The sequence below is a fragment of the Carassius carassius genome, chromosome 47, assembly GCF_963082965.1.
Source record: "Carassius carassius chromosome 47, fCarCar2.1, whole genome shotgun sequence".
NCBI lineage: Eukaryota > Metazoa > Chordata > Actinopteri > Cypriniformes > Cyprinidae > Carassius > Carassius carassius.
The window spans coordinates 23,132,341-23,276,519 of record NC_081801.1 but is presented as its reverse complement, the minus strand read 5'-3'; the positions used below and the strand labels follow the sequence as shown (position 1 = coordinate 23,276,519).

Genomic DNA, 144,179 nt, shown 5'->3' with positions numbered 1-144,179 from the left:
ATAAAAACATTTCAATAAGATAAAACATAATAATACTATAAAACAATACAGTAGAAAATTCTCAGTTTTAAAACGCTAAATCGAAAAGGTACGTTTTCAACATAGATTTAAAAACAGATTGTGAAGGTGCAGATCTAATAGAAAGGGGTAATGCATTCCACAATCTAGGGGCAGCCACCGAGAAAGCGCGGTCACCCCTACATTTCAGCCTCGACTTGGGGATGCATAATAATCTCTGGCTGGATGACCGGAGAGACAAGAGGGGTCGGTGTTCAGTCAATAATTCTGAAAGATAAGTAGGGGCAAGACCATTTAATGATTTAAACTCTAAAAGTAGAATTTTAAATTTAACTCAATAGCGCACGGGTAGCCAGTGGAGGGGGCGTTACATTTACAATGATTGCTTGTGAAGTTGAAGGAGGGACTTTGTAGAAAATAACGCGTTTGAGAGAGGCAGGTTATAGAGAACCTACAATAATGTACAGTATTTGAAAAATAATGTGTTTTTGAAACATTAAAGCATGTCAACATATTCTTTTACTCCAAATACACAAAGTAACGATCTTTAAAAAAAGTATCATATGACCCCTTTAAATGAATGTAGGCACAGCTTTATTGGGCACAGGGTAGAACTGGAAGAGAGCAGATGAGTATAAAGGCACAAATAGCATGAAAAGAGGTAAGAAGATGATAACTGTGCATTTCTGAATTGCAGGTGGTGAAGGGGAAAAGGTCTGGACCAGCTGGTTAGTATAGCAGGTGAATATCTTTCAGGAACAGACAAAGAGAACCTGGAATGTTCACAGGGATTCACAGAAATCAGGTAAGAAAGTCCTTCCTTGTTTAAGGCCAGTGATGTGTGAAGTAGTGCGTTGATGACGTAATCACTGACAGGTGCAGGTGGATAATACAGTTATTTTTTATAAACAGATTTTTTTCCTTCTTCCGTTTAAAAAAAAAGACATGAAAATGCAAATGCATGCTATGAAGCACTGTCAAGAGCATGCCAAACCAACAGGTGTCGATATAATCTCAACATTAAAGCCACGTTGGCCAATCAGAAGCCTGAAAAAGTTTCCAGTAGGCAGAGATAACAGCACAGGATCCGACGTCACAAGCCACTCTTCATCTTGGCAGGCGTTTTAAAAAATGTTCAGTTTCATTGACCTGGTGCTGCGCTTGCATGTGGATGAATGGCCAAACCATGTAGAAAACATCTTGTGGACAGGGCCTGAGAGAGCCTGGCAGATCTGTGACACTAATGGCTTCTCCTTCCTTCCTTCTTTCATTATTTTTTTACTTGTCAGTACCTTTTTTTCAGATTTAAAGAGGAGTCTATTATTTTATTTCACCCTTGACATTGGAATCATTTTATCCACTATCAGTGTCAAAACCCTGATGCTGGGCTGTGTGCATCTCCAGTGTTACTGTAACATCTTTGTTCACTGGTATCTTCCACTGACACAAAAACCTATTGACTGGCAGTGCTTGGTGATAGTGAAGATGGAATGAGTCTGAACATGTGGAGTGGTCAGACACTAGTTGATACACACAGAAAGGAACCACATTTGGAACTGGTAAGGCATATTACTAATGAAATATTCTTGATCTTTTATTTACATTTTATTTTATTTACAGAGCAAGCTAGTGTAAAAGGTCTTTTTTGATTTTGTTAATTGTATAATAAATGAAAAGAAAACAGATAGAATACAAAAAGATTAAAAAATCTAGTGTTTTTTTTTATAGAAAACAAGCAGCAAATGAATAGTGTGCAAGTCAAATAGAGGGTCAAATAAAGATGGAAGAAATGTGTTTTTAGGCGATTCTTGTAGATGGCTAAAACTGCTTGGATTGAGTTTGGCAGGTCATTCTACCAGGAGGGAACATTTAATTTAAGAGTCTGTAAAAGTGATTTTGTGCTTCTTTGGGATGGCAAAATAAAGCGACGTTCACTTGCAGAATGCAAGCTCCTAGAGGACACATACAGTAAGTCTGAAGTAATGAATTTAGGTAAAGGGGTGAAGAGCCAGTGGTGGTTTTGTAGGCACGCATCAATGGCTTGAATTTAATGCGAGCAGTTGATAAACAGATGTGATGTGTATTCTTTTTAGCTTATTAAAAATTAATCTTGCTGCTTTTATAACAGATCCATGTAGATCTGTAATGAATGGCACACAGATACACATAAGGCCTCATTAAGTATAATAGATGAGCCTTGAAGACAATATCAGCTTCTTTAGAGAAAATTTATATATAGCCATGAGGACATCCTCTTCCTCAGATGTTGCCATGGCAACCCCATGGTATTTCTATGAAACCCAGCCAAAGCTGTCTGTGTTCAGTTTTTACTTGCTTTCATGTAGACAACTTTATTCAGTTGAACATGTTTGTCTGCCACATATCTTATTTATGCTTTATATTTTTTCCTCTTATTTGAATGTTTTTTTATTATTATTTTTTTTTCTTCAAGTCAAATCAGGTTTAAATAAATTCTGAAAGACTGGTAATCTGCTTTTAGTGATTTACATAAAAATAAATTAATGAGAATTGTTTCCTACATGTTGACATATCTCCTATTGAATTCTCAAACTCTATTCACATGGCATTAGTATTATCTGGGGACCTCGTGTGATTTGGAAATCCACCCCCCCCCAATCCCATCCGCACCCCCCCCCCCCCCCCCCCCCCCCCCCCCGAGACACATCTGAATTATCTGTAGTGCATTTGCACCGGATTAAGCAATTTCACTCTAATTTATGGACTTATCCTTGCCGCGTGCTGCTATATGTCATGTCATCCATCTCCATCTAATCATTCTTTTGTTTTTGCTCTTCTGATGGTTTTCAGCTTTCTCTTTCTGCAAATTGTATAGTTGTATAGTGTATAATGATAGGGGTGGTTCTGGACCCTTTTTATGTAGGCTTCAGCCCCTCAAAACGATCTGAACTATACTGAACTATGAACTATGTTCAGAATGACTCTGAAAAATCAGGCCAGTGCTGCTTCCTAAGTTTATCATTCTTGTGTGTTTTAAGGCTTTTCAGTTTAAGCATTTTAAGCTATACAAAAAATGCAAAATGCGAACACAAGGAAGTAGTCTCTCAGACAGCAAGCAAATACCAAAATTTCTTGGGCTATGTTAATCATGTTAATCAAACAATAAAAGTGTCACGGCATCTCAGAGACAAAATAGTAGATCCAAGTGCAACTTTATTCCTTGTCACACAAAGATCCAAAACAAGGCAAGGGCAAAAACACAAGTTAATCCACAAGGTAGTCCACAAAACTACACCCCCCTCCCCATACTGACCTCCTGGCCAGCAGCGGACTTTGTAGTGAAGTGTGAGGGCTTTCGGACTGGAGTGGATTCTGAGGGCTCCCTGACTGGAGTAGGCTCTGGAGTGTACTCGAAGGGCTTCCGGACTGGAGGGGTATCTGGAGTGAACTCTGAGTTCTCCCAAACTGGAGCGGGATCTTGAGTGGAGTCTGAGGGCTCACAGACTGGAGCAGGCTCTGGGGGCTCACAGACTGGAGCGGGTTCCTGAGTGGACTTTGAGGGATCCTGGACTGAAGCGGGCTCTGGAGTGAACTTGGATAGATCTCTATGGACTGAAGCTGGCTCTGGAGTGGACTCAGAGGGCTCCCCGAACTGGAGCTGGCTATGGAGTGGAGGGAATTCATGAGTGGACTCTAAAGGCTCCCTGACAGGAGCAAGTTAATGAATGGACTCTGATAGCTCTTTGACTGGAGCAAACTCTGGATTGGACTCCTGGACTCCTGGACTGGAGCAGGCTTCATGACAGACTATTGGGCCAATGTAGTAGGAAGCTTATGTGGGGCTGGCAAGGCAAGGAGTTTGGTTGGTGCTGACAAAGCAAGGAGCCTGGATGGAGACAGCCAGATCAAGGATCATGGGTGAGAAAAAGAGAGTGACTTTTTGCAGCCAGCCTCAAGCGGCCAGTCGATGAATTGCAGTTTTAGTCACTTCCTTTTTGGCTTCACGCGAGAGAGCGGGAGGTTGCCGCTCGAACAGAACCAACATTTACCCTCCTCCATCCCCAGCTCCTCCTCTCTATCAGTCAGGATATGGCCTTCTGATTCCCCTTTGTACACATTTTTGAAATTAGTCTGATTCAAAGGGGAATCATAAGGCCTTGTCCTGAATGAAAGAGGAGGAGCTGGGGATGGAGGAGGGTAATTAGCTACTGTGCATTGCGAAAACTGCTGATAATACTGAAGAACCTTATATATGATTGCTGTGATAGGTGCTATATACCTATGGATAGACGTGGATCAGCTGAGAGTCAGCTGATGTGAGTTTAACTGACGTGACCTGCCAGAACTAACGCTACACTTGATATTTGCATATTCCACAATGCATTTTCCGACCATGACCACGCTTTCTTGTGAAACATATTAAATATTTCCAGTAGGTTTTCTGGCAGCTTCAGTGCATCTTGTATTTTTACCCAATATAACACAATATCTGATGGTTGTACGTATCGCTAAAACCCACCATGACTAAAATATGTCATGCAAGTTTAAAATTATTTTGTTATATTTATAAAAGTAGAACTACGCACTTACAAAGGCTTTTAGGTTAAAACATATCCTATATAACGGGAACAGGCTTCATCTTAAATTACTGCACAAAACCAATTATAGGATTATTATTAAAAATCCCTTAATCTGTTTTTATTATTGAAACATGGCAAAATTGGTATATGTATTTTAAAATATTTTTCTCAAGAATTCTAGTGCTTAAAATGTATACTTTTAAGAAGTAAATCAATATTCTATTGCATTTATAGAGGCTTTATGGAGACTTATGCAACACTGTTGAATCTGATCATCATGAACCATTTTAACTGTGTTTTTATGTATAATATACAGGCATTTCATTACCTTTGTTCTTGGTCTTCTAATAGAATTCTTGTTTATTCGTTGAGGCAATTTGATGCTGTCATTACAGACTATTAGGAAGAGGCCATTTTAATTAGCTATTAGAATGCACTGTGGCCGATGTTCCCTTATCCACTCTCTGACGGACGCAGCTGTTCACAATGCCATGTTCATATCAACAATTTTCTCTTATTTAAACAGTGCTGCTAACATGTGGCTGGACACTAAGAGACCACGGCAGTGGACACAGCCAAATATTAACAGATGTGAAAACAAGGGGGATAGGATGTTGTATTAAACCTTCATTAAGAAAAGCAACCCATACATGGAGGTGAACATTCTCCAAAAATTAGGCTTGGAAATCAAAATGATCTCTTGGATTATCTCTTTAATTTCCACCAAAGTGTATTTCACCATCTACTGATATAATTGGAGTAAACAAAAATGAGAAACACTTTTGGTAAAGATAGATGTGAAACCAACAGGTTAGGAATGTGGAAATACCTGTATACACACAGAGATAAGAAGGGTAGAGATGAAAATGTATGATATAAAAAGAAACAAAAACATGAACGTGCATTCAAATTATTTTCTGGGAAGTCGGATAAACAATGCAGTCTCAGACAACAACTTTATTGTTTATGTTTCACAGTAGAAATAAAGGTTTGGAGTGACATTAGGGTGAGTGCATGACGACAGAATCTGAATACATAATGACAGTAATCTCAATACCTTTAAGGAGAAATAGTTGAGATATTAAACTCTTATTTGTCATTTTTCTTTTCTCTTGGGTTTTATGCCACACACAGCAGATGGACGGAAACACGGTGCTGTGTTTTACATACTGTAGGTCTTATCCTCCATCTGTCACAGACACAAGCTGTTTTTTCTTCTTCTCTGGCACTAGCTTTAGGACTGGGAATGACACGAGATGGATTACATCATGTGATACATGATATTAATTTAGGTTGCTGATCTGACTTCTCATGACTTCTTATGACTGTCAAGGTTACTGCTATGCACATATTACTAATACATACTACATATCACTACTATAGATGTTTCATCGGGCGCACGCGCCTGGACCTAAGTTAACTTCCGGTCTGTGTTGTGTATATCGGTCTGGCTACATTGCCTTCTACAAACACAGTTAAAGTCAAGGTTATGAGTAGACTGAAGTTGGGCTCAGGTGGTTGTGCTGCGGGATGTGTTTCCCATACATTTATTTATTTTTGGAGACTCGCCACAATTTTAAAACTGATCGATTTTCAAAAAGTCTTCGTTGAATAAATATGAGTAACGTTACATACTGCACGTTTAATAATAATAATTCCTTACATTTATATGTTTAAATATCAAAGCGAGGCACAGGTGTTTTTATATCGCTGTATTTCTGAAGGAAGACTTGCATGTTATATGTCTGATAAAGCAGCGTGTGAGCGTACCAGCTCTGCTTTGTTTACAGCTGTTACTGGGGAAACCTCTATTTCTCACGATTTATGTCTATGCTTTAAAACATCTCCTGCTGGCAAAGAATGAATTTGCATTTTCATTAAGTCCGCCTGATCCACGCGGCAAACATATTTTTTTGATAACAAACAAACATATTTTGTTTGTTATCAAAAAATATCTACTCTAGAGGGACTTGTTTGTTGTTATTGATTCTATATGGACGTCTACCGGAAGTTAAGTTAGGTCCACAAAAGCGCGCATGCGCAGTAACGTTTGTTTATGTTGTTGCCGTTGAAACCGTCTATACTTACGTACACACAAGTTTACTACAAGAGTGAATGGTACTTATGTTGTAAAAAATAATTTCATGTCATTTAAAACCTGATTACTTGATTGCTTCTGAGGAACACAAGAAAATATATTTTGAAAAAGGTCTTTTTTTCTTCTTTTTTCCCACCAAACAATGGAATCAATGTTCAAAAAAAAAGAAAAAAAAAAAAGGTTGTAGTTGTCTGGATCCCCCCTGTCATACTCTGAAATGCTGTATTGAATTATATTTTGTAGATTTGTACAACGTCAAAGAAGAATGATATGTAAAAAAAAAAAACTAATTCTATAAATGACAGAGATTTTAAATAATGTAGGAGGTAAACTGAACCTATTTTTATCTTCACTGCAACAATTTTAATGATTTTAAATGTAGGCGTATCGCAAACATATATGTATATATATAAATATATTTAGATACGTATATATTGCACAGTATATGATTGTGTTAATTGTTTGACTGTATACTACTACAAAATAAATGGAATCGATGGGGAGTAAAACATTTATATAATATCTAAAATTATGCACAATTTATTAGATCCAGGAGTTGGCTCAAATTACCCCTGACATATCTTACAGCCTCTCCCCTATTACAACCATATTGTTACTCCAGACCTCTCCCCCTCTTCTGTTCAAGAATGTATCACCTTCTTCCTTTTCTCAAAAATGTATATTTAGCTGCCACATAATTATTATAATTTTTTTTTATCAACCTGTTTTTTAATGCAAACTGACTGAAAATGCCATTGTTGTTTCAAGTCTTTCCAGTTTCCACACTATATTAGTGGCCACTGTAGCAGCAGTTGCATTCTTTCTCTTAATTATATATATAATGTAACAATCATGTGGCTTTGTGAATGATAAACACAAAAAAATCATCATGTCTGTGTTTCATGAATATACTGCTTGCATATATGATTAAAAAAAAATTACTTATTTCCCTCTTAAAAGAATTAAACATTCTCATACACACACACACACACACACACACACACACACACACACACGCACACACGCACACGCACACACACACACACACACACACACACACACACACACACACACACACACACACACACACATACCTCAGTATTTGAATGAGCACCTCAGTATTTGAATGAGCTCCTTTTACATTATAATCCTCTACGTCCGCTACGTTCTCAAAACTCAGGCAATTTGATAATACCTAGAATATCAAAATCAACTGCGTGCGGCAGATCCTTTTCCTATTTGGCGCCCAAACTCTGGAATAACCTACCTAACATTGTTCGGGAGGCAGACACACTCTTGCAGTTTAAATCTAGATTAAAGACCCATCTCTTTAACCTGGCATACACATAACATACTAATATGCTTTTATTATCCAAATCCGTTAAAGGATTTTTAGGCTGCATTAATTAGGTAAACCGGAACCGGAAACACTTCCCATAACACCCTATGTACTTGCTACATCATTAGAAGAACGGCATCTACGCTAATATTTGTCTGTTTCTCTCTTGTTCCGAGGTCACCGTGGCCACCAGATCCAGTCGGTGTCCAGATCAGAGGGTCACTGCAGTCACCCGGATCCAGTACGTATCCAGACCAGATGCTGGATCAGCACCTAGAAAGGACCTCTACATCCCTGAAAGACAGCGGAGACCAGGACAACTAGAGCCCCAGATACAGATCCCCTGTAAAGACCTTGTCTCAAAGAAGCACCAGGACAAGACCACAGGAAACAGATGATTCTTCTGCACAATCTGACTTTGCTGCAGCCTGGAATTGAACCACTGGTTTCGTCTGGTCAGAGGAGAACTGGCCCCCCAACTGAGCCTGTTTTCTCCCAAGGTTTTTTTTCTCCATTTTGTCACCGAAGGAGTTTCGGTTCCTTGCCGCTGTCGCCTCTGGCTTGCTTAGTTGGGGACACTTCATCTACAGCGATATCGTTGACTTGATTGCAAATAAATGCACAGACACTATTTAATTGAACGGAGATGACATAACTGAATTCAATGATGAACTGCCTTTAACTATCATTTTTTCATTATTGACACACTGTTTTCCTAATGAATGTTGTTCAGTTGCTTTGACGCAATGTATTTTGTTTAAAGCGCTATATAAATAAAGGTGACTTTGACTTTGACATACAGTACTCTAAGATTTACTCGTAGACATCTAGACAGGTGGAGCTGGGGAAGGTGGAGGGTTTCTGATTTTATTACAGTAAACCAAATGCTGATTAGCAACAAAGACCAATCAGCTTGTGCCTAGTAGTTAATGACATTAGTTAGCAGATTGCATTAGGACCTATAAACCTGTGCCATGTAGAATTTCATGACAGAACTAGATAAAATATAATTTATATGGTTGGTTTAGTCTGAGTTTACCTACAGTGGGGAAAATATTTATTTGATCCCCTGCTGGTTTTGCAAGTTTGCCCACTTACAAAGAAATGAAGGGTCTGTATTTTTTATGGTACAGTAGGTTTATTTTAATGGATAGAGACAGAATAATGACCAAAAAATCCTGAAAAAAAAAACTTATATAAAGGTTAGAGATTGATGTGAATTTCAGTGAGTGAAATAAGTATTTAATCCCCTACCAACCAGCAAGAATTCTGGCTCCCACAGATTGGTTATGTGCCCATGTGGAACACAGATTAGTCCTGTCACTGTAAAAAGTTACTCCTAATGTCAGCTCGTTAGGTGTATACAACATAAATGATTCACTCTAAATGATTCACACAATCTGTATCTTCCATTCCAACCTCTTCCACCACTATGGGCAAGACCAAAGAGCTGTCAAAGGATGCCAGAGACAAGATTATTGCTCTGCACAAGGGCTTGAATGGGCTACAAGACCATCAGCAAGAAGCTTGGTGAGAAGGAGACAACTGTCATTGCGATTATTCAGAAATGGAAGAAATACAAAATAACCATAAATCGGCCTCGGAATGGAGATCATTGCAAGATCTTGCCTCAATGGGGTAAGGATGATCATGAGAAAGGTCAGGGATCAGCCCAGAACTACACGAGAGGAGCTTGTTAATGATCTTAAAGCAGTTGGGACCACAGTCACCAAGCAAACCATTGGTAACACACTACACCGCAATGGACAGAAATCCTGCAGCGCCCACAAGGTCCCCTTGCTCAAGAATGCACATGTACAGGAACGTTTAAAGTTTCCCAATGGACATCTAAATGATTCAGATAAGGCTTGGGAGAAAGTGCTGTGGTCAGATTAGACCAGAATTGAGCTCTTTGGCATTAACTCGACTTTCCCTCAGCCGGAACACTGAAGATGGGTCATGGATGGATTTTCCAGTATGATAATGACCTGAAACTTACCACCAAGGCAACAAAGGAGTGGCTCAAGAAGAAGCACATTAAGGTCATGGAAGCCTAGCCAGTCTAAAGACCTCATTCCAATAGAAAATCTGTGGAGGGAGCTGAACCTTGAGTTGCCAAAGAGAAGTGGACCAAATCCCTCCTGAGATATGTACAAACCTGGTGACCAACTACAAACATGTCTTACCTCTGTGCTTCCCAACAAGGGTTTCTGCACCAAGTACTAAGTCATCTAATACTTATTTCACTCTCTGAAATGCAAATCAATTTCTAACCTTTATATAACTTATTTAAGTTTTTATTTATTTATTTATTTATTTATTTATTTATTTGTTTGTTTTTTGGTATTCTGTCTCTACATGTTAAAATAAACCTACTATAAAAATGACAGACTATTTTTTATTTTTTTTTGTAATTGGGAAAACTTACAAAATCAGCAGGGGATCATATAAATATTTTCCCCACTATATTGTCAATGAAGAATGTTTTAGAAATTATTTTGAGAAAATGAAAGAGAATAACACTTCCTGACTCATGGAAGCTCAGGAAACTCAGGAAACGAACATCCTTTAAAGTAAAGCCAAAATATTTTGATCACCACCTGGTGGCTGGCTGCAGTATAGGTCATAACACCCACCCTCTTCATGTAAAGAATGGTATGTAAGCAAAACTTTAAATAAATAAAAAAAATGCCCAAAGATGGTTTCCATCATTTTAGGTAGTTTTTATTATGCTAATGTATGTTCAAGTGTTTATTTTTCTAATCATTATGCTTTTAATTATTTTTTTATGCTATAAAGTTGGGGTCTGTTGTCATGATTGTGAGCTTGTGACTGGATTTGCGGACGTTTGGGTAGGACTTTGATATTTGAGCTCCAGCTCACGATCACTACTGTGCAGACTCAGGCTCCAAATGAATCACTACTGTGCAGATTTTGGCTCCAAATGAATCACTACTGCTCAGACTCAGGCTCCAAAAGAATCGCTACTGTGCAGACTTGGGTTCCAAATGAATCACTACTGCTCAGACTCAGGCTCCAAACAAATCTCTACTGTGCAGACTTGGATTCCAAATGAATCACTACTGCTCAGACTGAGGCTTCAAATAAATCACTACTGCTCAGACTGAGGCTCCAAATGAATTACTACTGCTCAGACTCAGGCTATGAATCACTACTGCTCAGACCCGGGATCCAAATGAATCCCTACTGCGCAGACTCAGGCTCCAAAAGAATCACTACTTTGCAGACTTGGGTTCCAAATGAATCACTACTGCTCAGACTCAGGCTCCAAACAAATCTCTACTGTGCAGACTTGGGTTCCAAATGAATCACTACTGCTCAGACTCAGACTTCAAATAAATCACTACTGCTCAGACTCCAAACGAATCGCTACTGTGCAGACTTGGGTTCCAAATGAATCACTACTGCTAAGACCTGGGCTTCAAATAAATCACTACTGTGCAGACTCAGGCTCCAATGAATCACTACTGCACAGACTCAGGCTACAAATGAATCACTCCTGAGCAGACTCAGGCTCCAAATGAATCACTGCTAAGCAGACTCAGGCTCCAAATTAATCGAAACTGCACAGACATGGACTCCAAAGGATGTTATTGGTGCAAGATGACAGAGCCATACTGGGATGGTTTGTCTTCACTTTTCTTTAGTGGAAAGAAGTGGATACACATTTTCCATGTTTTTTTAAAGTCTATGGTTGTTACTATAGAGTTTCATAGACACTACCACAATTTAAAAACCAGATGCCAATCCCATTTGAATCAGTTAGTGGTTGAAATTCAAAAGTTGCTTACCAACATATTGTTTTATGTATACAGACAGAGAATATTAACATAATCAAATAATACATGAACGATTCTGATAAAGGGTGTGTTTGGAAACATGATGCTAGTTGGACATAATTATACTTTTGTCAGCAGGTGCAATCCACATATATATGCTCATCAAGGTGAACCGCTTAAAGCTGAATATAAACCTGAAAAAACAGTGAGCAGAAGGGTCCCTCTGCTTTCATACATTTTTCTCTTCTCTTTCTTTCTCAGCAGGGAGTGTGTTGTGACAGAGGGCCACTCATTAAATAATGTAGAATGGAGAGTTCATCTAAGGCCCTGTCATAGTGCGTTACATAGATGACTGCACAGTGTACTATAGGCCTACTGCTACCATACCACATTCACCCATGCCAGTAGAGCACTAATTACTTCCAGTTTTGTTCAGTAGAAAGAAAAATATAGATTCTCTTATTTTAAAATATGTAATTACATTGAAATATAATTATTCATAAAAATCTTCGGGTGAGATTTACATATTATCTCACTAAAATAGTCATTACATATTATTTTTTTATTTGCATCCTTACTCACATTGAAGTGTACAGTATTATACTAGCTAGTATATTGCTAGTGTGTGGTATAGTAGTAGAGTAAGGTATTTTGTGGATTTTGTAACTTCATTTAGTATTTCTTCATTTCTCTGAAATGAGAGATGGCATTTTTATTGTATAGTCAAACGAATATTTGCTAAACATTAAGCACCATTTTAATATTCTGTCATAAGGCAGGTCTCATAACATGCAGTTTAGCATGTAGTTTAACACTTTTATATTTCTGTAAAATTTGCATTCCATACAGATAATTGTCATAATTTATTCATGCTTTCAGAGTAACTGGGTATGAATAATTTAATCTGCATTATTAATGTTAACTTTGAATTTGTGGAGTCATATTTTGAGTATACTGAAGTTTGCATTTCAATGCTTCTGAAATGTAAAACAATAGGAAATGTAAAACAATAGTCCAAATCCTTCTGTAAAAAATAGTCTTAAAGAAAAGCCCATAGTTATTGTTAACAGCACTATGCACAATGCATTCTCAGCGTTGTCACAAGGGGAGCTACTGTCACTGTTCATGAATTCACTGTCTCTCTCTCGTCTAGTGTGCTGTTGTATGTGTCTGTGGGCATGGTCACTGATCAGCTGTGATCAGTAGCGCCAGCTGGATTCTATTGTTTGTTCCCTTTATAAGTTCAGTAACCAGTGTCTCATGTTGTCAGATCATTGTGCTTCCCGGTGTGTTCCTGTACCTGTTCCTGTGTCTGTCTAGTTGGATTGGATTCCCTGTGTCGTCGTCGTGTTCTTCCCCGGATTATTACTCAGTACTGATTCACCGAGCACCACCATGAGGGTTTACTACACTGACCGGAATACCATTCAAGGGATCATCACTGGACTGAGCACCATCACCAGTTGTCCACCGAGGTCCCTGCATCACAGTTCCATCCTGCGTTGTGTCCGCCCGCCTGTTCTGCTGTGCTGAGATCTTCATTGTGCTTTATTCTGACCATTGTGCTGAGTACTAATAAACAGCGTTATTGCATTTACATCCTGTTTCTGTCTTACTTAACAGCTACAGCATGTGCCACTGTGTTTAAGGCTATAGTTCCCCTTCTAGGAAGCTTGCTCAGTGTCCTCTGGCGGACACTTTGTGGAATGCTGCTAGCATGACCAGTTTCTGAAGCACGTGTGAAAAAAAACAATCCTATTGATCGAAGTAGCCTGTGACATCATAGGCCGGTGCCCGGAAGTATAAAAGAGCACCTGCTGAAAATGTCACCGACTTTTGTTGTCTTCAGGAGCTGTTTGTTTGCAAGCAGTTTGTACTATGTCTGTGAAACCGGCCGAGCATTTTAAGAAGTGTGTTCCTCCGTGTCCTAGGTTCCTGACATCTGAGGACACACACGACTTTAGCATTATATGCCTGGGTGAGGAGCACGTTCCTTTTGTGATTGAGGGCTCTGAATGTGTGCATTGTGACAGATTCACTATGTGGAAGATCCGATCACGTTTGTCTCTTTTATTGAGGGAAGAGGGGCAAACATCTGCACCTCGTAGGTCGGGTCCTGCTGCTGCAGAGGCACAGCAGAAACTCAGTTTGTGGGGATCGCAGGTCGAGCTTGTGGAGAAGTTCGAGGAAGGTATGGTTCTTTCGGGTTACACTTTATAAGATTTCCTTTTTCCAGTATAATTATGCATATAAGTACTAAGTAATATTAATTAACTACATGTACAGACTTCATAGTTAAGGTTAGGATTAGGGTTTGGTTTAGGGATACTTGTATGTAATTAAGTGTAATTATAATAGTAAGTACATGTAACATATGCAACAAGGTCACCTTTAAATAAAGTGTTACAGATTTTTCAAAGACTCCTGCCATGAGCTCAATTGCGGCATGGGATCCAGACACTATTTCAGTGGAGTGATCTGATCCTGACAGCACTGGTGGGCTCTTCTAGTCAGGATGTGGATGAAGAGAATGATGGTGTTAATGATGATAATGAAAATGCGAGCACCGAGCTGTCATTGGCCAATCCCAGCCATGCATACAGAGATCTGCTGAAAGTGATGGATCACGCTACTAGGTAGATTGATCTTGCTTGGTCATGTGAAATGCCTAAGCCATTCTGCGGCCAACTACAAACCCAATTCCCAAAAAGTTGGGACACTGTACAAATTGTGAGTGTAAAGAGGAGTCAGAGACGTTTGGATCCAAATGCAGTAGTTTATTTAGGAATGGTCAAACAGGCAATGATCAAAGTACAGTGTCAGGTATGTCAGGGGATATCCAAAATCAGAAACAGTAACAAGCAAAGGTCGGGGCAGGCAGCAGAGAATCACAGTCGGTATAAACAATCCAAAGTCAAACACGGAAGGAACAAACACTAGGAAACCGCTCGGAAATGCCAGACAGAACTAGAACAAGACGTTGCAAACAGTTGGTGTGAGTGTGATGCTTATGTGTGTGTGTGTGTGTGTGATTAGATGCAGGTGTGAGTGTGCAATCAGTCCCAGGTATGGGGCAGGATGGGAATTGGAGTTCGGAATGGAATTAGAAGATGCCTGTCCTGAGTGGAGTGCCCTCTATAGGAGTTCATGGGCACTCCAGCTGATGATCGTGACATAGCACCCCCACCCAAGGAGCGGCTGCCAGATGCTCTAAACAATCTAGGAGGGTGGTGGAGCGGAGGTGGAACAGGGGGAGGGATGGAGGGCCGGGTCCGTGTAGAAGTGGAGTGGCCGGGGACCAGAGCAGAGCAGGAAGCCAAGGTTTGAGCAGGAGGAACTGGAACCCTTACTGGGCCTAACGTGGGGGACAGGAGCCCTTCCTGGGCCTAATGTGGGGAACAGGAGCCCGCCGTGGGCCTAACTCGGGAAACAGGAGCCCACTGTGGGCATAACTCGGGAAACAGGAGCCCGCCGTGGGCATAACTCGGGAAACAGGAGCCCGCCGTGAGCCTAACTCGGGAAACAGGAGCCTGCCGTGGGCCTAACTTGGGAAACAGGAGACCGCCGTGGGCCTAACTCGGGAAACAGGAGACAGCCGTGGGCCTAACTCGGGAACAAGAGCCGTCGTGGGCTTAACTCAGGAACAGGGGCCCGCCGGGGCGGAGCAGGTGGAGCTGGAGCCCACCAGGGTGGAGCAGGTGGAGCTGGAGCCCACCAGGATGGAGCAGAGGACCACGTGGACCTAACTCGGGGAATAGGGGCCCACCGGGGCAGAGCAAGGGGAGCTGGAGCCCAACAGGGTGGAGCAGGTGTAGCTGGAGCCCACCAGGGTGGAGCACTGGACCACCACAACCGAGCAGACGAGACAGAAGCGCACCAGGGCAGAGCAGAGGACCACCACAGCCAAGCAGATGAGACAGAAGCTCACCAGGGCAGAGCAGAAGACCACCACAGCCGAGCAGACGAGACAGAAGCCCACCAGGGCAGAGCAGAGGACCACCACAGCCGTGCAGATGAGACAGATGCCCACCAGGGCAGAGCAGAGGACCACCACAGCTGTGCAGATGGGACAGAAGCCCACCAGGGCAGAGCAGAGGACCACCACAGTGGAGTCGATGGCACAGGAGAGCAAGTCTGGTCAGGTAGGACTGAAACAGATAACATGAACAGGTTAATGGCAGCCTCCATGGCCGTGAGGAGGTGGTTAAGGAGTTCCCAAACGGCCTCCATAACCGTGACAGGGCAGGCGGCGAGTTCATGGATGGCCTCAGTGGCCATGACAAGACAGAGAGTGAGTTGGTGGATGGCCTTCGTGGCCATGACAGGATAGGACGAGAGTTCATCGATGGATACTACTGACACCTCCGAAGGTTCTGCACCAGTTGCCGCCACCTCTGGAGGTTCCACAGCGGTGACAGTCTCCTTGACAGCAAAACAACAGGCTGAGAGAACATTGCTGGGTGCAACAAACAGGATGTGACGAGGCTCTGGAAGTTCAGCTGAGACGTGACAAGGCTCTGGATGATCTGTTGTGGTATGATGAAGTTCTGGAAGATCGGTAGTGATTTGACTGGGCTCATAAAGATCAACGGTGACTTGACTTTGTTCACAAAGATTAACTGTGGTTTTACTTGACTCATGGGTGTTAATGGTGACTTGACCTGACTCTAGATGGTCAGTGGTGACTTGACCTGACTTGACTCTGGGAGCTCAACGGGGACCTGACTTGACTCTGGGAGGTCAACGGGGTCCTGACTTGACTCTGGGAGGTCAACGGGGTCCTGACTTGACTCTGGGAGGTCAACGGGGTCCTGACTTGACTCTGGGAGGTCAACGGGGTCCTGACTTGACTCTGGGAGGTCAACGGGGTCCTGACTTGACTCTGGGTGGTCAACGGGGACCTGACTTGACTCTGGGAGGTCAACGGGGACCTGACTTGACTCTGGGAGGTCAATTGTGGCTGCCATTTCATGTTGGGGTGCTGGGTTGGTGGCCAAGTTGTACAGTGGTGCTGGACTGGCGGCATCTTGTGCAGAGGCGCTGGACTGGTGGCCATCTTGTGCAGAGGCGCTGGACTGGTGGCCATCTTGTGCAGAGGCGCCGGTGGATCAAGCTTCGCTGCCATCTGCGCTGGACAATGTTGCCCCCTCCCTGGAAAATTCTGTGTGGTTTCAACGCTGTCTTCTGCCTCACCCACAGTGAACAGAGAGCCACACAACAAAAGAGCATAGTCCATGATGTCCCTCAATCAGCCATTAAATTCCCCTCCGTGTAACATTGATTTAAGTCCTTAAACAAAATTTTGTCATAAAGAGGAACCTGATACACCAACTCACAGAAATCTAGCACAGCATTAGTTCAATCAGGCCACGGAGGCATAGGCTGTGACCAGCTGATGCGGTTAATGTTAAAGCTCTTGTATGTTCAATTATTCTGGGAGCAAGAACCCCCATAATGAACCATACCGCCAAAGATAGATTGTATTCAATAAACTCAAGTAAACTTCCCAAAGTGGTTCCTGTCTGAACTGCTGAACACAGTACCTCAATAGATCGATCTCCTTGACAAAGACGTAATAGCTGGTCTACTGAGTCCATGGTTGTGTTGGATATACTCTTTAAGGCTGCTGGATCCTGGTTAGGTGAAGTCTTCTGTAACAAGAAGTCAGAGACGTTCGGATCCAAATCCAGTAGTTTATTTAAGAATGGTCAAACAGGTGCGTCAGGTATGTCAGCGGATATCCAAAAACAGTAACAAGCAAAGGTCGGGGCAGGCAGCAGAGAATCACAGTCGGTATAAACAATCCAAAGTCAAACAAGGAAGGAACAATCACTAGGAAAACACTCGGAAATGCCAGACAGAACTAGAACAAGACTTTGCAAACAGTTGGTGTGAGTGTGCTGCTTATATATGTGTGTATGTGTCTGTATGTGTATTAGCTGCAGGTGTGTTTGTGTGTAATTAGTTGCAGGTGTGAGTGTGCAATCAGTCCTAAGGTAAGAGGCAGTATGGGAATTGGAGTTCGGAATGAATTAGAAGATGCCAAGAAGAAGTCCTGAGTGGAGTGCCCTCTATAGGAGTTCATGGGCACTCCAGCTGATGATTGGGACAGTGAGTAAAAAACGAATGAATAATTTACAAATCTCATTAACTTATATTTTATTCACAATAGAATATAGATAACATATCAAATGTTGAAAGGGAGACATTTTGAAATGTCATGCCAAATATTGGCTCATTTTGGATTTTATGAGAGCTACACATTTCAAAAAAGTTGGGACAGGTAGCAATAAGAGGCCAGAAAAGTTAAATGTACATATAAGGAACAGCTGGAGGACCAATTTGCAACTTATTAGGTCAATTGGCAACATGATTGGGTATAAAAAGAGCCTCTCAGAGTGGAATTGTCTCTCGGAAGTCAAGATAGGCAGAGGATCACCAATTCCCCCAATGCTGTGACAGAATAGTGGAGCAATATCAGAAAGGAGTGTCTCAGGAAAAATTGTAAAGAGTTTGAAGTTATCATCATCTACAGTGCATAATATCATCCAAAGATTCAGAAAATCTGGAATAATCTCCGTGCGTAAGGGTCAAGGCCGGCCCTTAGATGGCACTGCATCACATACAGGAATGCCACTGTAATGGAAATCACAACATGGGCTCAGGAATATTTCCAGAAAACATTGTCGGTGAATACAATCCACCGTGCCATTCGTTGTTGCCAGCTAAACTATATAGGTAAAAAAATAAGCCATATCTAAACATGATCCAGAAGCAAAGGCATTTTCTTTGGTCCAAGGCTCATTTAAAATGGACTATGGCAAAGTGGAAAACTGTTCTGTGGTCAGATAAATCAAAATTTGAAGTTCTTTTTGGAAAACTGGGATGCCATGTCATCCGGAGTAAAGAGGACAAGGACAACCCAAGTTGTTATCAGCGCTCAGTTCAGAAGCCTGCATCTCTGATGGTATGGTGTCATGCAGAGTGTGTGTGGCATGGGCAGCTTACACATCTGGAAAGGCACCATTAATACTGAAAGGTATAACCAAGTTCTAGAACAACATATGCTCCCATCCAGACATCGTCTCTTTCAGGGAAGACCTTGCATTTTACAACATTACAATGCCAGAACACATACTACATCAATTACAACATCATGGCTGCGTAGAAGAAGGATCCGGGTACTGAAATGACCGGCCTGCAGTCCAGATCTTTCACCCATAGAAAACATTTGGCACATCATAATGTAACACACAGACTCGGGAACAGAAGGTTAGTTGAAAGTAAATTTATTAAAACAGGTATATATGAAGGTGAGTAAGTGATGCAGGTGAGTCTATCCATATGAGAGGTATATGATGGTATCAATAGTAGGAATTGATACTGGTTTTTACAGATTGTAGGGTGATCAGGATGGATGAATCATCGCACACACCTCGGTAGAGATGTAGGAGAGGGGGGCTTGGAAGAGGGATCGCTGGAGGAACACTAGAGGAACTCTGGAGGCACTCAACAGAATAGGAGATTCTTGCTGTAGTAGAGAGGTAAGTTTGAGGAGTCAATGCAGGTAACTTAAGACAGGAAAAGTCCTGCTGTGACGCTACGAGATCGGACAATCGTTTGAACTGGGGTGTGTGCTTATACGTGGTGGTTAAATGGTGACTGGATAGAGAACAGGTGCCGGTGACTGAATTGTGAACAGGTGCTGGTGATTAATACTCGAGTGATGGAGTGCACTGTGGGTGATGATCCTGACCGACTTGTTACACATAAAGAGGAAGATGCGACAAAGAAGACCTTTGACAGTTGAGCAACTGGAAGCCTGTATTAGACAAGAATGGGACAACATTCCTATTCCTAAACTTGAGCAACTTGTCTCCTCAGTCCCCAGACATTTGCAGACTGTTATAAAAAGAAGAGGGGATGCCACACAGTGGTAAACATGGCCTTGTCCCAACGTTTTTGAGATGTGTCGATGCCATGAAATTTAAAATCAACTTATTTTTCCCATAAAATGATACATTTTCTCAGTTTAAACATTTGATATGTCATCTATGTTGTATTCTGAATAAAATATTGAACATTTCAACAATATGAAATTCTCGGGTTACACATGTAACCATGGTTCCCCGAGAGGGAACGAGATGCTGCGTCCCCTTGCCATGCCTTCGTTCTGCCAGTTTCACATCTCCTTTAGACAAATAAGTTCAACAGGTGACCTTTTATAGGTTACTTCTGGTCACCCGCCTATGATGTCACATGTCACTTGGACCAATAGGACTGGAGTTTTTTCACATGTGCTTCAGACACCAGTCATGCTGGCAGCATTCCCCAAAGCGTCCACAATAGGACAAAGCTTCTCGTTCCCTCTTGGGGAACCATGGTTACAGTACATGCATAACACTAGACGTTTTCTCATTTCACTGTCAAGGTGGAGAAATAGTTTGAAGGGAGTCCTGCTGAGCAGGGTAGTTAAAGTTACTAAAACTGAATTGTTTATAGCTAAGTGGAATTATTAACTTATTATTTTCAATGAGCCAGTCATTGTGTCTGTAAAAAGCCTAATAGAGGGACACATAATTAAAGAAGCTGAGCATGAATTGTGTTTCACTGAAAAGACAAACAAGAAATGAGATATGGGTTGAGACAATATTGGATTTACCGCCAGTTCTTGCGAAATTTGCCAGAACAAACATTTAACAATAATGATGCTATGATTAATGTAGGGACGGTTGATCTGCAACTCATGCAGAGATCAGGACTGTAGATAATTATCTATTTGGTTTTGTTATGGGTTTGAAAATACCCTTTCACATGCTAGAACATGCCCCTGTAATGAACTTTCACATTTGCTGAAACGTTATCATTACTGAAAATCGTTAATTACTCAGCAATCAAACCACACCATTTTTATTATAAAGAGTTTGACTTGACATTCATTTGACCTTGAACTTTTCAAATTTTTATAAAAAAAAAATAATTATTATTCCCCACTCAGCTGATTTATGATTTAAATGACTAGTTCACCCAAAAATAGCATAAAGTGACCAAATGACTGACAAATTTCCATCCAAACTAGTCTATGGTTGCATCTCCTCTTCCTGGTTAAGTAGTTCAGTAAGAACATAAGCTTGCATGTTAACCATTCAGGACTGTCCTGTAGTCAAAATCATTCCAGTGCAGTGAAATAGTTCAATGTTTTGTACTTCTATAATCTGTAACTCTATTTTATTTTTTATACCCCTGGCATTTTTGTATTTAATACAGTCATAAATCAGAAAAAGAGAGCATATTTTGTGATGCTGGTGTAGTTTTTAACAGCTCCAGTTAAAATGCACAAAAAAGAAAAAGAAAAAAAAGAAAAGGAAAGGAAAGGAAAAAAAAGAAAAATGAAACCAGAAGGATTCTTGGCATGGCACATACAGCGATGGGGATTAATTACTTTTTGTCAACTTTTTGCCTTCAATGGTCTTACAAAATTACAAATATTGCATGTACTCTCAATCAATATGAAATTAGGAAAACTGCATGCAGAATAAAATATTTCTGTGGCAATGATGTTTTTCTCTTACATATAATGACTTGAATGCATATCTTCTATGATAAACATGTTTAGGTAAAATGTATCTTTTGCATCTGCACCTCGTGTTCTTGAATGGAAGTGTCCTTGAATCAGATAATTCGTCACTGGGGTATATTTTTAGTAATATCCAAAAAAACATTGTATGGGTCAAAATTCATTAGGATATTGAGTAAATAGATTAAATTGAGTAAAAATATATTTTGTACATTTCCTACCATAAATGTATAAAAAACGTAATTTTTGATTAGTAATATTCATTGCTAAGAACTTTATTTGGACAAAAGGATTTTCTCACAATTTTTTTTTTTTTTGCACCCTCAGATTACAGAATTTCAAATAGTTGTATCTCTGCTAAATATTGTCTGATCCTAAAATACATCAACTGAAAGCTTATTTGTTCATCTTTCAGATGATTTATAAATCTCAATTTCGAAAAATTGACACTTAAGACTGTTTTGTGGTTCAGATCAGCTTGTTACATTAGGCCCCCCTTCAATTTTAAATGAAATATTTTGTTACATCCTTAATGAAAGCACATTTAAATCAAACAGGCTGAAACGGTAAACAGATTGAAAAAAACACATTAAAGGGTTGCAACCTTCTAACAGTGAAAAAATAAACAGGCAGGACAAATCACCTCAAACAGATACTCAATTAAAACATTTAAAGCTTATTGTATTGTTTAATCAAATTATCCATAATTAACCTTAATAGATATGATCCTTTAATGTGTTTGCACACAATAAAAAAAAAAAAAAACAGACTGGTAATAGGTTAGGGCCTCTACAATTCCTTGCACGGTATAGCCCTTGTTGTCAATTATAATTACCAATTATTTGTTATTTGCTAATTAGCAAATGGCTGTTATGCAAGGCTACTTACAGCACAGACACTGCAAAGAAAGTCCCTCTGGAGCCGCCATGGTTGGTTAAGTGCCTTGCTTGTAGCACAATGATGACAGGGTGTGAATAATGACCTTTTAGTCACAGCAAGTTTCCATTTGCTAACATTGGTTAATAATAATTCACCCAAAAATGAAAATTTACTGAAGATGTACTCACCCCAGGACATCCAAGATGTAGATAAGTTTGTTTCTTCATCTAAACAGATTTGGGGAAATGTTGCATTACCTCCCTTTTCACCAATGGTTCCTTTGCAGGGAATGGGTGCCGCCAGAATGAGAGTCCAAACAGCTGATAAAACATCATAATAATCCACAAGTAGTTTTCAAAACTGTATGAAACGTTAATGTGAAGTGTAGCTTACATTCTTATCTTGTACACATGCTGTAGAACATTTTCTTTTCTTTATCTTGGACACTCTCACAAGTCATTGACCCTAAAGTTTGCATCAATCTCATTTATTGTCATATAAGAAATCATACTTATTATTCACATAACAACAGTTGGCCCACATGAACACAATGGATGGCAATCTCACTACAGCAACAGCTCTTCGAGTTCTGAATCGACTTGGAGTCCGTGTGATTAGTGCGACAATTAACTTAATGAAGAGCGGACGCATTAGGAAGTCACACTTAGTGCCCAAGTAACACTGATGCCTTGAATATTCATGTGCTGGCTGCTTGCAGATTCATAATGCCTTGCACCACTGAATACCAATAGCTGTATTTCCCGCCAAACACAATATCTGTCTGTGCACGCTCACACTCTAATCGTGCTCATTGAGCTCATTATTTTTGGTTCACTTTCTTCACAGTCATAACATCTGCTTTGTTGAAAGGCACAAAGCAAGCCGTAAAACAAGTCACATAACCAGAGAAAATTGTAATTGCTTAGATCAGGGGTTTTAAAACTTTTTGATGACAAAGTCTGGGGAGATGATGATTTAAATAAAAAAAATTAAATATAAATTAAGCACAGTTTCAGAAATTATTGAGAGTTTATGTTTTTAAAGAAGACCAATATGAGAAGCAGGATACTTACACAAAGAAGTCTCCATCGGCTCTCGTTTTATTTCATTAGTAAACAACTGATAATTTACAGAAATTTCATTTTCTTGTGTAGTTAATTAAACACAGTATTAGTATTTTCAAAAAGGCACTGGATTATGCAAGTCAAAATGTAGGACAACAACAAAGCAATTTAAAAAGTAGCTTGTTAGCTCTAGTTAGCATACATGCTCTCAGGCCTAATATAACTAACAATCCTGCTACATGAGAAAAACATGGCTAACTTTTAATTTACAACTGGAGAGTAGTCCAACTCTTTCTTCTATGAATTATCGAGTTAGCATGGCTAGAAAAAGGATTAAATCTAGCATGCTAATCAGTCATGAGAAGCAGCCAAGAGTGACTGTTAAATCTACAGTATTTCAATAATCCAGTCTTTCTGAGGTATCGAAGTTCAGGGATTTTATTTTATTTTATTTTATTTTACACAAACACAACAACAAATTAAATATAATACAAATGTATCCACAAACACATTAAAATGCTTTGTTGTTCATAAATATCATATCTCTCACCGTGTTTTTATTATCACATATTTTAAAAATGATCACAGATTTTAAAGAAGAAACTACTAAACGCAACTCTGTTTAGGATATATGCTGATATAGAAAAAAATGCAGCAACAATCTCAGAATAACACAAGTCTGTCCTTCAAGTGATTAAGTCTTATATAAATATAGTAATTATGATAAATACGTGCAAATGAATGCTGCGCAGATAATGATATCATTTTGCACATATCTTGAATAAGAGACTGGATCATGTCCGTTGACGTCAATGCTGAATGACTAGGGCTTGGGCTCTCAAGTTTTTCTGCATATGACTTAATGTGGTTATGGTGAATATACACATATCAGGGTGCTCTAATAATCTGGGCTGATAACTGAAAGGTTGTTTATCACTATACTGTGGCCCTCAGAAAAAAAAAATTATAAGTGTGGGCCTACTGTAAATGGCTTTGGACAAAACGAACAAATAAAACTGAAAACATTTTTTATGTCATCTGCCCTTGTGATATAGGTGTTTTATTCATTTATTTGTTTCCAAGCTAGCTGGCCTTATCTTATTCAACCTCTGAGGGTGACAGAATCGATTTGAGCCAATGAAGTCCTGCCAAAATACTGATGAACAACTCAACACTGCTATCTGCTGTATAACAGATGAATTGAGTTGATTTTTCAAGAGGAAATGGCTCATTCCATTGGCAGGAAGACGTCTGTGACATCAGCTGGAATTCCCTTCCAGCTGTCTGAAATGAGAGCATTGCTGACACATCTAGAGTGTCTATCTATCTATCTATCTATCTATCTATCTATCTATCTATCTATCTATCTATCTGTCTGTCTGAAGCCATCAGAGTTTGTCTTTGTGTTGTTTCAGCAGTCATCTCACACTTTAGATCGGCTCTGAAATTAATGAATCTTGCCTTGGGAAACTAAAGTCAAAATATGTTCCTTTATGATTAAAACCAGATGCCCTGAAGCTGGTATTAGGACGTAACGCATGTGTCATATGACAGTAGATTGTTGCTATCTTCAAAGGACTAAGTGTGAAAGAAGTGGTTCATCTGATAAGATAATTTATGGCTGTGTTGTTTGTGAAGTACAGATCATGGTGAGGTAACGTCATTAATGTGTGCTTTAATGTTTTGTAATCCTAAATAAAGTCACAGAGCTAAGCCATAGCCCTTGAATTACATTTGAATTCTGTGTACATTCGAAAAAAAAAAAAAGGTTCTTCAGTGGTTTGGGGAGGATGAGGTGAAATATAACACAACTGCTGTATATAAAGAAGCCATTAAACTGGCCGTTAAGGTTTTTAACTGTGTTTGCACTTGGATGGGATTAATGCAGAACACAAATTCCAAGTATGGGTTACCATACGTGCCCACATTATACTCCATTATACTTCAGTATACTCCAAATTTTGTAATTGTAGTTTTAATGTAATTGCAGTAAATTAAACTTAATTTACTAATTTTACATCAGATTGTAATGTATGTATATATATATATATATATACATACAGTACAGAGCAAAAGTTTGGACACACCTTCTCATTCAAAGAGTTTTCTTTATTTTCATGACTATGAAAATTGTAGATTCACACTGAAGGCATCAAAACTATGAATTAACACATGTGAAATTATATATAGAATTATATACATAACAAAAAAGTGTGAAACAACTGAAAATATGTCATATTCTCGGTTCTTCAAAGTAGCCACCTTTTGCTTTGATTACTGCTTTGCACACTCTTGGCATTCTCTTGATGAGCTTCAAGAGGTAGTCTCCTGAAATGGTCTTCCAACAGTCTTGAAGGAGTTCCCCGAGAGATGCTTAGCACTTGTTGGCCCTTTTGCCTTCTGTCTGCGGTCCAGCTCACCCCTAAACCATCTGGATTGGGTTCAGGTCCGGTGACTGTGGAGGCCAGGTCATCTGGCGCAGCTCCCCATCACTCTCCTTCTTGGTCAAATAGCCCTTGATGGCTTCAGTGTGACTCTACAATTTTCATAGTCATGAAAATAAAGAAAACTCTTTGATTGAGAAGGTGTGTCCAAACTTTTGGTCTGAACTGTATATATATACACACACACACACACACACACACATTGAAAGTAAGTGTTTTATCTAATATACAATATATATTTTATAACATTGATATTATAGTGATATTTATATGGCGTGCACGTTTAAACGGGCTCTCAGACGACATTTTCTTTGACTCTCGGTGAGACACGGAGGTTTAAACAGAGGGTACACTGAAATTAAGTGTTTAGTCTCATTTACATTTCTATTTTATGACGTTATATTATTTTATAACAATATGTTTGTGCTGTGCAGTCTCAAACTTTTCTCATAGACATAATTTGACTCGTAAGATGTTACTTTTTGGAAAACGTCAAAAGTAAGTGATTTACCTCATTCACAATATGTATTTATAACATCGTATTGTTTTATAAAGACGTGATGTGCGCTCCTAAACTTTTCTCAGAGAGACATTTGCTTTGATTCACGATGTGGAGCAGGCAAAGAGGTTCCAGTTATCAACAACGTAGATATATCCAGCAAACGTTGGATTGACAGTTGATCACAGAGGAGAGAGAGGACATCTCGACGGCACTGTGACTCCTCCTGTGTATATATTTTGTGTTTGGAATCCAGTATCCTGAAACAGCGGTTCTCAGTTCCAGTCCTGGTGACCGCCCCCACATGTTTTGCATTTCTGACTTATTTAACACACTGGATTCAGATCATGAGCTAGTTAGAAAAGAGCTCCATGAATGGACTGTGTTCTGACTGACTCTAGAGTAGTTTCACTCACTATTGTTAAAAAGACTAGCTTTTCCAAATAAAGTAAATAACTATTGTAGGCATAAGACCTATTTCCAAAGGAAATGCACAATTTACTTTCATCAGAGAACATAACCGTGGACCACTCAGCAGCAGTCCATCCTTTTTGTCTTTAGATGCTTGACACAAGAAATGCGACAGCTGAAACCCATGTCTTGCATATGTCTGTGCATAATGATTCTTGAAGCACTGACTCCAGCTGCAGTCCACTCTTTGTGAATCTCTCCCACATTTTTTAATTGGTTTTGTTTCACAATCCTCTCCAGGGTGCGGTTATCCCTATTGCTTGTACACTTTTTTTCTACCACATCTTTTCCTTCCCTTCACCTCTCTATTAATGTGCTTGGACACAGAGCTCTGTGAACAGCAAGTCTCTTTTGCAACGACCTTTTGTGTCTTGCCCTCCTTGTGCAAGGTGTCAATGGTCGTCTTTCGGACAACTGTCAAGTCAGCAGTCTTCTCCATGATTGTGTAGCCTACAGAACTAGACTGAGAGACCATTTAAAGGCTTTGCAGGTGTTTTGAGTTAATTAGCCGATTAGAGTGTGGCACCAGGTGTCTTCAATATTGAACCTTTTCACAATATTCTAATTTTCTGAGATACTGAATTTGGGATTTTCATTAGTTGTCAGTTATAATCATCAAAATTAAAAGAAATAAATATTTTGAAATATATCAGTCTGTGTGTAATGCATTAATATAATAAAAATGTTTCACTTTTTGAATGGAATTAGTGAAATAAATCAACTTTTTGGACTCTCTCTTCTTCAAAAATGGACATATTTCAAAGTTGTTGCATTATTTTGCATTATTAATGTAAATGTAAATGTAAAATGTGTATAAAACAACAACTTCCTGTATAATGTGATGTTGCATATGTATATTCCCTGGCTTGTCAGCACTCATTTTATTTACTGCTGAAAGAAATAAATTAAAAGGTTTTTAAAATGGGATGCATTTTGTTTCTCAGTTAGCATTTAGTACAGAAATTTGAATCTTTAAAGCTGCAATTTGGTAAGAAATTAATAGCTTTCATTCATCTTAAGTAAAAGTTTCATTTAGAAGCAAATTGGCTCATCTATGGTAGTCATATATGACACCTCTAATGGATCTGTGTAACACATTTTGACGAATGTGTTAATTAAGCTTCTTATCTTTAAGAGTATGTGCCATATAGTACCAAAAGAGCTTCCCCATGATAAAAAGCCAAAGAACCACAGTTGAGCATCATTTTTGTTGAAGCAATAAAGGTTTATATGGCACCTCTTATGGTTCTACATAGCACCATTAGACAAAGGTGCTATATAGCACCTGTAAAAATAGGTGCTTTATAGCACTAAAACTGGTTCCCCTATGATTACGAGCCAAAGAACCGCTTTTGGTGCCATATAGCAACATTTTTTGTTTCTTTTTTAGAGTGTATAACTGTAATGTTGTGGGGCAAATTAAGCCTAATTGGATTCAATACAATTTGCCAAAATCACACAATTAAGAAAAAGGGTAAATGTAGAATATTTCCATTAATTTATACAGGTGCATCTCAAAAGATTAGAATATCATGGAAAAGTCAGTTTTTCTTCTAATTGAATTCAAAAACGCAAGCTTTCTTATATTCTAGACTCATTGAACACATACTGAAATATTTCAAGAGTTTTTTGTTTTAATTCTGATGGTTTTCACTTAAGGTTTAGGAAAATAAAAAAATTAGTATCTCAAAAAAATATTTTCTCAAAGATCAATCAAAAAAAAAAAAAAATTTATAAATCAGAAAAGTTCAAGATTTCCAAATCAGGTTTAATTATGCACTCAATACTTGGTTGCGGCTCCTTTTGCACAAATTACTGCTTCAATGCGGCATGGCATGGAGGCGATGAGCCTGTGGCACTTCTGAGGTGTTACTGAAGCCCAGGTTGCTTTGATAGCGGCATTCAGCTCCTCTGAATCGTTTGTCAGATGTCACTTATCTTCCTCTTCACAATACTGCACAGATTCTCTGTGAGGTTCAGGTCAGACATGCGCTCTGGGCAGGTGCTAAAGTCCTGCTGCAAAATAAAATCAGCATCTCCGTAAAGCTTGTCAGCAGATGGAAGCATAAAGTGCTTCAAAATCTCCTGGTATATGGCTGCATTGACTTTGGACTTGATAAAACACAATAAACCAACACCAGCAGATGTCACGCCACCCAAATCATCACTGACTTCACAAACTTCACACTTGACGTTTTTTTCTGCTTCAAGATTGGTTTGGTTTTAGTAATGTGACAGCTGTAGCCCTTTTCCTGAAGACATCTGAGTGTGGTGAATCTAGATGTGCTGACTCCGGCTTCAGTCCACTCCTTGTGAAGCTCTCCTAAGTTCCTGAATGAGCTTTTCCTGACAATCTTCCCCAGGCTGTGGTCATCTCTGTTGCTTGTGCACTTTTTCCTTCCAGTCAACTTTCTATGAATATATTTTGATACAGCACTCTGTGAACAGCCAGCCCTTTCAGCAGTGACCTTCTGTGGCTTGCTCTCTTTGTGGAGGGTGTTGATGATCGTCTTCTGGAAAACTGTCAAGTCAGTCTTTCCCATAATTGTGGTTGCATGTTCTAAACTAGCCCAAGAGGTACCCAGTATTTATACTCAAAATTAATCAAACTAATCAAGCTCAAAATTTAATATTGTAATTTTTTGAGATACATAATTATTAATTTTCGAAGCTGTAAGTCTTAACCATCTTAATGAAAAATAAAAAAGACCTTTTCCAAGATATTCAATTTTTTTTAGATGCACCTGTGCATATAAAACATATGGAAGTAGGCCTGTTGTATACATTTATACAATTCTATGGCCATTTTCATATATAGATAGATTTTAGTAAGCCAAATTAGAAATAATTTATTGGCTAGAAATTGTGAATTAAAAACACTTAAAAATCACAAACTTTAAATATTGTTGTGGAACCACTGCTTTAAAGCATGAGGACATGGGTAATTCAACAAAAGTTGCAGTTTTATTGAATTAAAACGGCCCGTGAAACAGCACAAGTCGAACACCCTACCAGTTGCTCACAGATTTTCCACAAGACAGGATTGCCATAAACATTTGTATTCATCTGGACATACAAAATAAAGTTACCTTGTATTTAAATATAACTCTCATACAGACAGGACAGTCGTGGCACCTTAAAATGAACAAAACTCCCATACATACAATCCACCGATCAGAAAGATTTTTTTCTGTCAATTTGACTCTTTAATAATTCATTTTGAGTGCTTTAACCTCGACTCTGCCTCGTGTATTTCAAAAGATAAATGTGTGAAAGTAAATAAATTAGAAATGGAAATAAGATCCAGCCATCAGGGTTCACCATACAGAAGACTGATCTGCAAACACGAGATTCTGTTAGTGGGTGAAATGCATTCAGAAAATAAATCAACTCACAAAACTGGCAGCAGTCTGCGTTGAAGTCTTAAATATGAAGAATATTTGAAAAAACTTTAAAAAATAAAAGACTGTCATCAATTACTCATCAAATACTACAATTACAATGTGCGAACATGTAGGCACTCTTACTGACCCAAGTGTATGAATGAACACAGACCAAACAAATCAACAGCAAATCAGGAATGTAATGAACATTTTTCAAGAAAGAACAATTTCTGTAGTTTGCAAAAAAACGTTCTGGAGCGAGTTGTTTGCCTAAAACACAAAAGCATTAAAGATGTGTAGGAGGAGAGGTGTGCCCTCTGCACTGATTACACATTCTTCTCTTCAATAAACACACTTTAATTTCTGGCTCTGTCAAAGAAAACTATTTTGGAAAGAACAAAAGAATGTAGTCCACATTAAAGAACAAGAATCAAAATTTAACCTGCATTATGTAAGCAAGAACATTTCTCAGAGTAGGTGAGCAAAAAAAAAAAAAAACTGCAGGAGAAATCAAATCCACTTTCTCTCAGAACATGATGCACACTGGAAACACTCAGTGAGAGCATGTGTGTGGTGTGGTGGGTGTTACAAAAGCAGTCTTCAAATAAAAGGTTGCGTACTGGTGCTCATTTTGTCCATTAAAAGAGGTTGAGTTCAAAAAACAGAGATGAGGGCAAAGACTCCGTACAGCAGGGCGCAGGGGTACGCCACCAGCAGCTGTTGTCCATCCATGGCCAGAGCAGAGATGAAGATCTTAGAGGCCGAAAAACTGCACCAACCAATGATGGTAGCTGTTATAATCATACCCAACATGCCCCTGAAAGACACAGGAAAACACTGGTTTATTAACATGCATTATAAGCGAGCTCAAAAAAGCTTTAAAATGATGGGACTGCAATATATATATATTCATATAAATTACAGGATTAATAATTTATATTAATACACATTTAACACACACATGTATATATATATATATATATATATATATAAAAATCTTACTGTAAGGAAAAGAGGACCCCGAAACTGGACAGGGTGATCATGGGTAGCAGGCAGTAACCGAGGACACTAGCCACACAGCCGAACGACACCCCCGTCATGCTCATGAGGTTGAGCAGGCAGTACATGCCGAGGCACCCGATGGCACTGATACCATACACATAACCAAACTGGATCTTACCCGTCTAAAACCAGGAAGAAAAACATCTCAACAGTTTACTTTCGTATTCTATCCTTAGCATGCTGCTAGAATATACAAAAAATATATATGCCTTAAAAAAATAATTTTAGGCTAGAGACAATCAAAAACAAGATGTTTCTTACCAAGAGTAACGTCGCCCCAAAGGCCAAACAGAACACCATGGGACCAGCCAGGTCCGTTTCATTCATTATACTGCCATCTGCTGCCTTCAGCGGGTGCAGCACAGTCAGAGTCTTCTGCCAGATGTGCTCAAAGTTGATCCCCAGCTCTGGAAATGGAAAATACTTGACTTTTTTCTTGCCCAACACAACTCACCACCACGCAGGATTTCCCAAATGAGGGAAGGTGGTTTGTGAGGTGATGAGATGCTAGTAATCATCATTCCCACATTAAAGGTAAAGTTAAAATAAACAAACAGGGCTGCAATCGCAAATGAAACTCCAACTGCATGATGGCTTACTGCGATCATTAGATTGCAGAAGGCTGGATCCAGTCTAGTGTGTGTTTTCAGGGTGAAGAGCAGCACTGTGTTCATTTACACTGGCTTCCTGGGTTTTCAGTTCAGCAGCAAATTTTACTCAATGCAAACTCATCTTAGCATGATGCTTATAACAACTTGTGAACACCATGTACACTGTGTGGCTTTGCCACATTTCCTACATTCTCTCACTTCAACCAATTACACGTCGTTATAACATTGCTTACTCATCTGCAATTGGAAATCTTAATTTGGAAATATAGGGTCCATTAAAAAAAAACAAACAAAAAAAACTAAGCTTTACGTCTCTGTGATGGGAAGAATTTTATACTGGATACAGAAACTTTATGGAAGCATGGCATTAATCAAGATGGAATGAAAAGCCTCAATAAATAGCTGGCTAGTAAGTAAATGGACAATTTTGTGACAAACATGCGAGAAGAAACTGTAAACAATTAAAATTTGTGTATAATCCTGGTTTATACTGATTCTGATAGAAATACAAAAGGAAACATTCCCATAAAACGGTGTTTAAACCCCAGAAACATCTCAATAAGCTCATAGAATTCAGTTCTCCTCATGGCCAAAAAAAAACTGAACTGCGTGAAGCTATTACTGAGATTTGTGTGCACGTCTTGATATTTCAAAATCCACAAATTACATGCAGATTCACAAATGACAAGAAATGCATGTATATAGGGCTGTCGCGGTTAATAAATTTCCCCTGCGGTTATTATGGATTGCTCAATAGCGCGATATGCGGTATTACTGCCGTTTTTTTTTACATACCTAATTTATCCTGATTTTGCTGCATACAAAGCTCTATCGTTGAGTTGTGTAGCATATATTGTTGCTATTTTAACTGACAGAGAGACACGTTTTAAAACATTTTTGTTTATTGTTAAATGCCAAACAGCAACAAGAACATGCGTTTTCCAATATTTTTTTTTTTTTAAAGAAATCAAAGAGTTCTAACATGAATTACACATGTATTTGCGCGCGACTTTGGACAGCAGCGGAAATCTAGACTGATTATCGCGTCACCACTGGCCCACCAGGACAGTGGATTCGCGCTGGAGTCGATGCACTCCTCAAGCAGATAGCGTGTGTGAGCTCGTTATTTGCTCACGCTCTCTTGGGTATGGGCTCTGACGCGGAGGTTGTCCGTGACTTCAGCAGGTATGCCTGTTACTTTCACGGCTGTATTTTACAGATTTCGCAAAGGCTTCAGCTATTCCTAACTGTCGGCCGGTCTCAGCTGTTCTTTTTGATGTTGCTCCGCGACCTGATGCTTGAGGGGGCAGCTGCGCTGGATGACAGGGGCACTCTAAAACGCTTAACATGGCTTAATGTACTTATACAGTGATATTAACAGACAAAACTAACTAAAAATCATACTAATAAAGTATACGATCTTTAAAAAAATCAGATGAGCCCTAAATATGAATGCAACTCGTTTAATAACACGTTAAGTCTTTTCCTCCCATAGAAAACCGTTATAAGAAAACGCTTAATGTGGCTTAATGTAGCCTACTAAGACAGTGATTTTTAAAAACCAAACTCACTAAACATTATACTAATAAAGTATACTATGTACAAAAAAAAAAAAAAACAGATGAGCCCTGAATATGAATGCAAGTCGTTTAATAACACGTTAAGCCTTATGATGGTTTTCTATGAGAGGAAAAGGCTTAACGTGTTATTAAACGCGTTGAATTCATATTCATGGATCATCTGATTTTTTGTAGATAGTATACTTTATTAACATGATGTTTAGTGAGTCTGTTATGTTTTGATGTTTTGGTCTGTTAATATCACTGTATTAGTACATTAAACCACGTTTAGCGGTTTTCACAATAAGTGTTTTAGAATGTCCCGAAGACCTCAAATTAGATGTATTGCCACGTTACAGGAACCTTTTTGCAGCAAATTTTGCATATCGGCTCATCTAAATTCGCTGGCTCGCCCTTTTCATTGGGTTGAAAGCCGAAATCGCGACAGCCCTACATGTATATGTACCTACATGTACCTGACTTTGATTTGACTTGAAATTTTTTTTACTTTTTAATGATACTTTAAACTGTTTCACTGCTTTTTTGTTTTGTTTTTGTTTGATAATGAGTAAAGTTAATAGTGGTTAACAGTGATGCATGTCTTAGAGAGCACCACTAATAAGGCAGAACATTAGAATAATAGGACAGAATTGAAGCTGAACACTACTGCAGAGCATGATAAATGCACTTCTGATACAGGATGACAACAGTGACCAGCGGTAATGGGTTAAGTGGCTTTCTCTGCGTCTCTCTGACTGATAACTGCTGGTCCCTTTTAAGCATCAGCAATCAGCAGATACAAAGCGCAGTTATTGATGCACATACGCTTGTTTTCATATTTGGAATACAGAACATAACTCCACGTTTAATCCCCGATAAAACCTCGTGCTTTGTTAATCTGAACAATTTATTTAGACTATTTATTTAATGCGAGTAAAGTAAATACGTTCGTTGACTTAAGACATAACACGTAAGACACTTTTTCGCCAACTGCTGGCGTATTTGTGTAATATGAAGAAATGGTCACTGAACAAATCAGTGAATGAATCATTTTGGTGAACGAACTGAAAATCAACGAATCTCCTGAAAGAATCAAAACTTCCACCACTAAATTCTATGCAACATAAATGGATTTTTAAAAATTTTGTTTTTAGTGACCCGCCCCAACCATAAAGTGCCAATTTCTTAACCCGCCCGCGGGTTACTACTGAACACAGCCCCAGGTGGCACTTTTAGTTTTTAAAGCAATGAGTCATTATCAAAGTGTTGGCTTTGGGATATAAGAGACTATGCATTAAAGGAAAATAAACATGCACGGATGGATTGTTCACAATAAAACATTTAGAAAACTGATAAAAAAAAAAAAAAAAAAAAAAAAAAATTAATAATCTGCTATATTATCGACTTTATTGCAAATACACTATTGAATGAGAACTGAACTGGATGATGACATAACTCTTGTCTTCTCTGTGTTATAGATGAATTCACTCATACCATGATTGATAAACTTTATACAACTATTCAACTGAACTGAATCAACAATGAACTGACTTGAACAGAGAAATTGACAGTTTACAACTGTCCTCTTTTAAGAAGTGCTTCACAGCAGAATTAAATGATACACTATTTTCCCGTTTAACACTGTAAAGAGAGACACCATCTCTACTGTATAAAGCAGTGTACAAATAAAGGAGTCTTTCCACCTTTAAGCCTAGTCTCTGTCTCTTACCTTCCAGCAATGGGGGCTCATCCTCAAAGCTGCTACCGTACATGGCCTGTGGAGAGGCCGGCGTGAAGGCTGGCGTGGGCTGGTAGATCTGTCCTGCGTACGGCTGCTGGGGCTGCATCACACCCGGAGGCCCCGAGTAGCCCATTGGCTGGGGGTAGTCATACTGTCCATACTGTCTATCAGATGCAATAAAAGATTTATAGTCATAAATAAGGCTACTGCAAACATGAAATAAGAATGCATTGATTTGCATGCATTACGATATACGGATTACTCTCTACAGCACTGTATACTATCAGCCAGCAACATATTTAATGTTGGATATATATATATATACTAGATCCAGCTTTACCTACATACAAACTACACATCTAATCCCAGCTGTGTTTGTTAATATAGCCTCAATGTAAACGATATTTTTTCACAGCTCTAAATATGAAGATGGACAAGTATATCCAACTTTATGCACACACGTACAGTATATTTAATAATGTTATATATTAATAACAGCAGAACTTTGTGCAAGGCTCAGGCTTACTTGTTGTAAGGGTCGTCTGTGTCGCTGTAGCCATATCCTGCCTGGTTCTGATCATCCACACTGTAACTAGACTGGTAAAAGTCTGCGTTGAAGTTGTCAAACCCTGACATTGTAAGCAGCCTGGAAGAAATTCAATAGACAAATAAGTCAGAGATGCACATTCGATATTATTAAAACTGACTGGTGTCTAACGCGATCAAAGCCAAGACTGTTATGAGATTTTAGTTAAGTTAAAGTCAACTACACTGGTGTTCAAAAGTTTGGGATCATGTTTTTTAAAGTCTCTTCTGCTCATCAAGGCTGCATTTGTTTGATCAAAATTACAGAAAAAAAACTTAAATTGTGAAATATTATTGTAATTTAAAAGAAATCGTTTCTATTTTAATATACTTAGAATTTATTTTTGTGACGAAAAGCTGAAATTTTTTATCAGCCATAACTCCAATCTTCATGGTCACATGATCCTCCAGAAATCATTTTTAATATGCTGATTTATTAGCAATGCTGCTGCTTAATATATATATATATATATATATATATATATGAACCTGTGATACCGTTTACGGTATGCTTTTCTTTTAAACTTTTTATTCATTAAAGAAATCCCGAAAAAGTTCTCAGGTTAAAAAAATAAATAAGTTAAATAAATAAATAAATAAATAAAAAGAACTTTCCAACACTGATAATAAATCAACATATTAGGATGATTTCTGAAGGATCATGTAACACTGAAGACTGGAGTATTTATGCTTAAAAAAATCTGCTTTGATCACAGCAATAAATTATATTTTAAAGTATATTAAAATGGAAAACTTATTTTAAATTGTAATAATATTTTATAATATTACTGCTTTTTTCTTCTGCATTTCTGATCAAATAAATACAGGCTTGAAAGCAGAAGAGACTTAAAAACCTTACAGCTCCCCTAAACTTTTTAACAGCATTGCATGTGTTCGATGTTATTTATAAATCACATATTGTTATGTTACTGTAACAATTAAGGATTTAAGCAAGCGATTCGTATTAATTAATAAGAAGTGATGGATGATAGTAAAGAATCAAACACAAATGATCAGTGACTCCAAACAGAAACAAAAGTGTACCATTGGTAAAGAGATGTAATGCATTTGAGAGCTTCAGTATCATGGTATTGAAATCTGATTCTATCACGATGATATTGTTATGTCCACAGCACATATAACGTTACAAATAAACATAATACATGTTTAAAAAGAAATCCAAGTTTAAAAATGAACCACGGTACTTGTTTTTGTCAGAGGAATACTATATATTACACATAAGGTTGTATGTTAGTTAAAAGCAATGCCGCACTAATTCTATCTTTATCATATTTGTAGAAGTCACACATATTTGCAGTGGTTTTGTTTGTGTTCAGTTAGCACAGCTCCGCTAAAGCACTGTAACGACGCGCTCAGTCACTGTCAGCACCATTCAAGCCCTGTCCGACACATATATTTAAACATGCAACACAGCTCAGATATGAATATGTAGTGAGGAAGATTCAAAAGTTTAACTCACGCCGTAAATCGCCCGAGACTCCGCCAACGCCGCTAACTACGTGTCAAGAAATAGCAGCGGAATTTCCGGGTCATGGGGCGATGACGTCACTGGGTTAGGTTAGGCTGCGGGAAACTGACGTGCGCCCTCTATTAGAGGATGCGTTCACAGCACACACAGGGTTTTATAAACAATAAAAAAACATGACAAGACATGACAAGTCAAATGTCAGTCATTCAGTCATTGTCTAAAAAAGAAACAACCCCCCCCCCCCCCCCCCAAATAAATAAAAATAAAATAAAATAAAACATAAATAAATTAATAAATAAATAAATAACCTTAATCTAATTTTTTATTTTATTATCAGGAGACAAGCTTTTCTATTTGAATGTGTTGTTGAAGCTGTTCAACATTTGCCTTTAGACCATCAATTTTTGAAATGTGAGCTATATTTTACTGGACCTTTCTGCTGCTTTTGACACTGTTAATCACCAGATTCTCCTGTCCACCCTCAGAAAGATGGGCATCTCTGGAACAGCACTCCTGTGGGTTAAGTTCTACCTCTCTGACAGATCCTTCAGTGTGTCTTGGAGGGGTGATGTTTCAAAGTCACACCACCTTGCTACTGGGGTTCCTCAAGGCTCAGTACTTGGACCACTTCTCTTCTCCATCTACATGACATCATTAGGATCTGTCATTCAGAAGCATGGCTTTTCTTATCACTGCTACGCTGATGACACCCAACTCTACTTCTCATTCCAACCAGATGACCCGACGGTAGCTGCTCGCATTTCAGCCTGAGTGACATCTCTAGCTGGATGAATGACCATCACCTTCAGCTTAACCTTACGAAGACAGAACTGGTGATTCCAACTAATCCATTGCTTCATCACAACTTCTCTATACAGCTGGGCTCATCAACCATTACTCCTTCGAGGACAGCTAGAAACCTAGGAGTTGTGATGGATCATCAGTTAAGCTTCACAGACCACATTGCTACAACTACCCGGTCCTGCAGGTTTGCCTTATACAACATTAGGAAGATTAGACCCTTCCTGTCAGAGCAGGCAACCCAACTTCTTGTCCAAGCTCTTGTTTTCTCCAGACTGGACTATTGTAATGCTCTCCTGGCGGGCCTTCCTGCATGTACTGTCAAGCCTCTGCAATTGATCCAGAATGCAGCAGCGAGGGTTGTCTTCAATGAGCCAAAAAAAGCTCACGTTACTCCTCCCCTCATCAGGTTACACTGGCTACCAGTAGCTGCTCGCATCAAATTCAAGGTACTGATGCTAGCCTACAAGACGACCACTGGCACGGCACCAACTTACCTAAACTCATTGGTTAAATCTTATGTGCCCTCCAGAAGTTTGCGCTCTGTAAGTGAACGACGCCTTGTGTTACCATCCCAAAGAAGTTTAAAATCACTCTCACGGACCTTTTCCTGGACTGTGCCCAGCTGGTGGAATGACCTCCCAATCTCAATTCGTACAGCTGAGTCTTTACTCATTTTCAAGAAACAGCTAAAGACTCATCTTTTTCGCCTGCACTTAACCAACTAACACTAGCACTTTTCCTTTACTTGTCTTTTCATTTTATAAAAAAAAAAAAAAAAAAAAAAAAAAAACCCTGCCTATGCATTCTATACTAGACTAACTGAGACTTGTCATGGCACTTGTTTACTGTTGTTGTTCTCTTGTTGACCTGACTACTTCTATTGTTCTCATCTGTAAGTCGCTTTGGATAAAAGCGTCTACTAAATGATTAAATGTAAATGTAAATGTAATGTAAATATTTAGGGTCTCCTACAAAATTTACCGACTCATTTAGCCTGTGTGATATCTGCAATTGGTGACAGACTTAGTCTGAATAAAGTTCCCAAGTTTGCATGATGACACTATCATTATGCATCTTTGTAGGCTAAACAGAAGACTAATTCATACATTTTTTATGGCAGACTTTGATTTATGAATTAAGGACTTCGGTTTACATCTAAAACATCAATTAAAAATAACATTTAATTATGATAATTATTTTACTCCATACCCCCTCATATTTTATTGTTATCTGTTGGACATTTTGTATTTTGTATTGTGTTATGTAACTGCCACATTTTATGCTGGAGCAGACGATTAATGATTCATACATGCAACACGCTTTAGACCAGGAGCACATTCATATTTTGACAGACTAATATGATTTTTATTTTACTTTGGTTTTGTGTTTGTGTTTGTGGATTACATAGTAATTAAACTTCATACATAATGAGTACTCAAAAAATAAAATAAAAATATTAATACTATGTCAAAATATGAATGTGCTCCTGGTCTAAAGCGTGTTGCATGTATGAATCATTAATCATCTGCTCCAGCATACAATGTGATGGCAGTTACACAAAGCAGACACGGATGTTTTGGTGTCAAGAGAAACTAAAAATAAATCTCTGCTGGGAAATCATTATTATTATAGCACAAGAATAATAGAGGTTGTATGAGAGGAGTGATTGTTTTATTATACAGGGAGAGATTAAGAGGCTCGATCCACTATAACGTTTATGTAACAGACATAAAGCACCATAATGGTGCGGGTGGAAAGAAGTGATAATGTTGTGGTCCAGACTCAGGGCTGGTAACTGAAAAGTCCCATCATAGTTATGAGTGGAGTCAAATTCAGAAATCCACAGTCGCATTATACACCTTTAAACTATCCTCAAGTTACTCCAGGGGGACAAAGCATCTATTAAAAAGAAAAGTAAGCATAAAACAGATCAACAGAAATCTCCTACACTTCTACATTTAGACCTGCATATATATAACAACTGCTTTCGGTCCAAAATTATATACAGTACAGCTAGATAAATCAATTTTGTCCTGAAAAAAAAAATTATGTTGGCTTGATAGATAGATAGATAGATAGATAGATAGATAGATACTGTACAAAACAATAATTGATGTAGTAAAATACTAAAATACAGTTAGAGTGCAGAAAAAAATCAGTAATCAATAATAATGTAGACTGTTTTTTCCATTTTCTTTTGATAAAGTTTGTTTTAAGATTTCTCAAAAATGTGTTGTGTGTCTAAAAAAATTCCTAAACGGTTGAAAGAAAGGTTCTTGGATCAAAATTGTTTCCTTCAAGCTCAGTGCTTCTCATTCAGATGGAGCTGAGAGCCCTAGGCAAACCTTAAATGCATCATGGCCCATGCGTGAGAGACAACAGTCCATTAGCTGTGCTGCATGGGGAGCCAGTGGTCCGCTGTGTCAAATCTAACAGAATCAGGACGGAAGAGAGAGATAAGACTATGTGAAGTGATCTGTGTGAAATGATGCCCTCTCCAAAAGACTAACTGAATCTGTAGAGTTACTGGTCTAGAACCCTTTGAAGAATAACAAGCATGGCATTGGGTTTTACACATACCTCACAGGGTTTTACCACACATCTATTATTACTGTCAAACCCATAGCACCATATTTGAAGTATACAATTGTATACACCAGTTAATTCTGGTCACTGAATTTGAATTCCAGAAGCACTGATATAACAGTCCAAAAACACTGGAACTTGATGCTGTCTGCATCACTCTGATTATATAGATATGCACATTCCAGACAGACTGTTAGGTTTTCAGTTACTCTTTCTGTAGGTTACATCACTATGCCAGTAGATGATAACAAATGGCTGTTATTGAATCATTCACTCAAATGATTTGTTCAATAACACTGAATCATTCAGGAACAAAATAGCACTATTGTGTGTTGCATTGATTCTGCTGTGGCTAATATATATATATATATATATATATATATATATATATATATATATATATATATATATATATATATATATATATATATATATATATATATATTATTGGTTGAGCAAAGACATTTCCTCTAATGCTTTTTTTGGCCAGAAGTGATGGTTCAAAGATAAAATGTCTTAATGGTGTATTTGTTTGTTACAATTTGCTTTTCACTGCACAAGATGTAACACTGTACAATGCACCTTGTGAAATCGTGATATAATGCTAAACTTCTCCAAATCATGAACGGCCTGGGGTTGAGTACATTTTCAATTTTTATTTTTGGGTGAACTATTTCTTTAAGCAATATCAAACAATCGAGCTGCCTCCTTGTTATTCAGTAACATGTAGAAGCTGTCCAAACCTTGGCATAAAGCTTTATTAGTATGGCTATAATCACCCATGGCCGAATTATGCTGCATAACGCCATAATACACTCTTTCTTATGTGATACTGCTTTAATTATTACAATTTTAAACATATGTGTTTTGATAGATTGTGATTGGCTATTGATGCACAGCATTATTGACACAGGCTACATAAAAATAGCTGGAAACTGCTTGGAACCCTGTGTTAGTAAAATCAAAATAGAACACAAGATATAGCTCAAGATACAAAAGCCAGTGAGTTGTTTGAACATGACTGTGTGAGCCCCTTCTCAGATTCCTTTGATTCCTTCATCACACTCTGCACGTGGAGGCCAGCAGATCGGAGTGTAGGATGTAGAGTAAATATTCAGAAAGTGGAGGCAGAGAAGTCAAAGGCACTGACAGCACTGCAGAAAATGAAATTTTGAGATTCAAAAATTCCACAAGAACGGTGATAAGCAATATAGCACCAATACATCTTAAGGTGATGACATACTTCCTGCATTTGTTCTTGCATTGCAGTAATGTTCTTTTCTAAGATACTAAAACATACTTAAATGTCCTAATCGAACTATGGCCTAAACCTGGCTAAGTCTAAGCCCTTACAGTTAAACCAGGCCTCAATGAGCAAATGTGTGCCCATGGTTAGTAATTTGCATTCAATCTGCCTACAGCATTCCCTCACTCCCAGGAAACATATGATGCTCTCTAAAGATGTGCTCTAGCCTGAGAGATCGTGCAGCAAGCTTCTTGAACAATGCTACATGTGCCATTCTCAAAACCAGTTCAAATACAATAAACACCTTTTATTTGAACCTTTTTAGAAGAAGATAAAGAAAAATAACTACTTTTGTATGATGCATTCGTGGTGCTTTCTTGAGCTTGTTAGCCTTTGTTTCTCACTCAGTTTTACTGTATGGAAAAAAGCAGCGTGAACATTCTTCAAAACATCTCCTTTTGTGTTTCACAGAAGAAAGTCATATGGGTCTGGAGCAACACAAGAGTAAGGAAATGATGACAAAATGTTTATTTTTGGGTGAATTACTCCTTTAATGAAAGAAAATGGAAAACCATCAGTGTGTGCGCACACAAATCTAGGTCAGCGAATCGCCATTCTGGCATAATTACCTTCTGCTAATGTGTTGTGCTTTAATCTTGTGCTACTGCCGGCTTTACGTGCAGATTACAACAACCTGCTATTTTTTCAGCAAGTACACACACACACACACACACACACACACACACACACACACACACACACACACACACACACACACACACACACACACACACACATCCTCTCTTCACTCTGATTCCATACTCTGACTGAATGCATCAGAGACCTGTGGAAATTAGGGCATGCCTGTTTACAAACACACTGTTTCCTTTAAGGTCTGTTAGTGAGTACATCATTTTGGAAATGCTTAAGCATTGAACAGAGCAAACGGACACCTGCAGACTCGTATATTTTGCTTACTCTTCATTCATTTATATTTCAAACCATATTGATGTGTGGGTTATAGGCAACAAATAAGTAATTAGACTCCATGAGGAAGCTGTTCGACCGTGTCATATGTGTGTTTGTTAGCACATGCATATGAGCACGCTCCCTCTTTACCCTAAACAATTATCTCCCATTTAAAGCCAGATGCCAAAATCCGGTAGCCAAGGGCATAACATATCATCACCCCTTCAAATTCCTCAGTAAAATCTGTGCAGGAGGATCTGTTGCTGCAAATGGCGAGTCAGCTGTGCCTTTCAGGGTTGAGATGTGTGACGGGAAAAACAGCGCGACATGAGGACAGGATACCACAGGGGCATGGCAGCATCTAATGGAATCGCAGCTGACAGTGGCAGAGTCCCTCCGTGGCTGTGGCTCTGTCTCAATTCTAGTCTAACCCCATACGGCAAACAGGCCTCCTTAAAACCCTCCTGGAACAAATAATTCATCATCAGCTGCTCCTTGCTGGAGACCTGCAGCCTGACATAAGTTAGTTTAGGATCCAGAGAGTGAATCATGCAATTCCCTCCAAGACTCCAAAAATAGCAGGAGCCAGGAATTGCAAACTATGCCTGGGCTTAATGAGATGCTGAGGATATGAAATCACAATAAGCAAAATGTGCAAGCAAAAGTGGCATTTCAGTTTTAATGATTTGAATAGCTCGCTGTTTAAATAACTGCTAAAGTATTATAGAAAGAATCAGCTGCACTGCATCATTGTATGTATAGGAATTAGTTTATTATTAAAGGTTTTTTTTTTCCCTTTTTTTTTCTTGTGATTCATGTGGAAATGGTTGATTTTAAGAAGTAAGTAATCGTTAAGCTTTGAATTGCTGGCCACTTACACATTACTGTTCACTGTAGTGCACATAGTTCACAATTGAAAATTAGGTTTTCTTCTTTTCAGATATATAGTTATGCATTTCTTTTCATTAAAGAACATACTTCTGTTCATATATATATATATATACTAGGTAAAATCAACATATAGTTCCCAACGATAGTATAGTTTAGTGTAAGATATGTTGAAGATTAGCAAATAGGCTGTCAATACAATAAATTATAAGCTATTTCCTGACAAAAGGTGTTTATTCAGCATAGTGTAGCTTTTCTTTCATTGACATCCATTTAAAAAAAGTCCTCATCTTCTTCCCTGCGTACCTCCAAATCCACAGTGTTAGCATTAGCCATTACGTTATTTGGCTTAAGGTTGCAGGCTTGCCTTCTGCTTTGCTTGGACTTTGCTTCCCTAACTTGATCCCTAAACCTTACCATCAGTGAGGAGCAAGAATTTTATAGTAATATAAACGAATTAGCCACCAATTTACTAAAATGTAAAATAGTTACAAATTGCTGTGAGATTGTTTTGGATTAAGCAGAGAGAAAATGGCATTTTTCACAGATTGTGATGATGCGTTTCACCAGTTATTAACAGTAATATGATTTTAGCAGTTTCCAACGTTTCAGTGTGGACAAGTTAACTTTTGGAAATACTTGAAAATGCTAGTTAAAAAAAAAAAGTAACCATATTAATGTAGAAGTAGCCTTAAAGGCACAATATGTATGTGTCACTGCTAGAGGTCACTTATTTAAAACAATAACAAAGAGGTAGCTTGATGACGCAGTGACAGAGCGTGGAATCATGGGAGTTGTTGTGTTATTCTCCACAGCCATTTTCGCTTTATGGGGTTATCTTTGGTGACAGAATCTGAAGAAAATGTTAATGAACATTGGTGGTCCATCATGAGTTCATTGGCTTTGACACTACAGTTACTACCCCCCCCCCCCCCCCCCCCCACACACCCATGGTTTCTACTGACGTCTGAGAGTAGGGGAGATTTTGGATATTTTAATGAAAAAAAAAATCTTACATATTGTACGTTTAACCGGTGATTCCCAAAACTGGTCCTGGACAACCCCCATCACTGCACGTTTTAGATGTCTCCCTGGTGTGTACCAATCCAGTTTTGACACTTACCACAGCGGTCCATTTAAATTCCATTTTCCGGCATCTCTTCTATCGCATTGCTGCTTGCATATTAACTCCCTCCTCCAACCCCAACTCCACCTAACTGAACCGGTAATCTAATCAGATTTCTTTGTATACAGTTCACTATGTTGCAAACATCCTCTATCATGTATTTAGTTTTTTTCTACAACTGTAAATTGTGAATTGTAATTATGAATGCATATACTGGAAGTATTCTGTACCCCAGAGGGGTTTGACTGGCTGCCCTCCCCTCTCTGTCCAAGCATGGCTGCATGGACATGCAGAGAACAGAAGCATACCATCAACACTAACTGTAATAAGCATACTTTGATGAAGTGGATCCACTTCAACGTGTGTCAATGTCATAATGTTTGAAACAAGCTGGCATGCTTTACTGTTCACAGACCAGGCCGAGAGTGAATTCCAGAGTCACACTTCAATTGACGCTCATGAGATAAAATGAAAAACTATAATTTACATGATATGTGTAATGTGAATCGTAACTGTCAATGTGAAGGTTGTCCTCAAACCCTCTGCCCCCAGCATGCTCGGTTTTGGTACCTCTGTGTTTATATGTCCAGTGTATGGCCCTGATTGTTCAGAAAATTTATGGGGCTAAATCTATTTATTTCAATAAGAATCCACACAAAACAAGAATTTCACATAAGGGTGAAAGATTTCCCACGCAGATTTGTCACAATATGCCATATTGTCCAACAGAAATCTGCATGGTTTGAAGTAACTTCTGTGCGAGCTGTGCTCACTCTACATTTCTGTACTGACAATGGATCTCTTTTACCTGCAAAATTTCACCAACATGCACACACCTTAACAGAGAATTCTGTCATCATTTATTCACCCTCATGTTGTTCCAAAGCTGTGTGACTTTCTTTCTTCTGCAGAACACAAAAGATAATATTCTGAAGAACATCAGACTCAACTGGCTTTTATTATATGGACAAAAACAAAAACTGAAACGCTTTTCAAAATATCTTCTTTTGTGTTCCATAAAAGAAAGAAAGTCATACAGGTTTGGAACGGCATCTGGGTAAGTAACTTGTGACAAAAGCTTTAAGCGATACAATTTTACTCTGAGTGGAAGATAACAAGAAGAAGAAGAAAAACTTCAGAAGGTCACTTTAACCTTGACTGGTGAAGAAGAGAAAACGAACACGGAGGAAAATAAAAACAAGACTCATGCTGATTACTGAATATCCCTCAGGTACTTGATAGGAACATGGTGCCGCCCCTCTCCTGGGCAAAACTGTTGCTTAGCAACATTTCATCTAAAGGAAACTTCCACAAAGTAAGCTTAACATCATTCATACACAACTAACATCCAAAGGTTATTACTCAGATATAAAGAATGTTTATGGATTTCCTGCAGGCTGTAATTTATAAAAAGTAGATGTAGTGGCTGTCAACTCAGTGCACTTTATGTTGACCCTCCTATGGATATACTATGGTGAGATTGCATTAAATAAATACTTGGTTTGAGCAGCCCTTTCTAAGTCAAATAAATAATTAAATACTAATAATAACTTAAATAATAAAGGCGTTTTGTGTGTTCTCTTAAGTGCCAGCTTTTGTGCTTTCATGTCCCTGGAATCTTAAGCTCAAATAGTATTTATCTTTGGGCTGTTTTAAGATTCCATGTGCTGATTTGGGGGGAAATGTTTGATAAATGGAGCTGAAAGCACAGTTGTATTTGTCAAATTAATAAAAACACAAGGATCAGGTTATATATAGAACTTTGTAAATAATGGGTGTTATATTCTGTGGATATTTATGGATCTGTCTATGGATTTCTGCAGTTGCAGGTTCAGTGTTGGACTGCATGTTAGTGCTGCTAAAATAGCCTATGCTTCCAGACAGTGCTGCTGACATACTTTCCACATCTGCCTTGTCCTGCAGGTTCACAACAGCTGATAATGGACCTGTAGTGCATTAAAGGGAGAGTTCACCAAAAATGAGGCTTAGTAAATAATGATGTCATTCCAAATCTGCATGCTGTTATTTTTCCCTGGAAAATATATATATATATATATATATATATATATATATATATATATATATATATATATATATATATATATATATATATATTTTTTTTTTTTTTTTTTTTTTTACGGATTCTCACATGGATTTTTTTGTGAGAGGACAACAAGGAAATAACTTGACCATAAGCACTGCTTTAAAGTTAAAAGCCTTAATGCTGGATTTGTATTTTTTTCAGACAAACAGCTTTTCACTTCATAATTAATTGAGTTATTGGAGTGGTGTGGATTACTTCTGAATTATTGTGATGTTTTTATCAGCTGTTTTGACTCTCGTTCTGACGGCACCCATTCACTGCAGAAGATGCATTGGTGGGCAAGTAATAGCAGGCTAAATTTGTCCAGATCTGTTCTGAAAAAAAAAAAATAGAGAGAGAGAGAGAGAGAGAGAGAGAGAGAGAGAGAGAGAGAGAGAGAGAGATAGAGAAAGAGAAAGAGAATCAAAATGTCAATCAAGCAAGATGTTTCACCCTCAAATCACCCAGTGGTTTATGAGTTGGGACAAACTAGCTAGTGCTCTTAATGTCCAGTGAAGCAGCAGCCTGTCTCTTGAGGATCTGACAGATCTCTTTAGCTCTGTGTGTGACTGTGTGCATGTAAGTTTGCAACAGTTGTTGCAACTCTTGATACTCATACACATAGAATTTTGAATCTTATAGCAATGTAATAAAATAAGAATGCACCCACACACACACACACACACACACACACACTGTCAATTGATTAAAAAATAATAACATTTTCTGTAATTAATGGGGATTAATTGCATATTTATATAGTCATAATTTCATATTGAATCTCCAAATTAATGTAAAAACAACATAAAGTTGGTATATTTTAAATATGTTTTTGATATATGGGTCACACTACGCTGCCCGCAAGCAACATGGAGCCGAGGATAAGCGAAATAAGACTCTATTAATCCAACACAGGGAATAATCAACATGGGAAGACACACACATGTGGTTTGTAGACCTGACAAAACTGAACGAAAAGGACAAGGCTTATAAAGACAGGATAATGAAGGGCAGACAGGTGTATGGATTAACTTAAATAACGGGGACTTGGAACACATGGGGAAGAAACTAGACACACCTGGAATCAAATTAACCAAACACGGGAGACAGAAACTGGGTCACAGAGAACATGGGGAATGGAAAACACAACATAATGAGTCCAGGGGTGTGACATTACTCCTGGAAGGTGCGACCTCGCACCTTGGAACAACAGAGGGGAGGGGGAATGGGGGGGGCTTGGAGGGGGCCAGAAGACAGGGACCACGGTGGACCACGGTGGACCACGGCGGAGCTGGAGGATGGGAGTCCTGTGCAGCTCGCACCCCAATGATGGTGGGCTAAAAGTAAGCAGAGAGGCTGCCAGACGACAACGGTGGAGGAGGCAGGATCGGTTGGGAGGGAGGGCAATTCGGAGAATCAGCCATAGGAGGACACCTAGGAGCGGGCAGTGGAGCGAGCTCTGGGGATCAGGAGCCCATCCTGGGCTTGACATGGGGATCAGGCATTGGAGAATTGGAAGCCCCCTCAGGGCTGGACGAGGAAAACCAAGGACAAAGGAGGGCTGGATGGGACCAGTGGAGACGGAGATGTGAGAGGGAGCAGTACAACTTCCAGTACCGAGTCAGAGTCTATAAGATCCTCCACCTCAGTTTGACGCTCCATATTTTGCTCACCCTCAGCCGCGATGCAGGGGGCGGAGCTCCACTCCGCACTCACACCGTCCACGGCTTGCTCCCTCGTGGTGGGCACTGTCGCCAGCTCTCGCACCTGGTCTGATGGGTTTCGCAACGGGTTTACCTCAAAAATGAATTACTTATAGCTAGCTACTCCCTAACACAATGTATTATAATGTAACATCAATTAGACTTATTACTTGTTGTTGTAGGTGCCCTTGAAGACCTTTAACTGACATTCGTAAATACATTAGTCAAAGAATACTGTGCAGGGAACATTGAAGTCTTCCAGGATAATTGCCTCTCTAGGGAAGAGTCCTGGTATCTAAACTCTAACACGAAAGAGGTCTTCTTTCCTAAAATAAGAAAAAAAGTGATTTCTTCTTTCATTAAGCAACATTTAATTTGTTTAATGAACACCAAGTTTTTGTAGCTATTATTTGTGCCTTTTAAAAGTAGAATACATTGAGTTTGGACTGGCTTTAATGTTCCAGTGGTGTGAACGTATAAAAATGAAAAATGAATAAAAAAAAGCATTTAAATTAGAGAGATAATGTGGCCAAAAACAACAGGCCAAAGTCTCCATCTGTATATCTAGACAGTCACATCTACTCAAATTTCTGGGTAATATGGCCTGGTTTACTTGAAATTATAAAGCTTTGTGTTTTCAAAGACAATTCTTCTGAGGACACATATGAGGGAGACACAAGAGGATTCGGCCTGTCTGATAAAAACAGCTACCTGCTGGAAGACCTTAGAGACTCTTCAAATGAAAGAAAAGCTTTTAAAAATTAAGAATGCCAATGCTTTCAGAGATGCAGTGTACAGTCATGAAATAACAACAGGAAATCTGCCAGCCATGAGTTGAGTTTGAGCTATTTAAAGTAAGCCAGTCAACTGCTATACTCCAGTATATTTAAAAAAGGAGCAGCATACAAGAGGTGAAAGCATGCATGCATTTATGAATACAGCTCATGCCCTAGTTACAAATGAATGCACTGTCACTCCTCTATCTATGTATCCATCCATCCATCCATCCATCCATCCATCCATCTATCTATCTATCTATCTATCTATCTATCTATCTATCTATCTATCTATCTATCTATCTATCTATCTATCTATCTATCTATCCAGCTATGCATCTATCCATCTATCTATCTATCTATCTATCTATCTAGCAAGTAGCATACTTTGTACAGTAGTAGGGTACACCAGAGCAGAATAATTTTTTTCTTTTTATTGAATATTGAATATTGAAACGAAATGATAACAAATGCAAAAAGTGTAGCTTTATCTACAATAAAGAAAATAGAGGTAAAGAATATCACATGAAAATAATTTTGACATAACAGTATGCGGTTGAACTTTATTTTAAGGTGTCCTTGGTACAATGTAATTATATGTATAATTTCTGAGTAGTATTAATTAACTACATGTACTTACTACATGGTTAGGGTTAGGATTTGGGTTTAGCTTAGGGTTACTTGCATGCATTTGTTTTAAAATAATAATAAAAAAATCAAATTAAGAAAAATAATCAGCATGGGGGGTGGGGGTGTTTCTTTTTAATCTTTAAGTTTTGCATCATGCAAATTTCTCGTCGCTGCCTTTCTCTTGCTCACTGGGGTTTGTAAGGCAATATTCTCTCTAAAGCTGCTTTGTTAAAGCACAGCCACATTTGCATTGAATTGAAAATGTTTTTTTAGGTTTATCCTCTAATAGTATGCAGGAAAAAAGATAGTGTCAATTTAAAATAAAGTAAACATATTCCAGATAAGATTTTAAGCATTTATTTTGCATTATACAATGGCGTGACAAGGCTTTTTTTAATATATTTTTTATTTTGATTATTGTTTAATCTGTTATCATATAATACCACCCTAAATAATTTTTGCAAAAATAATAAATTTATCTTTATTCCTGACCTTTGTATTTTAAGAAGGGCGTCACTTTCTAGCACACCAAGGACCCCTCCTAATTAATGAGAAGCAAGCTAGGGTGAGGCTGGCAGTAGGTATTGTTTTCGCTGTCCATGGTCCTGAAAATGTCTGTGGATTCCCCCACTGAACACAACCTCACACACCAAGAGAACACTTATTCTAGAAGTACAGTAAGTCATTGGCAAATGATTGAATTAACCGCACGAGCGCACAAAATGTCATTCCAGGCAGTCGGTTTCCTGTAGCTAAATCTGTATGCTGACTGCATGAAGTATAGCTAACACAGCTGACTGACATTGATATTACACAGACGAGTACCAGCAACGCCACAGCATCGCGTGCATACTCCTTTAAGATGATGTAATTTTTGATAACCTATTATGTTTTTTTTTTTCGCGCGCTGAGGCAACACCAGCTGAGGCGGTTATTTTCCCGCGCCACAGCCCTGTTCGCGCGCAACGAGAGCGATGCTGCATCATCTTCACTTCTAAACCCCACCACCACGCAAATCCTGGATTATGTCAGAGGACCACAGACGGGATTTTCTTCTGGGTAACAACTGGGATTATTGATCAACACCACAGCCGTTTGGCTATAAAATGTGCTTTGCACAGTTTTCAGTTATTTTCTTTTGAAACTATCCAGTCTGTTTCTACTTGATCTTCAAAAGTTGGATTCGAACCGTTGCGGGACTTGTAAGGAACTTTGGACCTGCCTTACAGGGATAAAAAAGGTTTTATTCTATAATGTGTTTTGCAGAAATTAAACAACGTCTGCCGTTTGCGCTCAAATGCACTAGCTTTTTCAGGCGCGTGAATAAGCAGCCGTGTTCATCCGCTCCTAAACAACCCAGACTCGTTCACGCGGTGCGACTCTCTGGTGCGGGCGCGTAGTTCCTCCTCGGATTCATCGTCGTTCATTTTCCCTCTTTTTCGATTTGTTTCATCTGCGGAGAAGATGCATTTTCTTTTTTAAATAAAGTAACTGCAAGGTACCTGCTCCAATTAGTTGCTTGAAATGCTATTTTTATTGCCATTTAATGTGCATGGTCCATCGTCGGTATCTTCTAAATCATTCCCGAAGCTGTAGAGCGAACTTTTCGAATACGGATATTTTTATTTATTTATTTTTGGCACCCATGACCGAAACAATGGCGTTAAGTGGAAACTCTAGAGCTAAAGACAGCAGTTTTCCAGACGTTATTGAACTAAACGTCGGGGGGCAAGTGTATTATACCCGTCACGCCACGTTAATCAGCAACCCCGGCTCCCTTTTGGGGAAGATATTCTCTCCTAAAAATAACGCATCGAATGATCTGGCCAGGGACCCCAAAGGTCGTTACTTCATCGACCGGGATGGGTTTTTGTTCAGATATGTGTTAGACTACCTCAGAGACAAGCAAGTTGTCCTCCCTGACCACTTCCCTGAGAAGGGACGGCTGAGGAAAGAAGCGGAGTACTTTCAATTGCCAGACTTGGTTAAACTCTTAACCCCGGACGACTTGAAGCCCAGTCCCGATGAATACATCCACAGCGATTACGAGGACGGCTCTCAAGGAAGCGATCAGCGGATGTGCCCTCCACCGTCGCTCGTTCCCGCCGACAGAAAAAGCGGGTTCATCACAGTCGGATATCGCGGGTCTTGTACGATGGGCAGGGAGAGTCAAAGCGACGCCAAATTCCGGAGGGTGCCGCGGATTATGATTTGTGGGAGGATTGCGCTGGCCAAAGAAGTTTTTGGCGAGACCTTGAACGAGAGCAGGGACCCAGACAGGACCCCTGACAGATACACATCCCGCTTTTACCTCAAGTTCAAGCACCTGGAGCGCTCTTTCGACATGCTCTCGGAGTGCGGCTTCCAGATGGTCGCCTGTAACTCGTCAGTGACGGCCTCGTTCGTCAGCCAGCATACTGACGACAAGATATGGTCAAGTTACACTGAGTACGTCTTTTACCGTAAGTTTCTCCTCTAAAGTTTGGTCAACATTTGCGTTTCGCATGCTTTCCCATTTCTGCTGAACACAACCTTGCACTACCACTAGACGGCGCACTTACACTTTTCCCCCTCCCTCCTTCACTCAAGGTCTCATAGGGACAAGTAGTATTTCTAGTCGTTTATCTCGTCTTCCTTAAAAATGATGAGTATCCAGTAGTATACTGAAAACTGGATTTAAAAGTATGTTTTTTATATTTTAATTACTAGTTCATTAGTACTTATGTCTTCCATCCTTACTATCTCCTTTAGTTAGTAGTTCATTTTGCCAAACATATCTGAGGTTATGTGTTTCAGATATTAACTAATTACCTCAAATTAGTAGACTATATATTTACAGTGGACTCTTTTCACAGACTGATGACATGTTTTCATAGTTACTAACAGCATAAATCTAATCCTCTCTCTCTCTGTATGTATATATATATATATATATATATATATATATATATATATATATATATATATATATATATATATATATAATATTAATGTTTATTTAAAACACTAAAGCTACTTTATGGTTTATTACCTAGGCATTAAATTGCAGAAAACTAGTTAAGGTTGCTGCAAGAGGGAGTGACTGCAAATATTTCTCTCTACTGATCAATGTAATCAATCTTTATATTTTTCCCCATTTGGTAAGTCACATGGACACTGTCAAGTTTTTCATTTTTATTATTATTATTATTTTCTAATTGGGTAAAATGGAAACGGAAACATATATCTTTGTTCTAGTTTCTGTTCACCAGCTTACCCAACTATGAAAACATCTGCTTCTGAGATCCCCGGAAATGTGAAAAGAGTATATATTGTTATAGTAACTATTCTTTTTGTGTTATTATTCCAATAGTTACTAGTTTCTCTTCTAGTTGTATTTATTAGATTCTTATTAGAATTATTCAATTGTTAATAATAACAATTGGTATACTCAGTAGTTAACAGGTACTAGTTTTTATTCTCTTAGTAGTTGGTAAATAATAATAGGTCCTAGAAACTATTTGAATAGTTACAAGTAATTTAAGAATAAGTAGTATCTATTAGATCTGGAATCAGCAAGAACTGGAGTAAATATAGTTGGAAATGAATAGTTGATCTCCGAATCGCAGATCAACTGAAAAATGTGGAATAAGTTAGAAGTATCAGTGCAATATTAACTAATGTGACTGATTGGTATTGGATTAAGTACTAATATCTAATGAATAATGAAACTGAAAAAGATGGATAGATTACTTTAGTTTTTTTGTTTTTGTTTAATAAGTATGTAAGTAGTGTTTTAAAAATAAGAGTAGAAGTTAGTTAGAAAAATGTTAAAATGGTTTGCTTCAGTAAAATTCCTTTTCATGTGAGAATTTTTTATTTAGATCCTTAAGTGTTGCTCACTAGATACAGTGATTCTTGTGAAGACACAACAGACAATTGTGTATATAAGTTTTCTGTTTTAATGTGCCCAGGCACTGAAAGCCTTTATATAAGACATTTACCTGGTAAGTAATGCTGTCGAAAAGAGTGACCCCTCCTTCCGCCCTGATTGTCTATCTCTGCGAGCATCTCGATGGAGTGGCAGAGGACGATGGCTTTCTGTAATAGCTCTAATAACATTTTATGATGTAACAAAACACCTACTTCTGGCCGGTAGTAGCTAATGTGCTGTCGAGCCAGCAGTGGCCCTGCCACAAGGCAAAATGGAGGAAGCACATAATGGATTTTATACTGAGCCCATTAAAGAGATTGCAGCTGCCATTTAAACTGACATTTTTAGTAGGTTACAGCCTTACTACCTCTTAATATTGGTGTCTTGGTGGACCTTCTTACCAACACAGCATAACTGCTATTTTTTATTACAAACAAGGTGACAAATGCATGCACGCGACATCCTAAGCTTACAGGAGTGTTCACTTGCAGTTTTGTATCTGAAAATTTCTGGAGCAAAAGGAAAAAGCCAAATTATGCATTTTTGTTATTTCATTTATAATGTTTTTTTTTTTTTTATGTGCGTGTGTGTTTTTTTATATACGTTATTTTGTCGAGGTCATCATTACAAACTACACAATCTGCAGTACTGGTAAAAGCTAGAATATTAATATCTTTCTTTCATTTATCAACCACCAACCCAGGTTTGTGAAAATGGCATGCACCAGGAAGGAGTTTAGAAAGTTTCAGAGTGTGTTCTGAGTTGATATCCAGCCTCCTACACAACCCAGCAAGGCTGTTGAATTTGCTTTGCCTCTGGCAGAGCGCACCAGTTGCTTTTTATAGGCTTCACCGCTCTGACGCAAAGTCTACCCAAAGTGCAATCCCTTGAAGGCAAATTTATTTACCAGTTTGTTGCATGTTTAGAGTAATGGACAATCAATCATTGGCAGTGACAGGTCGAGGCAGTCTGCCTACAGTGCTGTAAATCATGTCATTGGCTTTTGCAGTGACGATGTCACCTTTTACCACACTCCAGAAACAAATCAACCTAACCTGACATTAGAACCAACATGATATTGAGAAAAATGTACACACAAATCATTCCAGTAACGGTGTCTTACACTAATATGATGAAGATCTGCAAGCTTAGGTACGTTTTAAGGAATATTCTTGGTTTAGTAAAGACTCAGTAGACAACATTTGTGGTATGTTGATTTCCTGAAAAAGCATATATATATATATATATATATATATATATATATATATATATATATATATATATATATATATACATATATTGTTCTAGACATTTTAGGGGTGGTGTTTTGTGTAAAATTGATATTAAATGTACATAGAAAAGTTTACCACATTGAAATCATTAGCACACATATAAGGCAGAGCTTATGTATAATATATATATATATATATATATATATATATATATATATATATATATATATATATATATATATATATATATATATATATACTGTATTTATATATATATATATACTGTATTTATATGTATTAATATACAATTAAATGTATAATAGTACATGTATTATGGTTAGAAATGTTGATTGATGAGTACCATCAAAAATATAATTAGTGATTTTCATAATAATAATAATAAAAAGTATATTAAAAAAATAAAATAAAATACTGTGTGGCTCTTGAGTGAATAACACACATGCACATACAGTACATACAGTATTGGGGATGCATACATTTACCCCTAAAATACCAATTGGCATGTGCATGCACATATTAGTGAATGAAGCAACAGATGGAGATTGGTTAAAAAAGGAAAAGCTGGGTGGTTTGGAGTGGTGGGGTGTTGTCCTGCTTAAACTGATGTATCTTGCTAGAGAATGAGCCATGACTGTTTTGATGCTCCACTTGTTAGGTGCAGCTGCTCCCCTGCTCAGTCCAGAGGGACCTAACTCTGAATGTACTGTAGCATCTGCATTATTCACTACCGGAGACAGAGAATTAGATTTGATGGGATGGTTCAGATGGTTTACAACGACATAACTCGCTACTTGCTTAAACACCATAGTTTAATGCATCATTGTAGAAATGAACTAGCTAGTCTTGATTGTAAACAGTAGTAACATGGTTACTTATTATGGTTATTATGTTCTGTTATGGTTAATTATACCTCTTGCATTTGAGCCACATTGGTACAACAATATAGGACTTCTGTTAATGACGTCACACACAGGTGATAGGGTAATAACTTCATGTTAATCTATTCAAGTTTAAAATTAATCTTATATTATTAAAGTTAGTTTACACAAATAACAGGACGCCCCTTTAATCTTGTTAATGTGAAGTATGTAATTGCTGTACATTTTACTTCCGTATATATGCAGTTCATTTAGTCTGCTGCTTTCTCCTTAAAGTGAAATGCTGCTGTAAAGAATATGGCATCTAAGGACTAATGTTTTTGCTCCTTGTAATTTAGATTTTTTTATTTATAGTGGGTATACTGTATATGGACACCACACTCTCTTGGCAATTTTTTATTTTTGTTTTCGTGTATAAGGTAGGTTTAGGGGCGAACCTTCATCTTCTGTTCGAAACACATTGTACAAATAATCACTACCCCAAAAAGCCTAAAAAAAAATGGAAATTGCTGAAAGGAAATAATGTATTTATTTACTTGAATATTTGTAATATTTTAAATGCAAATAAAAGTTATATGTTGCAATTAGGGTTGCAAGGGGGCAGAACATTTCAGGTAAATTTTCGGACACTTTCCAAAAGTTTCCAAAACGATTCTGGAAAGTTTCCAAAATTCTGGAATGTTTCCGGAAATAAGGTAAAAATCATTTGGCCTTCTTATGCCAAGAAAAGATTAGTTCAGATTGTGGAATGTCATGTGCTTTGACTCCCCAAAAATGTATTATTAATTCACGATAACTACTTAAAATACATAAAAATACATACATAAAATTTTATGCGCTTTGTACATGATTTTAAAAATAACGATCAGTAAATGATCTTTACTTGTGGTGTTGATGATTTCACATAGGCCTATTCATCTGCAATAAGACAGCTGTTGGATGAATTATACAGAATGACATCTGAACAAAAAAATCTCTATTTGATGAGAAGCCGGAGGTTGGACTGCTATTGTTATTGATTTTTTTTCTTCTTCTTCTTCTTTTTGTTTTGTTAATGATGTAGATGGCACTGCATCCAAAACAGGCTCCATTCCAAAAGGGAATGTTTTCGAAATACAAACTGTATCTTTCCAGGCATAATACCTAAATTTGTCCCGGTGTGTATGTTCATTATAACAATATATTCATCTGAGATGCATCATGCATCAAATGCTAAAGTATGTACATAAATAGTCCAAGGAAGAGAAACTACAATATTGCTTATTCTCACTGGGAAACTCTCTCATACAGTACAACTACATTAAAGTTTACATTGTGCTTCAAGGTATATTTCAGAATAGCATGTTGGAAAGATGGCCTTTACTCTTTTGTAACTGCTTTGCCAGACTCTTTTGAACTTTTTGATTTTTATTTGAAAACAAAATATTGCTGACATGTGTGCTGCACTGAGGGTGCAGGAATGTCAACCACCCAAGATGCATGCTGATTTTTATAATAGTACCCCTTTTTTTGTAACATGAAACTCAAAGTCTGGTCTGTCTTGTCTCTCATTAGGCCTCTTGAACTGGTTTACTGACTTGTTCACTGATTAACCTGACTTGGAGGTCTGTGGCTTAATATGAATGACAGCATGCTAGGGCCCATGTGAGGTGGCTAACAAGTGGCAACAATTACTAAAATCCATCACCCCTGAATCTCATTTTATCCAATTAGGTGAAGTTCCAGCCTGATGTGTCTGGGCCAAGCTGCTGCTTAATCATTTGGCTCTTGTTTTGTATGTGTCTAGAACGACAGCACTTAGGACAACTGATCCAAACTCATTAATATGGAGAATGATGGAAAACACTAGCCTTGATATGCTGACTAAACTGAGCTTAGTTTATTTCCTAATTCTTTGTTAAAATATGTCTTATTTCTTAAGCTTTTTCTTTTGGAATAGAAGAAAAGAAGGCAGGGGAATAAGATTAGGAAATTACATGAATACAGATCATTCTTGGCCTATAAAAGCTCTATGATGTGTCCAACATGCCCAGTGTATGCATCCAAACCTGCTACAATGCATTCAAAAAGCAGTCTGTCAAATTAAAAATATCACAGTAGGCGAATTATACTCATATGACACATTACATCAGCTAAGATTCTGAAGTGTGGAACCAGTGGACAATTTGCTATCCAATGAGACCAGGGGAGCTGAAGATCTGTCAGTTTCAAAAAGTTGAATAATGACAGAGAACTCGTGTCAATGAAAAGTCATTGTGGTGCATTTTTTTGCAGAAAAAAACATCCTAAGTATGTCAAGCTTAAGTCTCATAAAATATCAGATAAAGTGAAGCAGGCTGTAAAATGTCTTATGATGCCAAAAATGCATGCACCTAATGTAATGTGAATGTTAAATGTAAGTAATGATATTGATGTGTTATTTACTGTATGTATTTATTAAAATGATGATTACATGTTTAGAATCTCTAACTGACCTTAGTGCATCATTTGGCAAAGAACATATGGGGGTGCATTTCCCGAAAGCATCGCCAGCCAACAATGGCTGTAAGTTTCATTGTTAGTGTTTTGGTGTTTCTTGAATCCATGGTTCAGACAAACATCCTTAAACAGCATTGCAAAGTTGTGTGGTTGGAACTACAGCTTTCGACCTGTGGTCAGGAGCAGTGTTTTTGTTAGTGTGCCATATGGACTTAGATCATAGAATATGTATTTGAGCAAAATAAGCAAGCAAACATATAATCCAATCTATACATTTCATTTCATACATACACAAATCAAATTTTTAAGCATCAAAACAGTATATTTTTAATACATTATTTTCATACCCTAGAATTATTATTTTATTTTATTAATTTTTTTTCTGAGCATGAAATAATCATACAGAAGACAACCACTAAAATCTCATAGTTACCAATGAATATTGTCAGGCATATTTACAACAAGAATCATTAGATAACATCAAAAGTACGTATGTTCTTTCATTTTTACAAATATATCTGTTATGCTGAATGATGATAGAATATTATTTTGCCCCTATTTTTATACCAATACATTTTGAAAATTCTATTTGATGCGGATAGCAAAATGGGACATCTTTTCTTTGACCCATGTTCATTATTTTTGCCAATAATCTTAAATTAATTTGACCTCAAACTGATTAATTAGCAGAAGTTATCACTATGTAACCTGCTTGTCATCATAGTTAGTTGATTTATTAGTTCTATCCAACAGGATTTAAACTCTGGATGTGCAACAAAGCTCCTACGATTTCAGGAAACAGTCATGTTTCTTCAACAATGTAACATTTTTTATGTGAAAAAAAAATCACATACAGTGTAAATAATGTTTAAATAAACTGTTTTTATTAATATGAAACGTATTTTCATTTTGATTTATATTTAATATGACTAAATCAACCTGAGCAAACAAAAGTCATTTTTATGAGTTAGGTCAGATAGAAATAGATATAGATTGTATGTTGCTATTTACAGTATATGTCTAAGAATATGATGCTTCCAAAAAACAGATGCCAATGCAGCACTGTGACTATGTTATCCATTCTGAATTCTGCCTGTGCTATTTTTGGATGGTTATGTCATTTTATTAGCATTAATACCCAGTGTTTCCGCACAAACCATTAACAAGTCAAGGACCGCATGTCCTTAAAACTGCCGGATAGGCTGCGTGGGACTGTTTTATGCTGCTCTTGTTTTTCTGAGCCCTAGTTTTCTCTGAGCTCTGCTGTCTCTTGATTTCCACCCCCGTATCCATCCAGGCATGTCTGCTTCTTATTGAACTGCTTCAGAGAGCCAACTGTTTTCTTAAGCTTGTGAATTCAGAGGACGTGCTCCTGGCACTGCAGGAGCTGTGCTTGGTGCTCAGACAAGGCTTTGTTGCTTAATTTGGTTGCACGGTGTGAATAAAAATAATGCCCAAAAATTGAGATGCCATCATTTTTTTCTTTTTCTCTCTGAACGAAATATAGTAGGATCTTAGCAAAGCTTGAGGAGTATGAAAGAAAAACCTTTAAATATAGAGAGCAAACGAGAAGATTTTTATAGATTTCTGAAGCTCAAATCAGAAGTTCCCCCCCCTAGTCTCTCAGTGTAACACACTGTACTATTCAGAAGCTGGTAGTCTGGTGTACTTGAAAATGTAGAAAGTCTAAAGTTTTTGCAACAATAATACTAAATGGCATTTTATATTTTCCATAGAAAATGTGAGTGGAACTTACACATGCAAAACTTGCCACCATGAATCTAGAGTGTTGCCAGCCTATTGCTATGTGGTATCTTTTGTGACGTGACATACAGCCAAGTATGGTGACCCATACTCAGAATTCAAGCTCTGCATTTAACCCATCCAAAGTGCACACACACAGCAGTGAACACACACCCGGAGCAGTGGGCAGCCATTTATGCTGTGGCGCAGTGGGGGGTTCGCTGCTCAAGGGCACCGAAGTCATGGTATTGCCAGCCCGAGACTCGAACCCACAACCATAGGAGTCAAACTCTCTAACCACTAGGCCACGACTTCCCCTAAAACACTATTATGGTTTAGGTTGTACACCCACTTCTATCTTTTCCACCGAGGTCATCACTACAAATCTGTGAATGGTTTCGTCCTCAGTTAAAGGCTTCTCTCCAGCTCCCCACCAGCCATCCCCCACTAAGGTGTTCTGATTCTGTTGTTCTCATCACAGGAATAAATCACATTATAAAATATATTAAAAAGGAAAAGTTATCTTTAAGTTTAATAATATTTCACAGTATTAGTGTCTGTTCGACCAAATAATTGCAGCTTTGCTGAACATAAGAAGGTTCCATCAAAAACAAGTCTTACCAGTCTCAAACTTTTAAATGGTAGTCTACATTGTCCTGTTAAACAGATATACCGCACCAAATAATTTCACTGTAGCAGTTTTAGATTTTTCACTGTCTTCAATTAAACATACTATAGACACATTCTGAGTCTTTGTTCGAAGTGTGGGATATGTGGAAAAGCTATAGCAAGTCAGATTTTGTCAGTCAGAAGACAGAGCAAAAGTTTTGTATTTGGAGTCTGAAAGTACTCTGCACCTCCTAGATCAATAAATGAAGGTTATTGAAGGATCGTGTGTACTGGTAAACATTGCTTTGCCAAAAAGAAAGCTCCTTGTGTGTTTAAGGTCACCTTCTGTGGTTTGCATCTTCCAGAATGCCAAAAACAAAATGAAAAACAAAAATTTGGTCACACTTTAAGGTCTGGAAATACGTGGTTGTGGTGACATTTCTGCAACACTGACACACACGTCATGGAAGTTTCAAAGTGAAATGACCAGTGAGTGGCACTAAAATGTGTGTTCAATATGTGACCATGGCCACATTAATATTACGTTGGTACTGGCACATATTGTACCATCTTTATTAGGTTGGTTCAAGCAAGTATTCAAGCAGAATTCCAATGTCCAGGGAGTGTAGCTAAAAGGTTAATGCTCTATCGTGTTGGGAAATAACGTACCTCCTATGTCAAACTTAACACTAAACCTGCCCAATAGTGTTAACAAATCCAAAAGTGACAAAATGCATTCGTTGACGCTACCGTGCTATTTTAGCTTTCTTATATGGAGGTTTGAGCTATTTTGTCAAAAATTTTATTTCATGGGATTCATATCAAAGCACTTCACCTCACAAGTGCAATTGCTCATCGCTTGAGCTACCGAAGAAATCTTCAGAGTAAAAAAAAAAAACCTCTCAGCATTTTAAAATGTTTAATAATAATAATAATAAAAAATAAATAATAAAAAAAATTAATTCAAATAATACTGTGCGAGGAATTGTGTGAAAATTAGCTTTTCTTCATTAATTCTTCATTAAAAGTTCATTTCAACTGGAGACTGCAGCGATCTGTACATATAGGAATAGGTTTTTGAGTATTGCAGAAATGTACATAGGTAGAGGCAGGTATTTCCAATGAGCCTGGGTAGAATACTAATAAACAGCCAATGCTAGTAATATGCATGCTAGTTAATAGTAAGAATTGGTTCTTAAAATAAAGTGTTAACATAAATTCTGTCATCATTCATTCACCCTGTTGATGTTCCAAATCATACTGTATTCTTTTTTAGTAGAGGACAAAGTAGATTTTTAAAGTGTTCATTTGAACACAATTAGAGTGATGATGGTAGTGTTGATTGGCTCTCTTTGATTTCTGTGCCCTATACACCTTTATTCATGGTTTGAGTACCACTCCTCAAGAGCTTATTGTAGAGTCCCGGCCTCCAGGATACAGTCCACCCTGATTGGCAGGTCTGAAAAGGTTGCAGATGCACCACTGTGGTGACTGGCCTCAATCTTGCCCTGCAGCTGAATTGCTGAGTGGCTGGAAGATACAAGAAACTCCCGAGGGAAGCTGCCTTGCTTGCCCCCTGCCATATCTCTCTTCATCGTCACACGGGCAGTGTGGAAAAAGGAGAACTCATGGGTGGCAAAAGCTATTTGCCACTTAATACAAGCTTAAGGACTCTCCTCTTTGTGACAGTCAATTTCTGCACCTGCCACAGAATTTTCAGTTGGTGCTGCTGATGTGAAGAAAGAGGAGAAGACACGGACAGTCAATGACAGATGGAGAATGACCTCATACCACTCTATCCCTTCCTTTCAGTGTGTGTCGTTAGGCAGTACTGCTGTTTTAGCACACTTAACACCCAAATTAATGAGCAAATTAATCTGTGGTTAGAGGCTAATCCAAATTACTGTCTCTTATGACCAGAGCCACACAGAATCTGCCACAGCTCAGCTCAGCTCAGCTCAGCAGATTTCCACAGAATTAGAACCTTCATCATCCACAAAATGCATTCTCAGCATTGCTGCAAAAGGCATTATAGTGGACACTGTACTTCTTTCATGTCAACTGCTTTCAGAACTGACTTAGTTAAAGCTGGTTAGTTAAATTCAGTATGCTTATTTGTTTTTCTCAAAGTTGGGAGGTATTGTAGCATTTCCTAGCTCTCAAATTTCCCGATGATGTTACACGTGATGTTGGTACACGTCATCTCTCATCCTTCACAGTTGTTTTTCACAGATGAAAGTGTCTTATACCTTTGAAGTGACATGAGGTGGAGTAATGAGCAAACTATGCCTTACAAATTGCTCTTGCAAAGCAGCATAACTTATTTAAAGTTCCACTGAAGTGTCTTGAAAAGCACAGCGTAATTCAGTGTGCTGATGTAATTTCCACTGAAACAATATCAAATGTCAAACAAATATTGAGTGGCTTATCCCATATTTTAAAAATAGCATGTAGTTCAAGAGCATTTGACAGCTTGTAATAGCCATCTATCTATCTATCTATCTATCTATCTATCTTATATATATATATATATATATATATATAAAATTGATAATATATATGATTGAATTGAATTACTGAAATAAATGAACTTTTCCACGACGATATCCTAATTTATTGAGATGCCTGTATGTGTTCCCTTTCAATACTTCACTCATACTGCGTATGGGGAAGAGCTCCTTTTATTCCTCGATGCTAAAGCCTTTTTTCAATAGTGCAGTGCAATTGGTTTAAACTGGAAAACTGTTTGAACCAATGACGGTGCGGCATGGCTGCGTGAGCCTGTGGCGATGCAGCTCGCCAAAGCCCGCTAAAATGGGCGGAGCGTATGGCTATATAAGCAGGAAAATCACCATAAAATCACCACAGAGATTTCAGATCTCTGTCCTTCAGTGATGACTTATCTTTGCTGGCTCTCTTTGCAGAAACGCCTTCGCCTCCTGGAACCAGCTCTCTGCCATTGAAGAGGCACCGCAGTGGATCAGCTGAGATCGCCGAACACCTGCAGCGCCAGCGTTCTCGCAGACTGCCACCCTCGAGCCACCTGCTTAACGCTTCCTGGAAGCTTCTCAGCGAATCTTATGCTGCCATCCGGTGCTTCTAAAAGAGCATTTTCCATTGTTTTTCACCGCTCTAAAAGAGCATCACAAACGCTGTTCTCATGGCGGCAGCATTAGAACAAATGCCGCGCCACAGCTTTGGCACATGCAGAGCCACTATGCATGCAGATGATGACCATGGTGAGGACGTCTTTTGCCTGGGGAAAAACCCCACGCTGAGGTGGAGCTCACCTGAGACTTCATGCTCTTATTGTGAAAGCATAAGTCTCGCCTCTCTGTGCTTGCAAATCGCTTTCTTCAGTGAAAGCGGTTCCGCCCTTCATGCCCTCCTGTCTTCTTCCTCCCTTCCTTCCTTCCTCCCAAGCCTGCCCCTTCTACCTCCCAGGCAGGTCCTCGAAGGGGACCAAGTGTTTGCTCTGCGACCTGGGCCCACTGTTGTTGTGCCCACGCAAAGCGCCATTGTTATGGCGAACACAATAAATATTTTCCATTTTCAATTTTCCTCTTCCACACTCATCAGTGTTCAAGCTCCTGGTCAGTGGTCTGTCATCCGACACTATTCAACCTCTTGTCACGCGGGCCGAGGCCTGGCAGGCCATCCCCGGAGTGTCCAATTGGGTTTTGAAAATAATAAAACACAGCTACTCACTGCATTTCGCCCCGGAGACGCTTGGTGACTCCCACTTTGGTAGAACTGCTCAGCTCCTCTGCACTGAAGTGATGACGCTGTTGGGGAAGGGAGCCATATAAATAGTTCCCCCCTCAGAATGCGGATCGGGGTTCTACAGCTGTTATTTCCTTGTCCCTAAGAAAGATGGCAGTCTCAGACCCACCTTAGACCACAGACTCCTGAACCTCTCTCTCATGAGAGGGAAGTTCAAGATGTTTGAAACAGATCCTCATGCAGATTTGCCCCGAGGACTGTTTCTTCTCGCTGGATCTGAAAGATGCTTACTTTCACATCCAGATAGCCCCCCATCACAGGCTGTTCTCGAGATTCGTGTTCGAGGGTGTGGCTTACCAATATACAGTTCTTCCTTTCGGTCTGTCTCTAGCTCCTGGCACGTTCACAAAGAGCATTAACACGGCGCTTTTCCCTCGGAGGCAGATGGGAATCCGTGTTCTGAATTATCTAGATGACTGGCTCATTCTTGCCCAGGCGCGGACTGAGCTAGACCAGTACAGATCCATGCTCCTCAGCCACTTAGAGTGCCTAGAACTCGGGTTCAAATTTGCCAAGAGCTCACTGCTCCCCAGTCAACGTATCACATTCCTGGGGGCAGTCTTCCACTCAGTCCGTGTGAGGGCTGTAGTCTCACCAGAGCATGCTCTGGTAATTCAGCAGCTTGCGGCTTCTGCCAGGAACAAAGCCTGTTTCCCTCTGGAGTTCTTCCAGAGGATGCTAGGGCTGATGGCTTCTGCCACCCCAGTTTTGCATCTCGGCCTTCTACGAATGCAACCTCTGCAATACTGGCTGAAACTCTGGGTCCGACCTCACACTTGGCGGCACGGCCGCTTTCGCATCAGGGTCAATCAGGCCTGTTTGGCAGCTCTGAGACCTTGGATTAACCCTCTGACAGTGGTGTCCTACATAAATCACCAAGGCAGCCTTTTGTCCAGCCACCTCTGCGCACTGGCAAAGCACCTCTTGGAATGGGCATTACCCAGGCTGCGATCGCTCAATGCATATATACATATATACCTGGCAGAACGAATCTGGGAGCAGACATACTATCTTGGAACAATATCCCCTCATACGAGTGGATGCTCCACCCCACATGAATGTTGATTTTATCAGACGATGTCATGATTATTAAAGTAGAGTGACCCCTGGGGTTAAAATGTATTAGTGTGTCGTGTTTTGTCACTATTTAGAGATTTTTTTCTACAATATTCCCTCATCATGACAGTATAAAATAGGCATTTTAAGTCAAAATACTGTGAAAAATACTCTGATATTATTTTTTGGTCATACCGAATGCTTATAAAATGTTTAGGATGTTGCTTTTGTCTCTGCTCATGTGTTTTAACATTACTTTCTCAAGCTCTCATTTAAAGTTACTGAACCAAAATATTAAATCTTCAGTGTTTGTGACCCTCATGTAGATGCAGGTGAACACACACACACACACACATACTGTATATATATATATATTTGTGTGTCAAATAAACTGATTTGTTTTTCAGGAAGCACTAAACTCATTTGCTGTAGATTTTCTGCGCTATTACAATGACCTGCTATATATATGTTTGTCCCTGCAGGTGATATTCAATTCAATTTTATTTGTATAGCGCTTTTTACGATACAAATAATTGCAAAGTTAATGTTTCTAGTAGTAGCTTATCAGTGATGACTCAATGACTATGCCCAACAACGCGTTTTATGACTGCATGTTATCACTGCACAACACATGTTTAAAGGAATAATTCACCCCAAAATAAAAACTGCTGAAAATTGCTTCACCCTCAGGTCATTCAAGATGAAAATTAGTTTGTTTCAAAAAATATTTTGATAAATTTAGCAGTTTTACCTCACTTGCTCACAAATGACTCAGTTAATATCAGAATTCACCAACATATTTGTCAGAACTGTTTTGGAATGTTTTTGCTGTTCAGGGGGCCAAGAAACCATAGTCGCACCCCTGAATACAACATTAACAAAACAAACTTTAGATCCTCATCTATTTGCTTCTATTGAGCCAGACTGCTATACTTGAACTTGTATAATGAAGTGGCGTGAGTCCTAAACAAACAATCAACCTGCATGATCAAACCTTGTTTCTTCTTGATTGACTCCCTTGCTTGCAGTCTTTTCAGTTAAATTGATTATCTGGAAGCTGGTGCCTTGACAGTGCCGGCGGGATCTCTGATACACAAAAACCAATATGAGAGATATTCAGTAACACAGAACACCGTGAGGGACAGATAAAAGCCTACCCTTATACTGTTGTCACAAGTTTTTCTTTAGCCTGTGAAGTATTTCTAGTTCATCTCCTCTTTCCACTAAAGGGACATGTTTGATCGAACTGCTAGCTGGTATATAAAACCTCAGTGGTTCCAGACATCTGGCCACTGCGATGCATGACACCACTGGGTCTGAGGAGGTGGGGACCTTTACTTTCACAAGCAAATTCATGTCAGGATGAAAGAAAGAAATTAACAAATAATAATAACGTCCCTGCATATCAGAATCAGAAATTGCCTCTCTTGGAACATGCCTGCTTCTAGTACAATTGTGAAGAATAGGAATAAAATGATATTATTTTAAATATATTTTAATTGGGTATTTTAAGGATGTTCTTAATATAAGAGTCTTGAAACATTGAAGAAAAAGAAATGACGGATGGTTTGAGCAATTGGATGACTCAAAAATAGTTTTGACCACATTTACCAGAAATGTCAGGGTAGTACAGTTGTCTTTATATTAAAATGAGGTGGGGTGGGGGTGGCTTGTTAAAAAGTCTAATGACTGTCAGTAGGCGCATTTCCATTACAACTTTGGGCAAAACTTTGGTGATATTTTATAAATGTTGATAAAAAAGTATTGCGAAATGATGGCCTTTCCATTAACCTATGTCGAACATGAATAAAATATGCAAGCAGCCACTGTTAAAACGTCAATCAAGAAATTAACTAATATCTTTGAAACAACACATGCATCATTTTCAATGTCAGAAACAGTCAGAATAATATCCCATTTAAATGCAAAAAGTGCCCAATATAAGTGATAGGAAAATAAGCAGGTAGGCTAGTTCATATTGTAGAACATGTAGCTGTTTCAATGATTTATCAATCTAGGTAGTTTAAAATTTTAAAGACAGGGTCGTATAAAACGAGATTCAAATATGCTCTGATTTCGGAGTTGCAGTGATAGAGCCTTCATCTCATCTCACTCTACAATAATTCACGTTTTGAGAGTTGATCATTCTCCCACTCTTTAACTTTATATTTAGCCATTGTGATTACTTGAAAATATAGTCGTACATTCAAAATCAGATAGGCCTACGTTATAACTTGTCATGCTAAAAACTTATCACTCATGAATCATAATGTCTGTCTGCTGAGCCCTCAAGTGCGGCTGTTGATGTTTACATCAGCACCAGCACCTCTGCACTGTGTGTGTGTGTGTGTGTGTGTGTGTGTTTAGTAATGATGTGATGACTGATTGGATGCAGTACATGCACATTGCACACTAGGGCTTGTTTGTTAATATGAAATTTATATGTTTGGAAACCACCAAATTGACCCAAAACCCACCCAATCCCATTTTTACTTGCACAATCAAAATCAAAACCGGCCAATTGGGTGGAGACCTGTCCAATCTGTCAATACTAGAGTAAGCATGTATACCTTGACATAAGCAGCACAGAGAGCAGATTCCGGGACGTGCTGACGTGCTGACTCTATAATTAGAGTGGCAGCAATCAGCACCAGTGGCCATTTCGGAGCCATAACATGGTGCAGACATACGCAGTGTAAATAGTCTAAGCATTAATGGCAGGGAAAGTCCCTTAGACTTGAGAACAGCCACATATGAAGTGTTTCTTGGAGGTTAGAGTAGATTAAGAAATGATCATATGAGTTTTTACGTACACCATGTGACCTGTTAATGCAGAAAAAAAAAGAAAAAAAAAAAAGTTTCCATTGCAGTTTTGTGAATTACTCCTTTTTATCATATTGCCTAAAAAACCACCTCATGCAGAATTGCGTTTCCATTAGGCATATTTTCAATTCGCAATTTGAAGGGTAATGGAAACGTGCCTAGTGTCAATAAGTTTCTTAAAATCAGTTAAATTGCAAAATGCACAAAGTATTTGCATTACGGTAGTATGCTGAATTTCCTTTATGCTGAATTTAATTTTAAATATATTGCATGTTATAAAACAAACATAGTAACTCAAAAGTAAAATGTGATAATGAGGAATTATGGTCATGGGAATTATTTTTTAACTTAAATACAGTTGAAAAAATTTTATGACACTGTCTTCATGTGCATGTCTTTAAGATATAAAGAATACGTGTAATTATTTTATACTTGATGGTTACAGTACATTATATTTTTTAGAGCTATACATTTAAAGAGACAAGTTTCTAAGCTGGGTACTAAAGCCTGGTGTATTCTAGGAGAATGTCTATCCCATCACCCCAGTCTCCAGCTGGAGCATTGGACACTGTGATGATTGGCATTCAATTTTCTTGTTTTGAATGGCCTGTCACTCTAGCTTTATTCCCCCATTGACAAACCTAAATTCATCATTTACTCACTAGGCCCTGCCACACATGAATCAGTAAAAACATCAACAGTTTCCAAATATTCAGAAATAAGCATGCCGGATTCTAATCTCTCCCTGCAGCTGTTTAGTCTTAAAACAACTGGATTTAGAAGGCTTTAGCTTTAACAGTGTCTGATACTGCAGTTACAATGTTCATCAGAGAAACTGTAAGCGGTTATCACACACCATGTGGTAAAACCTTGTTTCTGTGTCACTCGCTGTTAGATAAAGCTGCTAAATACTCTCTGCAACAGTGTGACAGATTAATGGCTCAGATGTGTTTTAAGACACCATTGCTGCTAACATTCTGTTTGTTTTATCTTCTTTTATACATAACACCTGTGGTTCTAGAAAGATTGCATTAGTGTGATGCCAGTAGTATTCCATAAAATGTTGTTGATGATATATGTGTGTGTGTGTGTATGTTTGTGTTGCATGATATATTAGACAATATCCAAAAATTATATTGTCAAATATAAAAATTTCTCGTCCACTTTGAATAACAGACCATTGTTATAATAATTACATATATACTTATACATATATAGTGTAATATAATTGTATGTAAGTTGATTTCTCATTAACAATTTGCAAAAAAAATAAAATAAATATAAAACATTGCTCAGAATTCATTGCTCATAACATCATTATGAAATATGAGACTTCAGCAGTTAGTTATGTTGTTATTACAGATCACCTTATTTTTGGAGTTCATTGTGCATTTATCTGTAATTGTCCCTGCCTTACAAGCCTCCATTTGTGATCCTTAAATGTGCTGTATATGTAAAGATGTTAAGGCTAACCATAGCTCTTTAAAATATAGAATATAATTGCAACTCCCTAACTGGAGTAATCCTCTAAATCATCATCTTCATTTAATTTTCTTCACACAATTGTTCTACTCTATAAGATTAAACTGAGTTGAGTAGCACAGGGGGTCACAGTTGACCCTGGGCTCAGAGCAGAGTCACAAGGAGAATATTAGGAGAGCTGCTTCCGAGCACCTGCTGTGTCCTCCCAGAACTTCCAGTTAAGCTGGAGAAAATTAATTTAATAACTGGGAAATTAATAACTGCATATCTATTTTCAATAATCAGTAATGTCTTATTGTAAGAGCCACATTCAAAACTATTGCAGAGTGACACACACACCAGTGACTGTGTCATGAGTCAGGTTTTTCTTCCGTTTTCGCTCTCGCACGCTCTCACTCATTTACACACACACACACACACACACACACACCTTATTAGCTTATTATATTACTCTTTGTCTGTCCCGCTGACCTCTCTCTCTTCATGCACCTGTTTGTCATTGCAATCAGCGCTCGCGCTGATTTGCTATGACACCTGTTTCTACTTTGCCCTAAGTGTTCACCCTTTATCTGGTGTTTGCTCGGGTAGATTCTTGGTTGGATTTGTTACATGTCATGCGTTTTGTCAGCAGTTACATCCTGTCTGTATTGAGAGGTACTCACCTATTCTTGTCTTGTCTGCCTGGAACAGTCTAGCCCCTAAGTTTTTGCTGTATTCTGCTGCTGTTGCTGCTGATTGTAGACCAATGTGGTTCTCTCACCCTGCCTGAGTTATCTACTCCTGAGCTTCGAGTCTGCTACAAGGGAGTCCTGTTCTGTTACTCATCGAGACAGGAGTCTTTCCGTTTGTTCAAGTTTCTATTTACCAGTTCTGTGTGCTGAAAGGACGGACTGCCTTTGTTATAGATTTTTTCATTAAAGACTGTTATTCCTGTTATCTCTGCATTTGGATCTTTCATTTACCAGCGTGACAGAATAATCCAACCAACATGGATCCAGCAGACGAGAGGCCTGTCCGGTCGGCGATCGAGATCCAGGGAGCTATGCTTGGCAAACATGAGCAGGAGTTGGCCGCCGCTCATCAGGCTGTTAAGAGTCTTTCAGCTCAGGTGGCTGATCTATCTGCCCGTTTACTTCACCTGCATCAGGAATCTGCCATGTCTCACAATCGTCAGCTGCCCTCTGAGCCACGAGTCAACAATCCCTCCTGTTATGCGGGTGAGCCTACGGAGTGCAGAGCTTTTCTCATCCAATGTGAAGTTGTCTTTTCCCTTCAGCCCCAGACGTATGCAGAGGATCGGGCCCGCATCGCTTATGTTCTCTCTCTCCTCACGGGACGAGCACGCGAGTGGGGTACGTCAGTTTGGGAAGCGCAATCTGCATGCTGCAGCAAGTACACTCTTTTCAAGGATGAGATGATCAAGGTCTTTGATAGATCCGTCTTCGGCAGCGAGGCATCACGTCTACTTGCTGTGCTACGTCAAGGCAGAAGATCTGTTGCAGATTTCGCGATAGAGTTCCGGACTCTGGCTACTACAAGTGAGTGGAATGATCCTGCACTAACTGCTCGCTTTCTTGAAGGGTTGAATGTAGACCTTAAGGAGGAGATCTACGCGCGGGGGTCGCCAACTCAGCTCGATCAACTTATCGACCTGGCCATCCGCCTTGACAAGTGTTTCGAGCAGAGGCGTCGAGTTCGTTCTCCACTTTTCACATCCTGTGATAACTTTCCTTCTGCTACTGCTTCTGTTCAGAACCAACCTGATGCTGTACCCATGCAGCTGGGGGCCGTACGCATCTCCCCGGAGGAAAGACAGCGGCGAATTATTAACCGTCTCTGCCTTTACTGTGGTACGGCGGGCCATTTCGCTTCATCCTGCAGTTTAAAAGCCAAAGCTCGCCAGTAGACGGAGGAGTACTGGTGAGCGCTTCTGTCATCTCCTCATCACCAAGGTCTCGAACCACTATATCCGCTGTTCTCCGTTGGGCTGGTTTTTCTGTTACCGGTCTTGCCCTCGTCGACTCGGGTGCGGAGGGCAATTTTATCGATGAGATGTGGGCTCGTGAGAACAAGATTCCCTTAGTTGATTTGACTGATGTCGCCACTGTCTTTGCCCTGGATGGCAGAGAGCTTTCTTCTGTTCGTCGTGTCACCAGTCCGGTTAGTCTCACTGTTTCCGGCAATCATCATGAGACAGTCTCATTTTATGTTTTTCAGTCTCCCTTTACCCCCATTGTTTTAGGACATCCCTGGCTTATCCAACATAATCCTCACATTGATTGGGTTAAGGGGTCTATTCATTCATGGAGTTTAGCTTGTCATGTAAATTGTCTGGTTTCCGCTGTTTCTCCCGTGTCTTCTGTTCCTCTTTTCCAGGAGGAGCCTGATGATTTGTCTGGTGTCCCGGAGGAGTACCATGATCTGCGGGCGGTTTTCAGTCGTTCCCGGGCGGTATCCTTACCGCCTCACCGTCCGTATGACTGCTCTATCGAGCTCCTTCCTGGCACCACGCCCCCTCGCGGTAGACTGTACTCTCTTTCGGCGCCCGAACGAGAGGCTCTGGAAGGATATCTTACAGAATCTCTCGATGCGGGGATCATTACTCCTTCTTCGTCTCCCGCCGGCGCTGGGTTTTTCTTTGTAAAGAAGAAGGATGGTTCTTTGCGTCCTTGTATCGATTATCGAGGGCTGAACGACATAACAGTCAAGAACCGTTATCCTTTGCCTCTTATGTCGTCGGCTTTTGAGATCCTACAGGGCGCAAGGGTTTTTACAAAATTAGACTTGCGCAACGCCTACCATTTAGTGCGTATCAAGGAGGGAGACGAGTGGAAGACCGCGTTCAACACTCCTGTCGGTCACTTTGAGTACCGGGTTCTACCTTTCGGTTTGGTCAACGCTCCCGCTGTATTTCAAGCATTAGTAAACGATGTCTTAAGAGACATGCTTAACGTTTTCGTGTTCGTTTACTTGGATGACATCTTAATTTTTTCACCCTCTCTCCAGGTACATGTTCAACACGTTCGCCGTGTCCTGCAGCGCTTATTAGAGAATCGCCTATTCGTCAAGGCTGAGAAATGCGTTTTTCATGCCCAATCGGTTACTTTTCTCGGTTCGGTCGTTTCAGCGGAGGGGATTAGTATGGACCCTGACAAGGTTCGAGCAGTTCTTGATTGGGCTGTTCCCGATTCTCGAGTCGCACTCCAGCGATTTCTGGGGTTTGCGAATTTTTACCGGCGCTTTATTCGTAACTTTAGCCAGGTTGCCGCCCCTCTTACCGCTCTCACTTCGTCCAAGTCCAAATTTGCTTGGTCTGAGACTGCTCAGGATGCGTTTGACCGTCTTAAGATGCTTTTTACGTCTGCGCCCATCCTGATCACTCCTGATCCAGAACGTCAGTTTATTGTTGAGGTCGATGCCTCCGAAATTGGGATAGGAGCTGTCTTGTCGCAACGCTCCTCCCAGGATGACAAGGTTCATCCTTGCGCATTTTACTCCCACCGTCTTTCGCCCGCGGAGCGCAACTATGACGTGGGTAATCGAGAACTCTTGGCTATCCGTCTGGCGCTAGGTGAGTGGCGACACTGGCTTGAGGGAGCCAGTGTACCATTCATTGTTTGGACGGATCACCGCAACCTGGAGTACATTCGCTCTGCTAAACGTCTTAACGCTCGTCAGGCCCGCTGGGCATTATTTTTTGATCGCTTTGATTTTTCCATTTCATTTAGACCCGGTTCTAAGAACCTCAAGCCTGACGCCCTTTCTCGGCAGTTTGACTCATCAGAGGGTGCCTCGACCGATGAGAGGATTTTACCTCAGCACTGTGTGGTCGGGGCAGCCGTCTGGGGAGTGGAACAAGCGGTCAGGCGTGCTCTTTCTCACACTGCAAGACCGCCCCGCGCTCCTGAGGGAACTTTGTTTGTACCCGAGGCTGCTCGTTCGACGGTTCTTCGCTGGGGTCATTCTTCTAAATTAGTCGCGCATCCCGGAGTTAGAGGTACTTTAGCGGCCATCCGCCAGAGATTTTGGTGGCCCACTCGTGAGCGCGATATTCGTCGTTTTGTTGCTTCTTGTTCTATCTGCGCTCAGACTAAGTCTAGTAATAATCCTCCGGCGGGTCTTCTCAGACCTCTTCCCGTTCCTTCGCGTCCCTGGTCGCATATTGCGTTGGATTTTGTTACCGGGCTTCCCCCTTCGTCTGGCAATACGGTCATTCTCACCGTCGTGGACCGTTTTTCTAAGGCTGCGCATTTTATTCCGCTCCCTAAATTACCGTCGGCTCAGGAGACCGCACAGATTATGGTGGATCACGTTTTCAAGATCCATGGTCTTCCTTCGGACATTGTGTCTGACAGAGGTCCGCAATTTACTTCTCTGTTCTGGAGGGAGTTCTGTCGCCAGATAGGGGCTTCCCCCAGTCTGTCGTCAGGATTCCATCCACAGACCAATGGGCAAGCCGAGAGGACCAATCAGATTCTTGGTCGCATGCTGCGTAGTCTTACCTCTCAGAATCCCGCGTCTTGGTGCGAGCAGTTACCATGGGCCGAATATGCTCATAATTCTCTCCCATCGTCCGCCACTGGGTTATCCCCGTTTGAGGGTTGCCTTGGCTTCCAACCGCCTGTTTTCTCCGCCCAGGAGTCTCAGGCCTCGGTTCCGTCCGTCGAGGCTTTTATTCAGAGATGTAAGCGTACCTGGAGGAGGGTGAGATCTGCCTTATGTCAGACTAGGGAACGTACTCGTCGTGCCGCTAATCGCCGCAGGGTGAGATCTCCCAGATATTTTTGCGGTCAGAGGGTGTGGTTATCCACCCGCAATTTGCCTATTCAGGAGACGTCTCGCAAGCTCATGCCTCGTTTTATTGGACCCTTTTCTATTGTTAAGGTCATCAGTCCAGTCGCTGTAAAGCTAAGACTGTCTGGTCAGATGCGCCGTGTTCATCCGGTTTTTCACGTGTCTTGCATTAAACCCGTTATTCGTGCGCCCGCACGTCCCTCCGTTCCCCCTCCTCCTATTGACGAGGGGGCCTCCATTTACAGAGTTCGAAGGCTACTCGACGTTCGTCCCCGGGGGCGTGGTCACCAGTTTTTGGTGGACTGGGAGGGGTATGGTCCTGAGGAGAGGCGGTGGATTCCAGCCCGGGATGTCCTGGACCGCTCGCTGATTGACGACTTCTACCGGTCCCGTCAGGCTCCTTCCTCGAGCGCCTAGTGGCGCTCGTTGAGGGAGGGGTACTGTCATGAGTCAGGTTTTTCTTCCGTTTTCGCTCTCGCACGCTCTCACTCATTTACACACACACACACACACACACACACACCTTATTAGCTTATTATATTACTCTTTGTCTGTCCCGCTGACCTCTCTCTCTTCATGCACCTGTTTGTCATTGCAATCAGCGCTCGCGCTGATTTGCTATGACACCTGTTTCTACTTTGCCCTAAGTGTTCACCCTTTATCTGGTGTTTGCTCGGGTAGATTCTTGGTTGGATTTGTTACATGTCATGCGTTTTGTCAGCAGTTACATCCTGTCTGTATTGAGAGGTACTCACCTATTCTTGTCTTGTCTGCCTGGAACAGTCTAGCCCCTAAGTTTTTGCTGTATTCTGCTGCTGTTGCTGCTGATTGTAGACCAATGTGGTTCTCTCACCCTGCCTGAGTTATCTACTCCTGAGCTTCGAGTCTGCTACAAGGGAGTCCTGTTCTGTTACTCATCGAGACAGGAGTCTTTCCGTTTGTTCAAGTTTCTATTTACCAGTTCTGTGTGCTGAAAGGACGGACTGCCTTTGTTATAGATTTTTTCATTAAAGACTGTTATTCCTGTTATCTCTGCATTTGGATCTTTCATTTACCAGCGTGACAGACTGCACATAATTTCATTATTTTGCACAATTACTTTACAGAGAAGCTAATCAATTATATTACTTAGTGGAAGAAATGTTCTGTCTGTGTGTGTGTGTGTGACTGACTGGGTGTGGGGGCTGGAAGTATATAAACAATGGAACATGTAGAAAAGTACAACAGACATAACAATAGTAGAAAAAACTGTAATAGTAATGATCACCATATTAACTATGATGATAATAATAGCATTAATAACAAAAATCAGAGGATGGAGGATGAGGAAGGTGATAAGTAATAATAATAATAATAAAAAGAAAAATATGAATAATATATATATATATATATAATTAATTAAATAATAATAACAATAACAATAACAATAATAACAATATGTGGAAGATGACAAATAGCTAAATAATAGTATAAATTAGTAATAAGTAATAGTAGCAATAATAATAAACTCATTCATCAGGAACCTGGGGAAGGTTGGAGGATCAGGAAGAGGACAAATAGTAATAATATCGGTGGTAGTAGTAGTAATAATAACGGCACCACCACCACCAACAACAACAATAATAATAATAGAGCTATAAATAGTGAAATATTGTAAGGCTGCCTTTGGGCCCTCCATGAGCACAGCAGGCCCCTGCCCATGTCACCCTACACACTGGAGACATTTCTGCAACACCGATATAACGTACCTTGCTGCACATTTCGCGGTAGTTTCAAAGTGAAATGTACAGTGAGTGGCGCAAAAATGCACATTCAATTTTCTCTGAAACAGATATACTTGACCGTGGCAGTGTTTTATTAGGTTGTTTCAGGCACATAAAGCAGCTATTCAGAATTCAAATGTCCAGGGAGTGTTGTTAAAAGATTAATGCTTTCTGTGGGAGAGAAAACACTTAAAGGGGTCATATGATGCAATTAAAATTTTTCCTTTCTCTTTGGAGTGTTACAAGCTCTTGGTGCATAAAGAAATCTTTTGGCCTTCCAAAAGAGGACAATATCCAATTGGTCATGCCTGGAGCTGATCCGGACAGGGCATCACAATATGTTAAGTAGCGTAACATTTCTGTCACACGCTTGAGGTATTCGGCCAGTCACAACGCACTGGATAGCTGGCCAATCAGAGCACACCTTGCTTTTCAGACCACTGAGCCTTGTAAAAACCGATGCGTTTCAGTAGGCAGGGCGTAGATGAGAAAAATAATGTACAGTATGTGGAAAATAATGTTTTTTTTTTTTTTACTTTAAACAGCATAAACACATTTCATTACACCAAATTCACCAAATAATGTTCTTTTTAGCAGCATCATATAACCTTTAACATGCAGTTCAGCACGTTGCATTCATATTCTGGCCTCATCTGCTTCTCTTTTACACAGTATATATTTTGTTTTCTTCCATTAAGCCTCATTAAGCATTTTCTTCATAATACTGTAGTTTTCTATGGGAGGAAAACACTTAACATGCAATTTAACACATTCTGCTCATATTCTGGGCTCATCTGCTTTAATAAACTGGATAATGAATTTGGCATTTTTTATATCACTGTCTTAGTCCATTAAGCTGTGTTAAGAGTTTTCTTTATAACAGTTTTCTATGGGGGAGAAAACACTTAACATCTAATTAAGTGCATCACATTTATATTCTGGGTTATTCTGCTTGTCTGTAAATAGTAAGCTTTATTAATAAGGTGAGTACTGAATTTGGTCCTCCTTTGACACTGTTTTAGTAAATTAATCAACACAAAACACAAAAGACATTTCTTGATGACATTTTGATGAACTAAAACATGTCTCCTTTTCATACAGCAAAAGCATCAAACTCCCCAAAAGCCATACAATAGCTTTGATTGAAGAACAGACCGAAATGTAAGTCTTTACCTCCACTGTAGCTTTCAAATCTCATTTAAAATCGAATCGTAAATATCAACTAGTCATTAAAATATTTGAATTTAATTGTGGACCATAGCGGGATGCCAAAGACATCCAGACTGAAACTGCACAGAATTCATTACAGCAATCAGAGACATTTACCAGAAAGCCCTAGGCTGTGCTGCTTGGCAATGCATTCATGGCACACAGTGCACAAAATGTGTTGATGGCAAAAAGATGTGTGCCCAGATTACTCCATTAGCACTGATCACTGTCTTGTGCTTCGGTGATTTGTCCAATGGGTACTGGCAGCCCACTTTCTTCAAATTCGGGCCATGAATAATGAAACAATCACGTTGGCTGCAGCTGAATCAATGCATCTAACGTGCTAACCAACAAAGTTGAAATATATAATAAACTGCCTGGTCTGATTGGCTCACAGCATGCATTTAGTTCGCTGCTTCAGCCACGTTCAGTGGCAATGTGATTAGAGGACCATGAATAGCCTCTCCATTGGAGGGTCCCTTCATTAGGTGAGAGTTAAGGTGGCTGAATGGAGGTAGAGAGGTGCCTGCTGGACTTTGTTCTTTTCACAGCTTGTGCATTAGCCACACTAACAAATCTGCCAAACTTGCATTAAGTTTACAGTCTCTTTTTGCTAGGGATAGAAATCATAATGAATTGAATGACCCTGGTACAGATTTTACTTAACTAGTTTGTCCTTAGGTCCCCTTTTTCCTGTACATTTCCTGGCAGTGATTTTTAAATTATGAAAGCCTTTGTTCCTCCACTGAATAAAAATAGAAAGGGTCATTTTGTGTTTATTTATCAGCAAACTTTTATATCACGCAATCTTTATATAACTTCATAAGTCGCAATTGCGAGTTTATATAATGCAATTCTGATTAAAAAAGGAATTGCAAGATGGAAACTCATTCACTTTTACTTGCTATATTTCCATCTTTTTCAGTGGTAAAGCAGAAAGTTGTGGTAGGACACATATCTTTTTACTTGCACATCAAATTCTGTTTAAAACAGTTTCTGGTTGGTAGACTTTGATAAGACATGTCAAGTTATAATTTAGCTTCGCTTTCTCTGGCAGCGCAATAACAAAAATAGCCTTAATATCTTGCGCTTGCAGAAAATAAAATGTATTCTCTGAATGACTAATTTGCTGTTTATAACTCCTCATAATGTGTCTGCATGTATAATTCAGTTTAGAAAGTTTGCAAGAAGTTTGAAAGAATCTGTGGTCTGAAAATGATCACTGCAAGACGCTGGTGTGGGCGTTGCCAGATCCACCTATTATAAAGTTCTTTGTACTTGTTTTTTCAACTTATTTTCACAATTTAGAAAGTTAAAAATTGGACGTTGCAGCTTAGGGTTAAATATATATCTTTATCTTATCTTATATACAAAAGATTTGAACTAATTTTGGTTTATTTTTCATTTATTTATTCAGTTTTAATTTGTTATCAGAAATATCTGGCAACACTATATCGCTGGCACTTAAACTTACTGTAATCAATAAAGCCTACGGACAGGTTGTTGCTAACAGAATACCATATTCGGTAAGGCAAATGCAAATCCAAATGCACATCATGATATTATCGGTAAGAAATGTTATCAACACTATCAAAAACAGTGGCATTTAACACTAGTACACTGATCTGTAGAACAAGTAGGATACAGAATTAAATGAAATACGCTAACACTAGCGATGAATAAGTCTATACTATTTCATTCAGTACAGTAGTTACATTTACACAAAGTCATGCTAAAAAGATTCATAAGTTATCATCTATATAACAATGGTTATTAATGAAAACTATAACGGTAATATGTATTGTTGCATGAATAATAAACAACTGATAAAATTATCCATCCCTTACCTATAGTAAAATATTAACAAATATTGATACAATAAATATGGTATAATTTAATAATTTAATATGGTCATCCCATCTTTCACAAACATCTACATGCCTGTCTGTTTTCAATTTTTTAGTATATAATGGGTTGTATTCACAGGGGTTATTATAGCACAATTCTTATCCCCACCCCAGACCTCGCTAATTTTCAAACCCTGGTTATGGCTATGGACCCAGTCCATTATTTAAAAAAATAGTATTACTTGTACTTATACAACCCTTACACAAACAGTGTGCTTCAGTTATTCCACAAACATTAAAGCTCCACATTTTCATTTCCACACTGTAATAACAACAATTCTAGTTTGTGCTAAAGAAGATTAGTGCTGACTCGGTGAGAGTGTGTTGTGTTCACCCAAAGGCCCTGTATGGCTGTGCTGTGCTGTGACTTGCAATCGTTCTGATTTTCACATTGAGTAGTCTCCTAAAACTTTAGGGAACACTGAAGTGGAAAAAAGCTGCTGGATGAACAATGACCGCAGCAGTGGAGTCGAGCACAGATACACATACCTGGTCTCCAGACAAATCTTCAGAGTTGAGGTTGTAAACATGTTTCAAAATATATACTCTTGATATAACATTCCAATAGAGAACTGTTGAAGTGAGAGGACACACAAGGGGAAGTCTATTACATATCAATATTCAAGATTTAAGATTTTATTTGTCTCATACAAGTTATATGACATACAACAAGCAGTGAAATTTAGGTCTGGCATACTCTTTTTAGACTGTGTATAAAATAAAATAGAATTAAATACAATTAATGAAATATATACATATACATATATAAAATAAGAAGAAAATTAAATATAAATACAAATACAGAAATATACACAATATATTAATCTACTACACAGATGATGTGTAGAGATGCTACACCGAAACTGCTACACAGATGATGTGCAGAGATGTAAACAGTGTACAGTGAGGATGAGTTGCATAGCTAGCTTATCTAAAAAAAAGTGCAGTGTGCAGTGACTTGTTGGGTATCGCTACACTACCTGAGTCTCTAAAGTGCAGTTTGTTTAATGTCCATGTTTAGTAGTCTGATAGCTTGAGGTAAGAAACTCCTTCTGAGCCTCTCCGTCTTTGCCATCAGACTGTGGAAGGGTCTGCCTGATGTCGATGTATTGCAGAGAGGGGAGAGATGTTTTGGAGATGCGCTCAGCTGAGCGCACTACTCTTTGCAGGGCTTTACGATCCTGGACTGTATAGTCAATATACTAGTCAATATACTTTCTATAGCCCCAGTATAGAACGTTTTCAGGAGTCCAGGGGCAACCTTGAATTTTCTCAGGAGTCTCAGATGGTACAGTCATCTGGCTTTTTTAACTTGAGCTTGGATTTGGATTTGAGTCCAGGTCAGGTCCTCAGAGATGTGTAAATCAAGGTATTTGAAGCTGCTCACTCTCTCCACTTGGGTCCTGTTAATTGATGAGTGGGGAGTAGATCCACTGTTGACTCTTCCTTAAGTCCACAACCAGCTCCATGGTTTTGCTGACATTCAGAAAGAGAAAATTTGTTTGGAACCATGATGTCGGACTTTCTACCTCATCAAGGTAGGCAGACTCACTGTTGTTGGAGATGAGGCCCATTACCACTGTATCATCCGCAAACTTGATGACAGAAGTGGAGGTGTGAGAGGACACACAGTCATATGTGTAAAGGGAGTAGGGCAGTGGGCCCAAAACACATCCTTGTGGGTCTCCTGTACTCAGGATGATGATGTTGCAGGTGGTCTGACCCACCCTCACTACCTGCATGAGGTCTACATGATAGAAAATCAAGAACCCAGTCACAGAGTGGGGCATTCAGTCCGAGGTTTCTGAGCTTGGAGACCAGATTGTGGGAGACTATAGTGTTGAAGGCTGAGCTATAATCTATAAACAGCAGCCTCACATAATTCCCTTTATTGCTGTCAGTGTGGGTGAGAGTGGCTGGCAGGAGATGGGAGACAGCATCCTCAATAGACCTATAATCTCGATAGGCGAACTGGAGTGGATCAATGCTGTTAGGGATAGAGGAGCAGATGTAGTTCTTGATAAGCCTCTCAAAAATCTTTGATGTTATTGCCACTGGTTGAAAGTCATTTAGGCAAGATGGACTGTTGTTTTTTGGTACAGGAACAGTGATAGATTTTTTAAAGCATGTAGGGACCACTTACTGTAGAAGAGACTTGTTAAAGATCCAGCCCGCCACCTGATTTCTGGTTTGAGAATGTTTTTATAGTTATGGTTTGTGTTAACTCCTCAACCAGCAAACCATAAGCTGACAAAGCTGACAGCAAATCACTGATGTCAGTGGAACTAGACTGAAACATGTCCCAGTCCATGTCATCGAGTGCATCCTGTAACACTGCTTCTGATTGGGTGGACCAGCGTTTTCCCACCCGCCTCTCTGGAGCTGCCTGCACAAGCTTTTGTTAATATTCCAATATGAGGAAGATGGTGGTATGGTCAGATTTTCCAAAAGCCGGTAGCGAGCTAGCTTTATTTTATTTTTGGCATTACATATCTAAGACTGGCTTTATTAAAATCCACACTCACAATGATGGCAGCGTCCGGGTGGTTGTTTAAGCAGACACTAAGCACATCATGGAGCTTAGACAGGGCCATCTCCATGTCTGCTTGAGGTGGAATGTAAACAGCCGTGGTGATGACCGCTGTAAACTCACAAGGACAATAGAACGGGTGGCACATGATCGTTAGATGCTCCAGATGAGGTGAACAGCAACGCGGCAGAGAGGTGATGTTTCTGGGGTCACACCATTTGTTGTTGACCATGAAACAGACCCCGCTACCTCTGGTTTTGCTGACCAGGAGATGCCGGCTTCATTTTAGCCCTCATTTCTCTGAGATTCTCAGCTATCAGGTATTGGTCAGAAATATTCTTCAGGGTCCTCCCAGAATTTTAGTCTTTGAAGGTCACAGTCTTTGAGTTGGTGTCTTTGGCAGCTTGGAGGGCCCTGAGGAAGAGTTCTGTGGCTGACAGTATCATGATGTCTGGTTCACACAGACTTAAACTTAGTCCATACCTTCATTCAGACAACCTCCCCTCCTGTCCTTCCAGACTGCCTCTGAAGTAAAATGTCTGCTGTCCAGACAAGTAATTTCACTCAAATCGGTTTTAATGTGATAGAGACATACCTTTTTCATTATGCTTCTAAATGTTACCTGCATTGATCGCAACTCTCAGTGTTTGCTAAGTTTTCATCATTTAAAGGGTTAGTTCAGCCAAAAATGAAAATAATGTCATTGATGACTCACCCTCGTGACATTCCAAACCCGTGAGACCTCAGTTCATCTTTGGAACACAATTTAAGATATTTTAGATTTAGTCCGAGAGCTCTCAGTACCTCCATTGAAGCTTTGTGTACGGTATACTGTCCATGTCCAGAAAGGTAATAAAAACATCATCAAAGTAGTTCATGTGACATCAGAGGGTCAGTTAGAATTTGTAGAAGCATCGAAAATACATTTTGGTCCAAAAATAACAGAAATTACGACTTTATTCAGCATTGTCTTCTCTTCCGGGTCTGTTGTGAGTGCGACTGCTGTGACTGTTGATGTACGACGCTACTGACATGTTATCTTTGTTATTTGGCGCACCAGAAAACACGCCAGCATCGTCATACAAATACAAAATTAAATTATAATTTAAAAAATTACATTTACGCATTTAGCAGACGCTTTTATCCAAAGCGACTTACAGTGCATTCAGGTTATAAATTTTTACCTATCATGTGTTTCCGGGCAATCGAACCCCCAACCTTGCGCTTGATAGCGCAATGCTCTACCAATTGAGCTACAGGAACACTACATGTCATACGTCATCAGCGTAAATGCAGCATCATGAATGCGCTCACAACAGACCCGGAAGAGAAGACAATGCTGAATAAAGTCGTAATTTTTGTTATTTTTGGACCAAAATGTATTTTCGATGCGTCAACAAATTGTAACTGACCCTCTGATGACATAATTTTCATTTTTGGCTGACCTAACCCTTTAAGTGCAACCGTTACAAAAGAGCTGACTTGGTTTGTGTTCTTAGTAAAATTATTACAGAGAGAGAGAGGGGGAGAAAATAGCATTTGATGATTTAGAGAGAGAGGGGTGGGGGGTAGTATTTGATGATTTTTATTAAAATATACAGTACTTTGACAGAACCATTGTTTTTTTTTTGTTTTGTTTTTTTTTGCCTGTGCATAACGTCCTCTCACAATCTGCTCTACATAACTGGTTTGAATAGCTTACTTCAGTTCAAGTATGAAATGTGTTGTCCTCCTTTAACGTTTAATTATTAAAAGTCTTTTGTTTGATTAGTTTGAATAGCTACTTCAGTTCAGTCTTATGTTTTGTCCTTATTTAGTTTTGATTCATTTGATTTGTTAACAAAGTAGTGGTGCATGATTTGAGGTATTATCTGCAGCACAAATGTTGCAATTTACTTTAAATATACACTTACACAGTACACTTTAACCATATTTCAAAGACGAAACAGTAAAAATGAAATTACATATTTATGATTATAAACATGTACCTGATTCCTACTTAAGTGGGCCGTAAAAACAACAACACACTCTTGAGTCCAACTAATTGCATTTAAAGGTCACATATTTTACACCTTTCTGGAGGTTTAAGTTTCTTAATGTTTTTAAGATTATATGTTTGCAGTACCAAAAACCATCTCAATATATTTTTACAGCTCCTCTCTCGGGAGCTCTGCTAAGAATAGGTTGATTTTGTTGTGTCTAATTAATATTCATGAGCCTCTCTTCTGATTGGCCTGTTGTTTTTCTGAGTGACGCCAGAAACAGGCCAACCATAGGAAACTAGGGTCATGTATGCTGTAGCCTGCTGTGGCTGGGTGATACTCACAAGTAAGGTAAATAGAGACACATGTAATGATGACTGCTGAGGAAAATGTTGTCCATCATCCTTACATGTTTGAGCCAAACTCAGATCCCAAACCGGCGACGACAGGAGACAACCAACCAGCTCCTCAAATGTGCTATTAACAGGATGTTTCAGAATGGTTATTATTTAATTTATTTTATTTTTTTTACAAACACCGAACGCAGTAAGCTACATAACTATTGCTTTGCTACTGATACAGTAAGTTGACATTAGCATCACGTTAGCATTGCATAAATATTTACAAATTATAATTTCAGATTATGCTGTCTCTATAATGTAAAGTAACTCACAGGTTGTGGAATTTGAGGTCGGACTCAACAATGTAAGGACTGCAGCCTCTTTGATGAGTAGCTTCTTTGAAAAACAGAACTGAACTGTGCCTGATTGATGAAGAAGTCACTTGTGAAATGTGCTGAACGGACGGTTAAATTCTAACTAAATTGCTGTGGTATTTCTGAATAAATTAATATTAGCCACTGGTCTTTTATATTAATGTTGTTCGGAAACTAATGTAGTTTTCTGACATCCATCTACTGAACAGCATTTTATCAACATGTTTCCATGTTGGTGTTGCTCAGCAATGGCATGGATGTGATGTTGTCTGGTGGGATGGTGGGCTGTCCTCGGGGTGGTGACTGAAGGCGGTGACTGAGTAGGTCTGATGTCACATTTTTACGGAAGTCACAACGGCTTGTGAAAAGGCACAGCTACTTTATGCAGGCTATGTACATTTGACTGTGGATTGACTGTTTTAAAACTTATATGATAGTTACATAGGCCCTAGACCTCAGTTATCATGAAAAAAAAAAACAGGAAATCTCAGTTGTGACAATATGGGACCTTTAATATAAATGTTTAATACATTTTGCACTCAGTTGTAAATAACATGCAGTTAAGTGTCTGAAAAAATTACATTCAGTACACGTTTAAGTACTCTTTAAGTGTACTTGTTTTTCACAATTGTACACCCTATAGTGTAATACATATGGTTACTGATTTGTTCAGCTTTCTTTTAAAGGGATATTTCACCCAAAAAGGAAATTCTCTTATCATTTACTCATTACAACAATTCCTATTAAACAGATTTGAGCTTAGATGAAGTTCAGGCAAGACAGACATTTAAGGCATAATGTAAAGTAGTTAAAAAAATTATACAAAATTTTAACCACATAAATAACGAAAACATAAAATATTATTTATCATTCTGGCAACAAGACGAAAACTTCGTCAATATTACCACTGGCATACAACTGATACTGAAGTCCTCCAGTTTCATTTTATAGTAAATACTAGGGCTGGATATGATAGGGCTTTGGATAGACAGCGAATCGATTCAAGTTCAAGTCGAGCTTTATTGTCATTGCGCTACATGTGTAGGACATACAGTGGAACGAAATGTCGTGTCTCACAGGACCACGGTGCTACATAAATACAGACATAGGGAAGTCGTGGCCTACTGGTTAGAGAGTCAGACTCCCAATCGAAAGGTTGTGAGTTCGAGTCCCGGGCCGGCAGGAATTGTGGGTGGGGGGAGTGCATGTACAGTTCTCTCTCCACCTTCAATACCACGACTTAGGTGCCCTTGAGCAAGGCATCGAACCCCCAACTGCTCCCCGGGCACCGCAGCATAAATGGCTGCCCACTGCTCCGGGTGTGTGCTCACAGTGTGTGTGTGTGTATTCACTGCTTTGTGTGTGTGCATTTCGGATGGGTTAAATGCAGAGCACAAATCTGAGTATGGGTCACCATACTTGGCTGAATGTCACGTCACTTTCATACAACAATGAAGTAAAACAGTATAAACCTATACACAACTAACTTACTGACAGATTCTGACTATAAATATACTATATATAAATGTTTACCTATACAGTACATAAGCAAAAAAATACAAATGCTATACATAAACACTGTTCCCATTCACAACTAACCTACTGACAGATTTTAAATATGAATATACTACATATACTGTAAATAAATATTTACCTATACATAGACTGAAAAAGTAAAATATATAGATTATACGAATGCTTCACATAATACTGTACAGTACATGTGCAAAGAGAAACATTGTAAGTCAAGCAGCTGGTGAACAGTGCAAGATGATTTGTAGTGCATGAGCACACATCTTACGGAGTCTTTTGTGGTATTATGTACATGTGTGTGAAAAGTGTCTAGTGATTCGATTTACGATTCATGGGTTTTTGATTCTATTCAAGAATGATTTTTGCAAATTCAGGATGATTCAATTCGATTCAATTCACAATTAAATTCAATTTGATTGAATTTGATTAATGATTTGATTCTGCATTCTTTAAGTGCATTCAGAGGATTATTTAAATGCTTCCCCTAAATTATTTAAATGCTTAGTCAGGGGGGCAAATTACACAGCAGCCTTTATGGTTAGAGAAACATAGGTTAGAGAGGAGAGAAAAAAAACAACACTTTTGCCTATTGTTAGATGCTACTTTAATGATGCTATGGCATGACATGGCGTATGTAGAAATTTATGTAAGCCAAGATGGGGCATAGCTATTATTTCAGAAGTGACAGAAATGTCAAATACAATAATGTTGTATGTATGTATGTATGTATTATTATTATTATTATAATTTTTAGGAATTATTTTCTTACTGTGAATTAGCTGTAAGAAATAAAATACACTGCTGGACAATAATCAATCATTTGTAATCTATAATTTTTTTCTTAATGGCAATTTTATGATTGTTTTATATGCTATAAACAATTATTTCAACATAAATGATATGTCAATTAACACTGCATCATTCATAAATGTTATTTATTTATTGTCTTAACGTTTCACCAGTTCATTCTGCTTTTTATTCAGCTTACCTGTAGCGATAGATGCCCTTGTCCATATTAGGCATTTCCTGGCACATCTTAAGTACGAAAACTTCTTTATCTCATTTTCATAAAATAAACGTCTATAGTATTTAACTTTTCCTCTCCATTGGCAAATGATGATTCTGAAAATAATTCATCCAATGTCTGTTTGTCATAGTAACAAATGCTACTTTCATGCATCTAAATATCAGATAAACATTGCGCTCTTATTTCAAGGTTGTTGTTCATGCAACATATTTTTCATTCAATGAAACTGGGTGTATGCTTAAGACTAGGGCTGGTAAGCGATTACATTTTTTAGTCTAATGAATTACATGATGTGGTGATTAATTAATCGAATTATTCGCACATCAATTTTGGAGAAATCACTCCGAAAAGATTATTTAAAGGTATTGTGCAAAGCATCAAACAGAGATGGCAAAAAGTAGGTTCCGCAAGAAATATTTTGTTTGATAAAATTTATTACATACTGTATACTCTTTTGGACCATGTGAGTAAATGATGACAGAATTGTCATTTTCGGTTGGGTGAACTATAACTTTAATAATTTATTTTCCTAAATTTTATTATTATTACTATGAAAATATTAAATTATTTATTTAATGAAATTATATTTTAAATAATAAACTAAAACTGCCAGTAGGTGTTGGTAAATGTATTAACGATTAAGTCATCGAGTCATTTATTCATTAGTTTGATTTGTTCAAATGGCTGATTCATTCAGGAGTGAAGTAAATGGTTCTTTATGAATGGTTCATTGAATCATTAGGCTTGTTCGACTTGAAGGGGATCATCACCATCAGACTGATCGGTGTGTGACATCAAAGAACTGCAAGAGCTTAGAGAGCAGAAGACTCCTTGTGCTTTTGAATCGCTCTCAGGGTACTTTGATGTCAAACACCGATCGATCTGTGCAGCGCCACTTCAGAGCCAACGCGACTATGGCCAATGGTTCAACGCCCAAATGATTCACCAAATTCGTTCAAAACGTGGATTAAGAAATGAAATGCTGCTGTGGGTTGCTCGGGGATGAACAGTTCTGATTTGTCTTTATATTTTGTTTGGCAAAATTTAACAAAACAGGCAACATTGTGTCTAAAATAACACAACTTTAACTTCTTAATTAACTGTTGTATAAGATGAGTATCACATTTGCACTCATGAGATATTGCACTTAGCCTACAGCTCATGTGATATTTCTTAACTATGTGATGTAAATATGAGACAAAATTTTAAACCGGGGCATTTTGCCCCATATTTTGAATTTTAGGTACATTATCTAGGCTCCATCACGCAGTAAGTTGTTGCTCTGCCTCATATTAGTCATCAATCTACTGTAGGAAATGGCAGATGATCCACATAGGTCTGGGGCGGGGCAAGTGCATTATTAACGCATTATTTTTCTCTGTAATTAATTAATCTAATTAACGTGTTAAAATTACCAGCCCTACTTTAGACACTTACATTTTTGCTCCGTCAATGCAATAAATAGACAGCTTTCGAGTGCTAATGTCGTTGGTATGACCGAGAGCCATTGGAAAACTACAGAAAAATAAAACTACTTCACTTTAGCATTACTGGCCATTAGTATTAAGGAGACATCACAGATCAGCTGCTCAAAAAATGTGTCAGTGAGACGAATGGAGCGTAAGCGCAATCCTGTGACAGTCTCGCGCGGTAAATAGTGGAGCTTGTGAAAGAGAGATGTGAAGGCACGAACACTGTTCAAGGTCTCCATTAATTTGTGCTTGTAGTAATTTAATGTGTATATATTTTGAAAGAATTGAATCGCTATAGAAATCATGATTCATTTGATTCTTAGCGTTTTAAATTGATTGCTGTTCGAAATCGACAAATCACGATTCAAAAATCCATGTTTCAAGATCAATACATATACATCGTCAGAGTTTGTAATTGATGCATCGAGAAAACGAGTGTATTGTTACACCCCTAGTTAATACAGTCGGATGTGTGGTGTGTTATTTGGCATACAATAGGAAATAACACCAGTTCTGACCAGTCAGAATAAAGTATTCCAGAGAGGCGTGTAGTAAACATCGATAAACGCACATATATAAAGCCTATCACATGGTAAACATGGAAGCTCAACCACTCATGCTTGATCTGCGAAAACCAATGAGCCAATCATTATATGTTAGAATTTTCATATTTGGGTGAACTTTCTGAAAATATGAAAAATAGTGGAACAATAGTGATACTTGAATTAGAAAAACTAATAATAACTTTGTTGATCAGTCAACAGACCTTTGACCTTTGCTTTATTCAGCAGATTAATCACTCCATCAAACAAAAGGACTCAAAAGTGCAGAGAAAATTAAAACGGCTCATACTTTGTCCCCTTGCCATTTTCCTTTGACATACTAAAGTGCTTTCTCCAGATTAGCAGTTGATTAACACTGGTATTTGTGAACACTGTTTCCAGTGCTTTAGTTGTTAAAAAAAATGGTTCTGATGATGTGATACAGGAAGTCTGCTCAAGTCTGCAGTGGGCATACTCTTTCCATTAGTGATCTAGCACTCTTTGAGCATTTTTTGACAGGGATGATAAATCATAGCCAGTCAGTAAATATGCTGGAATTAGGCAAAAGGCTAAATCTCACCTGCCTTGAATCTTTGAAATGCTTCAAACTAATTGTTTGAGAATCGCTGGAAAATTAGGTGATATTAAATGCATATTTTGAGAAAACAAAAACGTTTTTTTTATTTTTATCTTGCATACATGTGAACGTATTGTAGGAGACTGCCAAAACAATATTAGGAACCCTAAAAATAGAGGCACTCTTGTGCAGATGTAAAATTGTGCAATGCAAAATACACAGACAACAGGCACATGCACAGATCGAGTCCATTTGGACTGTTTTTCTCTATTTTGACAATGAAAATAGTGCTAAACAAAGCATCTCCTGGCAACATAGTGGAGTTTCTTTCTTTTTTTTATTTTTCTGATTCTGTATTTTTGATCAAATTGAGTGAGTCAATGATTAAGTGACCCATTAATGATGTCACTTGCTTCATTCATTCATGAAAGAATCAGTCAGTTTGAAAAAGCATTTTATTTCCCCCAACATTTCTATATTTAAAATGTTATATTTTGAACATTAATCTTATTATATTATTTGTGCAATTGTAATAGCAGTGTTAATGGATGGGTTTAACAGCCCTATAGTGTTAATTAGTGTAGGTAATTAAAAGATGTTCAACAGTATGTAACTGTTTTTTATAAACAATTATGAGAAGAATTTACTTGTGCACCTGCCCCTAAAATGTCTGTGCATGTCTTTGACAGACAACATAAGTTTATTATTCTAAATAACATGACTAATCAAATGAATATGCCTTTGGTTGTTTGTTAGGAGGTTTGCCAGACATGATACTTAACACGCACCTGTTTCCTTAACCAGAGGGAGATTACAACATAAACAGGTTTGTGATCTCAGAGGCACGGATGTGTTTACTGCCTTTCCCATCCTCTGCAGTAATGATATTTCCCTTCCTCTCACAAGTAAATCTATGGTGCATAAATGACCAATTTCAGTACAAGGTTATAGTCCATCTGTGAAGACCTCGGGATCAGGGTCTTTTGGCCTTACACATTAAAGTTGGAATAGAGGCATAAAGCTCTGACTTGGAAAAAGCCACCATGCCTCTGACGTAAACAAAAAAACAATTTGCATTGGTAATAGAGTGCTTGGAAAGGCACTTGGCTGTAATTGCAACGGCAGAAAACAGAAAAAAAACAGAAACGGCATTTATTTTACACTCAAAACTGATACTTTGTTAATCTAGCAAGGTCTAATCTGATCGGCCGATTGGTTTATTATTAATGTAAAATCTATTCTTGAAAAACAGTAGGCTTAAAGTACTTGTATGGCCTACAATTGATGGACACTTTACTATCCCATGAGGCCACAGGAGAGGATTTATGAATGGCAGTAAAGCGAAGCGACTGAGACTAATAGGTCATGTGATAGTAGTAACATTGTGGTTGTAGTACATCCAAATTTCATTCATACAACCCAAATTTATTCATATATAGCACATAGTTTTTAACGGATGCAAAGCAAGTTTAAATTCAAATGTAGTGCGTACTCAGACAGTACATGAATGCACTGTCAGATTTTAAGTACGCTTTTAAAAACTGCATTTTGTAATAATATCAAATTAAAAGTTTTACTAAATGTACTAAATCATGATTTGCTGTTAACTTTAACCAGTGCAGAGAAGGTTACTTTGGAAATGTAGTAGGTAACTATTTTAATTACTTTATTATAGTAATGTAACTGATTACATTTGATTATGTTTATGACTTTTCTAAATTTAACAAATGTTAATTATTTTCAAACTTAGGGTTATAATAATTTAATTTTTAAGCACAGTCACCACAGAATCGGACTTTAGCACATCTTTTTATTTTAAGATCATTCTAGGTTTAATACAGATTTAAAATAATTAAACAAAAAAATGTCAATAAAAAAAAAATGTTTAATAGCTATGATACTGTTTTTGAAATCAAATCTGTGCATAGCTATGGCAGGAAGCAATGGCATCTAACAATGCCTTAGAAAAAAAAAAAAAAAATCTTAAAATAATAATGTGTATACATAAACCCAAATAGGACATAAAACATTTATTGAATAAGCATGTGACTATACAGTCTAGGTTTGCATTCATTAAGCAGGATTGCTTCAGATAATTTACTAAGCACTCAAGTTGAGTGTGTTAAGTTGTTAAGCTCTCAACATCAGCATCTCTGGGAGTGGAGAACTTGGGTCATATGCAACTGCTGCAAGATAAAGCCTGTCATCTCAGCCAGAAATGCCTTTTATCTGTTTAATTGTTCTGCCTGCTTTCTTGTTGTCTTAGGGTTTAATTAAAATGGTAACAATATATAATTTGCTGTTAATGTTACATATTTGCATGCTGGACAGGACCACAGTTAACAACAAGAAAATAACTGGCTTATTTAAAATGGATATTAAATGGGTCAACGAAAAATTTTCAAAAAAAGTGATTTTTACAAATGAATTAATTATACAGTACATTAATACATTATGGGAAGTCACACCAAATGACATGTTAACTAACCTTTATCATAAAAGTCAAATTCTTGACGGTCATGTTTTCAGGGGACTTCTATTTCCTGTTTCATGATTTTATTTTCTGTGTATTAATGTGGTTGATCCGAATGATTTTGATGGTTACACCACATTACTTTTATTTGGTGGACAAAAGTTTTTTTAGACATTAAAGAAATATTAATAAATGTTTCATGCTACTTAATATGGTTTTACTGCATTTTAATGAATTGCATTATTTTTCTTGTGCATCACACTGCAATTTGTATGCAAATCTCCAATAAAAATATCAAAATGTACCTTATTTAGAAATTAAAAAAACATTAATAATAATAATAAAAAAAACACTAAATCATAGGTTGGAAGTGAGGAGTTGGATATAGCAGAGTATGGTCAATCTTTTGAAGTTAATTTTTATTTTTTTATTCTTATAAAGTTAACAAATTATCGGAATAACGTGCACTGATTAATCTAAAACTTTATCTTTAATATCACATTAGTTTGAGCAGTTTGTATACTTGGAACATTCTTGCCACTGCTTTACATTTTTACCCATTCTGACATTCAAATCCATGATTTATGGTGCTCTGTGTGAATAAGTAATCTTCTTCTGAGGTCCATGAATATGTTAGCTATAGTAGGGAATGTCTGAGATGGTGGGGTCTATGCCTCATTACCTTCTCCAGGAATCTGCAGGTTTCTCTAAACAAGCACAGTGCCGTAGAGTGGCCACTGGAGCGACTGAACAAAGCAGCTTTGATGGTGCAATCATAAAATATGAAAATGCACTCTCTGGTAGTCTCATCTTGTAGAAAGAAACAGACCACTGCAGACTCTTTCAAGAATGGTGCAGATTTGCTTCTAGTGGGTTGAGATATTGGCTTTGAATCAGCTGTTGAGGATTAGGAAGAGTGTCTACAATACATTTGATTTGAAACTTAAAAAAAATGGTTCAGTTAAAAATGACATCTACAGACATGCTGCATACAGTAAGCTATACACATCTATAAAAATATTAAGCAACACAAATGTTTTCAACATTAAAAATAAGAAAAGGTTCTTGCACACCAAATTATTTTAATTTATGAATCTTAACTTGCTTAATTAAAAAGCAAAATCACTGTCAGTATCAAATTACCAGCTTTCTACAGTTAGGTTCTGGTCAGTATTTTTAATTTTAATAAATATGTGTAGTGTGCATAAGTCTTAGGCCACTAGTATTTTCACCAACAAAAAATGGTTTTAAGTCAGTTATTTCTGTTTTGCTGTAGTGTGTACTGACACAAATGTGTTTACATTTCCAAACATTATTGCCATTTAATGTAATAATCAAGTGAGATTTTTGTTAGCACAAGGAGTCTGACAGCAGCCACTGCTCCAGAAGGAGATCTGATCTGATCATCATCAGTCTGTCTGGAATAACATAAAGAAACAGAACAAACTGAGACAGACTCAATCCAGAAGAACTGTGGCAATGTCTCCAAAACGCTTCAAGAGACCTGCAAAGCTACGGTACTGGGCAAAGTACAGCAAAAAGTAAAAAAATACAGCAAAGGACAAAGCACTTGTGTAAAAATGCTGTAAAGTAAGGATGCCGTGAAAAATAATGCCATAAATAGATATGATTAATCAACTTAACTAAATTAAAATCAACATTAGGTGTGACCACACTATGCATTAAAAAAAGCTTTTGTCCTAGGTGCACAGCTTTGCAGGTAGGTAATATATATATATAGATATATTAGTGGTGGGCCGTTATCAGCGTTAACGTGAGATTCTTATTGGGCGATAAAAAAAAAATATCGCCGTTAATATATTCTCAAAGTTGGGTTAGGAGCTGGGTCTATACTAGCAAGCTATGATGACTTTCACCTTGATATTTTAGCGCGGATGTATACCTCGCCAAATCTGTAGGGGGCGAGAACAAGTCTTCAAACCTGTGTGTATGCCTACTGTGAAATTACCACATCAAACGTGGCGTGCTAACATGGATGCAGCTACAATGCCGCCGGGTTTGCTTCAGGGAATTTTTTTTTTATTAAAGAAGCTTCCCAATGGAAACCTCGAGAAGACGCACGGCTGTTTCACACATACTCTGTCTGCAGTGCGTATGCAGTCCGCGTGCGTTTCGTATGTGGTGCAGAAGCAGCACGGACTCGATGTGCTTTCACACAGGACGCGTTTGCAGTCCGCTACTCGGTACGTAAACGATCGCTGCACTGCTGCAGACGCAACGTTCCTGGAATGCACAAACGCATGAACGCTGGAATCCGTTAACATGGGTGTGTAAAAAAAAATACGAAATGCATACGCACTGCAGACGGATTATGTGTAAAACAGGCTTAAGGTTGTTTGCACCTTTTGCAATGTGGAATTCGTTTACAGCTTTAACAAGCAGTTTGTGATGGAGATGAGCCCCTGGTCTAATGCACCACTTGGCTTGAGAAACCCGTTCTCAAAGACTTAACGTTACTTTTAGTCATTATTTTATTTGGATAGCACACATATTCTGAATGCCTTCGGCAGAATTCAAATGAGCCATTTTAATCTAGATGAATCTAGATTAATTCCAAGATTACAGTAAAATTAATCTAGATTAAAAAAATGAATCAATGCCCACCACTAATATATATACACACACACACACACACTAGTGATGTCACAATTATCAATATGATATTGAACCATTTGGTACGACATCCACGGTTCAATAGGTGCTTGTGAATTGTGATTTTTCTGTTTTGCGTTTAAATCATTTCTGTGTGTTATTTCTCTCAGAATAGCCTCTGTCTGTGTGTGCCTGTGATTCTGCATGCTGAGATGAGGAAATGCCTCCCCACTTATAACATGCATTTGAAAAAGCAACATGTGCCAAACACCTTCCTTTGTAATGACTTACAATGAGAAGTATTTCTAAACCTGTTGTCCAACAAAAGAGAACACTATAAAATACTCCACAACATCAGTTGAATCTTTGAAATAACTTCCTTATGCGATCTGATGTGGTTTCTTATCACAGAATGAGACAGAACATATATAGGGTGTTTTAAAGTCATCAAACTGGAAGTCAAAATAATAATAGTCATTAACGAGCCGAAAATAATCCATGCTACCCTTGTGTTTATCAATTTGCACTGGCTACCAATAGCTGCTTGCATTAAATTCAAGACATTGATGTGTGCCTACAAAACCACCAATGGCTCTGCACCCCTTTACATAAATCCATTACTTCAGACTTATGTGCCTCTAGAAGCTTTGGTTCTGCAAGTGAACTATGCATTATAGTGCCATTCCAAAGAGGCACAAAATCACTTTCACAGACTTTTACATAAACTGTTTCCTTCTTGTGGAATGACCTCCCCAACTCAATTTGAGCAGCTGAGTCCATAGCCATCTTCAAGAATTGGCTAAGAACACATCTCTTCCATATTCATTTGACTCTCTAACTCTAGCACTCTCCATTCTAATTCTAAAATAAAAAAAAGAACATAAAAAACACTCAACCCTATAACTCTTTATTAATCTTGTATTCTCCATCTTTTTATTTTAATTTATTAAAATAAATAAATAAGTAAACCCTTGCTTTGTGTACTGTGTTAGGCTAACCGAAATTGTCATAGCACGAAGTCGTTTTGGATAAATGATTAAATGTAATGTGTAATATATAATGTATAAATCAAAACACTGGTCACCACATACACACAAAAAAACTGCTTAACAGAATAAAGCACTGAATTAAAATGCATGACATACATTTAATATAAATTACTTGAATTTTGGCTAACTGACATAGGTCTTCACTGCATCTGATGAATGTTAATGTCATAAAAAAAGTTTCATACACCATTACACACATCAGTTTAGCTGTGGCTTTATAAACATTTAAAGATGATCAGACTCACAGTTCAGTATGTCAATTAACATTACAAATCCAGTATAGATGTGCATCATTGAAGTGCACAAGAAACTGACTGATAGCCCATTTACTATCTTAATATTTCACCATTTACAGTTTTTTGTAAAACTGAACTTGCATCTAAACTTCTTAACTTAACACCCCAAGATCCTGAGATCAATCCCTATCAATCAGTTATGTAACACAAACATTGTCCAAATAACATGCTGTTTAGGACTCTCATAGAGCTTTGTCCCTGAGCACATCGGGCAAATGAAGGAATTTCAGTGACAAGCACTCTTTCAACAAACTCTTCCAAAATAAGACACTAGAAGCATGTCATTCTTCTTTTCTTCCCACAGGCAAGATCATTCCACTGTAGAGAAGATAACCAATATAACAATGTCTGCAGTCATTAAATTATTTAAAAGCTCTGACATTCCTTTTTCTATTTTAAGATTTCTTACCAAATGGATTCTGTCTGGCTCTTTACTCAGTTTGATTCTCCATTCATTAAGGACTATAGTGAAGGTCCATTTAAAGCAGTGGTTCTGTAATTTACTCACCCTAAGGTTGCTCCAGACCTATATATGTCACGGTTCATGAATTCACTGTCTCACCTTCTCTGTGCGTGCAGTTGTGTTGGAGGCGCGGTTATTGATTACCTATCACCCTGATCACTGCCACCTGCTGCACTCATCACCGGGGCTACTTAAACCTGTATCTCACCCAGCCGTGTTGGCAGATTGTTTCAGTGTGCTTCCTGGTCTTGGCGCTTCATTTCCGGATTCCTGGATCCCGCCAGTTTGATTCGCCCATTGCATCCCTACCTCGCTGTCTTGAGTGGTGGTATCTTCAGCCTGCCTGCCTGCTTCAAAGCCCGACTTCACTCATCTGTGCTTTGTCCAGTGAAACTGTCTTTTGCTATTGTCGAGTACTTGAGTATAATAAACCTCTGTTATTTACTCTCTTTTGAATTCTCTGCCTCTTATCCCGTAACCACATGTAACAATATATTCTCATCTTCTATTTTTTTTGCCTGAGATGTTTACAACAGTAAACATCAATTGTTTATCATTTAACATATCAATTGTGGGTGAAGTTTTTCAAAGGGTCATGAAGCACCCTATTTCAACACCAGATTGCTCTCACCACTATCTTGAAATATGTCTATTAGATGTTACAGATTATTTAAAATGATTGCAACAATGTTTTTCTTTTATTTTTATTTCATTTTTCTTCAGCAGAGGATAAATGCAGCAATAGTTACTTCACATAAAATTTTGGACTGATAGTCGAATCGCATGTTTTGGGGGTGGGGCAAAATACATTACCAAGAGTCAAGTCAGACATTCTACAGTCATAATTACGTTAACACACAGAGAAAATGTGTAATGGATGCCTCGCAGATACAAATGGGGTAAATCATGTTTTGAATAAAAAATAGTTACCATTAAACGTCAGTGAAACCCTAGGATTACAAGATAAAGTTAAGTGATGTGACATACAGCCAAGTATGGTGACCCATACTCAGAATTCATACTCTGCATTTAACCCATCCAAAGTGCACACAAACACACACACTGTGAACAAACACACAGAGCAGAGGGCAGCCATTTATGCTGCGGCACCCGGGGAGCACTTGGCGGTTCAGTGCCTTGCTCAAAGGCACCTCAGTCATGGTATTGCAGGCCCGAGACTGGAACCCACAACCTTTGGCTTAGGAATCAAACTCTCTAACCACTAGGCCACAACTTCCCCATAACGTGACTTTACTGCCTGATCGAAAAAAAAAAAATATCCAGTCTTTCACTCAGTCCTCTTTCAATTTGTGCCAGTCCAGTCCTGTGTCAATTTGAGTCTTGTTAAAGTTTTAAATCCCTATACTGCCAAGATGCTCCTCTGTCGTTCACAAATTATGGAAAGTGAAACTTAAATCAATAGGGGTGTTAAAATATATATTTGAAGCTTATTTATTTTCAGATTCTTATTTACAACATTATTTTAATAGGCTTAACTTATTGGGAGAAAACCAGTAGTTCTATGTGAAATCAAGCATTTGAGCACCCCCATACAGCCAAAATGACATGATCATAACACCCTGTGAGTATTCAACTGTGAGATTGGTAGTCGAATCAGGCTCCTCCTATTGAATCATTGAATCTTCGACTATTCGGGGTCACCCCTAAAATAATTATCATCCTGTAACACTTAATTTGTTTGATACATGACTGTTTAGTACATGACCATTTTTGTTGGCCTTTTAATATATTTTATATGTCCCTTAGTTGAATATGATTACTAAATAGTTTAAAGTTTTTGTTATTGAAAATTCTGTGGCTAAACAAGAGACATGCTGTTGTTATGGTCCAACATAGTTAAACACTGCAAAGCAGATCTAATAGAGATGTGGAGCTGGGGAGGTGGAGGGTGAAAGTTCTGCAGGCTGTGTTGCTGGACCTGTAGTTTGTGAGGGTAGGTTGTGACAGTGTAAATGTCTTTAAATGGGCTAAGCATGGAGACATGACGGGATTGTCCCAATAGGACTGCATCATATAGAGTTACTTAAGTACTTAGATCATTTTTCCTGCTCCCTAGTATCATGCCAACATCAGTAATATCATTAAATCCTTTAATCATCAATTCAATTGTTTAATTGTACTTTGAATTAAATCATGAAGGTAATTAATACATTTAAATGTAAAAGTATCTCTATAGTTTTTCATTTATTTTAGTTCAAGTTTAGACTGACTTGGATTTTGCACATCTTCAGCTGAAAATTATATGAAATTTCAAACAGAGCAAATTTGACTAAAAGCAATGAATATAACAATGAATCTGAAAACTGAAAATCAAGGACAGTAAATTAAATCTGTTTACAGCTATTCACTACAACTGGATAGGCAGTAAACTCATGCAATGACTGTTTAATATGATGATGAGCCAAATTTGTAATATCTGTGTCATCTTCACTGTTATGTGACCAAGTGTCATGATTATAAGATTGTAACAGTCACATCTTGTTTGCTTTTGACAGGGCATTACTGAGCAATTGGAATGAGTGCGAATATAACAATCTGGTGGTGATGTGTAAGCTCTTGAAGACAAGTGGAAAAAGGGTTTCTGATAAAAGCTTTTAGACTAAATATTTTAGGCTTTTTTTTTGTGCCATTTATTTCACAGGATATGCATCTTTATTCTGTGGAAACATCTGTTAACCATGCTGAAGATCTGAGGGAGGTGTTGATGAATCTTCCTGGGCCATTTTCATTTGCACAATGGAAGGACATAAAATAAAGAGAGGCAGTTATATGCTATAATTCTAGCACCTCTTCTCATCTTTGTTGTTTTACCCAGTCAAAATTAGCCTACTCTGCACAACAGAATTTTTAACATGCAACAGTTTGAACCAATTATTTTATTTTATTTTTTTCTGCCCCAGAGCTTTGACTTAACTGGGTTACACATTATTTAGCTAATACCACTGTGTTGCTGCAGAACTTTTAAATGCATTGCATTATGTATGAGGGTGCAGCATATATTGGCATCTGTGTGCTGCTAAGGACACAGTAAGTAAATACAGTATACTGAAGGGTAAAAGAGTAAAAGATGTAAACACATTTAAGCACCTCTGATTGGAGCACACTGAGTAATGCCCTTGTCAGATGACAGACAGTGATAGCTGAATAATGAGAAAAAAACTGGAATTGCAGATTTACAATATGCCAAACACCAAGACTCGCTTGTTGACTGTGCATTCCTATTTTCTAGCTTAAGAAAATAAATCAATAAAAACGTATTGTTTTTAGCTATTTAGACAAAACCTGAAAAAGTATTCATAAAAATCATTGTTAGAAAAAAAAAGTTACAGTAACCTCCAAATTGTTTTAAATCTCCAAACGTAAGATGTTTAATGCATTTATGGAGTTGTTTCAAAATTTAAGCATTACAACATAAAGTTTTGGTTATGTATGGTAACTCTTGTCCCTTTCAGTCGGTCACGTTCTACGTTACGTCAGAAAGAGACTGACGAATGGGATCTCGACCGAGAGCCCAATCACCTTCAAGTGGTTTCAAAACAAGCCAATGGTACACAAAGTACCTTGGTCTGCGGAATTTGCATCGCGAGCTCCACCCTGCAGAGTGGGTATATAAGGAGCAGCACGAGCAACTCGCACTCAAGCTTTCGTTTCGGAGCCGAGCACATCGCTTGCTGCTTTTCCAGAATGTTTACAAGCAAGTCAGCTGGTGTTGGTGTGACGACGCGATTCAGCGGTTCATCTGGGTTTCCTGCAGTCAGCTCCCGTGTTCTCCTGAGTGCTTCAGCACCACTGAAAAAGCTTTTTTGTCTCACTAAAAGAGTATGGGTTGAATTTGCGTCTTTTTAAAAAGGTAATTTCGCCCGTGTGTTTCTGGGTGTGGTCGATATATCGCTCCTCGTGACGGCCAAGATTGCTGTCATGTGTCTGGGTTTTCAGCATGATAAGAATGCATTTGTGAATGGCTCATGTTCTCATTGCAGGGACATGACCATTTCGGCGTTAAGATCGAGACTCGATTATCTTAAAAGGTACAGATTCCCCTCTGCCACACCCCGTTCTAGCTCCTATTCTCGTAAGAGGGCTACTTCGGCTGGTGGCCAGGGTGATCTGAGGTTTACCGTGTGGGCTTCCCCGATGAGCCAGCCTCCTCGGGCCACACCCCCCTCACAAACGCTGCAGCCGGTTGAGTTTCTGGATGAGTATGCTGGACCCTGTCAAGCTCCTGACATCTCATTCGGGGCTCAGGAGGAAGACCTTATGTTGATCCACCGCATCACAAGGCGGGCTTGAGTCCTCGGGAGATTAGGATTCAGCTGCGTTGCCTCCCTCAGGAGTGCCAGCATTGCCCGAGTCCGATCCCGAGCTGATGGCCGTGCTTTCCCGGGCAGCTGAGAGCATCGGGCTTGAGTGGAATCCTCCACCATGTCCCGAGCGCTCGAGGCTGGACGATTGGTTCCTGGGGGCTGCTCGTACTGATCGCCAGCACCCCCTGCAGGTTCCTCTCTTTCTGGAAGTGCACCAGGAAGTTACCAGTTCATGGAAGACACCTTTAACTGTCCAAAACCGTTCTGGTGCTTCCTCCGCCTTCACTGCCCTCGATGGCGGAGCGGCCAAGGGGTATGCTGGGATTCCCCCAGTGGAGCGTTCTGTTGCGATGCAACTGTGTCCGCAGAGTGCCTCCGCATGGCGTGGTGGTCCCAAGCTTCCCTCCAAGGCCTCCATGCTTGTGGCCAAGGCTTATAGAGCTGCGGGTCAGGCCGCTTCTGCACTGCATGCCATGGCCACCCTTCAGGTCTACCAGGCCAAGGTGCTCAAAGAGCTGCACGGGGGCAGTGCTGACCCAAGGGTTTCTGCAAAGGCAAAGTTTCTATCATTGAAAACTGCGCTCCTGATGGCTTTGGCTTCGGTGAAGAGGGTCGGGGACCTGCAGGCATTTTCAGTTGACGAAGCATGCCTGGAATTCGGGCCGGCCAACTCTCACGTTATCTTGAGACCACGGCCTGGGTACATGCCCAAAGTTCCCACCACTCCTTTAAGGGATCAGGCTAGCACTGCTCCTGGAGGAGGAAGACCCAGCCCTGGTGCTGCTCTGTCCAGTACGTGTGCTCCGCACTTACATAGACAGAACTCAGTGCCTTAGGACCTCAGACCAGCTCTTTGTTTGTTACGGAGGCCAGCAGAAGGGAAAGGCTGTCTCCCAGCAGAGGTTATCCCACTGGATAGTGGATGCTATTGTCCTGGATTATCAGGCTCAAGACCTGCCTTGCCCCCTAGGGGTGAGAGCTAACTCAACTAGGAGTGTAGCTTCCTCCTGGGTGCTGGCGCATGGTGCCTCTCTTTCAGACATCTGTAGAGCTGCGGGCTGGGCGACACCTAACACATTTGTGATATTTTATAATCTCAGTGTAGAGCCCGTGTCCTCCCCTCCTTGGTGTCAATCTGCTTGCTGCGCCATTCCCCTCCATATACTGGATGCGTGCGCTATTCCACTCAGGGGAGTTCCTCAGTTCGGAACCCTGGGTTCCTCCTGCTCTATTGACATCCAGCACTTGCATACATGTCCTTGTGTATGACTTGAGTGCGAGTTGCTCATGCTGCTCCTTATATACCCACTCTGCGGGGCGGAGCTCGCGATGCAAATTCCGCAGACCAAGGTACTTTGTGTACCATTGGCTCATTTTGTAACCACTCAAAGGTGATTGGGCTCGTGGGCGAGATCCCATTCGTCAGTCTCTTTCTGATGTAACATCTCCGTTCCCTCCTTCAGGGAACGAGGGTTACATACTAGTGATATGCGGGTCGTCTCATAACTCGCGGGTCGGGTTGGGGCAGGCTAAGAAATTGGCACTTTATTGTGGGTCGGGCCAAATAATTTCATAAAAGCGGGACCCGCGAGTTGGAAAAAACCCCAACCTCCGCATCACTATTACATACGTAACCGAGACGTTCCCTGATGGAGGGATAGGAGACGTTGTGTTGAAGTTCCTGACACTAGGGGTCACTCATGGGAGCCCAGAACACAATGTCTCCGATCCCTCCATTAGGGAACAACGGGTTACCATACATAACCGAGCCATCCCCTTTTAGTCAGTTACTTTGAAGTTGTGTCAAAGTTTCCGACACTGGGGGCCCTATATTAAATGTCAAAGCTGCTGAACTTACAAGACCAGGGGGTTCAGATGCTGACAAGTCAGCGTGTAACAACCAAATACACATCTCCTCCTCATAACCTTCCAGCACCCAAGATTCATGACCTCGCTTTCCAACATCTGGGAAAGTCACCAAGGCAGAGGTCACCTCAATTGGAGCCTTTTCTATTTTTGTTAGGGAAATAGAATAAGTAACATCTGAAATTCCTGGTGGTTAAAGATTCTGGATGAGACTGATTCCATTCGAAGATTGTAGAATCTGGCAAATGTATTGAGTGTAGCCCAACCTATGATGGGATAGCTTGCAAGTTCACCACCTGATCTCTGAAAGGAGTGGTGGAACCTTGGGCACAATCCAAGCCAGGGTCTCAGGACAACGTGAGAGTCTGCCGGCCCAAATTCAAAGCATGATTCGCCAAATGGAAAAGCCTTGAAGATCCCCCACCTTATCGAACCAATGCCACATCTCCAAGATAACTTCTTCTGGGAAGAACACCAGTTTCTGAAAATGCACCACTTTAGGTCGTACAGCCTCCTCATAGAGGAGCCCTAGCCTGTGTAATAGTCACTGAATTCCTCCTGGTTGCATCCAGGGACCAGATATGGAGATTTCTATCTGCACTCCTGCCCATAGTAATGAAATGTCCTTCCAAGGGCTGAAAGACCAGCGACACTCTGGTGTGATGTTCGCATGATGTGTGCCTTGGCTTTGCCTTCTTGGAATTTGGGAATGAAACCTGATGATCAGTGGAATGACTGTAGCTGAGCACGCCATATAAAGTGTTTGAGTGGGACCACTGTTTAGTGCTTGAGCTTTCTCAAGCAGTTCAGCACTATGACAGCACAGCATGAGCCTCTGAGAGATGTGCTGTCATAGTCATCGAGTCTAGTTCTACACAGATAAAAGAAATACTCTGCACAGAGTAGAACTTGCTCTTTTCCTAATTGACCCCAAGTCCCAGTCAGACTAAGTTGTCAATGATCATGTCCCTGTGAGCGCCAACCAATTTTGAGGTAAATAGAATGCCACTGAACTTCAGTGGACGCCTGGTGAACTGAATCGCATAGCTGAGCCAAACGGTTCTGAGAAGCCAGCGGGATGCCTTGGCAGTGGTCTTAAGGGAAAAAACGTTCAACGTACCAAGGACAGGGTTCCTGTGACTTAGCGGAACAAAAGGCACAATGGCAGGAATTGAAATACCTTGTCCATCAGGTCAGTCAAATGAGCCACTGATGAATGAGGGAACACGGGTTTGCCAGCAGGCAACACACTAGTGTGGTGACAGACCTATTGCATCAGATTGTGAGGAGACATGAAGTCCCCACCAAGTGGTGGCATTTTGTGGCCAAAGATGCACTACAGTTGCCCTCTCTACCTGGGGGACCTTCACGGCCGTTCTGGCCAAGAAGGTGGCCTTCCACAATTCCGTCAGTTCCTTGTGCATCTCTGAGAAGAAAGGAACTGGGGCTGGGTGTGGCTTAGTGTCACGCTCAGTACCGTGCTCAGTTCCCAGAATCGAATCATCCAGCCGAGAGTGTTCAGGGCAGCATGGGGAGTCAACTCAAGCCATATACTCTTGGCAGCCCATGCAAGCATGGCTGCCATTTAAGTGTCTCCCTCAGACCGGAACTTAGCACTCTTTGGTGCTGGTATTGCGGAGCCCCGAATGAGCTAAAATGAGCTCTCAAACTCATCTGGAAGCTCAATCAGAGGACACAAAGTGTGGGAGGAATGAGAAGCCCTTGGGGATTCCCTGTGGCGGAACAATTCTTTCCACATCAGGTTCTTCCCCGTGACCTCATACCCAGAAATAGAAGGACTGGAACTTTTGGGGAAGAACCCAAGCTGCTAGCACAGTGTGCCTAATATGGACAGGTCCTCGCAAGCTGAACATAAGCCATCCCCGAGCGCTTCTTCAGAGTGAGCACAGCCCAAACACTGAACTTAGAGGTCGTACTGGTAATAAGGAGAGACATAGTCAGTGCAATCAGAAGAATACAAACAGAAAGGCATAATGTAAAAACACAATTCCACCTGTGAAAGTTCACCTTTTAAGCACCCAGGGGTACTCTCACAACACTTTGTATGAATGCTGTGTAAGAAAAAGGAAAGACTGCTTTTCTCCATGATGTCAGAGGTGTCTGGGCTCCCAAAAGCAACCCCTAGTGTTGGAAACTTTGGCACAAGGTTGAAGTGACAGACTGAAAGAGTACTTGGATGTTTTTTTTTAATTCTCTGTATTAATGTGAAAAAGAAAGAAAGACAGATCATTTTAAATCCAGATTAAGTTAGTAATTTGTAAGTTATTAAGTAGTAATTAAAAGTAATTAATAATTAAAATTAAAAATAGACTTTTTCCATTGTCTGAATGCTGCCAAAGGTGACAATAACATTGTAATTACACCATTAAAATAGAGGTCCTTATTTGACTCAGTGAATTTAAAATTCATCAAAAAGTCACAGATTTGGAGAAGGTTAGCTGAGTGTTTAGATTAAACAAATCAATCATAATAGCTACTGCATGTAATTTTTTGGTTAAAAAAAACAATAATTGGTTATTGAGCAAGTCCATAATACATCAGTACTTAAAACCATTCTTACCTTACCTTGATTTGTAATGATAAGCTGATTTATAATTTAAGGTGTTGAGTTAGATGTCATGGGAAACCTGCGTAATTCATCAGTTTGATGTTGTTTGTCTTTGGCATTTGTAACTTTCTCTTAGAATAGTTGCTTAGAATTTAAACTTGTCAAAACTTAGAAACCTCAAACTGCAAGGAGTCTACATTTAAAAGAAAAAGCAAAAGGAAGCCTGTACTAAAAATAAATATCGGCATGGCTTTTGAGAAGTGGCATCCACTCAGAGATCTGAAGGAATTAATGACTAACACAGAGATTATTATTATTTTTTTTTCTGCTGATCAAGATATTTCAGTTGTGCAATGGGTGCCTTTAGAGCACTTGTTTGCTTGATTCAGATAGGTATAGAGTTTCCACTAACCAAACTGATTTTTATATATATACGCCTAGTAGGACATATATGTATGTACAATGACAGATCCGCTCTGTTGTGGTGATTAGAGATTCATCCGCATAGCTGAAGCTCAACCCATGAAAAAGAAAAAAGAAAAAAAAAAAAACCTAAAGAAAACTAAAAATAAAAACACTTTTAACTTGCTTGTATTTGCTTGTAAACGGTGCTTGATATGTGGATATTTCTCTGCATTTCTCATATTTTCCCCAGAGAAAACAAACTTATTGACAGAGGACTCATATTATGGCCTGGAGCATTGGTTTGAAATTTAAAACATCTTAATGATGGATTTGTGCATTACAAACATGCAACTTCACAAGATTTACTGGAGTTATTTTGTACTGGAGTGCACCAAATTTAATGGCGAAAGTTCAAATTCCTGGCTTGTGAGATTAATATTCCTTGTGTAGTGACAGAGCAGTCTTGAGACTGCCTCATAAGAGCTGCCGGTATGCAAGAACTATTACTAGTACAGAACAGCACAGTATCATCATTACTCTGTACAAATGGACGTTGTTCAAATACTATACCATGAGATATATTCAGTACTACCACTTATTATGACAATGCTGCATCTTCAAAAGAAGCTGTAAAAGACATGACCAAGAAGTATATTGGTAAGAACAGGAGATATTCATTATAAACAGCATGTTTTCACAAAAGCAGTTCTTCATCTTAAAATATAAAGGAAAAAATAAATAAATACAGAATTCATCCAAGCAGAACAGAGCATGTTGTGACTACATGACGATTTCAGCTGCCAAGCCATGGTGAGAGCAGTCTAGTGTGGCAGAACTCAGTAGCCCTGAAGCCTGACAAAAGAGCAGATGTGTTAAAAGCTGTCACGTTGTGAGAAAGTCTGCAAGAGTCTGCTCATCTCAGAGTGGAGAATTCAAGGAGAGCCAAAATATGTTGTATCTAATGACCTGCCGCATACTGTGACTGGTGCTGGAGACGTGGAAGAACAGATGATGTTTATCAAAGTGGAAATAGCAGGTTTTTTCTCAGCTGCTGACAGAGTTTACAGATCTTTTGAATATATTTATCTTTTATTTACCAATGATTGGTTTGATTTTGCAACCTTATTACTGACGGGATCACTAGAGGTGTTTTTCAGATAAACTATGAGATATGATTTTATTCTTAGTTTTAATCTTCAATTAGGTATCATTTAAAGGGTAACTAAACCCCTGGTCAGAGCCTGACTCCACCCACTGACAATATTTGAAAAATGCTGAAAAGTGGGCAGATCACAGCGGAGATAGAGGGGATAAACCGAGGGCGGGGCTGAGCGAGAGCGGCGTGAACATGAGACCCGCAGTGACGGATTGATTGACAGCTGCTGTCAAAGACGCTAAAATGGAGAGTGACTGTAATGACGCAAGTAGCTTTGCAACAGAGCGATCATTTGAAGTAGAGGACTTTTCTCACCTACCTTCACCTGAAGTGGAGAATGTCGAGGTGTCTGATCATATCAATTCGAGCAACTGGCTCAAACTGCGGTCTTAATTCCCGCATCACGTCGCTTTTCAGCGCGAGCTGTGTGGAGGAGCCCATCTCCACCTCCATTGCATTGGAGAAGCAATCCCGTGTAAAATGCAGTTTGCACACTCCAGCTCTAGGCGGGAACTCACGGTCTACCAGGCGAAGTGCATGCAACCACTGGCGCCTAATTTTAAAGTCTGCTGGAAAACTATGCAGTCCAGCAGTGCTGTCACAACCAGCAACACACCTACGTACCATCCTGACCACTGTACTAAATACAGATAAATCTACGCTAACTTGAAGATCTAAATAACTATATAATTGATATGCTAAATAGATGCTATAATAGTCTATCCTGATCGTTTCAATACTAGCAATTCCAACTCCTGACTCACTACAGTGATTTTGACGGAACAAGATGGTTTTATACTGCCAAGGGCGTGGTAGCTCGTACCAAGGGGCGTGGTGAGCTGCAAACTGCTCACCTCACCTGCCACCGCTTACGTCACTTGCCACCGCAACATCCAATAGGAAAAATCAACTGCAGTAGCCACCGTTCAACCTGAAGAGGGCAGCACTCAGACGTTTTTACACCATATATTATAGAATTAAAACACTTTATACTCAAATGTCAAAAAAGTTACCTGAAACAATGAACAGCACTAATAAAGCCCCATTCTTATAGATCATTAACTAAAAAAAGTTGGTTTAGGGTTTAGTTACTCTTTAAGCTTACTCACTCTCATGCCTTTATAAACCGGTATGATGTTCTTTCTTCTCTGGAACACACACACACACACACACACACACACACACACACACACACACAATGTTTGTGGAACATACAATGGAAGTCAGTTGGGACAAATTTTGTTCCTAGGTGCAGTGAATACAACTGAGGTCAGCATTACATTGTCTGCCCATGTTTTGCAGTTTTTCTGGAAGTATTCATTTTCTCCACTGGGGTTTCAAAAAAAGCCATGAATCAAACCATCTCTGAGATGAATCACAATACTGTTCAAAAGGTTGGGGTCATTATGATGACAATCAAAAATAGAACCAAAATAGTAATGTGATTGCAAAGCTTATTTTTTTTAGCCGGTCTTCAGTTTGACATTATTCTTAAGAAATTATTTTAAATTGCTGAGTGGGTACTTGAGAAGTATCAGTTTCTTAAATAAATAAATAAAATATATCTTATTATATAATATATAGTTACATCGAACAGTAGTGAACACACTTAAAATATTAAAATAATAATAATAATAAAAACATCAACAACAAATAAGTAAAAATGTGTTTCTCTATGGACAAAATGAATGGGACTTTTACTTCTGCTCTGTGGTCCATTAATCCATTTTTTTTTAATTACCCCTAAATAGCACACTGGCTACTGAAACAGTATTAGTTATGATGGTTTGGACCTTTGCTGGGAAGAAAATTTAGAGACTGAACCTCTCGTAGATTTAATTGAATACTCATTTAATAGAGCCAATGATAAAACTCTTTTGACACATGAAACAGCATAAAAATCCGCTATTCTGCTGGAATTAAGCTCCCATAAGGCCATTTGGTTGAAAATGGAACTGAGAAATGTCTTTAGTCTACAAAAACAAAGTCATAAAGCCTTGCAGGCATGAGAAATTATGGTCCAAAAGGAACATCTCATGTGCTTTAGTGGACAAAACATAATTGCATTTTTTTAAATGGAGCAAATTATCTTTACCAATCCAGTATAAGGGTAAATTCTCTTCCTTTTAAAGGTTTAAATGACTGGATATGATGCAAACATATGAACACATTCCGAATTAAATATTTTCAAGGTTAAGATAGACTTTTGCTTCAGTAGGACAGTTTATTGCACAGCTGCAGACAAGCATATTCATCAGTTAAAGATAAAATTAATATCCCACTCGCATATTTTAAAACCTTCACTGGTACTTGCATCATCCTCTTTAAACCTTTTCCTGAATATTTGTGTTGTACATGCCAAAACTAATGAGTCCCGGGAGAATCATACCATTGATTTCCCCATTGTTCATACTTCTTTTTGAAATCCAAGGCCAGTTTTTTGGCAAGAAATGCAAGTGAGAAACAGCTGGTGTCATTTTCACTGAAGCTCCACGACTGACAGCGCCACGTAGAAATCTGTCCTTGTCCAGTATTTGCCAGACAGTTCTCTCTTTTCAGTATTCAGAAAGCAGTTCAGGAACTGTACTTCCACAAAAAAATAAAATAAAAGAACCTAGGAATAACATAAGCAACTGTTTTCGCAACCTTTGATTTAGAAAACAAAGTTATTGCAAGTTTGTTTGTCACATTCAGGTTTCTGTATGCTCCAGTGTTTTTTTTGTTGTTTTTTTTTTATCCAACACTTTTGTCTAAACTTTTCAAGCGTACTTATTCCAAAACACATTTAAAGTTTATGGTATTAAGCATTTTCAGAGGTGATTCTAGAATTTCAATATTAGGGTATCTCAGCCTCCAATGAGTGTATGATTAAAACATATTTAATATATTGTTTGCATATTAGGGTACAATCTTAGAACATACAATAAGTTCTACACTAACTATATCAAGCCATCTCCTGAATATTGAATTTTTTTTTATTTTTATCATTTTAGCTATAACCAGAATATACAGGTGCACCTCAATAAATCAGAATGTCGTGGAAAAGTTCATTTATTCAGTTATTTAACTCAAATTGTAAAACTCGTGTATTAAATAAATTCAATGCACACATACTGAAGTAGTTTAAGTCTTTGGTTCTTTTAATGGTGATGATTTTGGCAACAAAAACCCACCAATTCACTATCTCAACAAATTAGAATATGGTGACATGCCAATCAGCTAATCAACTCAAAACACCTGCAAATGTTTCCTGAGCCTTCAAAACAGTCTCTCAGTTTGGTTCACTAGGCTACACAATCATGGGGAAGACTGCTGACTTGATAGTTGCCCTGTGTCTTGGTCTTTGTTAAACTGGTGTCAGACTCCTTTAAAATAATAACAACAACATAAAAATATGCTCTTGCAGATTTAGTCAACCATTATTTAAAGGGTTAATTCACATAAAAATAAAAAAAAAGTCATAATTTACTTACCCTAATACGAGAACTTTACTTTGAGAATGTGATTTTCTCTTTCTTTTCTTTTTTCTGTGAAACTCAAAAGGTAATTTAATCAAAATAAATCTAAACTATAATACAATAAATTGTGAAAAAACTTAAAAGAAAAGGATCCAAAATCACATAAAATATCTAAACATATTTTATTTCAGATATTTGATAAGGCAACGTTTCTCAACGTGAAGTAAAATAAATTAATAAATAAATAAATATACAGACATATTTTTTTAAAAAACAAAAACTGAAAAAAAAATAATAATACAAAAGTAAAGAAAACTAAAACTTGAACCAAAGTGTAAACAGAAAATAGAAAAAAAAAATCTAATTTGAAATATTAACAAAAACTAGATCAGTATGTCAATGCTACATAAATAATACTAATGAAACACCCTGCCTGTTCTCTTTAATAAATTAAATGTCTTCTGACTCTCACCCATTTATCAAAAGATATCTCTAATCTCTTAATCAAAAGATATTTTTAAAAATCTTAACTTCTTTAGCTATTAATAATTTCTTTTATTGTTTTATTTTATTTTAAATAAAAAAAAATTCTAATTGAAATAAAAAGCTGGATTAACTAGAGTGTTGTCTAATGGCAAAAACGGGTCTTGATTCATCAAGAGATTAATCATCATTTCATAATTTTTCTTCTTCTTTTTTTTTTCTTTAAATGTAACTGTTCACTGCACAGGAACACTTTAGCACACAGACATTTAAGATAAGCTTCTATGTTTGGTTGTGGGGTGAGGTTGGAACCATGACAAAAATGTTTATTCTCAATGCACAGTATTGATACAGTACATATCACCCCTTTCTCAGCCTCCATCAGCCTCTCACTTTGCTTCAGTTAATAAGCAAGCAAGTGTGTCTTTTTTATGTTTTTTGGGACTCTGATCCCATAACCCAAGGAGATCTCAGTGCTGCTCTAGTTTCACATTGTCACATTGTTTATCTGTGATCTCAATCTGCAGGTGCAACAGTAAATGCAGCATCAACACTTTTTTCCTGTGGTCAGTTAGATAAATAAGCCCTGCAGATATGTTTGTTTTTCATAAGCACTGCGGCAGCTGTGAATGCTGCTAGATGCTTGGAGACCTTGGCAATAAAAATTACTTCACAAATTTATAGTAAAAGCAGTCTGGTTTGATACACTGATATACAAAGACAGAGTCTATTAAGGAAGATTAGTTCAATCTTAGTAGTAGTTTTAGTGATGTATTTATGGGAAAAATAAAATAAAATACAGTAACACTTTAGGGACCAAGTCTCACTATTAAGTACTTACTTATAAGCACACATATTACTGGCATATTGACTATTTATTAGTACTTATGAAGCACATATTAATGGATTATTCTGCATGAGCATGTATTAGGTCCCTTAATCCTACCCCATACCAAAATTTAACAAGCAGTAAATTATCAGTTCCCTGTCGATACTTCACACATACTGCTTCTTGTTAAAGATGCTATGGGGGGAGGGACTCCTTTTTCTCCAATGACTGAAGTATTTTTTAGTAACACAATGTAACTGCACGGCCATTGGTTCATGTAGTGAATATAAAACGAACCAATGGCTTGGCAGCGGAGCTGCATGAGCTTATGGCAGTAAAGCCCAGCAGAATGGGCGGGGGCATCTGGCTATAAAAACGGGACATCACCACAGGATCCACAGATTATTCTCCTTTGGTGACGACTACAGATCTCCACTTTACAAGACTGAGACAGCCTCCACCATGATCAAGCCTTTCAGTGGAACGAGAGACCTCTTCCTGCTCGTCCATTCTCACAGCTTCTCGCCCCCTTGGCGCCAGCAGCAGCGACATTAAAAGAGCAAATTTCAAAGAGTTGTTTCAAATGCCGCGCCATTTCTGTCACTCATGCAGGGCTCCCCTGCACACCGCTGACGGTCACGGCGAGTGCGTTTCATGCTTGGGCTCCGCCCATGCTGAAGCTTCGCTCACTGAGACAGAATGTCCTTCTTGTGAGGAGATGAGCCTCTCTGCACTCAAAGAAAGTGAAGTCCACGACGAGATCACCAAGTCTTGGCGTGCCCCCTACTCGGCTCGCCTCCATGCCTCTTCTTCGTTCGCTCGACATTAACTCTCAGTAATGCTATCACTTCTTATAATTCCAGGACAAATCGTTTCTGGCCATGAAACCATTCTCCTGTCCTTATAAAATTTATAACGTAATGTTTCAGAATTCGTCTTCCTCGTGTGGAGAGGCGAATAGGTGAATAAACTTAGTAAAGAAAAGAAACGAAAAAGAAAGAAATAAAAGCTCCCGGAGGAGCCATGGGAGTGGCTGTTTTCTCAGATGAAATGCTTAGAGGGACGGCGATAAGAGAGCAGGCCGAGGCCGCGAAGAAGGACGAGCAGGGTCAGAGAAAAAGGACAAGAGAGCGAGGAACTTCCTGGGTCAGCTCTTATGGCTTGAAATGGTTCACGCCTCTGTTCGTGTGAACAACCAATGAACATCCGCGATCTGAAGCGGGAAAAAGTTCCTTTGTCTCTGTGGAAACACCCACCCTAATAAATTATGGCTTATCAGATTGCAACAGTGATATTCTAGCAAGTTCGTAATTCCAGATTAATACATTTTTCATTAATTTCCTTTATATAAGTGAGTCCGTCAAAGCATGACGATTAAACAGATACCAAAAATAACATAAATAAATGATCAAAACATGAAGTTACATTCAAATGCAGAATTACACACATTTAAAGTTTGATTAACACACGATAAAACTGCAGATACTCCAATTTATATGGGGAACATCTAATGCACCAAAAAGCAATACTTAATACATTTAGAATAGATTGAAAAAAAACTAATAGTTTAGGATACATTGAGAAAAAGGTACCGGTGAACTAGCTTTTTCCTGTCCTGTTTCCCAGTGGGATCATAAAGTTTTATGAGCTGGTCAGGGGTAGGGTTACAGAATCATGACTCTTATTTGAGAACATTAAAATTAGGATAAACACTTCCAATTAAAAAGTTAGCAACTTATACTCTTCACATAACAAGGATTAACCATTTTATGCAACGCACAAACATACTCAAAATACATATTATTAAGGACTTGCATAAAGAGCTTAAATAAAAGTTTGTGTGTGTGTGTGTTTAGGAATGTGCGGGTTTTGTGTCTCCTTTGAGGCTGCTCACGTGACTCTGGAATTTCTTGTCGTAAATAATTTAAATCCAGCCAGGCTGGCGCCAGGCCAGGCATTTAGTGTAAAAAGGTTTCATTTTATATGCCTGAATTCAACCCATGAATCGATGACCTGCAGATCCGTTACACACCCGTCCAAGCAGTTTAGGATGACTTTGGACAGGCAGCTTCAACGCTCCATTTCACAGCGGTCTTCCAGGCCAAACTCCTCCACGACCTGGCCCTTCACACCACCAAGATAACAGTGCAGGCGGCTGGCAAATCCATGGCCAGCTTAGTGGTGCTGGAGCACCACTTATGGCTAAATCTCACTGAGATCAAGAATGCGGTGCGCTCGGCAAGGCACTACTAATTCCCTGAACACCAGGGCCCCGACCAAAGATGACGTTGAACCCTGCGTCCCTGGCATCATCCTGATCTGCGGGACAGGAAAAGGAGGGGGACAAGTCTCCCTGCAGCTGGACCAGCCCCCAAAATGCCTCTTTTATGCCTCCAAGCACCCCGTTCAGTTCCGGGTGCCAATGGCAGTGTGTGAAAAAAATACTGTTGTGTACATGGTGCCCCATGATCGCGTCCATACAACCAATTGCTGTTATAGCAGGAAAAATAAAACACAAACATTTACAAAAAGAGAGCAAATTTCACTCACTGCAAGCATGGGGTCCCCTCTACGCAGCTCGAACCAATCCAGCCCCTTGCCACATGGGCAGAGGCCTGGTAAGCCATCCCCAGGGTGTCAAGCTGGGTTATGGGGATAATAAAGCAAGGTTGTACACTCCAATTTGTACACTCTTTCCCCACTGAGACAAATGGGAATCCAAATTCTGAATTACCTCGATGACTGGCTTATTTTGGTACAGTCAGAGGAAGAGCTACAGATCTCAAAGATCCCTCCTCCTCAGCCACCTGGAATGCCTGGGACTCAGGTTAAATTTTGCCAAGAGCGCGCTGTCTCCCAGCCAACAGATATCGTTCCTGGGAATAGTTTTGGATTCAGCCCAAATGAGGGCGATAGCTGCTCTGGAATGCAAGCTGGCCATCCAGCAGCTTGTGGCATCATTCAGTGTTGGAGCCAATTGCCCTCTCAAAGCGTTTCAGAAATTGCTCGGCCTCATGGCCTCTGTGTCTCCAGTACTACAGCTGGGCCTGCTCCATATGCGGTCCCTTCAGTACTGGCTGAAACCATGAGTTCCATCCCATGCCTGGCGTTTTGGACGCCTTCGCGTCAGGGTAGACCAGGCCTGTATAGCAGCCCTGGCCCCTTGGAAAGATCCTCAGTGGATGGAACGGGGCGTACCCCTGGGAATAGTCTGCAGAAGGAAGGTGGTCCTCACAGATGCCTTCAACATTTGTTAGGGAGTGCTGTGCAATGGCAGACCAGCTTTCGGCCACTGGTCGAAGGCAGAAGGCCAGCTTTATATCAACTGGCAGTATGTTTGGGCCATTAAAATTTTCTGCCAGACCTGATAGGTCACTACATCCAAGTCCGTCCGGAAAGCATGACGGTGGTGTTCTATTTAAATCATAAGAGTGGCCTCTCCTTGAAGCGCCTCTTTACAGTAGTGGAGCGCCTCTTGGTATGGCCTCAACTCACCTTGCGCTCACTGAGAGCAGCTGGGCAGGTTGAACCTAGGAGCAGACATGCTGCCCGCAGCAATGCGTCCTTGGAGGAGTGGATGCTTCACCCCCAAACGGTTCAGAAAATCTGGGAGATCTTTGGCAGGGCAGAGGTCGACTCTCATTGCCCAACTTACTTTTCAAAGGACAAGGACGCGTTTGCCCAACCTCCACCTTAACGCTTTTCCCCTGATCGCTCTGATCACTCTGCCCGCAGAGCAGATCCAATCGCATGCGACAATCTCTGACATTGTCCTTCCTGCAAGAGCTGTTGGATAAGGGCCGTTCCCCTTCCATGCACAATTGGTGGACAGTAACAACTTGGTTGTTCATTTTCTGAAGGGATCTAAAAGGTACAACCCACCTCATCCCATCACTGTCCCTACAGGGGATCTGCCCATGGTGTTGAGGGCTCTAACCTCTAAATAGTTAGTTAACAGTGAGAATCATTTCACAATCTAAAGTGTGACCAAAAAATTTAAAATCTCATTTTACAGCAGATGCTTTTATCCAAAGTGGCTTAAATGGTTTTCAAGGCATTTTACATTTGACCTGTGCTTGCTTTTCCTGGAAATCAAATCAATGACAATTCAGCTTTTTCATTCAGTAAATGTAAACATAAGATTACACTCTTATTCAAACATGGAATGTGATGGTTCGGTATCCAATAATATCAAAAAGCATAAGAGGACCTGATGTGGTTGTGGTAATGTAAATTATTTTTGACATTCTTATTATATACAAAGTGATGAAATGCATGATGCAAACTTCTAAAATTACTATTTTGAAATCCCACATTCTAAGTATCACGGCATACCCTTTTAACAGAGTTAATGGGAAATGCTGACTTTTTCTTAAAAGTCAACATGAAATTTCCATATTCCTGAGTGAAACTGAATATTGAATGGAAAAAATGTGTGGAAAAAAGGCTGTGTTGATCAGAATTGAGTAGATCTTGAAAAGTGGGTATTCGATACCAAAATGATGCCAGGTGTTTTAAAAGTTTCAAATATAGAGGCGTGGTGACATCAGTCGAAAATGAAAGTTGTTTCAGAATAAGTTATTGCACTGTGACGAATAAATATATCAATAATATTTCTGATGATTTATGCACAAGAAGAAATGTGTTAAAGTGATAGTTACATTTACATTTTACTTTTATTAAAAGCAACTTACAAATGAGTTCACCCTCCAAAATATAAAAGTGCTGTCATCATTTAATCACTTTCATGTTGTTCCAAATGACTTTCCTTCATCTGAACACAAATATATTTAACAATACTGTTTTGTCCATCTACAGTAAGTCAAAGAGACATGAGCAGTAATTCAAAAGTATAAAACTATTAAGCAAATTTTAAATGGAAAATGTGTCATCGTTTTCATGCCCAGAAATAGATGAGCCTAATTAAGATGACTCCATCACTACAGAGAACACAGCATGCCTGGCTGACAGCTGGCATATTGCCCAGCAGTTGAAGCAGTCTTGCTTAAAACTGTGCATGGAGAATGTCTTGAAGCTCACAGGGAATAAAAGACACATGGACAAAAATGCGAACACACACACTTGCATTTGAGGTTTACCGGGACTCTCCATAATTAAGCGCAATAGTTTTTATACAGTATAAACTGTATTTTCTATCGCCCTACACCAGCCATACACTTAAACAACTGGAAAACTACAAAACTACAATTTATGAATTTCATAAAACACAGTTTTCTATGTTTTTTTTAGCCTTTTGTTTTACAAGGATACTGGAAGTGTCGATTTACGATGTAGTACCATATATATGTCATGATCCTGGTTCTTCCTTTACTTTGTCTCCCTCCTTTGGCCACATACATTTACACACACACTCATATGTACACACACACACCCTTGATTACTTCATCGGTCATTACGCACACACATCGCTCTCATCCCCAGGTGTTCCCATTCATTACTTGTTATCCTCATCATCAGTTCCACACCAGTTATCGTTTCCCTAATTATCACTACTTCTTCTAGCCCTGTTTTCCCCTGTCTCTTTGCCAGATTATTTCAGAAGCTATGCTTACGAATTCTCTGCGATGTACCCTCTCCTGTCTTGTCTAGTCCTGTCCTGTCCTGTGCACGTAAGGGAGATTGTTCTACCATTGTGAATTGCTACTAAGCTATGCTTGTTACAGAGTACCTGTGACTGCGCCCGTTGCTTTCTGATCACCTGGAGATCCCGGAGTTGGCTGGCATTCTAACGGTACCCTCGACTACCAGAGACGCTCCGCTGCCTAGACGGAGGAATTACGTTTAGTTCCCGGCAACTGTATAACCGGAAGATTTTCGTCGTCAATTATTACATTCTGAGGATTACTGTTCTTACCTCTGGACTTCTGATTCTGTTTATTAAAGACTGTATTGCTGCATATCGCTCTTGGGTCATCTTTCTCTCCTCGCATTACAGAATAATCTGGCCAAATGGACCCAGCGAGCAGCAACCCCTTTCAGACAGCTGTTGAAATCCAGGGTGTGATGCTGGGCCGACATCAGGAGGAGCTCTCCGCTGCAAGACAGGCTGTCGAGTCCCTGTCTTCTCAGGTATCGGACGTCTCCACTCGTTTTCATCTTCTGCATCCTGAAGCACACGTTACCCAGGATCACCATGAGAGGCCGGAACAGCGGATAAACACCCCTCTCTGCAGCCCTCAACCTACGCTACTGATCGTGCTCGAGTCGCATTTGTCATTTCACTCCTTGCCGGACGAGCCCGTGAATGGGGAGCTGCTAACTGGGAGGTCGACGCGGAATGTGTGTTTAATTTTCCCCAGTTTAAGGCTGAAATGATCCGAGTTTTCGATCGCTTGGCTTATGGAGAGGAGGCTTCACGATTACTTTCCATTCTTCGCCAGGGAGGGCGCTCTGCAGCGGACTACTCGATTGAATTCCGCACTCTAGCTACCACTAGTGGCTGGAATGAGCCAGCTTTGGTGGCCCGCTTCCTGGAGGGACTCTGTCCGGAACTCAAGGACGAGATCTTCGCTCGGGAGGTGCCTGCTCGTCTTGACTCCCTTATCGATCTGACGATCCGTATCGAGAAGCGCTTTGAATTACGCCACCGGTCACGCCGCTGGGAATCGTCTCTGCTATCTGCTCCTCCTGACGTCACTACTTCGCCCTCTGCTGGTCCGGAGCCGGAGGCAATGCAGCTCGGAGGACTACGCATCACTGCAAGGGAATGAGAGCGCAGAATTACTAATCGCCTGTGCATGTACTATGCCACGCCTAACCACTTCGTCAGCACATGTCCAGTAAAAGCCAGGGCTCGCCAGTGAACGGAGGGCTACTGGCGAGCGCTTACTCCAAGGACTCTCCATCGGGATCATGTACCTCTCTTCCTATCTCTATCCACTGGCCTGACTCTTCAGTCTTTTGTTCTGCCCTTATAGACTCTGGCGCTGAAGGAAACTTCCTCAACAAGACGTGGGCTCTAGAACAAGGTATTCCCCTCATAGACTTAAGAGACTCCACCCCCCTGTTTGCCTTACATGGAAGTTCACTTCCTAGGATTCAAAGGAAGACCATCCCCCTCTCTCTAACTGTCTCGGGGAACCATATGGAGACTATTTCTTTTTTAATTTTCTCTTCCCCTTTTGAGTCCGGTGGTTTTAGGACACCCCTGGCTGGTCAAACATAATCCCCTTATTGATTGGTCTAATAATTAGATTTTATCATGGAAATTATCTTGTCATGTTGATTGTTTAACCTCTGCCATCCCTCCTGTCTCTTCTGTCTCTTTTTCACAGGTCGAGCCAGGTGATTTGTCTGGAGTCCCGGAGGATTATCTCGATCTGCGGGAGGTTTTCAGTCGGTCCCGGACAACCTCTCTCCCTCCTCATCGGCCGTACGACTGTAGCATAGACCTCCTCCCGGGTACCACTCCTCTGTGCGGCAGACTCTATTCCTTGTCAGCCCCTGAACGCGAAGCACTTGAGAATTATCTCACTGACTCTTTAAATGCGGGTACTATTGTTCCGTCCTCGTCTCCAGTCGGCGCTGGTTTTTTCTTTGTTAAAAAGGACGGTTCTTTGCGTCCCTGCATAGAATATCGAGGGCTGAATGACATCACTGTTAAGAATCGCTATCCCTTACCACTGATGTCATCTGCCTTTGAATTATTGCAGGGAGCAAAGAATTTTACTAAACTCGATCTCCGTAACGCCTATCATCTTGTGCGCATCAAAGAGGGTGACGAGTGGAAGACCGCTTTTAATACGCCCCTCGGTCACTTTGAATACCGGGTTCTTCCGTTCGGTCTAGTCAACGCACCTGCCATGTTTCAAGCCCTCGTAAATGACATCCTCCGGGACATGCTCAATGTTTTCGTCTTCGTCTATCTCGACGACATTCTGATCTTTTCTCCCTCTCTCCAAGTGCATGTCCAACACGTTCGACAAGTCCTCCAACGCTTACTGGAGAATCCCATTTTACTCATTCCGAACATCTCGAGACAATTTATTGTCGAGGTCTACACCTTGGAGGTGGGGGTCGGGGCTGTCCTTTCTTAGCGCTCACCTGCTGATGAGAAGGTACACCCCTGTGCCTTTTTTTCTCATAGTCTCTCTTCCGCTGAGCGCAACTATGACGTCGGTAACCGCAAACTACTCGCCATTCGTTTGGCACTGGGGGAGTGGCGTCAATGGTTTGAGGGAGCTCCGGTTCCGTTCATAGTTTGGACTGATCACAGAAATTTAGAATACATTCGTTCTGCTAAGAGACTAAACGCTCGTCAGGCTCGCTGGGCTCTGTTTTTTACACGTTTCAATTTCTCCATCTTGTATCGCCCCGGGTCGAAGAATGTTAAGCCTGACGCTCTTTCTCGCCTCTTTGATTCATCAACTCCAACCACCACCCAGGAGAAGATTATTCCCTCTGCCTGTGTGGTAGGCGCGGCTGTTTGTGGAATTGAGAGGTTGGTCAAGCGTTCACTAGCCCGGGTCGCTGTCCCGCACGCCTGTCCTAAGCATCGTCTGTTTGTTCCTGTCACTGCGCGCTTGGCTGTCCTCCAATGGGGACATTCCTCAAAATTGTCTGCCCATCCCGGCGTGCAGGGCACTCTTGCCAAGATCCACCAACGCTTTTGGTGGCCCACTTTGGACCATGACGCGCGACGCTTTATCGCTTCCTGTGTGGTTTGTGCCCAGACTAAGTCCGGTAACTCGCCTCCAGCCGGTCTACTTCACCCTTTACCGGTTCCTTCGCGTCCGTGGTCCCATATTGGACTCGATTTTATCACCGGTCTCCCTCCTTCCTCGGGAACACTGTCATCCTAATGGTCGTCGATTGTTTTTCTAAGTCCGCTCACTTTATTCCGCTTTCGAAGCCCCGCTCCGCCAAGGAGACGGCTCAGATCATGGTTGGTCATGTTTTTAAATTGCACGGTCTGCCCACCAACATTGTTTCTGATAGGGGACCACAGTTTGCCTCACAATTCTGGAGGGAATTCTGTCGCCTCATCGGAGCTTCCGCTAGCCCTTCGTCCGGGTTTCACCCACAGACTAACGGTCAGGCCGAACGGGCCAATCAGATTGTCGTTCGCATTCTCCGCAGTTTAGCTCATCGTAATCCCTCGTCGTGGTCAGAGCAACTCGCCTGGGCTGAATACGCACACAACTCGCTACCACGGGCCTCTCTCCTTTTTCCTGCTGCCTGGGTTATCAGCCCCCGTTATTTTCCTCGCAGGATTCTGAATCTAATGTTCCGTCCGTACAGGCGTTTATCGATCGCTGCGAGCGCACTTGAGATCAGCTCTTTGTCGCTCGAGGAGACGCATGAGCGCCACTGCCAACAAGCGTCGTGTAAAAAGCCCCCGCTACGTTCGCGGCCAAAGGGTTTGGCTTTCTTCATCTAATTTGCCACTCCACTCTGAGTCTCGTAAATTGGTCCGTTGCTTCATTCCATGTCTCTTGCATAAAACCGTCAATTTGCTCGCCCTCACGCCCATCTATTCCTTCTATTCGCGTCGAAGGATCTCCTGTGTACAAGGTCCGCCGACTCTTAGACATGCGCCGCCGAGGCCGTGGACATCAATTCTTAGTGGACTGGGAGGGATACGGCCCGGAGGAGAGGATTTGGGTGTCTGCCCGGGACATCCTGGACCCTTCGCTGGTTGATGATTTTCTCCGGTCTCGTCAGTCTCCTTCCTCTGGAGCGCCAGGGGGCGCTCGTTAAAGGAGGGGTACTGTCATGATCCGGGTTCTTCCTTTACTTTGTCTCCCTCCTCTGGCCACACACATTTACACACACACACACACACACTCATATGTACGCACGCACACCCCTGATTACTTCATCGGTCATTACGCACACACATTGCTCTCATCCCCAGGTGTTCCCATTCATTACTTGTTATCCTCATCATCCGTTCCACACCAGTTATCGCTTTCGCTAATTATCACTACTTCTTCTAGCCCTGTTTTCCCCTGTCTCTTTGCCAGATTATTTAAGAAACTATGCTTATGAATTCTCTGCGATATACCCTCTCCTGTCTTGTCTAGTCCTGTCCTGTCCAGTGCACATAAGGGGGATTGTTCTACCACTGTGAATTGCTACTAAGCTATGCTTGTTACAGAGTACCTGTGACTGCGCCCGTTGCTTTCTGATCACTTGGAGATCCCGGAGTTGGCTGGCATTCTAACGGTACCCTCAACTACCAGAGACGCTCCGCTGCCTAGACGGAGGAATTAGGTTTAGTTCCCGGCAACTGTATAACCGGAAGATTTTCGTTGTCAATTATTACATTCTGAGGATTTCTGTTCTTACCTCTGGACTTCTGATTCTGTTTATTAAAGACTGTATTGCTGCATATCGCTCTTGGGTCATCTTTCTCTCCTCGCATTAAAATATACCAGTACACACACACTCACACATTCCATCAATTCAGTGGAAGTTGAGCTGGACTTATTTGATCCAAAATACAGCAAAAAACATTAATATTGTGATATATATATATATATATATATATATATATATATATATATATATATATATATATATTGTAATTGAACATATTGTAAAATTTAATTCATTCCTGCAATTTCAAAGCTGAAAATTATTATTATGTAACATTGTACATTTTTTTATCATCACTTTTGATCAATTTAAAATATTTTTGCTAAATAAAAGCATTAATTTCTGTCACCCCCCCCCCCCCCAGAAAAAGTATATATATATATATATATATATATATATATATATATATATATATATATATATATATATATATATATATATATATACAGGGCCGTAGCTGCGGTTTGCGGGGCCCCAGTGCATGTTGAACCAGTGGACCCTGTTTGAAATTGTTAAATTTTTATGTCCATTCTATTTATTTATTTGTGCTATTTACACAATAATTACGTTTTTTTTTTTTTTTTTTCAAGTGTGTAAGTGTCCAGGTACAGAAGCCGAATAATTAAATGTAAAATAGCACTGTATAGTCTTCACTCTAAAAATTAAATATACAATCAAACATTTATTCAGACACCTTCAACATTCATAACATTATCACAGTTTATTTGCTATAGTTTGGAAAATGGTAATAAAATATGACAAGAACTCAAGTTAAACTGTCAGAACAAATTCATCTTGATAATGTCAGATAGAAAGGTATGTAATGGATTACAATCAACCAAAACTTCAGGCAGCTGTTAATATGACAATATTTACACAACTAGCAATACTTTGTTGAAAAATTACCAAGCAGTGGTTAATTTTGTTCAGTCTGTGGTGTGAAAAGTTTGCATTAGCAAACCAGGAAAAAACATGTATAAGCAAATCATGGTGCTTTATATGGTGCTGCATAATTTTTGGTCCCAATTTTATTATTATTATTATTAGTAGTAGTAGTAGTAGTAGTAATACTGTACTGTATGAAGAATTTTTGGTATAATATGTCACAGTTCGCTTTATTTTGCTATACTCACTTGCATAAGTGTATTATAGTGTCCTGCACCTTATATAAAAAATTATATCTGGTGTCTGAATAATTGTTGGTTTGACTGTGCATAAATTCTTGTTAAAACTACAAAGTAATTCAGTCAAGATCAGTGAGTAATTTTCTTTCTTTCATTTTCTTGGATTAACATTACAACAGCTAGTAGCTAAATTAGGAACGGTCACTTTAAGAGACAATGAATGCATTCAATATAATACACATCCGATCTTTTTCTAAACTGTTTACTTTCACTTAAGACATGACCAACGGTTTTTCGAACATCCTTTCCAAGATGGGTATTTTGACATATTTTGTATGTGTTTGTCGGCACAAGAGCAGAAACAGGAAAATTCGGTGTTCAAGTTTTGAGACGCCTCTCTCTGCGTGAGCCTGAACACAAGAACACCGCGGTGCTGCATTGGGCTCTAACACATCTTTTTGTTTGTTCAAACTGCGATTTGTTTTTGTTCGTTCAGGTGCATGAGGGACTTCGAGGAGAACTTTGCTAAGGAGAGCTCGGTTCAGTGTTGCTGTCTGTAAGACGCGGCTCCACATGCGCACTGAACACAGCACGCGAGTAACCAGCGACTCTGTTGAGCTTTTCCGCGTCTTGTGTTTGAATGCTTTAAACTCTTTTTAATGTTTTAACCGACAAGTGGTAAGGCTTAAAAACACGTGAAAATTATAAGCTTTCGTGACCACAAACAGTAGTGGTCTGTCAACTGTCCTGATCGTCTTTTTAGGCTAGCCTCAGCCAGTCGGTTGAGATCGCCAGGGGCCCCCCCTCAGCCGTGGGCCCCTATAATCGTCACCACCTTTCTGACTGGTAGTGTATTTAAAGTATGTAGCCTATATATTACACTCATATTGGCCTATGGACACCTCTATGAACACATTTCACTTGGCAAAAAAACTGCAAGTGATGAATTTACGTTTTTATTAAAAAGTATTTATGTATTCTACATTCATAGTGCACACACATTAGGATAGGTAGCCTGCCTCTGTTGCGAGTCCCTATCAAGCACTTTAGCGATTCAACTACTCTCTTCTTCTCATCCTGCCTGGCTCTTTGGCCCGCATCACTCACCACAAAGCAAGCCTGTTCTTGATAAAGCTGCTGTAAAAACATGGAAAAAGTAGACAAGGAAGAAGTTGGGTTGAAGCGATTTCTATATAGGCAGAGCCAAATACTTCATCACTCTGTCTATAGTGTATTGTGATTGGATGTTTACACTGTCAATACAGGAGACAAACCAATGGGCCACTGGCTGCTCGCTGTCCCTGTGTGATGGTCCTCAAAAAAAAAAAAAACACACACATTCTGTTGGCCCCTTAAGTGCGTTGGCCCACTGGGAAAATGCCTGATATGCCTGATTACAAATCCAGCCCTGGTAGTAAATTTAGGTATACTTTACTGGTACTGTTGTATTGCTATAAAACTGCTGACATTTGTCAAGGTACTTGGATTATCTCTTATCATTTGATGAATAACAGATGCCATGATAAACATGCACAAACATCTCTTTCAATTCTGTTTACTCACTGATTTCTACAGGCAACGGATAGCACGTTTGGACATCCAAATTCATAAAAATCTTCAAGAAACTGCTGAAAACTGCATCATGCTGAAAAAACTAAACAAAATAAAACAAACAAACAAACAAGACCTCCTTTTATCCCTCTTTATTCTATTTTGAACAATGTTTGAAATGTTCTATTGCTTGTTCTATTACTCATTTAAAGTCACTTTGAATAAAAGCTCTTAGATAAAACTCTTGTCCAGAGTAAGCTCCTGTGTGGTCCAGACTTTATGCTGCAAGTCATACATCTGGCTATGTGGGTCTTTTGGCACCTTAACAAATGTATTGCTAATGGTTTCTTCTAAGGCCTGAGATTCAGAGATTGTGACTCCTGCCAGGAACAATGACGTGAGGTACAGTGTCCTGCCTCGTTAAAAATAGTGCATCAGTGACGTGACAGTGGCAAACGAAATAAATGACAACGAGAGGGATATCTGCTTGCATGGCAGTGCCAACGTTTATCTTTCCTTGCCATTTTCAGCATGTTGCCAAGGTATATGACAGGAATCAATAGGGGTCCGATGGCTCAGACACCTACACCAGCTGTCTGATGTATTGATACGGCCAGAGTGCAAGTGAAGATGGATGGGTGGGCGGCTGGGTGGACAGATCGGGCTGGTGTGTGTTGGAAAGCTGATTGATCAGGGCTTGTCGGTCAGCACACAGAGGGTGGGAAGCTGTGACAGGGTGCTGCCCCTGTCAGCTGTTGTAGAAATATTGAGGCTCAGCAGTCAATGGCTTGTGGACATACTTAGATTGAAGCATTAATTATCTGGTTTATTTGGAGCTTTTCTAGTATATCTTATCATTGCAGCCTGAAACGAACTTGCCATAAGGATGTAGGAAGTAGAGCTGGGCATTATATTTTTGTAAAGACTTTGCTGGTGATTACATTAATATTGTGCACATAAAGATAATTTTAGCTCTCCGTTAAGTTTTCTAAAGACTGTGTAATTAAACTTATGTAGAAATGCTGTTAGTGTTGGTAATATTGATCCATTTCTTTAAATGAATTCAATCTCTTAATTGAAGTGGATTGAATTTATTATAGCATATACATAACACCCTTTTAGTTTTTCCATTAAATGTTTTGAGCAATTAAGGCATTTTTATTAAATTTTTTTGCTCAAAATGACAGTTATGTTTGGAAAAAGCACCCTTTCAAATCAACTGCATTACAATTCAGAACAAATATATACACATGCATTGTTTTATGTTGAATAGAATATTGAATATTGCATTTTTTTGGTTGAATCTTTATTTAGCTGTGGACATCTCCTGTGCACTTCATGGGCTCTGAATCAAGCACAACTTTTAAGGACAGGAGAACTCTCCAAAAGAATGTATTAATAGAATAATGTATATAAAACAATTATCACTTAAGACTAGTTTCAAAGATTCTTATTATTCAATTCCTGATTATTCACTTTTGGATGGAAACACAATATCCTAATGGGAAAACAGACAGTAAACCCACATAGATGATGCAGACTCCTGTTTTCTTCAAGCGATAGATCACCCAAAATTGAAAATAATCATTTACTCATCCACATGCCATTCCAAAGTGGTATGACTTACTTTTTTTCCGTGGAACACAAAAGGAGAATACAATCTTCAAACAACTATTTTACATAAAATAACACTTCAAAGTGACTGTGTCTGTCAGGCTCCAAAGAAAAAAAAGTAAGAAAAATGAAAGCAAGTGGTCCTTATGACTACATTCCAAGAATTCTTAAGCCTTTATACTTTTGTGTTCAATGAAATAAAGCAAACTATTTTGCTATGCAACAACATAAAGGTGGATAAATAATAATAGAAAATTCTAACCAGTAGGTATGTGCACATTGATGCTGCATTATGAATATATCGATACTCACAAGCTACTTAGTTGGTATCGATACATCAACTTTAAATGTTTTGAGTTATTTTCTTAATTTTTGTACCAAAACACCCTGACATAATTAGCTGGCCTGTGTCATATGACTGTAAGAAGTGACTGTACATCACCATGCGCAGACACTCACTTCCACATTAAACTGAGAGAGATGAAAAGAATGGCAGAAAGGAACTGTGGTGGCCAGTATGGGTCATGTAGATGTGATTTGTCTTTAAATTTAATTCAAAATCTTGAAAACATTTAATAAAATCATATACCCATTTGGGAAATAATCTGTATTGGTATCAGTATTGGTATCATTAAAATTTTATCAAAATTGTTGGTATAGTATATGTAAGGGAAACAGGTCAATTTAGCTCAAAGGGAATCATTTAAGATTTTAAAGGGAATTTGAACAGAATCACTGTTTCACAGCTGATAACTGAGACACCCTGCGATTCACTGAACAAGCTGTTTAACATCAAATCTGCGCTGGATATTAATATTCAAAGTATAGTGAAAACAATACCAATTAGCACAGTAACAAGATCGGCAGTTTAAGACATTAACTTGTAAGCACAAAACACAAGATATTTCTCTTTTCAATATGAATAAAGCTTTATTAGATAAATCTAAGACATATAAACTAATCTAACACATAAGCACACACACTCACACATTCATACAAGTTGCTGGAAGATAGAAAGTTATGAAAGAATGAGTTTAAGAGAATGAAAATGTGGAATCCCAAGTTTACAGCAATACGTGAAATTGCATAGACATGAACAACCATCAATCACTTAATTAACCCTCGCATTGAATTCCTCAACGAGGTTAAAATTGTATTAGATACACCAGTACAGATCAGTCAGGAGATACTTGCATTGCCTGTGTAAAGGGGTTCCCTTTGTTGTCATTGAAAGGGGGTTTCCTGATGTCGCTGATTGGCTGGAAGTTCAGTAGTCGTTGAAGTGACATCTTGGGAAGCCCGTGGTTGGGCGATGGTTGAAGACGCAGAAATGTGTGGCTGGTTGAAGTTGAACGGGCACTTGAGGTCAGACTCGGAGACATGGCATTACAAAACTTAACTCAGAACACGAAACTCTCAAACGGAAAAGAAAAGAAACTAAAATAAAAGAACAGAAGTAAAGTTTGACGAGACTAGGTGGTGTTTCTTCTCATCGTGGCTAAGTAGCAGCAGGGGTGCAGGCTGAAGCACGCTGGAACCGCGCTCAAAGAACGTTTACAGTGATGACTAAAAGCATGGCTAAAAGCAAAAGCTAGGAAGTAAAGCTACAAGCTAAAAGCAAACTAAAAGCATACTAAAAGCAGGCTAAAAAGCAACTAAAAGGCTAAAAGCAGGCATGACTAATAGCAAAAGCTAAGTAGCAAGCTAAAAACAAGATTTGATGGTGTCCTAAGTATTTAAACTGGCCTGTTGGCCACACCTCAAATGTTGTCTTGACCAATCAGATATTTTCTTTGCTCGGGGAATCATAAATCATATGTTATCTTTTCAAGCACGTGGTCGGAATTTTCCCGCTCTTGCAGGGTATAATTTTGGACATGATTCCTACAACAAGAATATGATACATTTGACAAATAACTGATGGTCAGATACATTCCAAGCAAGCAGATTCAAACACATACATACTAAACATAATTATGAATCCTTAAGGTATCCAATAGTTATTAAAATACATACACAATAAGTGATTATAAACATGATAGTCAAATGTGTGGGTTAGATATAAATGAATATGGAGTTAAGCAATGGACCGATAATCATTTAAAAGTCCTTTTGAGTTCATTAAAAGACAGTTCTTCTGCCATTCTCTGACAAAGATTTCTGTGGAGACCAGAGGTTAAAGGCCCACTAAGGATTTTTTAGTCTGTTTCTGCTAGGTGGGGGGAAGTCAATCCAAGGATCTTGTTTATTACTCTCATGGGTTTACATGTGATGTCCGGCGTTGCATCTCAATTACTTGCCCCAAATTTGACAATCTCTTCTCCGAATTGAAATTGTCAATAATTGGTCTAATGGTGTTAATGTCGAAGCCTGTTCTGTGAAAGAGTTGGTTGGTTGGTTAACTAGTTTCTGACTTGTGGCACTAGGAATGAATTACAACATCCTGTTGCCTTTCTGAGGAATTCGGCTCGTGTTTCAACCACAGTCCTGATCGACTCTTTAATTTGTCTGGTTCGGGTCTGATACGCTACATATAATAAATAGTAAAGTATTAAAAAAGTTTGGTATCGCCCATCTGTATAGACCCACAAAAATACCAAGAAAAATAAAAAATAAAAAAAGGCCAAAAAAGCATTCAGTATTATTATATACATGAATGAACTTATCCAATATTTACCCATGACCAACTACGTGATTCACAGAGGCATTTTTAAATGTGTGGCATTTGTCAACACTTCTTTTGGCGCATCCCGTTAATTCCGTTTGGACAAGAAAATTGGCCACCGGCTGATTTAGCTGGTTTGCCAAGTCAGGGGCCATTTTTCAAAACACCAATTATGAGGCCTTGACTCATCGATCAAAGGTCCCTTTTTATGCTGAGTGACACAAATTCATTCTACAGCAGACTCTGCCACATAATGAGAAGTGCAACTTCCTGTAATTTTTGTTAGGACTCTTACTGTCCAAAATAAAGATAGGTCTTGTTTTAAACACTGTGGATATTTACTGGCATATTGTCTCCTACTGTTGTTAACGGAAAAGGGACATATTTATACTTGATCACATATGCTTGAGGTGGATCCCTAGAGGTTTAATGTCTGTTTTGCAACACAGCACAACTTTTTTATTGCAGTGTCGGAAGTACAAGGTCTCTGTTGCCGGTTGTGGGATCAATAGCGCTACCAAATAGCTTCATTGAAGCAAATGAACATCTTTCTGGCACTTGCAGCATGATTATGCACCTTGTGAACCTTGTTAAAAAGGTCTAAATATGTATAGCTGACATTTTGTGATTCTACGATGAAGATTGCAATTGAAGGTACAACATATGTACTGAACTGTTAATAACATCTAATAATTGATTACATAGGTTTCATCTAATTTAAAATGATTAAAATAAAAGGGATTAAATTATATTTTGTGATATTATTTCTTTGGTAGATTTTGTACTGTACATTCCTATTATATATATATATATATATATATATATTGTGTTTCATGTTGAAAGATGATAATTTGACACTGAAGGTCTGTACTCGCCAAATCTAGATTGCTAAATGTGGACACAACTGCACAATTACCTTTTATATTATATTTAATTATAACTATGTGGCCCTGACTTTGTGCATAAACATTCATATAGGTGGCTAATGGGTTTGATCAAGTGCCGCCACTCTCGCTGTGAATCATTTTTGGCACCCCAACTTCAATTTGCATAATTAAATGCAAATGGATTGAGGTTGCATAATTAAAAATCTGACATGAATCAGTGTTGTGAAATAGAATGGATCAGTGTGGTGGAGAATAACAGACAGTTCATCAGTGACAGGCCTTAGAAAACACAGCCTGTGTAATTGGCTTCACTCTGTTAGGTGAATAACACTGAATATTGTCTGTCTCATACTCCTGATTGTAGTGCTTTGTGGCTGACATAAAAGCATACAGTATGTTTTTGTGGAGTAAGCCTTATTATACTGGTGCTAAGATGACCACTGCTTTCAACACATGGGTTTCCCAGAACACTGTAACACTCTTTCCAGAATAACTGCATTTTACTTGGCACACTTGATGAGGTCATGAAACAGCAATATAGCATACTACTGGTGCAAATAGCCATTCTTGATGGCAACGGGTATTTACACTAGCTAAAATAAACCCAGAAAATAAACCCAAACTCAGAAAAATCTTAGGCAGAAAAGGAAGTAAAAATGGCACATTTTGTAATGGGCCGCAGATTAAATAATAATACAAGTTTTTGCTTGCCCAGAGGCTTACAAGACATAAATGTTTAAAATGACATCACTGGGTTGAGCTGTCATCCTCTATTGCACCATTGAAAAGAGTCATGTGATCACAATTGTTGTTCACCTGAGTTGACGCCATTTTTTTCAATGATGACTCGCATTGACTAAAATATCCAATCTGTCCTCTTACATGGCAGATTCAAATACATGGACCCAATTAATTTTTAAATTTATTACCACATATGAATGAGGTCTGATAGCGAACTGACAATATCGAAATCTGTATGCTTTTTTCCTGATTACACGTTTGTGTTTCATATCCGTTCTGTACAGTGCACTGCACATGGCATGCAGAAAAAAAATAGTAGGCTAAATCATGTGCACAATTTATTATTTCGTTCCCACGATTTATAAATTGTGCACAAGACTTATAAATCGAGAGGAGGAATTAGTAAATTGTGAGCAGGAATTAGCAAACTGAGGGAACAAAATAGTAATTGTGTACATGTTTTATTACATCTAGGGAACAAATTAGTCAATCGTGCACACGATTAATTTATTTTTTCTTGCATGTCATGTGCGGGGCTCAGTAAAAAAATGGAATTGGGTCACTTGAACTATGTAATATAGATGTGGCCTAATTGAAATGGATGCATTATGCATGCAGCTCATATTGTTATCACATTCAAAATGTTTGCTTCTTCCTCGACCTTTGAGGACAATTTATTGATTAACAGGTTCCATATGGTTAGGGACAGATGCAGGGTTGGACTCTAAAAAAGTACAACATATATGGCACATTATATAGTAAGCAGTGCACTATTATTCCATAAACATGGTCCATGTCACCCTAAAGACTAATGCCTTTAGGCCCCTTGTGAACTCTTCTCTTCTCTTTTCCAGGTGGCCCATCTCAATGGTCATCTCCACCTTGCGACTGCTGCTGCAAAAGTCACAAAGGTGAAGGTGAAGGTGAGAGTGGAACCTCTTTCAACGAACTCTCCACCTCCAGCTCAGAGAGCCATTCCGAGGCCAGCTCCCCGCAAGGTACTGTCATCCGTGGCCCAGTCAGTCGACAGACACACGTGCAAACATTGGACAGGCCTCCCAAGAAGGGCCCCGTTCAGCATCTCCTGCAGCAACAGCAGTCCGAGCAGCGTCGTAAGAGCGACCTTCTCCGGAGTCTCACCGCAAGTTCCCGGGACACCAGCACCTGCAAGAAGCGGCCAGTGAAAGAAAAGTTGACTGTGGAAGAGGAGCTGGAGAAGTGCATCAAGGACTTCCGCAAGATCAAGATTCCCGAGCAGTTTCCCGAGCGCAAGTACATGTGGCAAGCCGACCTCCTGCGCAAATACCGTCTTTGAGGGCCACGGTGGCCTTCAAAACTAACAGTGCAAGCTTCAATAACATATGTGTCCACTACTACAACTAATATTGCTAGTACACACCACACTACTACTGCCTCTGACTTTGTTGTCAATGTCAGTCAATAACCCGAGTGACCACTTCATCTGCTCAGATGCTAATTGTTTACTTGTAAACACATTTTTGTAGAGTTCCAGAGAGACGCAAGTGTTTTCGAAAGATGCACAACTACTTGTCTCTTTGGCTTCGGCCTCCCTGGCTGAGCTATACTTTGTGTGTAATTGTGTATTTGTTACAACTGAATTTCTGACCTCGGTATGTTAGTGCAACAGCGACTGAGTTGAGGTGACCCAGAGGTTGAAAGATGAATGTGTATCCACCTCATCAATAATGCATGTGGTCCCAACTGTGCCCTTTCTTAAAGTAGCCACTGCCTTGGCGGATGTGAGAGTGGGTTTCCATTTCAACACTCAAGCACAGAAGAACACAGAGCCAAACGTGTTTTCCATTTTTTGGATTCTCCATGTTCATACTTCAGCTAAGCTACAATCAAAGACCCCTCCGCATGTAGTCACATCATAAAAGGGTTATGGGTGGAAACCCAATAGCATCACATAAAGGCTTTGAAAAAATATTGATTTAAACATGATATTCTAAATGGGAGTGGATATGGCTTACTCTTGAGGTCAAAAGTTAAATATGGAAAGTTTGGAAAAATCATGACAACAACAGGAAAGGTTTACAGTTATAGCCCTGGAAGCAAATCACACATTTATCAACGCAAACATAGTTTAGGGTTGTGCATTCTTTTTGCAGAACACATTTTACTGTTGTATTAATTCCATCACTAATAATATTGTGCTGAGAAATGGAAGGCTTCTGATTATATGTTCTATAAGGACTATTAAATTTAATGAGACCTATACATAGCTGATGATAATTCAGTGGAAACCTATTGGTGTAAGTAATGTTTAATGAATACCATTCTTAATAAAAATAAATAAATAAATAAACATCACCACCAATAAAGCTTAGATACATTTGTGTTATTTAACTTTTAACATTTTGCAATGATTTGCAAGAATTTTGGAAACCATTAAAAGCATCATAAGTTGCTGCTACTGTATTTATTTTGAAACTATGCCAAATCTCAGTGTAAGGAGCATGGATTAATAGCTTACTACAATATTTAAATAATAATAATAATAATAATAATACAACCCGAATTCCGGAAAAGTTGGGACTTGTTGGGAATTTTGATTTCTGCTACAGGTCTCAAAATAGTTGGGACGGGGCATGTTTACCATGGTGTAGCATCTCCTTTTCTTCTCAAAACAGTTTGAAGACATCTGGGCATTGAGGCTATGAGTTGCTGGAGTTTTGCTGTTGGAATTTGGTCCCATTCTTGCCTTATATAGATCTCCAGCTGCTGAAGAGTTCGTGGTCGTCTTTGACATATTTTTCGTTTAATGATGCGCCAAATGTTCTCTATAGGTGAAAGATCTGGACTGCAGGCAGGCCAGGTTAGCACCCGGACTCTTCTACGACGAAGCCATGCTGTTGTTATAGCTGCAGTATGTGGTTTTGCATTGTCCTGCTGAAATAAACAAGGCCTTCCCTGAAATAGACGTTGTTTGGAGGGAAGCATATGTTGCTCTAAAACCTTTATATACCTTTCAGCATTCACAGAGCCTTCCAAAACATGCAAGCTGCCCATACCGTATGCACTTATGCACCCCCATACCATCAGAGATGCTGGATTTTGAACTGAACGCTGATAACATGCTGGAAGGTCTCCCTCCTCTTTAGCCCGGAGGACACGGCGTCCGTGATTTCCAACAAGAATGTCAAATTTGGACTCGTCTGACCATAAAACACTATTCCACTTTGAAATAGTCCATTTTAAATGAGCCTTGGCCCACAGGACACGACGGCGCTTCTGGACCATGTTCACATATGGCTTCCTTTTTGCATGATAGAGCTTTAGTTGGCATCTGCTGATGGCACGGCGGATTGTGTTTACCGACAGTGGTTTCTGAAAGTATTCCTGGGCCCATTTAGTAATGTCATTGACACAATCATGCCGATGAGTGATGCAGTGTCGTCTGAGAGCCCGAAGACCACGGGCATCCAATAAAGGTCTCCGGCCTTGTCCCTTACGCACAGAGATTTCTCCAGTTTCTCTGAATCTTTTGATGATGTTATGCACTGTAGATGATGAGATTTGCAAAGCCTTTGCAATTTGACGTTGAAGAACATTGTTTTTAAAGTTTTCCACAATTTTTTTTACGCAGTCTTTCACAGATTGGAGAGCCTCTGCCCATCTTTACTTCTGAGAGACTCTGCTTCTCTAAGACAAAGCTTTTATAGCTAATCATGTTACAGACCTGATATCAATTAACTTAATTAATCACTAGATGTTCTCCCAGCTGAATCTTTTCAAAACTGCTTGCTTTTTTAGCCATTTGTTGCCCCCGTGCCAACTTTTTTGAGACCTGTAGCAGGCATTAAATTTTAAATGAGCTAATTAAGTGGATAAAAGTGTAAAATTTCTCAGTTTAAACATTTGCTACGTTATCTATGTTCTATTGTGAATAAAATATTGGCTCATGTGATTTAAAATTCCTTTAGTTTTCATTTTATTAAAATTTAAAAAACGTCCCAACTTTTCCGGAATTCGGGTTGTAATAATGATAATGCCACATATTTGTTTTCAAACTATTAAATTGCAAATGTTAATTATGGAAGTTGGATATATTCATCAGCCTCTTAATCATTCATTTTCCGTTTTTTTTTCACTGTTTTCCTATATTTTATAAAATAACTGTTCATGATTAACATCCATAAATGGAGTCTATCTTAAAAAAATGTTGCAAAATTAATTACAAAAATGTTACTAGATGAGGAAGAGAGGTACATATGTTTATGCATTACATCTTGACAGACATAATGAATAAGATGCAATACTTTTGTCACACCCAGGGGCTGGCTATGCTTTAACTAAGCCACACCCCTTCTCAACTTCCACCTCGAGGAGGTCCCCAAACCCGACCCAATGGCCAAACAACACGAGAACAAGTAAGTGATAAAACAATCTTTATTTAAATATTTAAAAATAGCTTGGGGAATAGGGAAAGGGCAATTAAAACTAAACTCTGACTCGGCCCTCCAGATGGGCTATGGCCGGGAAGAGGTCAGGGAGCAAGGGGGCCACGGGGATCCGGGGCGTGGGACTCGGGCCCCGGCCTGAGTCTTAGGTATCCGTAGCGCCCTCCTTCTTCCTCCTCTTCGCTGAATACAGCTCACGGTAAGTACTGGTTCACACAGTTCGTTCTCGAGGTGCTCACTCTCTTTCTCTTCCTCCACAGGCAACGGGCTCTTTCTCTTTCTCCACAGGCAACGGCTGGGACACACAGGCACAGTTAATTCAGCTTGGTTTTGCTCTCACCTCTTCGCTGATTACAGCTCACAGTAAGTACTGGTTCACACAGTTCGTTCCTTGGGTGCTCACTCGCTTTCTCTTTCTCCACAGGCAACGGCTGGGACACACAGGCACAGTTAGTTCAGCTTGGTTTTGCTCTCACCTCTTCGCTGATTACAGCTCACAGTAAGTACTGGTTCACACAGTTCGTTCCTTGGGTGCTCACTCGCTTTCTCTTTCTCCACAGGCAGCGGCGTAAGTGCAGGTTTCCTCAGTCTCTCCTCGTGTTACCCACTCTCTCTCCTTTCCTCTCCACAGGTATCAACTTGGGCACAATAGCACAGTTAGTTTGCTTTGAATGGCTCTCACCTCTTCGCTGGACACAGCGTACTGTAAGTACAGGGTTCGCTCTATTCCTCCTCGTGTTATTCACTCTCTCTCTCCTTTTCTCTCCACAGGTATCAACTTGGGCACAATAGCACAGTTAGTTTGCTTTGAATGGCTCTCACCTCTGGGCTGGACACAGCGTACTGTAAGTACAGGGTTCGCTCTATTCCTCCTCGTGTTATTCACCTCTCTCTCCTTTTCTCTCCACAGGTATCAACTTGGGCACAATAGCACAGTTAGTTTGCTTTAAATGGCTCTCACCTCTGGGCTGGACACAGCGTACTGTAAGTACAGGGTTCGCTCTATTCCTCCTCGTGTTATTCCCTCTCTCTCCTTTTCTCTCCACAGATATCAACTTGGGCACAATAGCACCGTTAGTTTGCTTTGAATGGCTCTCACCTCTGGGCTGAACACAGCGCACTGTAAGTACAGGTTTCCTCTGTTTCTCCTTGTGTTACTCACTCTCTTTCCTTTCCTCTCCACAGGTATCAACTTGGACACAAAACACAGTTACTCTGCTTTGGATGGCTTTCACCTCTGGGCTGGACACAGCGTACCGTGCTATCTCCGGAGATCTGAAGCACGCTCACAACATATACTGTACTGAACTAGGCTAGGACCAGCAATCTCCTTGTCCTCCCACGCCGAAGTGCGTGAAGGCGGGGGTTTATCTGACAGGACACACGGCAATACACAGCAGCCCACAGCAATATACAACACCACGTCAAAATTATAGGTTTTCACAGCACGAAGACTCACCCACCACACTCAGTGTACGGAAAGGACACCCGTCTTCCTTCACTTCGCTTGGTTCGGATCTGGTGATGGAATATGCGGCCTAGCTAGTGATGTCGTCGTTGTGACTACTTCAATAAGTATTCCTTCGGCTCTCCCACCACACTATATTAGGGGTAGGGCCGCCCTCCTTCTCCTGGAGAGATCTACACAACGCCAGGTCAATATACAGGGCACTTTCGACTGGCTCTTAGTACTCACATCAATGCCACTTCCAATCCCCTTTTTCACGTCGTCTCAGTTCGCCGTATAATCTGTTCACTTCTCAACCTTTAAGGTTCGCGATGTCTTCACAATCATACAATTCCAGCCTGAGGGAGAGAGAGAGTTAGACAGCTACCAGCAGCGTACCAAGACGGGCACAACCCAGTGCTTCACACACACCAAAAAGAGCTTCCCAGACTGGGAAATAACTTGGCCTTAAGTACTGCCTTGTCCAGCGTATCCTCCAATCACCAACCGCTGTCCCTAACTAGGCACAGGTGCATCGAATTCCCTGATTTTCCTTCTTACGGCGCTACCGGAAGTTCCGGTGTTCTGTTTTTCCGGTCCGGGCGGAAACGCTTCCGGGCGGAACCAAACTTCCCGAATTTTGGTTCCGCCCCTAAAGATCGTCACCTTGTGACACTTTGACTTGTATTGCATTCTGTGTACTGGAAGATGCTGTCTCTCATTTCACTACACGCTGTGAAGTGTGAAAGACTCCAGATGCACGCTTGTAATGCATTTAATTCAGAATATTAGGACAAAACCAAAGGACAGGAACAGTTTGAGGGGTGAATGACAGATAGGTCTTGCAATCTGTCTTTTCTCACAGTAGCCCTTTGAATTGGAATATAAATTAAGATTCATTGAGTGCTAATCAAAATGTAGCCTCCAGCCTCTCATTCCCCTATCACGAAGCCCACTTACCAGAAATATAAAAATGAAAGGGCAGAGAGAATATAATTTAAAATAGAAAAGATTATTTGTCATCTCTGTCTGTCAAAGTATACAGTAAAGTCATTATTTTATTGGACAGGTTTCCTACTTGTTTTAGTTTTTTTTTTCAAATACTGTCTATATTGTAAAAATAATACTGCAAATCACTTGTAAATAACATGATATTAAAATTGATTTTATATGAATTGTACTTGTAATCAGTAAGAGATTACTCTTAGATCACTTAAAACAACTAAATTATAATAAAAGTGTTTGGAATCTTTACGATATATATATATATATATATATATATATATATATATATATATATATATATATATATATATATATATATATATATATATATCACACATGAGCACAACTCACCTAAAGCACAACTTAACCACTTTTATTGTAGCCAGACCGACAGATTAGTACACTATCATTTGATTAGATTATTAATGGCATTTTGATTATAATACAGTTATGAGTGGAAATCCAATGAAATTTTGTGTTTATGGTTTAAGAGTTATGCTAAATCCTAACTAGTCACAATAAGATGAAGTAGTAAACGAAAATAGTTGTCTCTTCCTTTTAAAGAGGCATTTACACAGGCAGTGCTTTATAATAAATGGCAAACATGTTCTGATTGACCATTATTGTGCTGCGTGTAGCATTTACACTTTCACTGTGGAGAGACAGATGACTTGTCACCCTAAACTAGGACTTTTTCACAACTCACACAAAAACACTGCAAAATCCCCACAAATCTAAAGCTTTACAGTATTCACCCACAATCTCATGTAATATTAAAGCAACCATAAAATATGAAATTAACTTCACTTCTACTTAATTCTTTCTTTTTTTGTGACATAGCGTCAGGCACAAAAATGGTAGTTTCTATTCAGTAAATCTGACTGAATTCATACTGTTATTTGTTAGAGCTTGGGGTTTGGATTCTGTTCTGTGTAAATTATTTACTTTAGAGATATAAATATGGTCCCCCTCCTCATATAAATTAGAATTCAAGATGATCAAGTTTGTAATAGTTATTTTATAGAATGGTACAGGTTTGACGTCATAACCTGGAACACTGATTCACTGCTGGTTCCTTCAAGATTTTCCTATGGGGTTTTCTACTGCCATCAACCTTAAAATAAACTTACCACAGGGTTTATTTTACTCATCTAAAATAAAAATAATAATATTAATAAAAAAAAAAATCATGATTAAATCCCATAGAAAAATTTCAAAGGAACCAGCAGCAGATTAGTCTTCCGGGTTCTGACGTCATACCTGCACCACTCTGTTGCACACAATCAATAGCCAATGTATAATTTATGGCCATTATTTGAGGTAATGTTCGATTTAGTAACCCGAAAATCACTTGATGTTGAGAGCTTCTGTTGCTTTGCTTACACTCTTGTGCATGTGGTGTGAAACAGGCCTCAGAGTTAGAGATGCAGCATCTTTTGTTCATTTAAAATTCCATGCCAGGAAAATATATATATATTTTTTTTAAATTATCCTGTCTTTGTCAGATTGGATGGGATGGATTCCCCTTTCTATTTAAAAAGACAAGCTAACATTTGGCTAAGTCCGCACAAGCTGTAGTTTGAGATCAGTGTTATGCTACTGTGTTTGACATGTTTATTTATTATTTATAAACTCATAGAAATTCAGTGCACATACTGAGTTTCACTCATACTTATAATTTCAGATAACTAAATAAATATTTGTAATAATGAACTGGCTATATATATTAAAGGTCAAGGGTCAAGGGTCAAGGGTACAAATATCAGTTAAATTGACAAAGAATGCCACCAATATTCAAAATGCGGTGAATTTAATATATATTAGACATAAATAATAATAATATATATAAACATAATTTATGTTTGAAGAAATATTTTCATGAAGATAAACATGCCTTTAAAAATCAATTTCATAAAAAAGTAAACTTTTGGCACTGCAGCAAGCAGAGACATAACACTTTTTTAATGATTTTGTGTTTCACATTATTTTTAATATTGTAAAAGTTAATATTACAATGGGAATATGCAAAAACTACACTGTAAATACTCTTCAAATTCAAACACGATGAAAGAACATTTATCACTGTACCCAACAAAATGTCAAAGAAATTCATAACTATTTCACATTTGGGCAAATTGGTGGCTAAATTGTATCAGGAACAAGAGATGTACCTGTACTAGTATATTGATATTTCAAGTCAAAAAGAAGCCCGAAAGCAGGTTGTTGAGTTTCGAGAAGAAAGAAAGTCTGATGATAACAAGCAATTTTTGAAATAAGTGAGCAAGAAGAAGTGTTTGGCACATATTTTGTGAGAAACTGCGTCTGTTTCTGCTCCGTTCAGATGTTCACATACTCACGGCCCACTCTCCCACCAGGCAGGCCTGTTAAAAATGTTGCCTGGTGTATCAACAGCTACACACCCTATTGTTTGAGCCTTTTTTATGTTTTCTTTTTTAACCCACAAAAAAAAAAAAAAAAAAAAAACTGCATAAAACTGTATGTGTGAGAATAAAACCAATAAATGAATGCATTAAAATGCTCATTTAAAAGTTGCAGAACACGCCACAAAAGGATGTTGTTTGGTGTTGTTTTGACTTCTTAAGGTCCAGATCATTGTGCGCATGCCAGTGTATGAAATATTGCAAATGTTTGTCTGTTCGTGATGATGTTAAAACATACCAAAAATACAGGGGGGAAAAGATAAAGCACAAAGTGTGGGTTGTGTGTGCTAATGTTTGCCACTAATGTACTGTATATTGTTATGTATAAAAGAGAGCATCATCTGAGACGTCTTTAGATACAAGCACAGAGGATTTAAAAAAGTTCATAAAATAAAGTTCTTTAGAAACAAACTGTTTTGTCTATGGTATTGAAATATTGACCAAATGATTTGCATCTTGGAATAAATATCTTCTGAAAAGTTATAGCAAAGCATTAAGGAAAAAATGCTGAGTCCAGACATATTTAGGCTCTTTCTGCACAAATAAACATCCATATTTAGCCTCCTCATTCCATATGGACTTTTTCAGTTATGTTGTCCAGCCAGCTTCTGTGTTTCTAAACTTTTCAGAAATTTTACCAAAGTTTAAATGGGTAAATCTTCTATACATATTTTGATTCTTCATGTCCTTTTTTGACATAGGCCTACTCCAATTCTTTAAACACTCTAGAAATGCTTATACTGTGCATTTATAGCACTTTCTGTGTAAAGTAATTTATTTTGTCCATCAAAAGTGTGCTGTCATGCTCCTGTTTGACGCTCACATGCTGCTTCTGGTGTGAGTGCACGCAAAAAACAAAACAAAAAAAGTGCCATTCATGCTTTACGGTGTAAAACGGGCCTTACAAATGACCAGTTTAGAAAGTTATATTATGGTATTGTTATTTTTTATATAATACAATTATATCATGCTCTTGTGGAAGGAAAGCACCCAAAAATCTATATACTCCAATATAGCATTTAATAGTAATCCATGATGAAGACGATTCTTACAAAACATAGGAAAACACTAGCAGCATACACAAAGACGATACAATAACCGGCAAGGACTGAACAGAAATTGGGAGAACTTATACAAAAGCAAGGGAGGGACTAATGACTAAATTAACAGAACACAGTTGTACTGAATATTACCATTTTATTCGAAAACATACCTAATAAAATCTAGAGAAACTGAGAATTTTCAAGTGATCTATTAATTTATATAAAGTCATAGACAAAAATATTGGCACCCTTGGTAAATATAATCAAAGAAGGCTGTGAAAATTAATCTGCATTGTTAATCCTTTTGATCTTTTATATATATATATATATATATATATATATATATATATATATATATATATATATATATATATATATATATATATAACCTTTCATTGGATAATAATAATTTAAAATGGGGAGAAATATCATTATGAAATAAATGTTTTTTTTTTCTAATACACATTGACCATAATTAACGGCACCCTTTTATTCAATACTTTTTGAAACCCTCATTTGACAGTTTAACAGCTCTAAATTTTCCTCCTATAATGCCTGATGAGGTTAAAGAACACCTGACAAGAGATCAGAGACCATTCCTTCATCCAGAATCTCTCCAGACCCTTTAGATTCCCAGCTCCATGTTGGTGCTTCTTCTCTTCAGTTTACCACATTCATTTTCTACAGGGTTCAGGTCAGAGGACTGGAATGGCCATAGCAGAAGCTTGGTTTTGTGCTCAGTGACCCATTTTTGTGTTGTTTGAGGTTTGTGTTTGGATTATTGTACGGTTGGAACATGGTCCATTATAAGATTTCTAACAGAGTCAGTCACTTACAGATTTTTTATCTGTTGGTATTTGATAATATCAAAGATGTCATTTGTCTGAACAAGACATCCAGGACCTCCAGCAGAAATATAGGCCCATGACATTAAAAATACAGCAGTATATTTCATTGTACAAATGGGGTACTTTTTATCTCTGTGTTCACCAAACCCATCTTTTGCTCCTAAAAAGCTCATTTTTAGTTTCATCTGACCATAGAAGCCAGTCCCATTTGAAGTTCCAGTCATGTCTGATAACTGAATATGCTGGAGTTTGTTTTTAAATCAGTCCTTTGGATGAACCCTCCCAAACAACATGTGGTGATGTAGGTACTGTTTGACCATTTTTTTAAAGGTTTTATGACCCCGAGACTCAACTATTTTCTGCAGTTCTCCAGCTGCATAGTCTTTAGCCACTCAACTCTCCTTATCACCGCACATTAGGATGATATAGACACACGTCCTCTTCCAGGCAGTTTCGTAAACTTTTATGTTGATTGGAAATTCTTAAATATTGCCCTGATGGTGGACTCTTAAAACCACTTCACTAATTTGTGAGGCTCAATTATCTTTTGCTGCACATCAGAAATATATACTTTGGTTTTATTCATTGTGATGGATGATTAAGGGAATTTGAGATTGGAATTTGGGCTTTGTTTTCCCTCCTATTTATATTTCTGTGAAACAGGAAGCTGGATAATTTCATGTTCATAATCACCCTGGAGTGCTCAAAATTGTGAATATGAATGGGAATATACTTCAGAAATATTTTACTCAAAATAATTTCTAGGGGTGCCAATAATTGTATCCAACGTGTATTTAAGAAAAACATTCATTTCATAATTATATTTCCCCCCATTTTAAATTCTTTATATCCAATGGAAGTTTGGATTTTTGTGATAAAAAAAAAGATCAAAAGGATTAACAATGCAGATTAATTTTCACAGCCTGCTTTGATCATATTTACCAAGGGTGCCAATATTTTTGGCCATGACTGTATATATATATATATATATATATATATATAAAATGTTAGCAAAAGCAGAAATATATTTTCATACTACACATAGTTTCTCATACATTAACAAAATGTTCATCCCTTAGCATTGGTAAGAAATAAAATAAATAAAGCAGGGTAAAACTGAGAGACCCCACACACCCTTATCAAGGATCTTGTGATTCCCAGGCAGGCAGGATTTCTGAGGGCAGTGTTTAGCTGGAGAGAGTAAAGCAATCTGCCATAGATCTCCTTTTAGAGTGAGCAGTCTCTCCCTTCATCTCACAGGGAGGGGCTGTGCTACTGTCAGGATTACACAGATATGGAAGTAACATTCATCTATTTCCAGCATAATCGATGAGCGTGCTTCAGCTGGAGATGGGATCAAATGATTGGTAGAACACAGCTCATACACCAAAACAGATATGCAGCCGGAGATGTGCTAGGTAGGGGTGCTCCGATCATGATCGGCCGATCGTTAATGCGCATCTCATCAGTAAAGCCGGTTCGCTAATCAGCGGTAAATTCCCTCAGGTGCGTGGTTTCACATTGAGCAGCTGTTACTACACAGAGCCGTTGTTAAATGAGAAGATGCGCAAATAAACGCTGAAAATGAACGTGGATTTGCGCAGCTTCTCAGTTAACAATGGCTCTGTGTAGTAACAGCTGCTCTATGTGAAATCACGCACCTGATGGAATTTACAGCTGATTAGAGAACCGGCTTTACTGACGAGATGCGCATAACGATTGGCCGATCGTGATCGGAGCACCCCTAGTGCTAAGCTACTTCAGATCTTCCATTTAAATGACTGAGATAACTCATTAGCCTGTCCAGTCATTTCAGCACAAAAATATACAAAAACTTCAAAGGAATTTTCACTAAAACTTCAACTTGTCATTATTAACTCATGACATATTATCTGTTTTAATATGCACAAATAACATATACAGTAGACTACTTGGATGCATTTTAAATGAGAAAGAGCAGCATGACCATTCTTTAAAACATTTCCTTTTGTGTTCCACAGAAGAA

The 144,179-nt window shown here is 39.1% G+C and overlaps 2 protein-coding genes across 2 annotated transcripts; one reads left to right on the top strand and one right to left on the bottom strand.

The window, feature by feature from the left end:
- Positions 1–29,690: 29,690 nt before the first annotated feature.
- LOC132130390 (protein YIPF5-like) lies at positions 29,691–35,744 on the bottom strand. The gene is made up of 5 exons (XM_059542094.1): positions 35,641–35,744; positions 35,093–35,266; positions 31,455–31,600; positions 31,134–31,315; positions 29,691–30,948 (listed from the first exon to the last, which is right to left on the bottom strand). The coding sequence occupies exons 1-5, from the start codon at positions 35,738–35,740 to the stop codon at positions 30,786–30,788; spliced, it is 765 nt and encodes a 254-aa protein (XP_059398077.1). The 5' UTR covers positions 35,741–35,744; the 3' UTR covers positions 29,691–30,785.
- Positions 35,745–51,039: 15,295 nt separating this feature from the next.
- LOC132130747 (BTB/POZ domain-containing protein KCTD16-like) lies at positions 51,040–132,809 on the top strand. Its single transcript, XM_059542541.1, has 2 exons — positions 51,040–52,451; positions 131,821–132,809. The coding sequence occupies exons 1-2, from the start codon at positions 51,536–51,538 to the stop codon at positions 132,279–132,281; spliced, it is 1,377 nt and encodes a 458-aa protein (XP_059398524.1). The 5' UTR covers positions 51,040–51,535; the 3' UTR covers positions 132,282–132,809.
- Positions 132,810–144,179: the final 11,370 nt, after the last annotated feature.

Bases quoted from the DNA above. Each gene is read 5' to 3' on its own strand.
- LOC132130390 (XM_059542094.1), bottom strand. From the start codon at position 35,740: ATGTCAGGGTTTGACAACTTCAACGCAGACTTTTACCAGTCTAGTTAC. The intron at 35,267-35,640 runs CTTACAACAAGT...CATCTGATAGAC, and splicing joins CTACAGCGACACAGACGACC to AGTATGGACAGTATGACTAC. The intron at 31,601-35,092 runs GTAAGAGACAGA...TTCCATTTCCAG, and splicing joins TGAGCCCCCATTGCTGGAAG to AGCTGGGGATCAACTTTGAG.
- LOC132130747 (XM_059542541.1), top strand. From the start codon at position 51,536: ATGTGCATGGTCCATCGTCGGTATCTTCTAAATCATTCCCGAAGCTGT. The intron at 52,452-131,820 runs GTAAGTTTCTCC...TCTCTTTTCCAG, and splicing joins CACTGAGTACGTCTTTTACC to GTGGCCCATCTCAATGGTCA.